We start from the raw sequence: 120,095 nt of genomic DNA, 5'->3' as shown, positions 1-120,095 counted from the left end.
TTTCCACTCCTAAGCTGCCTCGAGCTGGCTCCCCTCTGTCATCACTTATCCCTCTCCCAGGCCACTAAGCCCTGCCTGCCGCGATGCCGTGCTCTGGGCCCAGCGGCTGGGAGCTTGCAGTTTGGCAGGGACAGAGAACATGCGCCCAGCCCAGCAGTGCCTATCCACGGGGCATGCCTGCCTCCCACTCCCTGCTGGCCCCACATATTCCCTGCAAATGGCAGGGCCCATGGAGCCGTGAGGCCGGTGGGCAGCCCACGAGACCCCCCCTTTCCGGGCAGCAAGCACCATCCAGAGGTTCCTAATCACTAAGCAGGACAGCTTGGTACTTGGACCCCATTGGGAGCTCCCCAGGGGATCCTTCTTGGTCCAAAAATCCCCCAGTCTTGGAGAGGCTGATGCAGGCTCATCTGGGGCTGATCGCCCTTCAGGGCACTGTGGGTTTAACCCTTTGCTCTCTGGGAGGCCCTGACACACCCTTTCAGATTTGTGGGGCACCTGCCCCATTCCATGTCTCTGTGAGACTTTAGGGAAGGCTGTGGAGGGGCCCAAACCCTCCCTAGATTCAGCGCTCCTCCTGCATGAGTTCCAGGACCCTCTCTATGAGGGGGCAGGGGAAGAGGGTAGGATCAGTGCCTGCAAGTGTTGGAGGCGGATAGAGGAATTCCTTGGGGTGCTGCACAAGGTGTGGGGCTGGGAGGAATGTGGAGGAAATGAACAAAGGGAACATTGAGGCTGGATGCTGGCAGAGCTCTGGGGCAGGGAGATGTATCAGGGTCATGCAAAGTCACCTCAGGGACGGGGTCAGAGCCTTGCCCTCTGGGATAATTCCAAATGGAACGGATAAAACCCCGGCGAACAAAGCGTGATGAGCCAGGCCAGCCCTGAGGAGAGACGAGACGTGGCTGAACAGGGCTGCAGGTCTCTGGGGCCAGGTCTACACACAAGTCACGTGAACCCAGTTACGTGGCTCAGCGGGGTGAAAAATCCACACACACCCCAAGCAGCGCAGCTAAACTGCCCTGACCCCCGGTGTAGACAGCGCTAGGTCGAGGGGATGCCTTCTTCCCTCATCCCAGCTCCCACCTCTCAAGGGGGTGGAGTAACCAACCCAACGGGAGAACCTCTCCCATCGCCATTGTGGAGTGTCTACACCAACAGAAGTGAAGAAGGGTCGCTGGTGTCCAGGGATTGCTTGAATGACTCTTTGTCACTATTAGCCCACGAGGAGGAAGGGGCTGGAGCCTAATGGTTAGAACCTACGTCTCTTCCTATCTCTGACACAGACTTGCCACGTGGCCTTGGACAATTCCTTTGCCCACTCAATGCCTGAGTTTCCCCACCATTAAAACAGGGATTGGAATGCTGACTCTTCTCCCTGTGCGGCCTCATTAATTAACCCTCATCCAAGCGCTGGGAGACACTGACTGGCCAAAAATGGGGGCACGTTTGGTTTTGCTCACCGTCACTGCTTGGCTTTCGGTTCTGCAAAACAACTTTTGGGGCCAGGCCCCTGCTGGGGGGCAGATTCGGATCAAGAACGGAGGCGTCCGGCCCATTCGCACATGGCGATGTTGAGACAAGAGGTGCGGTCCCAATCGGAGCAGCAAAGCTGAGACGCTGACCTGGGTTCCTGGGCGGAGATGGGGCCTGCTGGATCTGCCGGTTTGGCCGCAGCCCGTCCCCAGCATTAATGAAGCCCTGGCCCCAGACTTTTGAGAGCAGCAGGCGGTGAATCTTGTATGGAAGAGAAAGGGTCCTCTGGAAAACATCCCTCCCCTCCCCCACGCAGCTCCGCTCCACCGGCAGGATATTACAGCCCCTGATTGCAGGCACATGTGCAGGGCTCCTCTGCGGGCCGCAGCTCTCTCCAGCACAGATAGTCATCAAATGGAAATAAACTGTAAAATATTTGTGCTGGCTTCTCCAGCAACCAAGCCAGCTGCAGCCTCTCAGCTGCCAGCCCCCTGGAATACAGCAAACAGTCCCCGCGAGGCTTGCCAGAGGAGACACCTTGATCCACCTTGAGATACAAGATTCCTCCGCCAGGACCAGCTTGTGCATCCCCCACAGAGTCAGCGTGTGCGTGGGCCCGGTCGCCTCCTGTTTCTCATCCGTATGCCATTGTGTGGGGCAGGGGTTGTCTGGTGCAGGAGATTGGGGTGCAGTTGAGCTGGTGGGGGTTGTAATAGGAATACATTTGGCCTGGAGTCGCCAATTGTCAGGAAACTGAAGGTCACTAAGTGTGACCGTGTGGTCCAGTGGTTAAAGCCCAGGACTGGGTGTCTGGAGAACTGCTAAGGGTCTGGAATAGTTGTCCCAGGAAAGGGGTGGCAGCCTCATCCCATGGGTTGACAACTGGGCTGGGTAAAGCCTTGGAGCTAGCGCTGTGGAGAGACAAGCCACGGCTGAATAGGCTCGGGATCTCGGGGCCCTGCCGCAATCCCCCCCCGGTATAGAGCACTAGCCTCAGGCCTACGCACCCCGTAAGTCCTGCTTAATTGACTGAATCAGTGCCTGGGGCTGCTCTGGCCACAGGCTCCGTCCCAAAGCCGGCGCTGCCTAGGGGCACATGTGCTGAGTTCGGCGATCCCACCAGTGCTCAGCACAGGCTGAACTCCCAGCTGCTGCATCCAGCTCCCTTAGGCCAATTTCCGCTCAGAACTTGGCCCCTTGCATGGTGCATGCACAGAGAGGTGGCCTGCCTGCTGTAGTTCCTTCCCTCTCCTCTCTGGGGCAGGAGGCATTTCCCCTGCTATTCCTCTGCCCCACACCCTGCAGTCCAAGCCCCTTTCAGCTGGATGCCATCCCTGGGCCAGCTCCGAGGAGGGGAAGGGCTGCCACCCCTTTTGCTCAGGATCCCCCTTGCCCCTTGTCGGCCCTCTTCACAGTCCCCTTGAATCCGCCCACCACAAACTCCACCCTGCAGCGAAGCAGCTGCCGAGAGCCATCACCGAGCATGGCTGGGTTCACCTGCCGCGCCTGGCATAAGCAGAGGACGCCTGGCTTCCTGCCCCTAACTCTGCGGAGGAGCCGGTCGGCCTGCATGGTTGATGGGCGTATCCAGCCGAGTGCTGCAGGGATTTGTGGGACTAGCTCAGCCAGGGGGAATGAGTTAGGGGCTCTTTGCATGCTGTAACTGGGGTGGCCGTGAGAGTCAGGGGACAGGGACAAATCTCCAGCCACAGTTGCCTGGAGAAGATAGACAGAAATCGATGGGCGTGTCCATTGTTCCACATACCCCGGTGATGGCTGCTGTTTAAGACCTAGAGAGGTCGTTGGCCTTCCTGGTCCTCTCCTTACCTTGGCTGTGGGGAGCCACAGATCAGCAAAGCACTTCGGACTTTGGCTGAGGGAAGCCCTATTGTATGTGGCATTGAAAGGAGCAGGACGTTCTCACCCTCTTGACTTCTCTGGTTGAGAACAAAGCAGCAGCCTTGAACCCCTCCTCGGGGTGTGGAGTCCTCCCCCGCCTCCTGTGAACCCACTAATTCTCCTGGTCTGGCGACATCACCGACTCCTCCACTTGTTCATCCAGCCGTCACACTCAGCCCCACCCCGTCACACTCAGACCTGTGGTCCCTTTGCCCAGCAGGTGTGTGTATGTGTCTACATCATCTCCAGGGACACTTACCCCCCCATCCCGCCAGCTCCTCGTTAGCCCGTGCACAGTGAGAGGCAGGCAGGGACGGGGCTGTTTATTTGAACTAAAGCAGGGAGTAAACGCCGCTTGGCAGCTCCCGGGGAGTCCCGTCTGGCCCCTGCAGCTCTGAACACGCTGCAGAGCGCCTCCTTCCAAAATAAAGGGGAAGAGATTTAAGGGTGGCCTCTGCTGCCACCAATCACTTTAGTCACCCTCAATGCCTCTGCCCCGTGCACCTCTGGGCCATTGCTGGCCTCAGGGCAGGATCGCAGCTGGAGGGATGGGCACTGGGGAAGGAGACAAGTGCAAGATTTGCCACTTTCCCCTCCACTGACAGGCCCCAGACTGGGCCCCAGGGCAGGCTAGACTAGGCGTCCTACCCGGGCTCCTAAAGGAAGCTGGGTCACTGCTCAGAGGGGAGGCTGCCGAGGGGCTGCAGGAAAGGGAGAGGGTCATTCAGGTAGCGGGGCTCTTCCCTGGTGCATCAGTAGCATGCGTAGTGCCCCAGTGGGGACGAGGGGGTGCTGCTGCTGGATTGTGGCTGAGCCGGGGAAGCCAGGGCCAGGCAGCTCGTGGTCCCTAGGATCCCTGGCTCTCTTTGCCCCAACACCCTGCCTCCCTCCAGTCCCATCTTCCTTCGCTCCCCAGCCCAACTGCCGAGTGAACCAGCTGCGGCGCAACTGCCCAGAGGAGACCGAGCGTCGAGGGTGGGTGGGGAAAAAATCCTTACGCCTGAATTTGCAGAAGTGGCTCGCGATGGGAGAAGCCTGGATGTTGGGGGGAGGGGGGATTTGAGAGGCCAGGAAGGGGGGGACGTGCTGGGCACCCACCCTGGGACAATGAGGCCCTTTTGGAAGAGTCTTCATTAGGCCCTCAAAATCACTAGCCACTTTTGGCCACGGACGCCCCGTTCTAGGTGCCAGGAAAGGCCATTCTATCGTGGCACAAGGAAGCTCAGTGCAAAAGCCAAACCTGGCTGGCCAGTGCACTGGGGGTGACTTTTCTGAATGGCTCCTAATTGCACAGCCCAGGGCTGGAGCTGTTCACTGCAGATGTTCTTGGCATTAGTTTTATTCCCAGGAAATTTTGTTAATAAAAGTAGGAGCTAAAAGAAATTAAAGGAAACTGTCCCCTCCCCCACCCCCAAGACAAGATGTGGCCTGGAGGGGGGCTGGGAAGGGGAATTAGCCGGCCTGTTTCCATGTTCTCTCCCCTCTTTCTGGAGCAGGATTTGTCCTCCTGAGCTCACACATTCTCGGCTCTGCTCTGGGCCCAGGCCAGTGCAGTAAAGCTGCCAAGCATCTCAGCCCTGGCTCTGCTTCCAACAGAAAAAGCAAAACAGAAGAAACGGATCATGTTGGAGATGGGGCAGGTAGGTCGCTTCGTGCTGCATGAGCCAAAGGCAGGCCAGCCTGGGGGGGGTTATGGCGCTAGCCGAATCCTCCTCTTCAGCAATCTGATCCCCACGGAGCAGGTCAGATGAGGGCTCCGCTCTGCGTTTTTACAGATCACCAGGAGGAGTATGGAACTGATCTGGCTGCCTTTCTGAACTCTGCAAAACCTTCTGCGGTTTGAGCCTCTGGAAAACAATGGCATACCATAATTTCTCAAAGAGACGCCCTGCCCTTTGGAAACTCCAGCCGTGCTGTCATTTGAGGTGGGCACACTTCCCTAAAAAGACCATCCAGGAGCACATTACCATATTTTCAGGAGGCTATGCTCCCCCCCGGGTGAAACTTTGCACCGTCTTTGTCACACACCAATTTCAACTTCCCCACGAAGGGTTTAATTTGGATGGAATTGGCTGGTTTTGTTTGGAATGAAATGACCTGGGAATGTTACAGGCATGTTTTCTGAGGGTTAGCAGCTCTGCCCTGGGCAGGGACTGCTTGCCCTTGGATCAGTGATAAGCCTGGCAGCAAAATCTGGTTTTAATAATCAGCCAGTGTTTAGCTCGTTTAGAATGGCTTGATTAGATCATGTTCTCCTAGGGAGGCCATCGGAATGGGATCTTTTCTGTGGCTAATAAATCTCAGACGTTAAATTCTTAATAATCAAGGAGTGTCTTATTATTTTCAACTCTGTATTTGGAGACGACTTTGGAAATAAAGGGCTGCATCCAGCCGTCACCGCAGGATCAGGGCTTTTGCACCTTTTCATTAGGGTGAAGAGTCGACATGCCCGCCAGGGAGCCTGGGGCCGTACTTGGGCCTCCTCGGCCATGGTGCTAGCTGAGGTAACTTCATGCATCACACTTCTGATGGCACGGCAGACACACCCTTAGAGATCTCAGCGTGCTTTGCAAAGCACCCATAAGCAGCATCAGACTCACCAATGTTCAAACACCGGGTATTCAAAACTCATGGGTCAGCTCCCTCCCAAAATAATCACGAGATTGTCTTAAAAAATCTTGAGATGTTTCCAAAGGTTCTCTTTGTTTGCTTTCTGGACCTGAGCCTTCGGGGTCACATTTTCCAACTTTTCTCTGCAACCAGGAGGGCTAGAAACTTGTCTTTGAGACGAAAGCTGAGATTGCCCCATATCCCAGGATCCTGGAGCTCTGGCTCTCAGTACAACACCAGACACCACGAGGCTCACAATAAAATCGTGAGAGTTGGCAGCGCTGTTATGTGGCGCATCCGGCACGTACAGGTTAAGTGGCTTATCCAGTTTCAGAGCATGGACAGGAAATAATACAATAGAGCAGCTCCGATTTTCTGGAGATGCTTTCGAAGTATGTAAGAACTTATTCAACTCCAAAGCGGCCCGCTACCCTTATCCTGACATATTCTTTACTCCATTTCCTGCTTCCACACACAGTGGTTTAACAACTCAGCCAAATTCCTCTATCTTTGGGGTTTACACAGTAAACACAAAGAGACCGGCACAATGAATGAGCACTCCCCATTCTTCTCCACTTTTCTCCTTCCCAGCAGGCGAGCTGCCGCTCATTTCTTATATCAATGACTTGTGGTTTGGCTGGGGAAAGTGATTCTCCTCTCAAGAAGGCTCGACTTCATTTCCAGGACTGATTTCCTCTTTGCCTGTGTCACTAGAGTACCATGTAAAAGGTAACATTGCCAACAGACAGACGGGATGTTAATGTCGGTCTCTCTTTATGGTGCGACAGCTCAAGGCACCGGCCTTCTTGCAAACGTTGTTGGGACAGAGAGGGTGCAGGAGACGCCCACTGGAATGAACAGGAGTGTGTCTGACAACAGGCAGGATCTTGCCCTTCATTTCACAGACCCATAACAGTCGAAAATTTCTTCCTAAGAGCAGCTGTCCAGTGAGCAGCTCCTGACGAGAAGAGCAGCGGGGCAGCTAAGGTTCAGAGTCAGACTGTGGCCTGGCAGAAACTGGTTTGACCTGGAGGGGGAGGGAGGTTGAGAGTCTTTTTAAACTAGGCAATTGTCACTGGCTTTAGGGGACAAACCCTGTCAAACAGGCTGAGCACCGGCTGCGCCCAATTGAAAAGTAGGGGTCCAGAGGCTCAACACGTCGGAGCCAGAGTCACTTCAGCTCACACACTGACGCTGTCTCACACACGCACACGCACAGAGTCTGTTTCTCACCCATGTATCACACTCAGGTATCAGACAGGTGTTTACTGTTGGCACAGGATATTGCATAACCTTGTGATTTCCAACCAACCAGATACATCACACACACACACACACACACCCCTGCCGCTATTCGGTAGCTCGCTGTTCAAGCTGGGGTCCTGGAGACCTTTGCCTCATCAGAAGAAACTGGAGAGGCATTATCGGATCTGGTTTTAATCTTGGGGGAGAGGATGCACCAATCCTCTGGGTGGGAGTGGAACTTCGTGATCGTCCCCCCACACTCTCAGCGTCAGTATTTTCCATTGGAGACTTTGCTGCTGCTGTTTCCCTTTGTATCAGAGCCTGAAATAGGGTCAAAGGTACCGCGTGTCTCAGAGCCGGGCTGGAGTCCGACAAACCTGAGCGATCTGAGCCCAGAGCCAGTGGCGCCGGTCTGCGTGCGGCCCCAGAGACCATCTGCAGCAGGAAGAAAGCTCATCGAAGCCAAGGCTGTATTGCACCTGGATTCAATTGCTTTGTACTGAATTTGGTCCAGCCCTGTATTTATTCCCTGACTTTGGAGTTGTTCGCTTGCAGGCCGCGTGTCCGTGACGCTGTTTGGAAAGAGCATCCGCCGGTCCGCGTATGACTCCTTTGCCGATTGCTAAGTGCTGGCTGCAGTGATCGGAGTCAAAGATTTCTCCTCTGCGGGGGGGGCCTTAGCCAGCGTTTGGGCACTGGACCTTTCGTGCACCAAGCAAGAGCCATTCCCCGAGAGTACGGAGCTGCCATAACACTTGCCGATGGCTGGGGTGGCTCTGACCTGAACTCCTGGGTCTGCGTAGCCCCTAAGGCCGATCAGGTCTGGATTCTAAGGTCCTGGCTCAGGCCTCATATGGCCCATTCACCCCCAGGCAGTGGCAGCGATAGCCCCAAAATTGAGAGGATGGACTAGAAACCCCCTTGGACATTGCCTGTGTGGGTTTGATTCCTTCTGACAACAAGCTGCCAGATCCCCTTTGTGGGGAGGCCAGCTGGGCCTCAGGAGACCTGTGTTCAGTCCCAGCTCTGCCCCAGATTCCTTATGTGATCCGAGCCCCTGTTCCCCATCCGCAACCAGGGCCTAACTCGTCACTCCCCCACAGGCATGTAGTGATGCTAAAATCCCAGCGTGCTCCTGAGAGCCAGCTCAGGGCCTAGAGAGAAGGGGGAGACACTCTGAGATGGTTTCCCCCTTTGCCGGGGATAAATCCCCTTGCTGACATTTCAACACAACATGGCAGAGAAGAGGTGAAGTCACGTGTGGTTTTTGTTTTAATTCGGCTGGTTGAGAAAGCATATAGGATTTCATATAACGTACAAATCATATCATAGAAAATCACAGCTTAGAGGCCCCAGCTGACACCCCAGCACCCGCAGGATTAGTTGTGTGGGGTTTGTTTGTCATTTGCTTTTTGCTTTTTGCAGCGATGTAAAGATAAAGTACATTTAAGAGAAACACATTAAATAACCGTGACAATTAAATAGAGCAATTACTGGTTGTCTTTCTGACAATCTAAAGCTTCAAGTTTACTGGGTAAAGAAGCAATAGCCTCTACACAGAGAGGGTTCTCCGAGCGAGGCACCGACGGATCCGTCAGAAGAGCAAACGATAAAAAAGCACATGGGTGCAGAAACCGACGAGATTAGCTGGCCTTAGCCTCATAAATGAGCATGTGTAAATACAGCATGAAACTAAAGAGAGATGCGATACAACGGTCAAGTCCTTTATGCCAGGGTGCTTTCTAATGAACAAAAAATGTAATGCCCTCACAAGATGCCTTTTTTCCAAAGAGACCAGTTTTTAGGCCAGGCTGCCATTAAATGGGAAAGTCTGTTGCTTTTTATAAGGTGCTCACCCTCTCCTCAGGAAACCAACTAGGAAAGTCTTTTCTTAATCTGGGTCTGGAAAGTGTCCTGGGTGTGTCCAGAGGGAATACATGAGGCCAGGCATGGCTAGTCCATCCCGGCTGTGCTACTGAGCGTACTAAGCACGTCTAGCAATGATGCACCTGCTATGAAGCTAACTGCACCAGGTGTGTCCAGGCAGAAGACACCTGCTATGATGCTGAGTGTATCAGCTCAGTCCACGGAGGAGTCACCCGCTGCGCTGCTGAGTGTGCTGTCCCATAAAAGATTCCTGACCGGCCTGCAGCCCAGCCGGGCACTCGGAGGATCACCAGGAAAGAGGGGGAAGGAAAGGATGGCAGGTGAAACCCAGCAGAATCTCCCCACATGCCGGAAGTGGAAAAGTGAGAGATTTAGCCCTTGTGCAATCGAGTGGTCCTGTGACACCCAGAGGGTGGCCTTCCCCCGCAGCGCAGAAGGCCCGCCCAAGCTCTAAGCAGCACGTACGTCCCACTGGAGACCTGCGTGGTGCAGAGGCCTGGTGCTGGCCCTCTGCCCGGGGCTGAATTTCACCCCTGGAATGTGGCTAGCAATAATGCAGCGGGGAAGGTAGCTCCCGACCCTTGTGATCTCAGCAGCACAGACCCCTTTGTGTCTGGGGCCCAGGGAATCCAAGCTGAGCCGACGGGAAACTCTGGAATGTGATGGGAAGAGAGGGCTGACTGTTATGGGCAGATAGGATAAGGGCTGAGTTACAGGAACCTCCTGGAAAATACACCCTCCACCCTCCCCGTCCCTCCTGGAAGCAGCCAAGGTGCTGAACACAAAGGCAGCCTGAGTCTGTCCTCATTTCAGTGCTGGTTTCATGGTGTGCTAGCAAGACCAGGTCACCCCATGGTGGCTGGCCCCGGGGATCGGCTACACCCCATAGTCCATTGTGTGCTGCTGATCAGAATTTTCCAGGGCCAGGGCCTCGCTTTTCACCCAGGGTTTGCTTGAGTGAGCCTTGAGCAAGGGGTTGGATGAAGGGACGTGCGGGCCCCTGCTGCTCCCCACTCGAGGGCTACCCAAGCAAAGTGGCTCAGTTTAGAATTCAAGGCTGCCGGCAACACAAACTCCTGCAGGTTCTACAAGTTCGGCCTCTTCTGTGGCCACCAGCAGTCAGGGCTCAGAGGCCAATGAACCAGGCACAACAGATGCTTTCCCCGAGCCACCTGCCATGCTGCAGGAGTAAAAGCCTAATGGTGCCAGGAAGGGCAGCAGCCTGACCTCAGAAACGCTGCCGAAGGCAGGGCCCTTCCTACATCACTGTTCTGACCACAGCCAACAAGTGAAATAAGCGAGAGTTGACTCCTGGCCTGAACTCGCCCCTGATTTCCGGCGCGAGGTGGAACCCGGGGATGAAGGTTTGTGTTTGGAATCTGGTGCAGCCTGAAGGGGGTGGTGGGGAAAAGCCATAGGCTGGCTGAAGGGAGAGATTCATTCTGCTCTGGAAGGGGGGGCATGTTTACTTAATGACCCGCCCCCCACATACACAATAACACACACTCAGCCAGCCCAGCTCCATTCACAAACACACACCTTCACACACATTCCTCTTCTGGCCACCTGAGGAGCCCTGCTTAACTCCCCGGCTGCCCTCTCCTTTCTGGGGTGCAACGGACGGCCTCTTTCTCCAGGGCTAGGCTGGGAAACCCCCCCAGGCTGAGCTAATCATTATGTGACGGTGGGTGAGTGGAAAGGTGAGAGCTGACAAAGAAACAGAATAATAAACTCTGGGTCTGATCACCCCCCACCACAACCACAGACACACACTGCACCTCATCTATAACCCGTGCAAAATGAGTGTGAAACGCACCCACTTTGGGGAACATTTCACACGCCTGTCAATGACTTCACAATGAGGGAGGTGGGGGTGGGTCAGGCCCTGGGGTTTGGCTTGTTCTACCTCCGTAGAGCTCTTTTAAATGTTTCTTTGCCCCACCCTGGAAGCTGACCAAATTCAAAACCCACCACCTGAAGGGTGTGTGCAGTGGGGTGGTGCAATGGGGGAGGGGTTGTGTATGTGCGCTGTTTACTCTGCATGTCATTGTTACACAAACAGGGGGAAAGCCAAACAACAAACTGAAATACAGAGCCCAGTTCAAGGTCCTTGCCTGATAATCCAAGCTCTCCGTGGGATTGGTCCTGGCTACCTGAGAGATCCCCCCCACCCCCACCCCTCAACCCTGAACCTCTCCGGTAGCTGTATTCCATGGGAACAATGACACTTCCAGCGAAGAGCAGGAAGCTCTAAGCCAGGACCTGAGCTGGTGCTTAGACTACGGAACTCACTGCCACAGGAGATAAGATACCGCACCTCATTACGCTCACAGCTAACCCCAGCGCCCTCTCTGCCCCCCAACCCTGTAATAGCTCCCCATTCACAGCAGAACTTGCACTTTCCTACAGATGATCCTCACTTTTAAAAAACCTAGACCACTTCTCGCTTGCAAGTGAGGAGGAAAAATCTCACTGTTATTCAGAGCGAGGCCAGGCCTGGATTTTCCATTTCATGGGAAATTCCGTGACTCTGGCATTTTTGCTGTTCTGTAATAGAGCCAAACCCAGCCAAAGCAAAAATTAAACGTCCCATGTAACAAAATTCCGAAAAAATTTAATTCTGGGTTGATCAAAATGATTCGCTTTGATAAATTCGAAAGAGTTTGTTCTGCTTTCGCCCATTCCAGCTCATTTTTAAATATAATCCCCCGGAATTTCCTTTGGAAAAGTCATTTTGAAAGTAAAAATCAAAAAGTCGAAGCAGTCGGTTTGGAATCTGTCAAAATGGAACATTTCGACATGATAAGAATGCTTCGGAATGAAATTTAGCTGAAATCCACCCACTTCTGAACCATTTACATTTAGCCCAAAAGGACGTTTTTTGTTGGAAACCCACGTCACTGACAAATTTCTGGTACTGTTGGCTTTACTTCTGGTGGGGTGGCCGCTGCAGATACCACAATGTGGGGCACCAACAGAAGAGCCCAGAGAGCTGGACCCAACCAGCCCTTGAGGAAGAGGAGAAGCTGTGAGAGTATCCACAAGGCTGCGAATGCAGCTGTACCTCAAGCCACGGAGCTCCACGCAGCCACAGCGAGGTGGGCTAGATGGGAAGGGATCTGCAAGGCAGAATAGGCTGAAAGCCCCTGGCTCTATCCTGTTCCACGAAGCTGGGCTCCCACTAAGAGCTGCCACCTTCGCGTTCCTCCAGCACTCGCTCCAGTAAGCTGCTGTCCCCGGCTGGAGCCCAGGGGGTAAGGGGGTGAGCAAGCTGTCAGGTTTTGCTTGGATTTGTGCTGTCGGGGGCCTTGTCTGCCTGGGCTTCTGCCTCCTGCAGCCTGTTGTGTTTTCCAGTGGAAAACAAACCAGGCCTGGACCTCACCGGCCGCCCAGAAACAACGAGCTGCTTCCGAATCTATCTGATCCGCCCCTGACTTCCACAGGGATGTGCCCTGAAACCCCAGACCTCCAGCAGGGAGTGGGGCCTGCTCACAGGCTCCCCGTGACCGGTCATTGGCAGAGATCGCCACAGGCAGGGAGCCCAGGTCAGACATTTCAGGCCCTGTACACGACTCTCCGGACAGGGAGAGCCTGTCTCCAAATGTACCCTCTGCCTGCCTAGATACACCCTGGAACCCGCACCCCCAGCCGGAGCCCTCACCCCCTCCTCCACCCCAACTCCCTGCCCCAGCCCAGAGCTCCCTCCCGCACTCTCCACCCCCATTTCTGGCCCCACCCCGGAGCCCGCACCCCCCTCCTGCACCCCAACCTCCTGCCCCAGCCCAATGAAAGTGAGGGAGGGGAGGGGAGGGCGAGCCACCCAGGGAGGGGGAATGGAGTGAGCGGGGCCGGGGCCTCAGGGAAGGGGCGGGGCGGGTGTCCGGTTTTGTGCAACTAGAAAGTTGGCAACCCTCGACACAACACACGTCGCCTGGCCGTTAGAGGGGGCGGGAGAGCTCCAGGGGGGCCAATCCCCACCACCCGCTGTCCGGCTGTTCCCGCAAACCAGGGCTTTGCAGGGGAAACTTTGCCTTAGCTCTGCAATAAGAAGGAAGGTCCTATTGTGGGGGGGCGACAGCGTTCCTGGGCTGTGCTGAGAAATAACCCTGCGACTCCCCCCGCCCCGTACGTTCTCATGGCTGCCTGTAATGGCACCGCTGTGAGGCTGAGCGCGGGGGCCTCGCTGCATGTGGGGGGGGCCAGCTCCACGCAGCCCAAAACCAGGCGGCCGGCCTCAAAACACGGCGAGGCTGGCTTAAAAAAAGGGAGATCTAAAAGAGATCGGTTTGGGTCTCGTTTTATTTGTCTTCTGGGTTTGCAGCCTTTCGGGTGCCCCTGGGTCAGCGTTCAGGCTTTCCCCTGCAGCCAACAGGGCGAGAAATGTCCCGCTTGTTAAAGGCCCGCCAGAGTTCTCCCCGAATCGCATGACTGCGGGGACTCTGAGAGGCAGATCTCATGGGGCTCACAGTAAGTGCGAGCGATGAGCCAGGAAAAGCTGGAGAGGGATCTTGTGTCCTTTGCTACCTGCCTCCCTGAGACCTTCTCAGACGTCTCCTGTCACCCACCCCACATGCTCCCACCCACATGTATGTCACTGACACAGATACACACTGCCTTGTGTGTCAACAGGCCACATCAACACAATCTAGGAGCTCGGGCACATCACAACAAGGGGGCCTCTCCTGGCTCACCCCCCCAATCACCCACACATGAACTGCCTGGTGGGCAGCCCATTAGTATTCCTCTTGGGGAGGGCTGGCACTCCCCTCCTCCCTAGACAGGCAGGCGTGGCAGCAAGGTCCCCCCCTCCCCAGTACTTACCTGACCTGCTGGGGTGTATCTGTTTGGGGCGAAGGGGAACAGGCCCACTGCACGCGTCTCTTCCTGCCATACAGAGTCCTCTGCTGGGTGGGGTTGGCAGGGCCCCCAGAGTGGCAGGGCCTGGAGTTAACACCCCATTGAAATGAGCGGAGCAGGCCCCCCTCTCCGAGCTCTTGTTTCAGGCTGTCTGAAGACTCAGGAAGATCTCACTGCATCCGTAAGTAGCACTTGGGTCATATCATTGCGCGTTTCTCTGCCATCATGAGGGTTAGCAACTTACTTCTTCTTCTGCCAAATGAAAGCGGAGATTCGGATGCAATGACATGGCTCCCAGTGCTGGGGCCCTAGATACAAGCCTGTAGTTCCCACGCCTTAATCTGGCAGGCACAGGAGAAGGCATGGGAATGCAGGGAAATCCTAGCACACCATATGGTGAAACCACATTGAAAAAATGGGGGCAGTAGGGGGTAGGGCTGCGAATCCAACAGTCCTGCAGCCACCCTGAGCGGGGCCATGACCCGGCATCTAATATAAGGCAGATACTTCGCGGCAGCACTGAGGCGACCCTGGGGGCCTGTGTTTGTTGCTCTCCATCATCGGACTTTGGCAAAGTGATCGAGAAAGAGCCTCTCCTTCCCTCTGGCTGCTGCAGCACATCCCCGCGCCTGCCCCGGAGACAGCCCCAGGGCCAGCAAAGCCACAAATCCACGAAGCCCCCGCTGGCTGGGGCAAGCGAGAGCAAAGTGGGAAGTTGTGCGGGGTGGGGGGGGTCACACCGGGAGGCTGGCCAGGGGCCGGAGAGGCTGAGGGGTAACATACCCCTGAGTGTGACGTCCCTACAGTTACTCCGTTGCTAGTGGTCATGTTGGCCTGGAGGCCTAGCCCCACCCCTCTTTCAGCCAGGGCGGCCCCTGTCCATGCACAGAGCCCAGGGTAGAATTGCAGTGTCGGAATCAAGGGGCCCGCGGGCAGGGAGTGCAGGGCAGAGCGGCTCTGAGGTGCAGGGGGCGCGAGGGCATTAGCACATCTTGGCATCCCCCGAACCCAGCGAGGTTTGTTTGTGGTCGTGTCCCCTTCCTTTCCACTCAGAAACAGCACCAATGGGTTGGCTCGGCCCCGGCCGGTCGCCAAGGAAATCTCCCTGTCCCCCGTTTACCACCAAGTCACTCTCGCACGCCGTCCACGGACTGGTGGCAATCCAGGTCACCCTTCAGCTCCGGGCTTCCCGACAGCTTGATGCCAGTTTTCCGGTCCACGCACCAACACTTCCCACGCTGCCCGTCCAGGGCTGGGTGACACTGCGGATGGGAAAGGAGGCTCTGGTTAGTCCGTGCTGCGCTGGCAGAGAGACACGTCCGGCCCTGGGCTGGCAGAGGGGCATGTCCGGCCCTGCCCTGGCAAAGAGGCATGTCCGGCCCTGCCCTGTGAGCATGGGGAGCCGAGTCCAACAATACAGCCAGGGCCGTTCTCTACTTTCTAGACATGATGGGCTCAGTACAGGGTCCATTGACTTCAGCAGGCTCCCAATGAACCCGACAGACAGCACAGCACTAGACTGCACCTTGCTGGCCCAGGCCCCATAGTCCCACTGGTTTCAAGTAGGGACTAGAACCCGCGCCAGGTGACGTGCTGGGCAGAGCCACTGCGGGCCTGAGGCAGAAGTGATGCTGAACGGAGGAGGTGGCTCTCTGCAGCCCCGTTCGGGCTAGTGGCGAATGGATGAACTGGCCCAGGCGGGTCAAACGCCTCCCACCATGTGGGTGCTCCCAGTGGTTCTTTGCCCAGCTTTTGCCCCTTCCGGGCGAGGATCCCAAAGCACCCTCTGGCGATGATTAATTCATAGCCTGGCAAACCCTCTGCGAGGCAGGGGTGCGGGCACCGGGGTCCCCTTTGGAGACGGGAAGACCGGGACCCGTGGAGGTGAAGGCTATGTTTTCCGTGGTCATCTCCACTAAGTTTGGGGGCCCGACTTGAGACCTCTGGGGCCTGGCTTTCCAAGGGGCCAAAAACAATGAGCTGCGGATGCTGAACACCCCAAATTAGGGGCTGTAGCTTGGTCCTCAGTCACCCAGTTGGGCTAGAACCCAAGAGTCCAGATTCTCATGCCTGTGGGTCAGCCACAGCCTTAGCTATACAATGGGTGTGTGCCCCTCTCCGGCTGCCCTTGTCCCCGACACCCAGGCTGGGGATGCTGCTGGCAATGGGGGCGCAGGCCGTACCTGTTTGGGGTGGAAGTTCCCATTGCGATCACAGTTCGGGATGGGGATGATGTACAAGTCCTCGTGGGTGCGGGTCTGGGATGCAGCCAGCCTCTCCAGTGCTCGGTGTAGCTCGCTCTGGCACGACCCCTGGGCCTGCACAGAAAGCATTGATCGGAGCCCAGCTCAGGGGAGGAAGAAGACCCCCTCCCTCATTCCGCCTATGCAGGCTGGAGCCATCCTCTCCCATCAATGGCCAGATACCCACCAAGTGGCAGTGAGCTTCCTCCCTGGAGGGAGGGGATGGCTGCAAACTCCACCCCCCCTCAGCATGAGAGTAAAATCCCCCTGGGTGTTTGGAGAGCCCCACTCCCTACTTTAGCCCCTGTAATGCCTGGGGACCAAGGGGACATTGCTCATTGCCCCTTGGTCGGGGTCGGTGTTGGGGGAGCGCGCACAGCCCACCCCAGTAGCGAATTTTCTTTTCTGGGGCGCAGTGAGCAGTGAAAAGCTAGTCCCCGGGTTAACAGGATGGTGCAGCCCTGGCAAACCAAAGCTGCCCCATGCTGGCTGCTTGCACGACAGACCTGCCCACTGGTCCCCGCTCTGCAGCCCCAAACCCCAGTCACTTGCTGGGCACTGAGAGGCCCCAGGGGGTGAAGGGTGAAGGGAGTGGATCACAGGCCCGCGCAGCAGCTGCCCCCAAGCCGAAGGGAGTGGGCTGCCAGGGGAGAGGAAGGGGCATCTCACTATCTGCCTCGTCTCCTCCCGATGATGCGAGTTCCCGTTGCTCCTCATCTTCACGCCGCTGTTCACCCGGTCGCGGGTTTTTGCCTGCTGCTTCAGGAGACATTTCCTGTCCTGGATGCTACATGGGCTGAAGCTGTTGTTGGGGTGGTCGATCTCCTCCTTATCTGCAAAATCGGAAAGCCAGGGAGAGAGGGGAGCTGTGATTCGGGCTGGCTGGGGCAGGAGCCTCGCGGAGCGATACCCAGGGACTGGGGACAGCTCTGCCCCTGGCCAGCTCCCCCTCCCTGCACATCCCTGCCCCCACCCTGCCTGGAGGCGGCAGGTAAGTTGGGCGATGGCCCTGGTGCAAAGCTGCAGGGAGTTTGTTACAGGATTGACTCAGCACGTGGCTCCCAGGTGCACTTAATATGCTTTGCACAGGGCCCCCGGGCGCATGGATAGCGAGGACAGGGCGGCTGCTCAGATTCTCCCCGAATGCCCCAGCCGTGCAGCATGAGAGCCCAACGGTGCTGAGCCGCACCCAACGCAGTGCTGCTGGGGCCGCATACCCTGTCAGGGAAGCCTGGGCCAAGCCTGGTTCGGTGGAGCTTGCTCCTGTCTGTGGTTCTGCACCGGCAGCTAGTGATGACCCCTGTGAAATGAAGCCCCAGGCCAGCTCCTTTGCTACAGACACCCGCATTCGCGTGTTGGTCCCACTCGACGAACGCCCCCATCGAAAACCTCACCCCCGGGAAGTGCCCCAGCGGGGCCATCCCAGCAGAGCCCCAAGCTGGAGGAGTCCCAGGGATTCAGCAAAGGCCTGACGTACAGGGGTCACGGACGTCAGCGCCTGGCTGGACCAACCTTCCCACCTCCTGTTGGGGGTGAGGCGTGGCCAGACTGGAAGCGTTGCTCCAGCCCCCCGGGCGCGCTGCCTTCCCCGGGGTCACACGCGCAGTGTCAAAGCAGGACAGAATAACACGAGACTTTGACTCAGATCGTTACACGGGGCTGTGGCTGGCGATTCCCTCTTCCCCGCTGGGTGAAGGCCCAGCCCGTTAAACCAAGCCCAAATACCGCGCGTTAACGGGGATAGAGAAGCCGGCAGCGTGAGCTGCTTTCCCAGCCGCCTACAGACACTAGTGCGGAGCTGGGCTGGCTCCTCATTCACCAGCCAAGACGAGGGATTTGTCCAGTTCCACCAAACCAACGTTTCTTGCCTAAATGTCACCCAGCCGCTTCATAAGTTCAGAAACCTTGGTTGCTTTTCATGGCACTTCAGGCATTTCCACCTCACCTTTCTGACTAGTCTCACTGATCTGTATTAAATTCGGGCCAGGTGTGGACAGACTCAGGAAGAAGAGTCTAAACAGACAAAGAGGCCGGAGAAAGCCAGGATCCTTCTCCCCATTTCATAGATGCGGGAACTGAGGCACAATGAGATTACGGACACACCCAAGGCCATACATTGAAACAACAGCACAGATGGGACTAGAATTTAGGTCTCTTGAGTTCCCAAGCAGGGCCACAGCGCTCGATGGCACGTAGCCAGGGCGTGTCGGCCTGTCTAGCTGGGCGTGTCTCTGTCCCCCCATCACTGCAGTAGCCACACAACTCACACACTTTATTTATCCAAGACGGCAGCTCGGTGCCCGTATCCCCATTGGAACTGCAGCAGCCGACGAAGCAGGAGGGAAAAGCTGGGAACTGATGCACCAGTGAGTGCCAGGTTAGTGCCCCAGCACTGGGCCTTTCTTCCTCTCCGTAACTCTGAGGCCATCCTCCTCTTCGTTCCTTCAGCCATTGGCTTGGAGGGAAATTCACCAGGACGGGACGCAGGAAATGTCCTTTTCCCTCCTGCCCAGCTTTTGTTGTGGCCCCTGCGGGAAGCTTGGTGCCAGTGAGTTTGTTTCCATGCAAATCTTCCTAGTGCCGCTTGTCACTGCTGGATTTTCCCAAGCTGCCTGCCACGGTGCCCAGCAGCTGCCCGGCCTGCCTCTCCAGAACGACCGCGCCACTCGCTCAGGGGCACCTCCCCAGCAATCCCGACTGCAGCCCAAAGAGACAGTTTCATAAGCAGCAGCCAGCTTTGGCCCCCAGCCCCACTCCGAGCTGGCCCACTGACAGCCCCCTTCTGGGCGAGTTCCCGGATCCGTTTCTGTGCCCAGTTCGTTCCCTCCCACCGGGACTCCAAAACGCTTTTGCACTCGAGCCCTTTTCCAAAAGGGCTGAATAAAAGTTTCCATCCATTATGTAAAAGTTGGCCTTGCTCCCGGGAATGTACGTAGGATACAAATGGGTTCGCACATCAGCCCCTCTCCGGAGCAGCCTCAGCAGTTCAGCGTAACCTGCCCCTTGTGCAGCCATGGCGGGGCAGGGGGGCATCAATAGTGCCTGGCTTAAAACTGTCTTCTCCTCCAATCAGCATCCCTCCTCCAGCTCCCCATACGGCCGCTGCTACCTCCACCCCCACACCTCTCCCCCAGGCCCCTCTCGCTGCCTGGCCCCAGCCGCTTGTCAGCGTTGACTGTTTTTAAATGACAAGCTATAAAGACACAGTGTTTTCCAGCCTGGTTGGTTACTGTGGGGTGGGGCGTGATGCGTGGTGGGTTTCAGTCATTGGTTTGTTGTTGTAGGGCTGCGCACCGGTGCTGTTTTCATGAGAGAGGAGCTGCTCGGGTGTGCTGGGCTGCGTACCGGGGTTTCTTACTGCAGGGCTGCATGTAGGTGTTGGGGGTTTTTTAGCGGTAGTTGTTCGGGGTGCTGCGCAGCATACCTGGGTTTGTTATTGTAGGGTCCCCTGTGACGTATGCTGGGCTTTATTATTATTGGCTGGCTGATGACAGCTAGCCCCCAAAGAGGGGCTGTCCCAGTGACCCCACCCCCATCCTCCCATGCACCCCGCCCCTCCCTCCTGCCCTCTAGGGACGGAGAACGTCCCATCCATGAGGACCCAGAGCTTTCGCTGGGGTCCCCTGTGCGATATCCCGCGTCAGCGCTGACATCCTGCATGTGGCTCCCTCCCCTATGCCAGCAACATCCCCCCCCCACCACCAACATCCCCCCACCCCCGGCTCCGGAGGCCCCTCGGGCCAGGCGATGTGTCCGCAGCTAGGGCCCAGCAGCTCCCTTTGCTAACGGAAGCTGGGGCCTGTGGCAGGACCCCGTCTGACAGGAAAGGCACGGCAGGCTCTGTGCAGCGCCAGGACCCCCACCCCACAGGCCGGCTGGGACAGTCTCTCCGGCTGGCGTTTCCCCAAGAGATCTGTCACTACCCGGGATGGTAACCACAACAAACTCCCCCTCCCTGGCCCCCCACCTCTATGTCTACCTGCTAGGCCCGAGCGGGCAGCAGGCCAAGGAGACAGCTACACTTTCCTCACTTTGCTCTGGGTGCACCCAGCAAGGTGGCCGGGAGGCCAAAGAGGGATCTGCTCAGGGGCCCCTGGCTCATGGCATAACCCTCGCCCAGGGCGTCTCGGTGGCCCAGGCTGATCCCCGCTGGGAAAAGGGTTTAATGCCAGCACATTGCCCACCCCACGCATCCCTGGTCCGAATCCGGATTGGCCAGATCTCGGGGCGCTCTTGGGACGAGCGTTTCCCCCGTGCCTACATAACCCCACAGACTGAAGCGGAGTGACGCCGGCTGCCACCACCGCAGTATTTAAGCCCTGCACTGAATGGGACGCAGCTTCGCCTGCACCCGCTGGCACGGTCGGCGGGTGCCATGCGGGCTGCGCTGGATGAGTTTGGCGGGAAGGAAGCATGGCCTGGTCTGGCCCTAGAATGGCTGGAGTCCTGCCAAGGGGAGAGCAGCAACAGCTGAACATGGCTCCTCCTTCAGCTCACGCGGGAGCTGCTTCCAGACCCAGAGCTCACAGGTTTAAGTCCCAGATAGGGACTGACTCCTCGGAGAAAAGCCGCGCAGGCCAGAGCTCTTCCGCTGGGCTCCCAAATTCTGGAGACCTGGAGGTTTTAGAAACCCCCAAGTTTCTCCAAAAAAGGGAGATGCCCCAAATCAGGGGCCACCTCTGAAAAGTGAGGCCCGAAGGGCCATGAGATCCTCCAGCTGGGCTGCACTAACGAGGCAGGAGGTGGCAAATCGTCCACCTTCCCAGCCCCGGCGGCTTGCGGCGGACCCAAGACCGTGCCCATCCATGCCAGGGCGGGTGCCTGGAGCGATGCTTCTGTCCTATTCGCACCTGGGATAAAACAAGGACACCAACCGGAGGCCTAACGGGCATCGTTACACAGTAACGAGCTCCGGCCCCCTGCCTGCCTAGATGGCTCTCTCAGTGACGGGCTGATTCAGACCCCCCCTTCCCCGCTTTCGTTCTAGCACTTTATCCCTGCGGCATGGAAAGCTGGCGCCGGTCTCCGCCAGGCCCTGCACATCAGCTCCTTTCCCTGGCCCTTTCCCAGAGCTCCTTTCGCTCTGGAAATGCACCGTGTCCAACGAGCTCAAGTTTCACTGTCTGAGCTGCAGCGGCATCGAGAGTCCTGAGAGCCAAGAGGGACGGGCTGGCCGGCTGAGCACGGCCTCGGGCTCAGGGGGGTGCTGCCCGCTGCTGGGGGAGCGCTGTGGGGCTGCCCTTCCCCAGTGAAGTCCTGCGGCGGCATGAAGGGCGAAGGGCAGCCCCAGCGCACCCACCAACCAGCCCAATAAGTGGCCCTGAACTTTCATCGACCTTTTGGGTGGGGTTCACAAAAGTTCAGTTAAACTACCCCCCCTACCTCAACCCTCCCCCCGGTTCCTTTCCAGTTTCACTGTGGCTTCTGCACCTGCCCTGCTCTGGGATGCCAGACACAGTGAGGCCAGATCCACTAATACTTCCCCTTACAAAAATACAGCCTGGCTGGACGGTGTAAGGCCTCTGGGGCTTCCCAGAGTTTGGAGCCACCACCTGGATCCCGCTGCACCACACTGGCCATCCCTCAGGCAGGACACTGCAGCATTCGAGGAGGTGCAGGGAAGAGGAATGAGAATGATCAGGGCCTGAAAAGACTTTCCCAGAAACATGATTGAAAATATTGGGATCGTTTGCCTTAGAGAGGACACAAGAGGGGACTGGGCAATAGTGAGTAGTCTAGAGAAGGGAGGTCTGGACTTTCTGCTCTCCCGGTCTCACAACCCAGAAAGAAGGGACCGTTCAATGAACCAGAATGGGGGGCCTTTCCAAACGAATGCAAGGAAATACTTCACAGAATGCATAATTAGACGGCGGGACTCATTGCCACAAGATTATTGAAGCCAAGATCTTAGCAAGATTCGACGAGGGACTAGACCAGTACCTAGCTAATGAGAGCGATTGTAGTAAATCCTATAACAAGAGCTTTAGAAATGATATTAAACCTCCTGCTCCGGGGTTTGTGCTGCTCTCTAACTACAGGGGTTAGAAACAGAGGCTGTTGACTGCAGGTCTCTGGCACGTTCCTCTGACGCTCGTGGTACTGGCCAGATGGGATCCTGCCCGGGATGGGCCTCAGGCCTGAGCCAGGGCAGCGAACAGACGGGCCTATCAAATGGGATGGGAAGTTTAGATTCTCTTGTGCCGCTGTGCATGACAGTAGATTGGCCTGGTCTAAGCCCCCCACCCCCGCTGCTCAATTATCTCTGGATATTGCTTTGACGTGTGCTTACAGTGCACTCACACAGACGCCCGCGCGCACGCCCAGATACACACGCACGCGCACACCCATGGGTACACACGCACGCGCACACAGGCATGCACAGTCCTGTGGAAACCAAGGACATCAACAGTCACGGAACGTGTGAGCCCCCTTCGCTCGCCCTTGGGGGAAACGCCCCTAAACCGTTTGCCGTTCACTCAGCGTCCTCCAGACTCAGCGAACATCGGCTGGGCTGGGATTCTGACCTCAGCGCCGTTCCCATGGGCCCTCTCCACCTTCTCGCCAGACCAGCCAGTTGGCAGCAGGGCAGCCCATCCTCTGGGCTCTGCCTCAGTCAGACGCTCCGACATCCCTCCCCACGGTCGGGGGCGCTGCTGCTCAGCCCAGGTCCAGCTGCTTTGCCAAGGGGGCAGGCGCCGGAGGCCAAAGGTTTCTGCTCCTTTGAGATCGGACAGCATGTCCTTGCTGAGCGGAGCACATTGTGGGAAGCAGGATTTTCCCAGGATGCTCTCTGCTGTTCCCAATGTGGCCCGGCCCCCTTTTTGTTTTGTTTGAGATTCATTTACAAGCTGTCACTTGCCAAAGGATCTTGAGCCTGTCCCTGGGACTCCGGGGAAGGAACTGGGCACAAAAGGCTGCATCCAGGGTGGGAAGAGGCCAGGGCCAATGACATAGCATGCCTTGGAAATGGGACATGGGGTTTGCGTCTGCAGACCTTCCCGTGCTCGTGTGGCTGTGCGAAAGTGGGAGAGCCATGCCCTCTGCTCCGGGGAGTCAGAAACCACCAGGCATTAACGTACACCGAAGGGGAGAGTGGGAAACAATTCTAGGAATAAAGAAGTTAACCTCAAGCAGAGTCCAGTTCTGAAATCCAGAGTCTTGGCAGCCCGTCTGGGTGAAGCGCAGCTCCAGGACTGCAATACCGGACGCTGGCGGCTGGGAGATTTGCTGTCATGGGACCAGAGCTGGTTAGCGTAGCATTTTTAAAAAGCTGCAGGTCCCTTTGATTTCAGGATCCTTACAGCTCTATGGTTGGTTCAAACAACATTTTTCCACTGCATGTTCCGGGCTTTTTCTTTTCTGTCTTTGCCGTGCAAACCGTTTCCACAGCCACAGGGCCGAGCCGTCATGTCACTAGCGAGGTCTCCTGCTTGTGACGGCCGCGTCATGGGCTCAGTCTGTCAGCAAAGGGGGGCATCACATCTGCAGCCACATACACTTTGAAGATGTGCCGATGAAATAAGAAAGTGCATTCTCTCTCTCTCTCTCTCTCTCACACACACACACACACACACACGATTTGCCTGGTTTTGGAACCCAGCTCTGTGGAGGGTTAAAACTATTCAGTGGTGGATTTTATCCTGACTGATTTGGGCTATAACAGAAATGAGACAGGCCCCAAGAAATCTGTTCACTATTGGACTCTGTTAGCCCAGTTTCATAGAGCAGACAGATACAGAAACACACGCTGCTTGTAACAGGGTGTAGCACGGTCCAGTTCCACGTGCAGTTACAGCTTAAGCTAATCAATCGTGCAGAGGAAGAAACAATTTCCCAAAGAAATTTGGTGAAATGCCATCAATGCGCAAAACGATAGAAAGCCCCCTTGATTTTTAAGAAGTGTATCAGAACTGTAGTTTTTCTCTCTCTAGTGCCTGGGACCTGTCCTAGGAGTCAGATTTACACGCCTGACTCCCACAGATCCTTTAGAAAATTCCCAGGCGGAAATGGTCATATGAAATAAGGCAAGATTTGGTTTTAATCATAACACCAAATCTAACCTGCTCAGGGAGATTTTTGTACCAAACAACTCGGTTTCAGCACAAGCAAAGATGAGCTGTGCTGACTTCACTGAAAGCCCTCTGTACACAGCGACGGTTCCTGGCACCAGGAGGTGAGAAATTCTCCTGATTTGCCAAACGCTAGCAGAGTTTTACAGATAACTTGGCCAAAATCTGAAATCTGCCTAAACCAGCCTGGTAATTTGACCTGCTGGCAATCAATACCTGGAAGGGCCGTGCCAAGGTTATCTCCTCCTGCACTTCACTGGAGTGCGGTGACTCCTTTCCATCACATAATCACACCTCTCCACCGGCCAAGATGCCAAGTACAACAAGGGGACACGAAAAAAAACATTCAAGCCGCAAACTGCAAATGCCCTTCCTGTGCTGTGACGACCTCCCTCTGTAGCCTCCACTGCAGGACTCCATCCAGCTCTGAACTTCACCCAGCCACACGGGGAGGAGAGTTTTCAAGGCAAGGGCAAGCAATGACCTTGCTCTCCTCTTTGGAGGAGCCAGGCCTGGACGTTGGTGCAGTTCTCTTCACACACAGGGAGAAGAGAGAAGGGGAGCCACTTTTCAGGCTTCGTCTTCGCTGCCACAAGAGGAGGGGTTTTTGGGGGTACGCTGAGCTAAGAACGCCAGGGCCTCGTCTCCACCGGGGAGAACTGGCTTGATGTAAGAACACACTTTTTTTGCAGTGAAAACAGCCTCGGGAACTCAGCCCTGGATTTGACGCTCCTCTGTGACGACAACCCCAGGAGGCAGGGTGGGTGCATGACCCAGGGGACACAGTGAGCACCCAGAAGGATGTGGGGTGCCCGAGGTGCGCGAGAACCCCACCAGCATTGACGTGGCCTGAGAGCAGCCAGGAGGGGTCACGTTCCACAGCCCGACTTCCTGCTAGCCACGGCCCCAGCAGGCTCTGATCCTGCCTCCACTTTGGAGACTCGAGCCGCAGGCGTTGCTCACCCCTGCGTGACTCCCAGCCTGTGCCTCACAAGGCCTGGGGGCCAGGGAACCGCTTTCCCCCATGGAGGATCCTACAGGGAACTCTTTAGACCAAACTGCAGGGATGCCACCAGATGCAGTGAGCGCCTGGATATTCGACCTGCTTCAGCAGAGACAGCATGGGGTGGATCAGAGCTCTAAGCCTGCAGACGCTGTGCCCGAGGGAGAGAGCTACACTGCGAAGATGCAAGAAGACAGTCCCGGCAAACCAGGCTACGCAGCAATGTAGGGTAACATTAGCTCCAGGTCTGGAACACACGGCAGAACCTTTGCTAGCCCAGCCTTGGGAAGCCCACTACAGACACTATTAAGCCACCCAGCTGCCACCCCCGGCTAGAAGTCGGTATCATTAACCCCATTACAGATGGGGAAATTGAGGCACTTAGCGGGGCAGTGGCTCAAGTCACTTGACCCCAAGGTCACAGAGGGTGTCGGGGCAGAGGCAGGTTTTAAACACAAGAACCTGCTGCCCTGAACGTCTAAAAAAGTAACAAGCCAAATCTAAAGGTAACGATAAAGGAACCTTTTCCCAGCAAATGTCAATTGACAGGAGTAAATCACGTGGATTGGAAGGAAGGTGGCATCAAATAGTGACCAAAGCTCTCAGGAGAGCGAGACACGGGGTTCCCATCTATCTGTCCCATCTCTGCCAACAGCCGGCTCTCTGACCCAAGGCTGGGCAGGAGCTACAGACTGCTCCTGCTCCCCCAGCAATCAGGGTGAATACCAGCGAAACCCTCTGTGCCAGCTGCAGGGAAGCAGATGTTGCCCGTGGCTGGTATTATGTTTATTATGGTAGCCCCTTCAGGCCCCAGCAAGGATCAGAGGTTCCGCTGTGCAACAAGAACAGCCAGTGCCTACAGAGCGGACAGTCCAACTGGACAAGCCAAAGGGAACACACAAGCCCGGATAGAGAAAGGGCCCAGTGCCCTGCCACAAGGCCAGTCCGTGGGTAGTGCGCCGGGGGCCTGTGTTCACCAACAGAGTCCTGCCGTACTGGCCCAGGGAAGTATTTCTGGAACTGCTGCCAGGCGCCAGGTCAAAGTTTGCAGTGCGGACACTTCTCCGTTTTTATGTTTGTTGTTTGCTTTCCATGTAATCCTTTTCTAGGAAACAGCACGAGTCCTTGAAATGTGAAACCAGAGGTGGCAGCGGCCGGAGACCCCGTACCAGGGTGGCGCCGATGCTGATGGGACGTAGCGAGGTTCGGTTCTGGCTGCCCATTGCCCCACGGTGTGGCCATGCTGCGTGCTGTGAGCTGGTAGCCAGCCTTGCAGTGGTTGTCCCGGCTGGAATCTCAGTATGTGTCTGGGGGGGAAGATCCCCCTCCAAACTGGGGCGGGTTGGTATATGGGTGGCCTGCCATGCCAGATGGACTGTTTGCTCAGCTGGGCACACTCAGTGGTGGCGTGGGCAGATCTGAGGTCGCTGCACCTGGCACCTGCCATTCCCAGGGGAGAGGCATTTGGGGAGAAGCAGAGCGAAATGTTTTACCAAGGGACTTCAAGCCCCCTCCACGCCCCGACTGTGTAGAGGTGTTGAATCTAAATGGGCCCGGTTAAAATGACCTAAATAAAGCAAAGACCCTTTTGGTAAGGTCAGATGACACAGGAAGTGCCTTGAAGAGGCAAAGGATTCACTGCAGGCAACACACTTTGGAGGAAGGAGCAAGTTCCATAATCCAGCCTGAGGCTGCGACATACACGATTGCTGGGAAACGCCTGGTCTGGTTTACCTGGCTACAGCTCAGGGTCTCCGGGCTGAGCTATCTGCTCCTGGGGTGACTTTTACAGGTTCCCGAGCAGGTCCACATACAATGGCCCCAAGCCTGTTGCTCTCACACTGATCTCGGCATTTTTGCATACGGCGGGGCGGGGCCGAGGAAGCTCTTCCCCTCTCGTCCAAGCATATGGGGAAAATAAAGTGTCTTCCAAGAGTCTGGAGCCCCCTCATTGACCAGTCCCATCCAGTCACCACCTGGGTGGCCCACCAGCACCCTACGCATGGGAAGGTTTAAGGTCCCCGCTATTAAGTTTCTGTGTCTCCAAGTATGAGAGCTTGCACGTGGCCTGGGGAGTTTTCACTGCCTGACTCAAATCAGCCGACACCAGGTCTGAGCCCAGAGCTGGTCAAACTCTGTCCTAAAGGGCTGCAGGTCCCAGTCTAGTTCCCGGCATGCAATGTTCCGTTTCTGCTGGGACAGGGCTCCTCCCCAGCCACAGCTGAAGGAGAGTGCAGGCCACCTTTCAGGAGGCTCTGGGCTGCCTTCGTCTCCAAAGGGTGCACTTTGATCTCTCCTTAGCTACCTGGGCCCTGCTCTCTTCCCAGCGGGGATCACGCGTGAAAAGCACCAGCCTGATCGCTGTGTCATGTTCTCAGCCCTGCGTAGAAACAACCTTCCCCCATTTCCTTCTCAGGCCAGCTAATAATGTTGCCTAATGCACAAATCTCATGTCACTCCCCAGCATGGCTGCACTTGGCTGGCGGCCACTGGGAAATGGGATAAAGGCCTTGACCTCTGACTCCTTGGGGGGGTCGGGCCAGGAAGGGGGCGGCAGAAGAATGAGGCTGGTGCCAGTTTTGGTGCTGGCAGAGCTGCGAGGCTGGTGGGGAGCTGCTCCGTGCTGTGGGACTGTGGAGAGTTCACAATAACAAGCCTGCAGGCTGAGGTCTGTGCAGAAAGCAAACAGGAAAGGGATGTCCGCCTGGCCTGGAGGAATGCAGCCAGCGCTCTCAGCAAACAGCCCTGCCACCTGGGGGGGGCGTCGGCCCGGGCGCCCCCCCAGACTGCAGGGGAGTGCATCTCGCAGCACGCAACGTGAAGACTCTGGCACCCTTGGGGAGCATTTGGGGCCTGGCTACTTAGCCCCCAGGCAGCCGCGGACTCAGCATTGAGGTGAAATCCAGGGCCACGGGGATAGATTTGGATCTCAGGCCCAGGGGATAAATCCAGAGTCATTCTTAATTTCAGATGAGTGGCTCTGGATTCACACCGCCATGCCTGGGGTTCCAGGTGCTGCTGTCCCGATAGACTGAGCTTGTGGGTCCCATTCTCCACACGGCCGTGGCCGGCTTCACCTCCCTGGAGAGAGGCTGCCGGGCAGAGCTGGAAAGGGGCCGGGCAATGCCGGGCCTGGCACTCTCGCTGGCCACGGGGCATGGGAATGTGCTTTTGCCCATCCCCTTGGTAGCTGTGGCTTTGCGCAGCCCGGGGCGGAGACAGGCCCAGAGCTCTATTAGCCAGGGCCAGTAGCCAGAGTCACTCCTTGATATATTCTGATGGCCACATTTGGCTCCGCTAGTGAAGCCTAGGGGCTGGGCTGGATTTCCCAGGAGACGAGTCCTTCGGGCATTGCCCTTCTGCCTTCCAGCATCTCTCGGGTCAACGCAGCAGCAACGCTAAACAGGAGCTGTCAACATGGACGGGCTCGGGGGAGAGCGGGACAGAAACCCTGCGAGGGGACCGACTATGCTCCCTCCGGGAGAACTGATGGCCACAGCAGCCACCGCTGGCTCCAGTCAACCTTGCAACACGTCCAGCTCTGTGCACAGAGCAATCCAAAGCCACAGTACATCCTGCCAGCCCCTCTGCTGGGCAGCCCAGCCTTGCTGTGCTTTGCGTGGAACGCAGGCTGCCTGTCCAGACCAGCCTGGTACGGTGGATCCCAGCTGGTTCCCTCGGGGAATTCTCAACGGCTGACTCCTGGCTTCACCAGGCAGACTCTGACTCAGCAATGGGCTGCAGCTGCAGCAAAGGCTGATCTCCTTCCGGGGTGTTGTACCAAGCATGCAGAGGTAACACACAGGCGGTGATTGTCCCACCCTGGTAAGCACAGAGGAGACCCCCGCTGGAGTCCAGTTCCGGGCACCGCACTTGGGGAAAGACGGGAACAAATCGGAGCAGAACTTGACAACCTCTCGGCATCCCTTCCAGCCCCACTTTTCTCTGACTCCATGGAGGGGCCGCTTGCCATGGTAACTCGGCACAATGCAAAAGATTCCCAAGGTGCAGCAACCCCCTCCCCCACCATACCCCCCCCCACCGGCTATGGCTTGAACGTTGGCCTTTCCGTTCCCCCTCGGAGGGAAGCTGGAAGAGTTGTGTTGGAAAGGGGAGGCAGGAGAAAGCAGCATGACCCAGAAGAGGAAAAAGCCAAGGGAAGAAGGAAAGAGGCCGGACGGAGCCAAGAATCAGCGGGATTACTGGAGCAGATTCTGCCACAATGAAAAATCGCTTGGCATTTAATAGCTTGTTTTGTCTTAGTCATGTATTGTGACTGTTCCCTCAATATCTTTATTAGTCACCCAGCTGTAAGTTGCCAAAGCCTGTAAACGACGCTGCTCTGCTGGGAGTCCGCGGAAGTGCACGAGCCCTGCGAGGTGCTCAGAGCCCTCGAAACGACTGTGCACTTAGCCCGGGAGCACGGTACCAGGCCCATCGCCCTGCACACGCAAATCCCTCCACTCACGAGACAGCCTGCCAGCACCCTTCGGCCCCACCAACATTCCCCGTCCGGAGGAAGGGGGCGCTCGGTCTCCCGGGCCCATCCTTGATTCTCATACACATTGTAAGGAGAGTGATTAATTTAGATAAGCTATTACCAGCAGGAGAGTGGGGTGGGGGGAGAGAAAACCTTTTGTAGTGATAAACACCCATTTTTTCATGCTTTGTGTGTATAAAAAGATCTTCTGTACTTTCCACAGTATGCATCCGATGAAGTGAGCTGTAGCTCACGAAAGCTCATGCTCAAATAAATGGGTTAGTCTCTAAGGTGCCACAAGTCCTCCTTTTCTTCATCCGGCTGTGGAGACTGCCGAGCCGCCGGTAGCTGGTAGAATTTTGTCCCCTTGGACCTGGGCTCAGCCCCAGCAGCTCAATGCGCCCTGCGCAGAGCGTGGTGACTCTTGGCTGCGTTTGCACTGGGAAAGGCCGTGCAGCCCCAGCCAGGACCCTCTGGCCTCCTGAGTCATCCAGTCCCCCTGGGCACATTTCTCTTCATAGCATCCACATGATCAACCTTCTTCCCTCTCTGCTGTCTGTGAGACCGACACAGTGACCCAGGGCACTAACAGTCTAGCCCCTGGTTTGTCAGAGGCCAACTGGACTGTACCAAGAGCTGGAACAATGTGGCTTTCTCATGCCCACTCCTTTGTTCGTGCCGCAGTGTCAAGGCTGGTAGCTCCGTGCTGGGAAGACATGCCTCCTCTGCTGGGTCGGCACAAATGATTGCTTCTGTGTAGGGCCTGCCTAAACAGGAGTTTCAAGACATTGCTGGAGAGGTCCGCCGGCTGCAGCTCCACGGGCCGTGCTGCCGTCACCGGTCAACACAGATGGGATATTCGACGGCACCCTGAAGGTTCAGCCAAGAGCAGGTGCTTTCCAGCCGGACATAAACAGCTGCAGCTTTCAGCACGGCAGCAAGTGCCTCCCGCTCGGACGCACCTGCAACCGGAGCTAGGCCTGAAACAGAACACCAGCCCCAGCCCCAGCCCCAGCCCACGCCAGCCCCCGGGACCGTCTCGGTGCGGAGCTGGGTCCGGACGACACACCAGCCCCAGCCCCAGCCCACGCCAGCCCCTGGGGCCGTCTCGGTGCGGAGCTGGGTCCGGACGACATACCAGCCCCAGCCCACGCCAGCCCCCGGGGCCGTCCCAATGCGGAGCTGGGACCGGACGACACACCAGCCCCAGCCCCAGCCCCAGCCCACGCCAGCCCCCGGGGCCGTCCCAATGCGGAGCTGGGTCCGGTCGACACACCAGCCCCAGCCCCAGCCCACGCCAGCCCCCGGGGCCGTCCCAATGCGGAGCTGGGTCCGGTCGACACACCAGCCCCAGCCCCAGCCCACGCCAGCCCCCGGGGCCGTCCCAATGCGGAGCTGGGTCCGGACGACACACCAGCCCCAGCCCCAGCCCACGCCAGCCCCCGGGGCCGTCCCAATGCGGAGCTGGGTCCGGACGACACACCAGCCCCAGCCCCAGCCCACGCCAGCCCCCGGGGCCGTCCCAATGCGGAGCTGGATCTGGACGACACACCAGCCCCAGCCCCAGCCCACGCCAGCCCCCGGGGCCGTCTCGGTGCGGAGCTGGGTCCGGACGATACACCAGCCCCAGCCCCAGCCCACGCCAGCCCCCGGGGCCGTCTCGGTGCGGAGCTGGGTCCGGACGACACACCAGCCCCAGCCCCAGCCCACGCCAGCCCCCGGGGCCGTCCCAATGCGGAGCTGGGTCCGGACAACACACCAGCCCCAGCCCCAGCCCACGCCAGCCCCCGGGGCCGTCCCAATGCGGAGCTGGGTCCGGACGACACACCAGCCCCAGCCCCAGCCCACGCCAGCCCCTGGGGCCATCTCGGTGCGGAGCTGGGTCCGGACGACACACCAGCCCCAGCCCCAGCCCACGCCAGCCCCCGGGGCCGTCCCAATGCGGAGCTGGGTCCGGACGACACACCAGCCCCAGCCCACGCCAGCCCCCGGGGCCGTCTCGGTGCGGAGCTGGGTCCGGACGACACACCAGCCCCAGCCCCAGCCCACGCCAGCCCCCGGGGCCGTCCCAATGCGGAGCTGGGTCCGGTCGACACACCAGCCCCAGCCCCAGCCCACGCCAGCCCCCGGGGCCGTCCCAATGCGGAGCTGGGTCCGGACGACACACCAGCCCCAGCCCCAGCCCACGCCAGCCCCCGGGGCCGTCCCAATGCGGAGCTGGGTCCGGACGACACACCAGCCCCAGCCCCAGCCCACGCCAGCCCCCAGGGCCGTCTCGGTGCGGAGCTGGGTCCGGACGACACACCAGCTCCAGCCCCAGCCCACGCCAGCCCCCGGGGCCGTCTCGGTGCGGAGCTGGGTCCGGACGACACACCAGCTCCAGCCCACGCCAGCCCCCCCAGCACGTGGAGCCACCTGGGCAGACTGGCTCAGAACCAAGGCCCATCTAGCCCAGTCCGCTGGGTCACATCGGACAGTGACCCGCCCCCAGGGCTCCAGAAAAGGGCTCAGGGTGGGAGGACGGTGGTATTAGCTGGAGGGCCGGGAGGAGGCAATCATAGCTGAGACGGCTCAGCTCAGCTCCGCACAGGAGAGGGCCCATGAAATTCACATCCCTTCCCCCATGTTCCTCCTGCAGATGCAACTGGGTGCCCCTAGAAGGCTAGATCCCCCCTGTGACGAAGTGGGACTGTTCTTAATGTTTCCTCTGAATAGTGTGGGAGTGCCTCAGTTTCCCCTATGCAGTTCTTAAGTATCTAGGTGGGGGGATAAGGGTGTATGATCGTTGCAGAGCCCTAGAGGGCAAGTGTGTGCAGGGGTCTGGACACAGAGAATGGCCAACACCCTGTTTCCTGGCAACTGATGGCCTGGGCCCTTCCCCCTTGCCAGGTGAGAGCTAAAGGGTTGGAGAACAAAGGAACCAGGTGACCTCCTGGCCTGGGAAAGGAACAAAGCCCAGAGGAGGAGGGGCTGGAGGGTGAGTCAGTTTGGGGCTGGCTGGGGACATGGAGTGAAGTGCAGATGGGGTTGTCGGGCTCACTGCCCCCCGAAATGGACCCAGCTGAGGGGTCCTGTTCTCTGCACCTACAAACTCTGTGTTAGACCATGTTCCTGTCATCTAATAAACCTCTGTTTTACTGGCTGGCTGAGAGTCCCGTCTGACTGCGGAGTTGGGGGGCAGGACCCTCTGGCTGCCCAGGACCCCAGCTGGGCGGACTGGCTGTGGGAAGCGCACGGAGGGGCAGAGGAGGCTGAATGCTCCGAGGTCAGACCCAGGAAGGTGGAAGCCGTGTGAGCTGCGTGTCCGGCAGACAGGCTGCTCCCAGAGAGGAGACTCCCCCAGAGTCCTGCCTGGCTTCATGGGGAGCAGTTCCAGAGCGTCGTCCAGGGACTCCGTGACACCCCCTTACTCCTGCTGCTGCTCACCCCCCAGCTTTTCTTTGCACAGTCCCACAGCACGGAGCAGCTCCCCACCAGCCCCGCGGGCCCCCAGCGCCAGAGGCCACTGATGAGCTGGAGATGGGGCCTTCTGCCCTTTTCCTTAGAACAGACTTTTTCCCCCTGTGGCCACGTCGGGACCTTTGCTCTTTGTGCTCTTGGCCTTCCCGGCAGAACTCTTTTGGCTTTTGGTACCTTGTCAACACGCTGGGGTTTGGGCGGGGGGAGCGGTGTGTCGTGCTGAGACACCTGGTCCCGGCCTCTCGAAGCCCAGCGCAACCCCAGGGAGCGGATCCACAGGGCCTCAGTCTCCTCTTGCCCCCACCCGCGAGAATCAGGATTAGCCCCTCTGACATGGAGGGACCCGCACCCAGTGTGAACCTGCTGGGAGACTCCCGTGACTCTGCAGGCTGGGGTGGAGCCAGGGAGCGGACTGGGGGGGCAGGGTTGCCGTGTAATGCTGCAGGATGGGCCGGGCCGGGGCTAAGGCAGGAAGGATCAATGCATTAGGGGAATGAAACCCCCCCAGTTAACCCCTGCCCTGTTGCCGCACTGAGCTCCCTCCTTTCTCATGTGGTCATTCCTTCATCAGTCTGTGGCCTGTTTGCTCCAAGTGAAACCGGAGGGCTTGGCTCCCTCGAGGAAATAGGATGCTAAGCCAGGCACCATCTGCGGGGCCTGGGACATCAGCCCCGCCAGCCGGGATCACAACAGAGCCACCGAAGGAAGTGCTGCTCCCCAGAGCCAGCCGCTCTGTCCTTAACCCCTTCCTGTCCAGGACATGGGGGCCCCCCCTGCGCTGGCTGACGAGCGCTGACTGGTGCAATCACAGCTTGGGTAGCACAATGGCCCCACCAGCGGCCCCGCATCCCTGAGCACTGGGTCATGCCAAGGAAGGAAGGACACCCACTGCTGAATCACCAGCACTGTCTCCAAGCCAGGAAAGGCGGGGGGTTGGGGGGGGCAATATACACCTGCAAACACAGCCAAGGCTATAGAGCGTAGGTGGGCATGCCCGCCCTCTGGGGCGTTAGTTCCAATACCAGGCATAGCCCTCCCCCCCCCAGAGCCCAGGGTCACCCGGCATCTCAGACCCCAGCGGGGAGAGCAAAGCCCCGGCCAGCTCGGGGTTTCGGACATGAGAACAACAGGGCCAGGTTTGCGGAGGAGGGTCCGAGTACCCGGAGCCAGCCCCGTGCATGAGATCCCAGCCACCCAGGCCAAAGAGGCGCAGGCCGGAGCCTAGCACCCACGGTAACCAACTGCGGGTGGTCCTGGCACCGGCACGGCCGAGCGGGAGAAGAGAGACGCCCTTGCTGGCTGCCGAGCCCCTCTCGCTTGGCAGGCGCCGGCCGGGGGAAGGCAGCGCTCGTCCCACCCAGTTCTGGCTCTGCGAGGAAGGAGCAGGGCTGGGTGAGGCGGGGAGGGGGGAGTAGGTCAGGCAGGAGGCAAAAGGAAGGGCCCAGGGCCGGAGCTGGCCGGGGGGCTGGGGGGGGAGCTGGAGCGGGGGGGCTAGGGCCGCTTCCTCATCTGTTTGTTATTGGAACCTCTGCAGGGAGGGAAACCACTTCCTCTGCTGGCTGGAGCCTGTGCCAGCCAAGCCGTGGCACACCTGCGCTTGAATGAGCAGCGGGGGGGGGATAAGGGGGGGTCGCTGGGGCACCTGTGTACCTGGAGGCACATCTGTGTACGCAGCGGCACGCCTGCATGCCTGGGTGTCCACCTGTGTACATGGCTGCACACCTGCTTGTGCACAGCCCCCCTCCCGTGTCTGCACTCAGGAGAGCACCCAGGGATCAGCCCCCATCTCCCGGGGCGTGAGGCCCACCTGGATACTGCAGGCCTCGCCAGCTGAGAGTCTGGAAGGCCCAGGGGAGGGAGGGGTGGGAGTGGGCCATGGAGAAACAGAGAGGGCTGTTTGGTCTGTCTGCCGTACCCAACCATCCATCCCGGGCAGAGGGGACAGGCTGGATTCACACACCCCCCCCAGATCTCTGGCCAAGCAGCTCCTCCCAGGGTCTGAGGCACAGACAGTGGGACAAGGCCACACGCGTATTTCCATAGCTCCCAAACTCTAGCCACATGCAAGAGCCAGACCAGAATTTGGGGCGGGCATGGCAGAGTTACCTGTACTGCTGGCAGGGTGAGGAGTGTGATGGAAAGATCCCCCTGGAGCCAGAGAGACAGACGGGGGAGAGAGCTCTCACATGCACGAATACCCTGGGAAGTGCTGCTGTATTTTCTGATGCTGGTTGATCTGGGTTTTCCGTTCCCATAACCCCGCTGGCTCGCTCCTCCTCCCTGGAAAGGCAGAGCTTCTCCCTGCAATCATGTGTCGGCGCTGGTAAGCCTGGGGACAAATGGTGCCCAGAATTACATTGCTCTGGAGCAGAGAGACACCATTAACTCCCAGGTGCGGCGGATCCTGCTTCCGCTGTCTCCAGAACGCCTCCGGGCCAGTGCCAGGCGATGCTGGGTAACTGTTGCTCGCTGCAACATCGTCAGTTACAATCTAATGATTCTAGAAAGAGCCGGGAAGATGCCGGAGCCGAGCAGGTGCTGAGTGGTTACCCCGATGCCACTCCTCCGCTCAGCAGCCACCGCCCCTGATGGTCGCATCGCCCCCGTGCCAGCCCCATTTCGCTGAAGCCACGTTACTCGGCAAACAGCCCAGCGTTTCCTCCCCTCCCTGAGTCCACGCTTGACGTAATCCCGGCGGAGGGCCCCTAGGCTGGAAGCACAGGCCAAGTCGACTCTTGGGATCAAAGGAAAGAAATCTCCTGATGGATGCCCAAAGCGTATCCGATGGACTAGAGCTAAGTCAGCACCAGAACAATTGTGCCCGGAGCCTCGGCTGCTGGAGAGGTTCAAATCTCAGACTTGGGATGCCCCCGACGCGAGAAGAGCAGGGAGCAGGATCCAGACGAGGCAGATAGATAGCTCCAGGTAGAACTGACCACAGCACATTGGGCTAGTTCCCCTGCCCTTGGGCAAGCTCACCCAGCTGTCTGCTATATCCATTCTTCCTACCTGCTATTTTTAGCCTGTCCCATAAACAAACTTAAAACCAGCCGCACATGGCCTGACGCCAGCATCATCCCGGCTCCCTCTCCACACTGTGGGGGGGAAAAAAACGCCACGCCAGCTCTGAAACAAGCTAGATTTAAATTAAGGCAGCAGGAAAAACTGAAAGACACAGCAGAGAGCAAGGTGCCATGGGAACCATGTGCAAATCAGGCTGCTAACAAGGGGCTAGCATGTTCACTGGGGTCCGCATGTCTGTGTGGAGAGGAGGGAAGAGGTTCCGTCCCCCGCATGCCCATGCAGCCACACAACATATATGTAGTTCCCACAGGGTCAAATTTTCTCAGACATTTCTCCAGTACTAAATCATTACTAACTGCTGGCGAAGTGTTGGGGCATGGGGTGCGGGGGGGGGGGGAGGTACCTTTGGCTTTTCCTGAATGCCACACACACTCAAGAGCAGCAGGTGCTGCTGAATGCCACAAGACAGAAACTGACAAAGTTAGACAGTGGAACTCATTGCCACAGGAAGTCGCTGGGGCCAAGAATTTAGCACGATTCAAAAAGGAGCTAGACATCTGGATAGCAAGAACACCCAGACTTATCATCATTAATGACAACCAAGTTTGGAAGGGATATTTAACCTCCTACTGCAAGGTTTAAACTTGTCTCTAACTATTAGAGATCAGGATGAGAGCTAATGTGGCAGAAGTAGATAATCCCACTTATGTTGACCATGGGGTTCTGACACCTTCCTCTGAGACATCTGTTGCTGCCCACTGGTAGAGATGGGACACTGGACTGGTTGGACCTCAGATCTGGTTCAGTCTGGCAGTTCCCATGTTCTGACAAACCAAACCTTCTTTGGCTCCATACAGGCTTTGCACCATTAGCTTAATGCAGCCATGTTGCAAACTCTCAGGCTTATGGCAAGTGTCAAGATACTTGGGGGTTCCTAAAGCCCCAGCTCCTGGAGCCCTGTGATTAGGTGAGAATCTCAGCTGTCATTAAAGATCCCCAGGAAGTTGCTAGATCTTGTGACTGTGGAGAAAAGATTAAAACCACTAAACCTAAAGGCTCACAACCCAGACAGCAAATAAATAAATAAATGTCGGGTTCTTTTATGTTTAAATTTCATGATTTCTGGAGCCTGCCTGGTAATTGTGGGTGGCAGCAGAAATAAGGTTAACTACCTGCACTTCCTGAGTATGGCCCAGGAGTCCCTGGGGTGCAATGGCCTCGCAGCTGGGTTTAATTCATTCTCATGCCGGCAGCTGAGCGAACCAAGCCAGGGACCGCTTTTGGAGAAGCCCTGGCTGTTGGTTGAAAGAAGCCAAATTTGGAGATTTTAGCTGCCTGGTGCATCTTTTCAAATCCAAACCTGGCTGGATTTTTGTTTCCCAAGTGCCTCCAGCACAGACAGGGATCCTGTCCATCACCAAATTAAGGCAATCCAGGACCCTAAACACATCCCGCGGGCCCACCCCAGGCGATGTTCCCTGCCCCAAGTTGTCACCCTGCTCCTCTCTGGAGAGGCAACAGGTTTCTGAGTTAAGATGAATGGGATCACACTCCTTTGAGCTCTTGTTCCAGGTTCTCTGCAAACTCAGGCAGACACCAGTTATCCTGTGGTCATATTTTCAAGCTTTTTTTTCATCCATGAGAGCCAGGAGCATTTGTTTTTTGTTTGCTTTTTAAAAGCTGATGTTCCAATCTCATGATTTAAGTCGAGAAGCCAGGGCCCATAGTCCTGTTGTGCCTCTCTTAATCCAGTTCCGCTCCTCCTCAGAAGAGTTTGCAATGTTGTTTTCATGGGATGAAACAGTGAACTTGTGGGGTTCCCAAGGACACGGAACGTTGCAGCCAGCTGATTCCTCTTGGTTTCCCTTCCTCTTTGTCCCAGTTCCAGCCAGGCACCCATCAGGGTCCAGGTGGGTGGGCATACATTCATAGAATCATCATAGAATCATAGAATATCAGGGTTGGAAGGGACCCCAGAAGGTCATCTAGTCCAACCCCCTGCTCGAAGCAGGACCAATTCCCAGTTAAATCATCCCAGCCAGGGCTTTGTCAAGCCTGACCTTAAAAACCTCTAAGGAAGGAGATTCTACCACCTCCCTAGGTAACGCATTCCAGTGTTTCACCACCCTCTTAGTGAAAAAGTTTTTCCTAATATCCAATCTAAACCTCCCCCACTGCAACATTCTCCCAGCCCATCCCGCATTCACAGGGCTCTGCCGGGCAGGCCCACACCCACCTGGCTACCTCTCTGTATTTGTTCTGCTGGGAGCCACCTTGTTATCAGCCACCAATCTTGTCCGCAAACACAGCCCAGGGAGTAGGAGGACCAGGCCCAGCCCCACACACAGCCTCCTCACGTGGCACCCGTCCACAGCACCCTCCTGCCTCGCTGACCCCTGTGGGCCTGGAGCCTTCCAGAGGGAGTGTAGGGGTGCTGCAGGGGAGCCAGTGAGCTCCCCCTGGGGCAGCCCAAGTGGAAGTACCGGTCAAAGCAGGCGTAGGTGACTTCGCTGGCCTGTAGCAACATGCAAGAGAAGAGGCAGGTAGGGCGCCATTAACCCTTTGGAGACAGCCATTGCACACGCTACACCGGGCACATGGCTTCCCGAGCGGCTGCTTGGCTGGCAGATTCTGGGGTTGGAACGGTTAACAATCAGCTCGCAGGTACATTGCGCATCCCTGGGCAGTGGATGGTGGGTCCGAGTCCGCAGCCCCCCCCGTCCCATTGGCTTTTCTCCCCCTTCCAAGGCTCAGCTGAGCAATTCCCCCAGGGAGATGAACCACCCCCTTGGGGAGCTGCGTTTGGCTTCCCTTTACCGGGCCTGAACCTCCAACTCGGGGGGCCCGGATCCTGAAGTGCAGCAAAGCTCAGGGGAGTTGGGAGCCGAGGGGGAGGGAAGCGTGGGTCAGAAGGGTCACGTGCCCCCCACTGCATTTCCTTCCTTGCCCATCGGCTGGCGCTCAGCCGCCCACCTGCAAGAGCCGCCTCCATCAACACCACTCCATTATCAGCTGGGGTGATGTGTCCATGGGGGCAGGGGTGGGGCTTCCCTCAGCCCCATTGGTGAGCTCCAGACGCAGCGATCTTTCAAGCCCTGGGCAGACAGCAGGGTTTCCCATCCCAGACTCAGAAAAGCAGTGCCCCCTTTCCATATCAGGGCACGAGCCACCTGCTCCCCTGGCTTCCTAGCGAACCTCCTTGGTATGCAGCTCCAGCGGGCGCCGGCCCATCACACCACATGCCCCGTGGTCAAGGACAAAGATTGCCAGGCCTGGGCCACAATTTCAAGAGCAATCCAAAAAGAACCCCCACCCCCACCCATGGATTTCCTGGGATGCGCAATTCCTGGTACTGGGGACCCATGTTTACTGTCCTAGCTACACATTAACTTCTCCCCAGTCACGTCTGCCCGGAGGACGCAAACAGTGGGTCTCCAGGAACGCTCTGCAGGGCTGGGCAGCACTAGGGCAGAGTCATTCTTAGACCTCCCTAGCCACAGCCGTCAATTTCTCTGTGTAGACAAGCCCTGAAACCCACCCAGTCCACCTGCTATCTCCCTTCCAGGGTGCCACCAGCTGGGGCAGGTGCCGCTGAACCTGTGCCCCCCTCTTCCCCCCCCCAGCCTGCACCACCAACCTGGGTCTTTTTCCCTGGCCCTGGGATCTCAGCCAGATGGTGCCGACACCTGCCCACACCTGGGCACTGGCTACTGATTACGGCTTGCGTTTTCAGAGGGGCTTAGGATGCTCGGTTCTCACGGAAAGTCCAGGGGTCCCCGGCACAGGCAGGGAACATCACTCATCATCGAATTACCAGAGACCCCCCTGGCAATAATGCACGGGGGAGTAACGTATACTCATCTCGTCCGGCTCCAAGGGCACCGGCTCCCTGCCACATAACAAACTTCCTTCCGGCCACCCTATTGTTCCTGCTGCATGTACAGCCCCGATGCCCACCCTGCATCTGGGTCATCTATTCACACAGCATTGGCTCACTCCCCGAGACTCCCACATTTGTCTGGCTGTAGCCAGCTGGTTTCTCTTTCCGGAGCTTGTCAGCTCTTTGGTCTGTGTTTGTACAGCACCTGGCACAAAGGGTCGTGGTCCGTGACTAGGGCTCATAGGCACGACGCTAATACGGAGAATGAATAACAACCACGCTTGCTGTCAGTACTGGGCATGTGACACACAGGAGAGCAGTTCTTATTCTATCCAGTAGAGGACACTGGTGACAGAAGCCCGGTCTAGCCAGCCTGCTACGCCCATTTTACAGGTTGGGAGCTGGGGCACGGGGAGATTCAGAAACTTGCCATAGTTCATCCGAGTCAGTAACAGAACCTAAGAGCCACTCTACTACCCCCCAGCCCTGGGCTCTACCCAAAGGGCAGGGCTGCCACCTCTGAGGCACACAAATACCAGCCATTCTGTGGGCAGATCCAGATTCCAGGAGAGGCGAGGCCAGTCTGTGGGTGGGTCTGGACGCCAGGGGAGGTGGGGCCAGTCTGAGGGCGGGTCCAGGAAGGGTCTCAGCATTCGGAAAGTTACACGGGATGTGGAGGAATTCAGAGGCAGGATGAGGGCACCGCTTCCCCATTGGCTGGCATCTGTCCTGGTACACACACCGCATGCATGCAGCGTGGGACCCGGGTGCCAGCCAGGTGGCCACAGCGCACTCCCAGCCGTGACGGGCACGGCCAGTAGTTAAGATCGCTGCACGCATGGCCACACATGGCCACAGCAAAAAAACAGCCAATGACTTCTGAGCGGTGAACAGCAAGGCACTAGAAAAGCCTGCCAGGCCAGTCACGACTGGCCAGGTGGCACCTACCAATGGCTCAGGCTGCCTCGGGGATGCCTACAAGAGGATGTAAACTCACTGGGAGAGAGGAGGGAAGCTGGCAGCAAACACAATATGACAGGGGAGAAGGTTGGGATTAATGGAGGCCGGCGGAAGGATCCCAACTGTCCAGTGACCTGTACTGTGCTGATGGGGCCACCCTGAGCCTGGGCGGGTCCGGCTTTACCACGCTCCCCCCCACACACCCCAAGGAATAATATGCCTGCTCCCCATGCCTCATACTCATCCGGGTACCCGCAAAGCTCTGAGTGAAACATCTGGCTGAAGATCCCAGGTTCCCGCGGCCCGGGCCTCTCCCCCCAGCCAGAGCTTGCGATGCTGGAGGAGACAGGGGCGGGACAGTGCGAGTCTGTTTCCTAAAGACTCCGGGGGAAATTCTGCATTGTGCAGGGCAGAGCCAAAAGCAGCAGGCAGCCACCATATCATCATGCCCGCGTCCCTGCACCTGACTCCCATGCTGCAGCAACCAGGCAGGGCAGAGGCTCGCTGAGCAGGGAGGTGATTTGGCAAAAGGGATGTGGATCTGCCTTAGATGAGTGCCCATCCCCATGGCATCAGAGTGGGAACGGGGGGCTGGGAAAGGCAGGCCAGCGTCGCGGGAAAGAGCTGGCGTTGGGTTCCAGTTCACCAGCCGGACAAACATCAAGGGAGGGATTTTCCAAAGATGCGTAAGAGGGTTTGGTGCCTCGGAGCAATGGGAACTGGGCACGCGCTGAGCTCCCGTGGGTCCCTTCGGGAAATCTGCCCAAGGCCTTTGCAGTCTGGCCCAGCACAGACGCCCATGCGGCAAGGTCAGGCCTGGGGATCGTTCCCGGCCCATCCTCCAGTAGGACGCCCCAAAGGCACCACTGTGCCCATGCAGCAAGCCGGCTCCAACCCCCCCAGGGACCCCGATGTCCCCAGCCCAAGTCTACTGGAGCGGAAGAGCGAGGGGAGGGGGACAGGGAGGTGCAGAGACGTAATGGCTGGAGGAGCAGCCCGCGTCTGGCGGGGCAGAAGGGCCTCAGGGGGCTGCGAGCACCCGCGGGCAGCACCAGGCTAGCGTGGGAGCAGCTGGCTCCGGGTTCAGGGCATGGATGTGTTTCCCCGACGCAGCAACGGGGTGGCCCGGGCACAGTGCCCAAGGCAACCCACATAGGCAGGGATGCCCCAGGAGTCCTGCCCCTCCCGTGCCTGCTCCAGGCAGAACACAGGAGGCTGAGTGTGATCCAGGCGGAGGAAGGAGACAGGCAGCCTCCCCCAGCTCCAGCCAATGGAAAGGGCCGTTCCCTGTCCCCCGTGACCCAGCTCCCCATTCGCCCAGCAACACCGGGGGATCCACCAAAAGGCAGAGGTCCCTGCAAAGCAACCGGAGCTCGGCCCAGGTCCCAGCCCGGGGCTGGAGCACAGGTGTTCAGCTGCATGGTCCGGATCCTGATTGAGGTGCCGATTCCAAGCCCTCCCCCAGGATCAGGTTCGTGTCCATGGCCGAAGCTACCAGCTGGAACCAGTGGGAGGAAGCGCAGATGTAGGGCCACGTTCCCGCCTCTAGCTCAGCCCCAAGGTCTCACCAGCCTTCCCTGTGCAAAGCGAAGGGAGGACGGATGAATGGATGGCTGGGTGGGTGGATGGATGGATGGATGGACGGACGGCTGGACAGATGGACGGACGGGTGGCTGGACGGATAGATGTGTGGGTGGATGCCTGGTATTCCTATTCCACTCGCCCTCGGTGGCGTCCTGCAGCCCTCCCTAGCCCAAGCTGCGAGGGGTCCGTCCTTCACTCCCAGGCTCTTGGCTGGGGTGGGGAACAGATCTCACCCCCTCCCTGACTCCCAGCCCCAGGGCCAAGGCCAGACCCTGGTTCGAAAGGGCAGCCTGTGCCCAGAGGCCTCTTTCCTCCCGGGCTGCTGTGTGGCCCAGCGGAGGAAGGAGGGGAGCAGCAGAGGGCATGGGGGTGCCAGGGAACCGGAGGAGGGAGCGTGTCCTTCTGAGCAAGGGGAACGAACTCTCCATCCACCCTCCCGACACTGGGCTCCTCTGCTCTGTAACCCCCAGCCAGCCTGCCGAGCCCGTGCCCTGGGGAGGGGGATGTGGCATGGCCGATGATGCCACCTAGGCCCATGCACACAGGGTGCCCCGTGGAACAGGGGCTCAGCCAGCTGCATGACACAGTCCCCGTCTCCTACCCCTCCGTGTGCCGCCAGGGGAGGAGGCGGAGTCTGAGGGGCTAGGGGTGGGGCCAGAGGATGCAAATCTGACCCTGTGGTGATGGATCAGCTGGGGGCTGTCTTGTTCCTGGAGTGCCCCTGGGATCAAGGCACAGGGCTGGCCCAGGGGCCTGGAGCCCCCATGGCCCATAGCCCAGACAGTGCTCAGCCAGTGCTGGGCCCGTTCATTTGCTCCGCCTCTTGGCCGGCCTCTGGGCACTGTGGTGAGGGGGCCCCTCATTGGCAGAGCAAGGATGGGCAAGGAAATCCGTGGGTTTCCTCACCTGGCAAGGAACCCACCACGGCTGGCACTGGGGGAAACGCAGGCACCTGGCATGGGTTGGGCAAGCTAGACACTGGGCGCCGGGATCCTCGTGCCAGTTGTTGCAGAGAACCAGCCCAGCTCTGCCCTGGCAGACAAGTGCACCAGCGGGGCTGCCCCCCCGCCCCCCGGGATGGCACAGAGGGTCAGCCGGGCTCCTCTACTGCAGCCAGCCGGGCTCCTCTGAGTGCCCCCTGTCTGCCCCTTGTACCCGGAGAACTGCCCCCTCCCGAGCACCGGCCACTGGCATTAACCCCTTCCCGCCCAAACGATCCGGCTCGGTCTCTCAGCCGAGTCTGGCCATTAGCATCTTCCCACAGGGGCCTCCCAGCTGCCAAGCCCCCGTTGCTGGCCAGTTGGGGAGGGCACTTCTGCGCCCGTGGGTGTTAAAGGTCCAGCCGTGGGTACGGCTCACCTCCCTGCAGTGCCCCGGGGCAGCTGAGTGTCCAGGGACAGACCATCCAACCCCTCCCCTCCCACACATACCTGCCCCTTTATGCCAGCCCATGGCTCACCCCCTCCGCGCCAGCCTGAGGGGCACTGACCTGGAGGGGGGGTCGTGGGCTCCCTTCCCATGCATGCCCCCCCCGCACGCCCAGCCCCCTTACCTGCCCCTTTATGCCAGCCCATGGCTCACCCCCTCCGCGCCAGCCTGAGGGGCACTGACCTGGGGGGGGTCGGGGGCTCCCTTCCCATGCATGCCCCCCCCCGCACGCCCAGCCCCCTTACCTGCCGGCTGGAGGCTCTCCTGCAGGGACTCGATCTCGGAGAGCTCCGTGCAGACCCCCTGCCCGTGCATCAGCGTGTGCAGGGGTTTCTCCACCCCGCGGGGCGGGTAGCAGCGCAGCCCCGAGCCGCAGCGGGCCGTGTAAACCCCGCAGGGCGTCCCTTTGCTCAGGGCACAGGTGGCGCAGCACCCGCAGCCCGGCTCCCGCACCAGCTCCTCGCAGCCCATGGGCGCCTTGCAGCGGGTCAGCTTCTCCTCCGAGCAGGGCGGGCAGTGGATGGCTTCGTCGCTGACACACAGGCCCATGGTGGCCAGCAGCAGCACAGCGGAGAGGCCTCCCGAGGGCATGGCGGGCGGGCGTAGGGACCGGGCGCTATGGCGAATAACGGACCGGCCAGCCGCGGGCAGCGGGGCAGAAGGAGCGCGCAGGCCCAGGAAGGCAGCAGGGTCCCAGCCGGGGTGCCAGGCAGCCCCCCCCAGACGCGCAGAGAGGAGAGGGCTTCACAGCCTGCTCTCAGTCCGGCCAGTAGCCATCCAGACTCCGCACTGCCTGGGGGAGCCGAGAGCCCCTGACTTTATAGCGGCCCCTGGCCACGCCCCCGGCTCCCCGCCTGCCGGAGCTGTCACCGCCCGGTCCCTCCCCGCGGGGCCAGCCCAGTGCCCGGGGCGGAGAACGGGCAGGGCTGGGAGCAGCCCAGAGGCAGCGGCAAGGGGCTGCTCTGAGCCCATGGGGAGGGGCTAGGAGGGACCCAGGCTCCAGAGAGCAGCTGCAGCTCTGATCGCCACCCTGGGCTGCCCCCCAGCTCTCCGGGGCCCCACACTCCCGACCCGCAGCCCCCTGCTAGCCCAGCCCTGGGCTCCCTGCCCCCCAGCTGTGCCGGCGCCCCTCACTCCCGACCCGCAGCCCCCGGCTATCTCAGCCCTGGGCTCCCTGCCCCCCGTCTCTGCTGGTGCCCCTCACTCCCGACCCACAGCCCCCGGCTAGCTAGTGCCCCTCAATCCTGACTGACAGCCTCCCCCTGCCCCCGCCAGTCAAGTCCCAGGAATCTTTTGAGCGGAGTCAGGAATCAGGAGGTGTTTTGCAAAGAGTCTGAGGTGACTCAACAAAACACTGAGCTCTGCCAATGTCCCTTTGCCTGTGACCAGAGTGGGGACCTGATCTCCAGGCCCCAGAGGCGAGTCTCTGCCTGCTGTGCCCCCAGGCATGTGAGCTCTCTGCTTGAGGGTGCGCTGTGCCCCTGGCCACGGAGCCACGGTTCACTCCCGGGGGGGGCTTCAAATCCAGGTGCTCAGGCTGGAGACTAGCTCTCATAACCCAGCCCAGGATAAATATACATCGTTGTGGCAGGGCTCACCAGATGGCGCCATTACACATAGTCTTACAAGTTCTTTTTCTTGCTGTGCGAGCAAGTTGTTAGCCATTGAAGAAATGCAGTGTTGTTATTAGTGTCATTTGGTTCTTGTAGGTTTTTTGGGGGTGGGGGAGCTGTGGTGAGCTGCAGGAGAGTTTGCCCTTTGCCTTCATCTCGCTAATAACAGACAATACTGGAGGCAGAGTTGCTCCTTGGGAATCAGACACTGGTGTTGGGCTGAGATTCCTGGGGGATGGGATTTCTCTGCATGCTGTTTGTGACCACCTCTGTTCAGGGATGGGTGCATTTGTGTAAACAAAACCAGTGACAATAAGCATATCCCAGCCTCTGCATCACTGATTTCTCCTCCAACAAACCCCAGGTCGCAGGCCACCGACATCTGCTCCTGCCCAGCAGATGGGCCGGGATAAAGAAGAACCAAGTTCCCCTCAGCTCTAAATCGAGTCTGAGCTCGGGGCAGAGGCTGGGCCAGGACTGACTTCGCTCCTGGCCGATACAGGGCGAGAGGTTCCATGGGAGAGCAGAGGGGTGATGCCTGGCCCAGGGTTCCCCTCCCCACTCCCTCTGGAAGCAGTGCCCCTGGGCACAGCACCGGGGATTAGCCCAGCAGCTCCTGTTTACTCCGGTGCGATGAAGCTTCGGGGCAGCCTGCGCCGCCAGCACTCACCCAGCCCACGGCAGCCGGGGGGGCCGTTCAGCGCCGCCTGCCACCCTGAGACACCGGGCAGCAGCTCAGGCCTGCTCCAACTCTGCTGAAGCCAACAGAGCTCAGGGAGGGCAGCTCCCCCCCCCCCACTCAAATTGCTGGGGAAGTTTAGAGTAACGGAGCAGGCTGGCCCGAGGACTGGGGGCTGCCCAGGATGCTGGGGGGAGGCACCCATGGGAGGCCCAGATGGCTAGGGAGCCCCTACCTTCCCCACCCCCTGAGAACACCACCCCGAGCGCGCCCCGCAGTCCCGTTAGCTCGCAGGGGGTGAGGGGAGCCCTGATCTCTCCAGCTGCCACCCCAATTTCCAGCCGCACCTCACAGGTTCTACGGATGAGTATTCAGGAGGCTCAGGCCCCTCACCTTGGCATCAGGCCCACCTTCCATCCCCCAGTTCCCAGGCCTCCCCCCACAAGCAGGGGGAGCGCGAGGGAACAGTGAAGCGAGCTGCCCCCCAGGGCCCAACGGCAGACAGGCCCCACCGCTGGGCTCAGAGGGGACCGTCCATGTCCAGCAGCCCAGGCCCCGCTGCCTGCCCAGCCCAGCGTGGCAAAAACAACCCGGGTGTGGCCTCCTGAGCAGCCCAGGGAGCTGCCCGGGTCCGTCGTGCCGCAGGGCACTGGGCACCTGCCAGGCAGAGGGTTCCCTGCATTTCTGGGTGCCCAGCAGGCCGGAGGCGGAGACCAAGCTGACAAAAGCCCCCGGAGCCCAGCCCAGGACACACCAGGGGCCTGGTTCTGTGTCCCTCTCCCGGATCAGCGCCGGCTACAGGGGCTTTGAGCTGCTTGCTGGGGGAAGCTAGGGGCAGGTCTGAGATCTCAGGGACCTCCCCCCCCCCCCCGCAGCCGTTTGGGACAGGAAGTGAAGGAGAATCCCACCCTGCAGTGACCACGCCAGGGGAAGGGAGCTGCCCACATCGGGGTTTGGCCTGGACAGGGGAACTAACAGCCTCCCTCTGCCAACCTCCCCAAAGGTCATAGAATCATAGAATATCAGGGTTGGAAGGGACCCCAGAAGGTCATCTAGTCCAACCCCCTGCTCAAAGCAGGACCAATTCCCAGTTAAATCATCCCAGCCAGGGCTTTGTCAAGCCTGACCTTAAAAACCTCTAAGGAAGGAGATTCTACCACCTCCCTAGGTAACGCATTCCAGTGTTTCACCACCCTCTTAGTGAAAAAGTTTTTCCTAATATCCAATCTAAACCTCCCCCACTGCAACTTGAGACCATTACTCCTCATTCTGTCATCTGCTACCATTGAGAACAGTCTAGAGCCATCCTCTTTGGAACCCCCTTTCAGGTAGTTGAAAGCAGCTATCAAATCCCCCCTCATTCTTCTCTTCTGCAGGCTAAACAATCCCAGCTCCCTCAGCCTCTCCTCATAACTCATGTGTTCCAGACCCCTAATCATTTTTGTTGCCCTTCGCTGGACTCTCTCCAATTTATCCACATCCTTCTTGTAGTGTGGGGCCCAAAACTGGACACAGTACTCCAGATGAGGCCTCACCAATGTCGAATAGAGGGGAACGATCACGTCCCTCGATCTGCTCCCTATGCCCCTACTTATACATCCCAAAATGCCATTGGCCTTCTTGGCAACAAGGGCACACTGCTGACTCATTTCCAGCTTCTCGTCCACTGTCACCCCTAGGTCCTTTTCCGCAGAACTGCTGCCGAGCCATTCGGTCCCTAGTCTGTAGCGGTGCATTGGGTTTTTCCGTCCTAAGTGCAGGACCCTGCACTTATCCTTATTGAACCTCATCAGATTTCTTTTGGCCCAATCCTCCAATTTGTCTAGGTCCTTCTGTATCCTATCCCTCCCCTCCAGTGTGTCTACCACTCCTCCCAGTTTAGTATCATCCGCAAAATTTGGGTCGGTCTGCCCAGCGCTCTACGGCTCTGCCAATCGACGCCCAGCCAGCAGCACAGGGCCCCCAGTGCCCGCCGGCCTGGGACAGAGTCTGCCAGCAGGGACCCTCCCTCCTCCGTGCGGGGGAAGGGCCTGGCCCACAGAGAGCCTGGGGCTCAGCGCTGACTTGGGAACACGCCCGGGAACCTCCACCCCAGGCCCTGCAGCGCCGGGGAATGTCTCCCATCTCAGCACTGGAGAAACGGGCCACTGGGCAGCGCCTCTCTCCCAGGAGCCCGGCCCAGCGCCATCGCTCCCGGCCCGGGCCTGCGAAACGGAAGAAATGAACACTCAGCTGGAAGCCAAGGGCCAGGGCTAGCCCAGGGGCGAATCCAGGCGATCGGGGCAGCTCCTCTGCAGGACAGGGCTTGTGCTCCTCTCCCTGCCGGGAGCGACAGCACCGGATCTGTGCCCCCGGCCGGATCTGCAAGAGGGCCCCGCGCCCCACAGCTCTGCGCTATGGGGCTGGATCTCCACTACGGCCCCGCGCCCCGCACCCCTCCATGCTATGGGCAGGATCTGGCCAGGACAAGCAGGGAGGCAGGACGATAAATTGAAAGCTGCTGGCACCTAGTGGCTATTGAAGAAACTCTCGCGGAAACTGGCAGGATTTGGAGGTGGAGACGCGGGTCCCTCTTAGCTCAGAGGTTCAGGGCTCCTGAGGGTCCTTTATTCCAGCATCTCTATGGCTTTGTGCCTCGCTGCCACGTTCAGACAGTCCCCACGCTCGCTGGATCTGTGCGCAGGGACCCAACGCCCTTTGCAAACACTCTGTGATCCCCAGCAGGTCGCTACAGACTGTCCCAGCCAACTGGGGAAACCGAGGCACAGAGCGAGGGCACAATAACCCCTGCTGGCGATCAGTGGCATTGCAAGGACAGGCTGATCCGATAGCCACGAGTGCGCGCTGCCTCCGCCCGCCCCACAACCATTGAACAGCTGGGCACCGACTCCCCACGAGGGCTGAGAAAAGGATCCAAGAGCAGGGGCGCTTCCAAGGAAATATCCCAGTCCCTGCCCCGGCCCTAAAATAACTCCTGGCGACATCCCGGGCCACGTCCCCCGGGGCTTCGCTTCACCCGAGGGAATCAGCTGCACTGAGCTCGCCGAGCTCCCCCACCAGAGGTTTTGGCCCCCGCTGTTTCCCTCGCACCTTCCGCCCCAGGCTCCCTACGAACCTCTCACGGCTGCGGCAAGCCCTGAATGTCCCGGGCCTGGGAGCTTAGCAGAGCCGAGCTCACGGGGGCCCAGCGGCGCCACGCACCGGGGCCCACGGGCGCTGCCCCAGCTGAGCCCAGCCCCGGCCCCCGCTGACGCTGCAGGAGGGACGGAGGGCGCAGCGCCCCAGTGTGGAGCTCGCCCAGGGCACCCACACTCCTGCCGCGGCGAACAAGACGCACCAGGCGCCCTTGGCTGGCCAACGCGGGTAATGGTCCTTACCCAGCCGCGGCGGCCCCGGGAGAAAGAGAGGAAGCCCAGCATCTCCCACGGGGCTCGGCCCGGCTCTCCGCCTGGGCCTCCCTGTGGGCGAGTCGCTCGCGGCTCCTTGGGGCGACACCAAGGCCGCTGCGGGCGTAGAGCGGCGGATGGGCCGGCTGCAGCACAGGGTCCGCGGGCGCCTGGGGAGGATGGAAGATCAGCTGCTCGGGGTCCCCAAGAGTCCGCGGCCCGCAGCCTGCCCAGGAGCAGCCCCATGGCGCTGGCCCCGCGGCCCGCACGCTGCCTGCCCGGCCCGTGGGCCTTTACTGACAGCGGCCTGGCCTCCCATTGGCCGGCGGCCGGCGCCGGGCGTGGCCGGGGGAAGCCCGGGCGGCCCTGCTGGCCGCGGACCCGCTGGCCCGGGCGCGCTCTGGCACGGCCGGGGCCAGGGGGGCGCGGCAGCCAGTCAGCTGGGCAGGGATAAAGAAAGCTCCCTGGGCTGCTCAGGAGGCCACACCCGGGTCGTTTGCGCCAGGCTGGGCTGGGCAGGCGGCGGGGCCTGGGCTGCTGGACACGGACGGTCCCCTCTGAGCCCAGCGGTGCGGCCTGTCTGCCGTCGGGCCCCGGGGGGCAGCTCGCTTCCCTCGTTCCGTCGCGCTCCCCCTGCTTGTGGGGGGAGGCCTGGGAACTGGGGGATGGAAGGTGGGCCCGACGCCAAGGTGAGGGGCCTGGGCCTCCTGGATACTCATCCGTAGAACCTGTGAGGTGCGGCTGGAAATTGGGGTGGCAGCTGGAGAGATCAGGGCTCCCCTCACCCCCTGCGAGCTAACGGGACTGCGGGGCGCTCGGGGTGGTGTTCTCAGGGGGTGGGGAAGGTAGGGGCTCCCTAGCCATCTGGGCCTCCCATGGGTGCCTCGCCCCAGCGTCCTGGGCAGCCCCCAGTCCTCGGGCCAGCCTGCTCCGTTACTCTAAACTTCCCCAGCAATTCGAGTGTGGGGGGGGGGCAGCTGCCCTCCCTGAGCTCTGTTGGCTTCAGCAGAGTTGGAGCAGGCCTGAGCTGCTGCCCGGTGTCTCAGGGTGGCAGGCGGCGCTGAACGGCCGCCCCGGCTGCCGTGGGCTGGGTGAGTGCTGGCGGCGCAGGCTGCCCCGAAGCTTCATCCCACCAGAGTAAACAGGAGCTGCTGGGCTAATCCCTGGTGCTGTGCCCGGGGGCACTGCTTCCAGAGGGAGTGGGGAGGGGAACCCTGGGCCAGGCATCACCCCTCTGCTCTCCCATGGAACCTCTCGCCCTGTATCGGCCAGGAGCGAAGTCAGTCCTGGCCCAGCCTCTGCCCCGAGCTCAGACTCGATTTAGAGCTGAGGGGAACTTGGTTTTTCTTTATAGCAAAAATCCCCAATGGCTGGAGACGGGACACTAGATGGGGAGGACTCTGAGTTACTTCAGAGAATTCTTTCCTAGGGATCTGCCTGGTGGTCTTGTCCACATGCTTGGGGTCTAACCGATCACCATACTTGGGGGTGGGAAGGAATTTTCCCTTGGGTCAGATTGGTAGAGACCTTGGGGTGTTTTCACCTTTCTCTGCAGCTGGGGCAGGGGTCGCTTTCAGGTTTAAACTAGCGAAAATAGTGGCTTCTCTGCAACTTGAAGTCTTTAAACCGTGATCGGAGGAGTTCAGTAACTCAGCCAGGGGTTAGGGTCTATCACAGGAGTGGGTGAGGGAGGTTCTGTGGCCGGCCAGGTGCAGGAGCTCAGAGGAGATGATCAGGATGCTCCCTTCTGACCTTACTAAGGTACCTGAGTAAGAACGGACATTACCATTTTAAACCTAGCCAGTGTCCCCTGAGTGACTTGCCACAAGAGGTCAGAACAGGGTGAGAGCCCCGGGCATAAGGGGCAGGACAGAGGAGAGCCCCCGGCATCGTCCCTCGTGGGCAGCACCAGCCCCCCAGTCCCCAGCCGGAAGGCGGCGGTGCCCACGGGGGAGCGCCAGGAGAGGATCATTTTGACGTGCCGGGGGATTCCCCCGGGGGCCCCCCTGGGTCGCGCTCTGATTGGCTGCCGCGCTCCCCTAGCCCCGGCCGTGTCAGAGCGCGCCGCGGCCAGCTGGTCCGCGGCCAGCAGGGCCGCCCGGGCTTCCCCCGGCCACGCCCCCCGCCGGGCCGCCGGCCAATGGGAGGCCAGGCCGCTGTCACTAAAGGCCTACGGGCCGGGCCGGCAGGCAGCTGGGCCAGCGCCATGGGGCTGCTCCTGGGCAGGCTGCGAGCCGCGCTGAGCGGGTTCTTCGGGCTGCAGGCTCGGGTCCTGCTGCTGGGGCTGGACCACGCCGGGAAAACCCCCTTCCCCGGCGCTACCGGCTGAAGCTGAACGAGACGCTCCCCACCATCCCCACCCTGGGCTTCCACGTGGAGACGGTGGCGCCCGTCCGCGACGTGCCCGTCACCCTGTGGGACGTGCGGGGCCAGGCCCGGATCAGGGCCCTCGGGCGACCCTACCACGGCCACACGGACGGGCCGGAGTTCGCGGCGGGCAGCGCCGACGCGCAGCGGCTGGGGGAGGCCGGGTGGGAGCTGGGACCCTGCTGGAGGCTGAGGACTTGTAGGGGGTGCCCCGGTGCTGCTGGCGGACAAGCAGGACCTGCCCGGTGCCCGGTCCTGCGCGGAGCTGGCGGAGGAGCTGGGCTTGAGGAAGCTGCGTGGGCTGCTGCGCCGAGAGCGGGCCGGGGCTGCCCGGGGCGCTGGAGAAGCTGGCTGAGCTGGTGAAGCGCTACCGGGGGGCCCGGGGGCTCTGAGAGCGCAGGCTGGAGAACAGGCCCCAAGGCCAGCCTGGGTCGCCCCTTGGCACGTTTCCAAAGAGGGGCCGTTGTGCTGCCCCCACGCCCGAGAGACGCCCCCGATGAGCAGCCGCAAGCCGCGATGTCCCCCGTCAGGTCCCGCCTCCGAGCTCGCCAGGGCTGCGGCGCCTGCCAACGCGGGAGCTGGGCCGGACACTGGCCAGCGCTGTGGCCTGGGTCCCTTCTGCAGCCATTGGCTTGGACTGAGACTGGCAGCTCCTTGGGGCAGGGCCTGGCTCCGCGCCCTGTGTCCCTACAGCGCCCTGGGGCCTGCTCCCAGCCTGGGGCTGCCCGGGGCGATGGTGCGCCAGGAGAGCCCGACCGGCAGACGCTGGCCAGCCCGCTTGGACCAGCAGCCCCCTGGATCCCTGCGAACAGATCCAGCGAGCGTGGGGACTGTCTGAACGGGGCAGCGAGGCACAAAGCCATAGAGATGCTGGAATAAAGGACCCTCAGGAGCCCTGAACCTCTGAGCTAAGAGGGACCCGCGTCTCCACCTCCAAATCCTGCCAGTTTCCGCGAGAGTTTCTTCAATAGCCACTAGGTGCCAGCAGCTTTCAATTTATCGTCCTGCCTCCCTGCTTGTCCTGGCCAGATCCTGCCCATAGCATGGAGGGGTGCGGGGCGCGGGGCCGTAGTGGAGATCCAGCCCCATAGCGCAGAGCTGTGGGGCGCGGGGCCCTCTTGCAGATCCGGCCGGGGGCACAGATCCGGTGCTGTCGCTCCCGGCAGGGAGAGGAGCACAAGCCCTGTCCTGCAGAGGAGCTGCCCCGATCGCCTGGATTCGCCCCTGGGCTAGCCCTGGCCCTTGGCTTCCAGCTGAGTGTTCATTTCTTCCGTTTCGCAGGCCCGGGCCGGGAGCGATGGCGCTGGGCCGGGCTCCTGGGAGAAAGGCGCTGCCCAGTGGCCCGTTTCTCCAGTGCTGAGATGGGAGACATTCCCCGGCGCTGCAGGGCCTGGGGTGGAGGTTCCCGGGCGTGTTCCCGAGTCAGCGCTGAGCCCCAGGCTCTCTGTGGGCCAGGCCCTTCCCCCGCACGGAGGAGGGAGGGTCCCTGCTGGCAGACTCTGTCCCAGGCCGGCGGGCACTGGGGGCCCTGTGCTGCTGGCTGGGCGTCGATTGGCAGAGCCTAGAGCGCTGGGCAGACCGACCTTTGGGGAGGTTGGCAGAGGGAGGCTGTTAGTTCCCCTGTCCAGGCCAAACCCCGATGTGGGCAGCTCCCTTCCCCCGGCTTGGTCACTGCAGGGTGGGATTCTCCTTCACTTCCTGTCCCAAACGGCTGCGGGGGGGGGGGGGGGGAGGTCCCTGAGATCTCAGACCTGCCCCTAGCTTCCCCCAGCAAGCAGCTCAAAGCCCCTGTAGCCGGCGCTGATCCGGGAGAGGGACACAGAACCAGGCCCCTGGTGTGTCCTGGGCTGGGCTCCGGGGGCTTTTGTCAGCTTGGTCTCCGCCTCCGGCCTGCTGGGCACCCAGGAATGCAGGGAACCCTCTGCCTGGCAGGTGCCCAGTGCCCTGCGGCACGACGGACCCGGGCAGCTCCCTGGGCTGCTCAGGAGGCCACACCCGGGTTGTTTTTGCCACGCTGGGCTGGGCAGGCAGCGGGGCCTGGGCTGCTGGACATGGACGGTCCCCTCTGAGCCCAGAGGTGGGGCCTGTCTGCCGTCGGGCCCCGGGGGACAGCTCGCCTCGCTGTTCCCTCGCGCTCGCCCTGTGATCTCCATCAGCATTGGCAGAATCAAAGCGCTGTTTAAAATGCTGATAGTTTCCGACCTCATGGCTGTGAAGAAACCCAGAGCTGGGCTGAGCCTGCCACTGACTGGCTGCCAGGTCCCACTTCCCTCCCTGTGCTGCGTGTTAGTGCGGTGCCATGTACCTGAGACATAGCTAACCCACCCCAGAGGTGGCTGCATTTGAGGGCCAGGTGCAGCAAAGCCCGGGTATAGCCATGGGGCTTCCAAACTCTGAGTGCTTCTTGGGCTGGAAGAGCCCAGACGATGTTACTGTTTATCCACATGGAGTCATGGCAGGACCAGCTCCAGCTCCGGAGTGAAAGGCAGAGCTGGGCTGATTTTGCCCTGATTTCACCTGCAGGAGAACAGGCCAGGAAGCAGGAGAACTGGGGTGCAAAGGAAGTGCCAGGAATGCTCCCATTTGCTTCAGTCCAGGAAAAGGGGTGACAAGTCCCCGGTGTCATGGTGCTGCGGGCAGGCATCCAGCAGAAAGGGCAGCAGGTTGGCCAGGCCTCAGCTGCCACCCACTGCCCCCATGCTGCCGTACAGTGGGTGAGCAGCAGTGGTTCTGGGCCTCCTAGGAATGCTCCATGCTGCCTGCAGATCTGCTGAGGCCAGAGAAGCTTCACTTTGCTTCTCTCCACCGAGAGAATCTGATTCTGAACACACCCCGCCCCCCCCCCCCCACCACCACACCTGGCCATGGCCCCTGCAGCTCCCAGGGCAAGCAGGGGTCTCAGTCCCCAGGGGAGGCAGTCTCACATGTCACTCAGTGACCCCCCTGCATGGCTGCATCAGGACGGCCCGGCTGGATCCCCCAGCTGGGCCACGTGGTGGCCATGAGCTGGGCAAGGCCTGGGAGGCGCCAGCCTTGAGCCAAACCCAAACAGACACCCGGCCCCGCGGCTCCTTATCGGCCCCCAGCAGTGGGGCTGGGGGGCTGTTGTGTCTGCACGGCTGCCAAGGGAACAAAGTGTGCAGGATGGGGCCTGGTCCGCTGGTCCGCCAGGCCCTGCCCCCGCTCCAGGCCTGGAGGCTGATCCCCAGGGGCCTCGCTCCTGGCCCTTCCCCCAGGGGAAGGGACCAGACCCCGCTGGCTCCTGCTCTCTACCCAGCTCCAGAGGAGCAGGGGGCTGCACTGGGGTCTCTCTCCCACACACCTGCAGCCCCTGCACACTTTGCATCCAGCCCGAGACAGCTGCACCAGCGGATGCCTCCCCTTTTCCCCTCTGTGCCCAGCCCCAGGATGCTCCCCCACCCCCAGCTCGGGGCGGGGGGTCAGAGCTCCCTGGGACTAGAGAGGGTGGCTTGGAGCTCTGCCCACCCCTCCTCACGAGGCATCAGCCTCCTCTACCCTCCGCGGCCCACCACTCGCTCGCTGACACCCGCGGCCCACCCCCCGCCATCCTACCGCTTGCTCTCTGACACCCGCGGCCCACCCCCCGCCATCCCACCGCTCGCTCCCTAACGCCCAAGGCCCACCCTCCCGCCATCCCACCGCTCACTCGCTGAGACCAACGGCCCACCCCCCACCATCCCACCGCTCACTTGCTGAGACCTGTGGCCCACCGCTCGCCATCCCACCACTCGCTCCCTGAGACCTGCGGGCTGCCACCAAGCCCAGTTACTTGCCCTGGTCGCTCTCTGCCCGTTCAGCTTCCTGCAGGGGCATGGCAGGGCCATACCTGGTGTGCTGGGGAGGGCCAAGACTGGGCAAGTTTCATGCACACAGATCTGCCAGTGCCCCTCACTCCCGACCCGCAGGCTGCCCTCTGCTATCCCAGCCCTGGCTGCCCCCTGCCCCGAGCTCTGCCAATGCCCCTCCCCTCCCCCGCTATAACAGCTCTGGTCAACCCCTGCAACTCTGCGGGTGCCCCTCAAGACTGGTCTGCGTTTACTGCCCAGTCCCCTTTCCGCCCCTGCATGGCTGGGCTGGGACCAGCTCCTTTCCCCGCGCTGCCAAATGCCGGTTGGGGGGGGGCTCATTTGTGCCCCAGCTCCAAGCCCTTGTATCCCCAAGCAGCCTCTTTGCAACATGCAGGTTGGGGTCAGGTGACCTGACCCTCAGTGAGGGGCAGCCCAGCCCCCCACACCTGCCAACGGTGCCACCTGGCAGGAGGGGGATGCTGGAGCTGCAGCCAGGCCCGATCCCGCCCAGCGCTGAGGAGGGTGCTCAGGGCCCTGCCGGCTGAGGTCCCAGGGAGGAGCCGAAGCCAGGCCAGGGGCGTGTCCGAGCCGGGGGCGGGGGGGAGGTGGTGTGATAACAGCGCAGGGCGAGGTGCCAAAGGTTAGCCCTGAGCGCTGTGTCTCACAGGGAGGCGCATTCCTACGCGGAGGGCAGACAGAGCGAGCCCACGGCACCAGTCAGCTGCCCAGCGCCCAGGGCAGCCCGCGCCCAGCATAGCACCATGGGGACCCCCCAGGGCAGCCACTGCCTGAGCGTCCTGTTGCTGGTGGGGGTCTGGGCTCCCCCCAGCATGGCCCAGTGGTTCTTGCTGGGCTCCCGGCTGACGACAACATCCCCGCCCATGACCACCGCTGGCCCAACAGCTGCACAGCGCCCCCCAGAGGAGGGGGAAGGTAGGTGCCTGTGGTGACCCCTGGGGGGGGTGGAAGGGACATCCCCCCTGCCCACCATCCGTGCACCTTACAGCACACAGGGGGTGCTACAGACCAGCCATGGGGCAAAACAGGGCAGGAGCCCAGCCACCTCCACCAGCTGGTATGGGAGGGGGTGAGATGGGAGGGGAGTGGGGGCCTAGTTAGAGCAGGGGAGGGCTGGGAGCCAGGACTCCTGGCTTCTGTTCTCAGCTCTGCCACTGACTCACTGAAAAAGTCCCTTCCCTGCTCCATGCCTTAGTTTCCCTGTGATGACCCTGAGGCTCACTCCTTTGGGTGGGCAGTGTTGATTCTGGGGGGCCAGCTGGAGACACCCTGGGGCCTGATTCCCAAGGGACTGAGCATCCCACAGCTCCTGCTGACCTCAGCTCTTGAATCAGCCAGGTCCCCCCAAACTGCGGGCACACTGGCCGATGCTGCCCCCGGTGTCATGCATGCGAGCGTGCCAGGGCGCAGAGCATGGCCGTGGGCTCCCACAGCCAACCTGCTCCGCTCCATTTGCAATCGGGGCAAGCCACAGGGTGTGCAGGCAAAGGTGAGTGGGCACCTGGGTGGGGTGCCACAAGGAGCTTGAGCTTGTGTTTCCCTGGGACCTCCCTCTGCAGGGAGCACTGGCTCATGGCAGAGGGACCTTCTGTGGCATACAGCTCTGCCTGTGCCCATCCTCTGGGTCCCCCGGCACCGCCAGGCCTGAGCTGTCCCACCCTGGGCAAGCGTGCTCAGTCTGTCTGGCACCCAGGGTGCCCAGTATGAGCAGAGGGGCTGAGAGCACGGCTGGCGCATGGGGAGGGATCCGGCCCCAGGGGGGACTCTCAACCCCTCACAGCCACTGGCTCTGGGGCTCTGGGAGTCACCCAGGCTGCTCCATGTGGCTGGGGCTGGTCCCATGGAGCCCATCCTGACCCCCAAGTTCTGCCCTAGCTAGGACAAACGCTCGCCTTTTTGCTGCAAGGACATGGATCCAGGCCACGGTCTGCCCTGTTCCCCCCCCCCCCCAGCCCCACACCCTGTGTCCAGGGGGGACGGAGCCAACACCCAACAGCTCCCTGCCGATGCCATGCTGCCAAGGGGGGCCTGGCACAGACACCGCTCCCAGCCCACCTGCCCTTGGCTGTTTCAGACAGGGACGCTGGCAACACAGAGCCAACGCCGAAAATCCTGCTGAGCAAACCCCCCCTGGGGCCAGCCCCCCCGAGCCAATCGCTGGCGCTCAAGGAGGCTGCAGGGGGTGGGACGCAGGCCCCCCTGGAAACACGAGACCAGGTGCGTTGGGGGAGGTAGCGAGTGGGGAGGGTCCATGTGGGGAGAGATTGTGGGTGTGCGAGAGTGACTGTGTGTGCGGCCAACATCACATTGCTGAGTGTGCGGCAGGGATGGCGGACACGTGGGGCTGAGCGGGGAGTGGATGGGTAGGGGTGCATTGGGGGGATGGAGGGGTCCGTGGCGGGGAGTACTCTCACACTCTTTACAAGGCAGAGCAAGCGCTGTGGAGGGGCAGGTGAGCTTTGCCTGGCCCCCACGTGCTGATTCCCCTTGCTCTCCCCTGGGGCTGCTTTCCCGGCCCGGCTGCAGTGTGCCTGGGGCAGGGCTCGGGCAGGCCAGTGAATCCCAATGCAGTGGGCAAAGCTCTGGCACATGCTGGGCAGGAGCTATGAACTCTGCAGGTCCCTAAGGGCTCTGTCCCGTCCCCTTCACGGGCTGGGCTGGGCCCACATTTTAGTGCCAGGAGGCAGAGTCCAAGGTCCCAAGGTTGCTCGAGCCAGCTATACTCCAATACCGAGCCCCTGGTTGTGCCCCAATACCCAGCCACCCCCTGATACCCAGCCGCACCCCAATACCCAGCCGCACCCCAATACCCAGCCACCCCCCAATACCCAGCAGCCCAGCCGCACCCTGACACCCAGCCACATCCCAATACCCAGCCCCCCACCACACCCGGATATCCAGCCCCCTGCTGCTCACAGAGGCTCAGTTCCCCCAATCATGCCCCAGTGCCCAGCCCCCAGCTGTGCCCTGATCCCCAGCCCACCCCATACCCCCACCGACTGGGGCCTGTCTTCCAGTTAATCAGTTTCCTCTGCCCTTGTCCTTCCCCCTTATCTCAGGGCCCCGCAGGCCAGACACAATAGCCCCCCCGCCCGCCACCCTCCCCAGGGCTCAGCAGCTCAGCCCTTTGCCAGGTAAAATGGTATTTTGCTGCTGTTTTTCTGGCTTTTGGACTGGATCTGCTGAGAACCCCCCTGAGGCCCCCCTGCCTCTGCATTGGTCCCTCCCTCGCTTGGACGGGAGGCCCCCACCCCAGCCCCAAGAGCCCCAGTGGGGACGGGGGGCCGCTGGGCTCAAGGGCTCTGTGGATTCTGCACATCACTCCCCCTGCTCAGAGAGCCCCCACGTGCAGCTCTCCCCCCTCCCAACCCAGCCCTGATGCCTCAGTGATGGGCGGCTGAAGGGCCCTCAGAAAGCTGCCCCTGCACCAGAGGGGGCGGGCAAGCAGGGCGTGGAGAGGGCAGGGAGCCTGGGGACGCATGGCTCACTGGGCCTGCTAGAGCAGTGGTTCTCAGGCTATTTATCAGTGTGGGCCGCATATGCCAGGACCTGGACCCGAGACCCCATCGCGCACGGGGCCAAGCAGCCGGAACCTGGACCCTGCTGAACGGGGCCGGGACCTGGACCCCAGAGCCCACCACGCACGGTGCTGGACAGCCAGAACCCAAACCCCGCCAGGCAGCCAGAACCCAGACTTTTATTTAGCACATAGCTGGGCCACAGTTTATACTAATTGGGCTATGACTCCAGAGGGAGGGAACAAGGCAGCTGTACCACCCCCAAGCTCTTCAGCGAGTGCAGACGGATAGCAAGGGGCTGGCTGGCACCCTTGGCTCTGATTCCCTGGCACTGGGCAGCCCCAGGCTGGGTGTCTAGGGCTGTCTAGGGGGCTTTGGCCCAGCCAGCCTCCGTGGGAGGAGAGAGCACTTTACGGCTAGGGTGCAAGCAGGAAGGGAGGGGAGAGCAAAGCAGGATGAGTAAGCGCATGCAAATCAGGCAGCCAAGCCCCACTCTGCCAGCAGCCGGTGGCAATGGTAAGGGCCCAGATGGCTGCCCCATGGGGCCGGAGGAGGCAGGACTGGGCTCTCCAGGGAGTGAGGAGCTGACAGGGGAATGGGGCTGGGACTGATTTTGCCACCCATGGCCCCGTCTCTCCTAGACGCCTCCAGTCCCTGCTGCCCGCCCCTCCCCAGGGCTCTTCGAGGGGAGCGCGGAGGAGGAAGAGGAGTTCCTGCAGATCAAGGTAAGAGGGGGGAATCTACCGCCCGGCTCTCTCTAGGAGCCGATGGTGTGGGCCTGTCCTCAGCTGGATGGACACATGGTCGCTCTCTCTCCGTCCTCCCGGCTCCGCACTGCCCTGCACCCCTCCAGCCTGTCCCGTCCCAGGAACGGGCCCTTTCCAGCCAGGCAGGGCCGGCTCTGGCCTTGGAGCCTCTTCCTTCACCCTTCTGGGCAGCCGGGGCTCTGAGGCCTGCCAGGGCCACTGCCAACATGAGAGAGCCCAGGGGTCCTCCAGAACCGGGGTGGGATCCCCTGCAGAGGATGGCAGCAGATGGAGACTTTTCAGTTAGGTGACTCCAGCTCACCTCTGCCACTGCCCCCCTCGGGGGCTGCTCTGGCTGGACGAGAGCAAAGGGACACGTGCCAGCCCGGCTGAGATACTCTGCCCTCCCCACCGGGTGGGCACCTCTGCCAGCAGTGCCTCTAGGTTCAAGGGGGGGCCGCGGTGATGGTGCCGACACGCCATCTCTCTCCGCTTTCTCACAGGGAACTGCAAAGGAGCCGACACCAGCAGTGCCCACCCCCCGGGCAGCTGCCACCCTTCCCCAGGTGAGTGGTGGGAAGGGGCCCTTCCTGGCACAGCCTGCCCTGGGCTGAGCACCAGCCGCTCATGCAGGGGCAGGAGCAGAGCCGGGGCTCAAGGAGTATCCATACCAACCCTCCCCTTAATTGCCCTTCGACTGCTGTGAAGCTAACCGTGCCAGCAGCCCCCCAGAGCCCCGCCAGGGTGGACCCCGCTGCTGCACGGGTACCAGGCCTCCTGCAGAGAGGGGAGCCGCTGTGGCTGTACCAGCAGAACGAGGGGGTTTCCAGTCCAGCCCTCCCCCCACTCTGCCACCCCAGATCTCCCTTGCTCTGCCCCGTGACCCCCTGAAGCCCAGCGGGGATGGGGCTGGTACTGCGCCCGGTCAGCGCCCACGGCACTCAAGGCTGTTTCCGTCTCATAGGCAACTGGTAACCTCTCGCAGTGCATCTGCCCAGCCGTCCCCGGCCCCCCTGGGCCTCCTGGCCCAAAGGTAGGAAGGAAGGGGGTTGTGGAGGGCTGTGTTCTGGGGCACAGGGATGGGGCCCCCAGTGCGTTTGGGGTCCCCAGGCCCTCGAGAGCTTGGCTTTGAAGGGTGCTGGGTTTTCAGAGGCTCTCTGGGGCCACACACACCCTTTCCCCTCCCCGGATTCAGGCTGGGGCTTTTTGAGGGGGTGTTTGCTTACAGAACCCCCCGTTCCATCGCTAGCCAGAAAGCAGCGAGCACCATGGCCTGGGGGTGGCACATCCCCCTCCCCACGCAGGCCGTCTGCCAGGCCTGAACCTGGCACCACCGGGGGCCAGGCTGGCATGGCTGCTGCGTGAGCAGCTCCCGCCAAGGCAGCCAGTGCCTGGCCGCTAGCGGGGGACAGACCCATGCCAGGCTGCGCCCGCTCCTGCCCCTCTCTCTGGGACCAGCAGAGGAACGGGACCCCCTCGAGCGCTGGCGGTTCCCAAGCGGGTTCCAACGTGGACAGAGCCGGTTCCCAGTGGCGCGGGGTGGGGGCTGGAGGGCAGGGGCTCAGCCCATCCACTGCGTATCTTCACCCCAACAGGGAGAAAAAGGAGAGCGGGGGCCCCCGGGGGAAAGAGGCCTGCCGGGATTCTCTGGGGAGCGAGGCCAGGCGGGGAGCCCAGGGCAGCCTGGCCTCCAGGGGCCGCCCGGTCTCCCTGGGCCTCCAGGCGTGCCGGGGCTGGCAGCTGGCACCGAAGGGCCGGAGGGATCTGAGAACGAGGTGAGGGCAGGATGGAGTGTCTGAGGTTTCAGCCTGCTGGGGGGGGCCTCGGGAGTTCTGGGGCTTGGGAAAGTGAGAGGGAGAGCAGAGACCACGTGGGAGGGGAGAGCTGGGGGGCGGCCGGCTGGATCAGGGCCAAGTTATCCTTAATCTGCCCGCAAAGTCCCAGCGGGGGCCGCAGTGGGACAGGGGCCAGTGTGGGAGGTGGAGCAGGGCAGGGGCCGTGGGGGCAGGGCAGAGGCAGTAGGGGTGGAGCAGGGCCACGGGAGCAGGGCCTCAGGGGCAGGGCCGTGGGGCCAGTGTGGAAGAGGAGGGGGCTGCAATGGGGGCAAAGCAGGTGCAATGGGCGATGGGGTGGCTGGCACCATAGAAGTGGCTCTGCGGTATCTCTTCTCTCTCCTGCCAGCTGACAAAGCAGCCACTCATGCCCAGCGTGGCAGGGCCACCTGGACCCCAGGGTTTGCCCGGTTACCAAGGGCCTCCAGGCCCCCAAGGCTACCCAGGACATGAAGGCATCCAAGGCCCCCCTGGACCGCCAGGCCGCGAAGGGCAGCAAGGACCTCCTGGCCCTCCAGGGCCACTTGGGGTCCCAGGGCCGCCAGGCTTCCAAGGCCCCCCAGGGCCCGACGGCCCCCTCGGGCTTCCAGGACTCTCAGGACCTCCAGGAGCTCCAGGGCGTGAAGGGCCCCCAGGTCCTGCGGGGCCTATGCCACCACCAGGAAACCCGGGGCCTGCCGGAGAGCCAGGATACCCCGGGCCAAAGGTAACAGGCCATTCGGGCCAAGGGGGGCACAGGGTGTCACGGAGCGATGCTCTGGAACTGCTCCCTACGAAGCCAGGCAGGACTCTGGGGAAGTCTCCTCTCTGGGAGCAGCCTGTCTGCAGGACACACAGCTCACCCGGCTTCCACCTTCCTGGGTCCGACCTCGGAGCATTCAGCATCCTCTGCCCCTCCGTGCGCTTCCCACAGCCAGTCCGCCCAGCCGGGGTCCTGGGGAAGCCAGAGGGTCCTGCCCCTCAACTCCGCAGTCAGACGTGACTCTCAGCCAGCCAGTAAAACAGAAGGTTTATTAGATGACAGGAACATGGTTTAACACAGAGTTTGTAGGTGCAGAGAACAGGACCCCTCAGCAGGGTCCATTTTGGGGGGCAGTGAGCCAGACAACCCCGTCTGCCCTTCACTCCATGTCCCCAGCTAGCCCCAAACTGAAACTCCCTCCAGCCCCTCCTCCTCTGGGCTTTGTCCCTTTCCCGGGCCAGGAGGTCACCTGGTTCCTTTGTTCTCCAACCCTTTAGCTCTCACCTGGCAGGGGGGAAGGGCCCAGGCCATCAGTTGCCAGGAGACAGAGTGTCGGCCATTTATGTATCCTGGCCCTTTGCTCTGCAACAATTACACCCCCTTATCCCACCACCTAGAGACTTAAGACATGCATAGGGGAAACTGAGGCACCCCTACAGTATTCAGAGGAAACATTAAAAACAGTCCCACTTCGTCACACAGGGCCATCACCAGGGCAGCATGGGAGGGCCTGGCCCAAGGCAGCAGGTGCCAAGCTGGACCCACCGTGGCACCGCTGCTCAGACCAACATGACGATGGGTTGTCCCTGGAGAGGGGAGTGTGGTCAGGATTCCGGGGTTCTGCTCCCAGCTCCGTCACTGCAAGTAGTCATTTCCCTACTCCGTGCCTCAGTTTCCCCAGCTGTGCCACGCTGCCCCCCCAGGCAGTGTTTGCAGAGCGCTGGGTCCTGCAGACGGGCCGGGGTCGTGTGTTCTTGGCTATTTCACCCCCTGCGCTGTGTCCCTTCAGGGCGAGACAGGTGATCTTGGCCAGCCCGGCCCTCCAGGTAGCCCCGGCTTGATGGGAGAGAAGGGCTCCCTAGGTCCGCCCGGGCCCATGGGGCCACCAGGACCACCCGGGGAGAACAGGGTGAGTGGGCGTGAACTCGGTCGCGTCTCGCCTGCCTGCCAGTGCCTGGAGCTCCCAGAGACACCCATGGGAGCATTGCTGTCATGCCAGGATTTGGGGGGTCCTTGGCCCTGTGGGGGGGGGGCACAGGGGTTGCAATGGGGGGAGCTCACACGCTGGCAGCTGTGGCCATGAGTGGGGGATCCGGGGCGGATATGTTTCACGGTCCCTTTGTGCTCATGTAAAAGGCGAGCTGAGTTGTGTGGGGTGGGTCTGGCCCGCCCCCCGTGCCGTCACGCTGGGCGAGGGCTGTTGGAAAGGCCCAGACTGCCCCTCACAGCTGTGTTCTTCTCACTGCAGTGTGACCCCCACTCTTCAGGGCACCCCAGATGGCCTGGCCCGCCGGGTCCCAAGGTGAGTATGTATAAGAACTGGCAGACAAGGGAGAGCGCCCCCTACTGAGCCCCCTGCCCCACTCCCTGAAGCACAGTGGCCCCTAGCACTGCACTGGGCTACTAATACCCTTTCCTGCAGCCTTGGTAATCAGTACGGGTAACCCGCCTCCCCCCTCCTCCCCACACTGGTTGTTCTGAGCCACCCCACGTGGGCTCTGGGGCAGAGAGGAAAGTCCGAAAGTCCATCTTCAGAACTGCAGCGCTTGGCTCCCGCACCCCATCTGTGCCCCCCCCGGCACGCGGCTCCCACTCTCGGCGGGAGATTTCCCAGGAATAACCCGCATGTTTGGAGGAGTCCGGGACAGTCCGGCCATGAGGTGTGCAAAGACAGGCAGAGATCACCGCCGGTGCAAGAGGGACCCTGCCTCCGTCCCGTCACCCCCTGTTCTGTTCCTGGCCCAGTGGTACAACCCCCTAGTGCTGCTTTCCTTCCTCCACTTTTAACCCTTCACTGGAGCTCCCTTTTGCTGTGCCCAAGAGACGTGCACGGGCTGTCAAATACTCCACTCTGGTCTGAGCGCTGGGCTCCTGGCTCCAGCACCAACCCTGCCATGGGACCCCGGGCAAGCCACTCCAGCGCTCTGTGCCTCAGTTTCCCCGTGTGTATGAGAGGATGGCTCCCACTTCCCAGGATCAGTGGGGCTGAGCCAGTGGGGTCTGTGAACCCCACTGAGAGCCGGGCCTCTGATGGGACTGTCTCCTTTTTGTACAGGGTGAAAAGGGAGACCCCGGAGAGCAGGTGAGTAGCCATGGAAACATGGCGGGCAGCCAGCTGTGCCACGCACGGCCCCGGCAGCACTGGGGCTGGCATAATGCAGGCAGCCATTGGGAAAGGTTGCCCAGGGCGCTTCCACCCTGAGACCCAGCACCCGATGCTGTTCCATCCCTCGGCCAACGCCCCTTCGCCTGGACCCACTGCAGGATAGGGACTTGCCTGAGCACAGACCACCACGGCTGGGCCAAATCCACTGTGGGGTTGGATGGGAGCCAGACAGAGACTGGCCAACTCATTTCCCTTGTGAACTAAGCCCAATTTCCAAAGCCGAGGGGCTAGTGCAGCGAGTCACAGTACCCCAGCTCCCCACATGCCTGGCCCCTGCCCTCCTGTGCCCAGTGGAGATCACGGCCCCTCTCTCTTTCTCTTTGCTGGCTCACCAGGGATGCCGCAGCTGTCCCGGGGAGGCCGGGGTCCTGCCACGCCACCCTTTCTTCCCCAGCTCCAGGGGCCCGTATGGATCCTGGGTGCCACTGACATACCAAGAGGTTTGTCCAAAGTTGTTTGTGTGTTCTGGGGAGGGCTGTCAGTGCCACGAGGCCGGGGCATGGGGACTGTTTGTGGGCAGGGAAGGAGCCCCTCACCTGCCTCTGCCACACTGCAGCTGGATCCCCAGCTACTGGAGCCAACCCAGCACCCCTGCCTGGCCCATCGCCCCCACAACAGCCCAGCCAAGCCCCCGCAAGGCAAGGGGCATAGCATTGGCGCACCCAGCGAGTGCCACCCTTCCTGTGAGCCCGAGGCCAGGGGAGACGGACAGCCGACCTAGGGAGTAAATGGGCTGGACGGCCAATGAGCGTCGCTATATATTCAGGCCCCCTCCCCTGACCTGCACCCAACCTGTCCACAGGAGACTCCCCCTGTTCTCTCTCTCCCTCTACAGAATGGCAAAGTAGAGACGGAGATTTACGGTGCAGTCGTCCCCCATGTGAGTTGTGGCCTGGGTCTTGTCTCCACAGCCTGAGGGGCCCATGGGCTGGGACGGGCTCAGACCTTTCCTGCACTCCAGGGCCCGGCGCACCACGGACTCCGTGAGGCTGGGTGCTGCCCTGTTGTTTGCAGGAGGCCCCGGGGGAGGGTTTCCTGGGGGCTTGGAGATCCTAGACTGGGCAGGAAGCGGGGCACTGAGTGGAGGAATCCAGCTGGCTGGGGAGGAGAATGAGGCAGGGTTGAAGCAGGGCCGTGAGAGAGCAGAGGGAGGGTGCCCAGTGAGCAGGACAGGGGAGGCTCGGGGGAAAAGCCAGGGGACAGGTGGGGACGGGAGGGCAGGGAGATGACAGGCAGGCCCTGGTCTGGTAGCACCCTCCTCCCTGGGACATGCAGCACCAGCCCACTAACACATCCATGGCCAATTCTGTGCTGATCTTTATTTCAGGGTCCCCCCGGAGCACCAGGCCCCCCCGGCCCACCAGGGCCCCCCGGCCCACCAGGCGTCCTCTATTTCAATGTAAGGATCCCGGTCGATGGCTGGGCATGCGTTTGCGCCCGTGCTCGGTTCCCGGACTCAATGCAAACCAGCCTGTCTTTGATTTCAGAGGGTTTATCCCATCCGCACCAAGCCGTTCTGCAAACAGCCGGTAAGACATGGGCCTCCTGGGCCCCCTGCCAGCCTCCCCTGCTGCCCACAGCCAGACCCAGGGCAGCAGTGGGATCGTGGAGGGACTAGGGACCCCAAGTCTTTGAGGCTGCTCAGCTCCTGACTAGGGTGCCTGGGGCAGAGGGCAGGGCTGGTTCCTGTGGCAGGCCCTTCCTCTGACCGCCCAGGCCTGTGCTCTCTTGCGGCTCATGGCTCAGGCACTGTTTGGATCTGCCGCTCGTCCCCCTGTAAGCCCAGGGCCTGCTCAGCCAAGTGTGCAAATCACCCTTCGCCCCTCCTCGGGCTGGAAATACCCTGCCAGGGCGGCTCTCGCGCTTCCCCCCGGGGGGATGAGCTCGGGTAGCTATGGCTAGACAGGAGGAATGGCTTCTGCCCCAGCCCCTCCCCCGCTCGCCATCCCAGCTGCCCTGAGATGGGCCCGTCTTGTCTGCGATGGTCTCGCGCTGATAGATCCACGTTTACTTGTTTTTTCCAGGTGGCCCACAACACAGCTGGGATCTCAGGTAGGGACATTGCTCTCGGCATTTCAGGGGGGCCACGGACCAGATTTCAGGCCCCGCTAGCAAAGTAATGGACCCTCCTTGGCCTCCCCTTACCCGTCCCGCGCTCCCCTGGCCACTGACTCCCAGGGCACGTGGGTGGCACATGAAGTGCTTCCAGGAGCCCACTGCAGAATATTTCCAGGGGAAGGTCTGTAGCTCTCTGAGCTGCCTCTGGGCTGACCCAAAGCCCTCCTGGAGTCAGTGGGTGTCTTTCCGCGGGCTCCCGTGAGCTCTGCCTCAGCGTCTCGGCGATGGTGCTGCCCACACACGGCCCCATGAGACAGCTGGGCTCACAAGCAAGGCCTTGTCCTGGTCTTACTGAGCCCAGGGTAGGCATTGCCCCTTGCCTGGCTGGGACCCTGCGGCCAGCTAGGAGTAGCTGTTAATGAGCAATCTCTGACATCTCCTCCTGATCTCGAGAGGTCTCCCCCCCCCCCGTGATGGGCACTGTGTGAGGACCTCCCCGCTGGCTGAGTGCCGATGGCTCCCTCACACTGTGTGCCCATCATCTCCAGCTTCAGGGCGGCCTTGGGGTTTGCTTTGGATTGAAAAAAATCTGGGAAACGGGAAGACCCAACCAGTGCCCCGCCCCACCCCTGCCAAGGAAGAGCTGGGAAGCGGCACCTTCCTTGAGTTCTTAGCGGGCTACGCCCCTGCGAGAACCTCGCTGGCCGTACCATGGTGTTACTGCTCGGGGCAGCAGGGCTCCAGCTCGGCTTCCCTGCCCAGTGGAGACAAGGGGTTCCTTTACTCCTTAGCCCCAGGGGCCCTTGGAATGGGGCTAGAGCAGGGCTCTCGGACGGAAAGGGCCCCTCTCTGTGCACACCAACCTAGATCCTGCCAGGAGGAGCCACGGGGTGGGTTGCAGGGAGCACGGGTCTGCCCTCCCTGGCCGGCCGGAGCCTTCGCTCAGGTCTGCAGAACCCACCTGTGCAGCGGGAGCCTGACGACTCTGTCTGCTGCTCTCTAGATGCTGAGTCACCTCAGAAGGACGTGCCTGACCCCCCGGCTGACTCCAGGGTGTGTATTGGACTTTGGCATCTTGTAGCATCCCTTGTCTTCCTTCGTGGCAGTGGCTTTCCATGCCCTGAGCAGCCAGGGGCAGGGGTGGCAGAGACAGCTAGGACTGGCCAGCGCAAATGAGGAGACTCGTCCCTAAGGGCACCTCTACCACGTCCCAGGGACGTCAATCAGCTGCAGCAAACTGCCTCCATACACCCCTCAAACCGTGTGGCAAGCATGTTGGCACGCCCACATCCCGGGCATCGTGGGGCTTCGAACGCATCCGCTCCCTGGCGTCCAGCACCATGGGTGGGAGCTGGGGTTTCGGGTTATCTGCATGGGGGAGACAGCACTGGCCCCAAGCACAGGACCCGTCCCAGGTGTCGCAACCTGCTGCCGGAGCCGCTGATTGTGCTGGGGGCTGCTGTGCTGGATGGGTCTAGGACACTCCCGGCTGTTGCCAGCTTGGGGGGGTCCAAGTGGCTGATTGGTGGTGCCAGAGCGGGAACGGCCCAGCAGGGCCACGGCTAAGGGTGTTTCTGCGGTCTGGCCGCTAGCCCGTAACTGCTGCTTCTCCCTCCCCCAGCATCACACCTGGGTCTTCAAGTCGAAGGAGCTGATGTTCAAATCCAGCTCGTCCATCCCCGAAGGGAGCCTGGTCTACGTCAGCGATGAGAACAGCGCCTTCATCAGAACCCCGAGAGGCTGGAGCAAGCTCCTGGTATGGGACCAGCCCATCAGGAAATGCCAGACTCCAGATGGCCAGGGCTGGGGTCTCTGGATCTCTAGCAATAGCTAATGCTTGGTGTTCCCATGGCACCTTTCACAGGAAACTGAGGCACAGGGAGAGAAAGTGTGTTGCCCAAACTCATGCAACCTGTCCGTAGTGGAGAATAGAATCCCTGACGTACAGTCCCTGAGATTTGGTATGAAATGGTCCGGTAGCAGCAAAGACAGCGTAGTGAGCTCTTCAATGTGTTTTCATTAATACACCTGCTTACAAGGAGTGTCCAGGAAGAACACGAGTCAAGCCAAGGGGGAAAGGAAAAAAGATCACCAACTTTTGTAGAACTTCTCCAGGTTTCGGGGGGAATTCCCCGCCGACTTCTCTCCTGCCAGGCACTAGGCTCTAAAAGGAAATGTCTGTTTTACTCAAAGATGTTCATTTCCAATAAGAGTCCAGTGGAAAATGGGGACAGGTTTTCCTTAAGGGAACCACGTGTGAATAAAGCTACAGGACTAGATCAAGACCTAACACATCCCTCCCTCTCTCATGTGATTTTGCTCAGCTGGAAGATTCGGATTCCATATTGGCTGGCGATGACCCTTCTGTGTCCACAGAACATCATCAGGTGAGGACTCACTCATGACTAGTACATCTGACCACCACCGCTGACCTGTGTCACCAGAGAGGCCATGCTCGGAGATCCAGGCTATCTGCCCTTGTCTTCACTGTGGAGTTTAGCCACCAGCATTGTCACGTGGATGTGAACTCTGGGCGTGGACAGGGGGCACATGCAGAAGGCTCACACTAGTGCAATGGTTCTACACTAGGGTTTGCACCAGGGTCACTGTCCCCATGTTGAACAGGTCTTGCACACCACGGAGTCAATTATTCCCTGGTGTGGGCAGCTCCAGCTCCATTGACTCCATGGAGTGCTGTCCACATCCAGCTGTGTCCTGAGTTCCTCTTACTCCAACCCCAAGTCCTGAGCACTGACAATGCAGAAATGGGACTCTTCAGCCAGCCGGCCCGGCCTGGCAAGCTGCTTTGCTTCTCAGCGCAGCCTGCCCGGGTCCCTGCAGGGCAGGCTGAGCGCGGGAAGGGTGGGGAAATGGCTCTGCACCGCGAGCGTGGCTGGTCTAGAATTCTCACCAGATGAGAAGCGCAACAGCTGCGGGGTGGCCACTCGCCGGAGGGGTTCAGGCCAGGGAAGGAAAGCGCAGGTGGCCTTTGCACCCCTCCCTCTCCCGAGAAGGGAGATGTGGGGCCGGAAGAAGGCAAGGAATGGGAGGGCCGGCCGCCTCGCCCGGCGCTGGGGCTAAGCGCTCTTGCTCCGGGGATACAGAAGCTCAGACACTGCAGCGATTGGGGGGACAGGTAGCGCGGGAGAGGCCATTCAGGGGTGGGAGCAGAAATGCAACACCGAGCTCAGGGTGGGATGGGCCCCTGGGAATTCATCCATTTCAAGGCCGCAAAGGACAACTCTGACTCCCTGGTCTGCCCTGCTGTATAACACAGGCCTGAACCTCCCTCCATGGAATTCACGCTGCCATGGTAGCCTGGACGAGGGGCTGTGCTCGGCGGGGTCTGTGGAAAGCCCGTTAGTTGGACCCAGTGTGAGATCCGTGGGGCCGGGCCCTTGTCTCCACCAGGCCTGTGACGTGCTGGGCACACCCGAGTCTGCTCCGAATCCCTTGAGGCTAACGCGCTGTGTGTTTCCTAGGTCCCAAAGGAAGGGAGTCAAGCAGCCACCGGGATCCTGCCAACTAGCATCACCGCGAGGGTGCCTTCGGTAAGCCGCGGGCTGGCCTTCCCCTGGGACCCGTTGGGCACCAACGAGGGATCCCTGGGACTCCTGGCTCCCCGTCCTGATGCCTAGGTCCCGCCAGCAATGTGGAGGCAGCTTGCGGGAGGCGGGGTGTCACCCCAGGCTGATCCAAGCTGCAAAGGATCCCCCCGCAGCCCAGCCAGGGGCTGTGATGTAGGATCTGCAGGACCGAGCCCAGGGCCTGTCCAGCCGGCAGCCAGCAGAGCTCTGGCCCACGTGCAGTTACCGTCTCCGCTTCGGGGACCGATGTGCAGCGGCGCTCAGTCCGCCCCAGAGACTCAGCCTTCGGCGGTGTGATCTCTCAGCGCCTGCAGGTGCTGCCCGAGACAGCACCATTAGCACGAGGTTTCATGCCCTGGGCACCCCGTGTGGTTTACAGGCCCCAGAGCATGCGACACCCTTGGGTGCTGGTGCCCTGTTGGAAGACAGAGCCGCTAGAGCTCCCCCCACCCCGCCTGCTCCTGCTAACCCCTCTGCTTTCTCAGCTCCGCCTGGTTGCGCTGAACTTCCCGCTGCCCGGCAATATGAACGGGCTCAGCGGCGCGGACCTGCAGTGCCACAAGCAGTCGCAGGAGGCCCAGCTGTCCAGCACCTTCCGGGCCTTTCTGTCGTCACCCACGCAGAACCTGGTCTCCATCGTGAAAAGGACAGACAGAGCTCTGCCCGTCGTCAACCTGAAGGTGAGTAAGAAAGTCTGATCGCAGCAGCGTTGTCAGGGTGAGCGGCTGCAGCTGCTGGGTCCTTCGCCCACGCCCAGAGTTGGTGCTTAGGAGCCTCCAGGAAAATGGAGAAAAACCTTTCTCAGGGAATCCCAGAAGCTAAAACCCACGGAGCCATCTGGCCCTTCCCCCACAGCAGGACCGTGCCCTATGGCCTGTTCTCCCGGGCACTGTCTAGTGTCCACTGAGAATCCTCCACAGCCAGAGCCATCTCAGAGCCTGGCCCCTCAGCCTGAATGGACCCTGGTCACGCAGAGCAGCCCGTGCCTTCCGGCTTGTTTGCAGTAGAGACCGGTGCATGGGAGTCCCCAGGAATCCACCTGAACCTGGCCTGGTTCAGATCTGGAAACTCAGACCAGGGCTGGCCAATCCCTGGCCCGTGAGCCTGGCTCGCTGCCTGGCCGGCCCGGTACAAGATGAAATCTCTGTGATCGCTCGCACTCAGTCAACCTGATTCCAATGGCAGGGCCAGCTGCTGGCGAAGACCTGGAACTCCCTGTTCGGAGGTGACGGCGCCGCCCGCTTCAACTCGCTGCGCTTTCCCATCTACACCTTCGACGGCCGGAACGTGCTGACGGATCCCAGCTGGTGAGCGCGGGAACGGGAGAGCGTAGCAGCGTGCGAGCAAACTCTGCGCCTGCCCGCAGCACAGCGGGGGGGTGTCGCTGGGGCAGTCGCTGCGGGGAGACCTTAGTGGGGAGGAGATGATGCAAAGAGGTCATTCCTAAGGGACCCTAATTGGCTGACGACCCCCACCCCCAGGTGCAGGATCTGCCCCAGGAGAGCCTTGTAGCAAAGGAGCTGGGGGTGAAAGGGTTTAAACCCTTCCCCAGTAAGTGGCACTTCCAGGAGCTTTGCACAGGATATGTTGGTTGGTTATCTATGGTTATCTTTGACTCTGTTGCATTCATATGAATTAGAACCCCAGGGCTGGGACTCTGTCCCTGGGGGCTGAAGTGCCTGGGAACCAATCAGAAGGGAAGATGTTGTTACATTCGCCTGCCCCCAGCCCCCATAACCTCTGGAGGCAGGGGAGGCTGGGGCTGGCCTCTCAGCTGGGAGGGGAGGCTGTGTGCAGTCTAAGCAGCTCAAGGGTTAACCCCAAAGCTGAACTCTTCAAAAGCAGCCACTGATTTGGGGGCCCCAGCTTGAGCCACGCGCCTAGGGCCGGGTGCGCCAAGCTCCCCTTGACATCCCCTGGAGGGTGGGCACCCAGCACCTCTGAAAATCAGGCCGAGTGGCTTTCTGCTGACCCTCACTGACCCCAGCCTGGCATTGTCTCTTCAGGGCTCACAGGGCAATCTGGCATGGCTCCAGCCAGCGTGGGCACCGAGCCCCAAAGGAGGACTGCCAAGGGTGGCGGGCCAGCCTAGCCGAGGGCTTTGCTTCTCCCCTGACCGAGGGGAAGCTCCTGGCTGAGCAGCGCCACGACTGCTCCCACTCCCTGGTCGTCCTGTGCATGGAGATCAGCTTCCTGTAGCTGCACATGTGGTGATGCGAGCAGCTAGGGGGGCTGTGGACTGGTGATCCCACCATAGCTGGATACAACCAGGAGAGCCGACGGTCACCTGCCAGCCCTGGGCTGCTCTTGGCTCCTGGGCTATTTCACCATTATCCCCCGTAGTGGAGCCAGCCTTGTACCCATAGCCAGAGGGGGCTATCCTTGACCGGGGGGGTCCATATGTGTGGAATAGAGACCAATGGAGAGGCTACTGCGATGCCTCCCGAACTCAGAGCCATGCCACCACCGAGCCATCTCTCCGAGGCATTGGATCTAGTTAGCACTAACCATGGGGCGTCCCCAGGAGAGGGGGCCATTCCCACAAACCAGTGCCCCATTGAGGGTCCAGGCATGCACCGTAGTGAGCACTGGGGTGCAGACGAGAGCTGGGTTTCGGGGCCAGTGTTCTCTGCACTGGGGCTGTTGGGCAGCTCCGCCAGGGACTCTCCGGAAGCTAAAAGCTCTTCTCCTGCCCCCAAGTAGGGGAAACCCACCCGAAGTGGTAGCTGTGCCTCCATGCCCCCTCATTCTGCCTCTGTCAACTCCCAGCCGCTCCCCCCTCCTGCCTCTGCCAGCTTGGGTTTGGGTTCCCAATAGGCAAATGCCCCCCACCCTCCAGCCCAGAGGCTCCATCCCTAGCTGTGGCTTTTACCAGCTGCTGTTCCCGAAGCACTCAGCAGAGAGATGGGGGAAGGCAGGGACTGTGTGCTGGGGTTTTCGGTGTGTATATAGATAGACAGGCCTAATGCAGCCTGTTAATAGTTATCTTTTGGCTGACCAGCATCATGGCAATGTCGGGCTCTGCTAGCTCCAGAGAGATGGGTGTCGTTCTGGACTCTTGGCGGCCACATGCTCAGCCTGTGAGCTGTGAAAACAACTGTGTGCTTTAGCGGGCAATAAACATGTTCAAAGTTTGGGGTTTGGGCCGGTATTTAAGCTCTGAGCATTTGGATTCTAATAGCACCTAGCACTCCCAGGCAGGATACAGACAGAACCAAGAGCTGGCTGCTGCCCCAAAGGCCTTGTATAGGGGGCAGATCTTCACGTGTTCAGTGCCCACCACTAGAGCCAGGTTTTCTCTGCTCCCTTGCCAGGTCTGTCTATGCTGCAGCCGGGAGCCAGCCTGGGTAGACAGACTTGCTCAAGCTCACATGTTAAAAACAGCAGCGTGGACGTCTGGCTCAGCCTGGAGCATGGGCTCTGAAGCCCGGGGGTCAGCTGGACGTGAGAGCCTGAGTGTCCACAGCACCAGAACAGCCGCACTGCTGTTTTTAGCTTGGTCCCCCCAGCGCAAGCCGGTCTGCGTGCCCTGCGAGATTTGTTCTCAGCCGCAGCGGACACGTACCTGGCAGCGCCTAGCGAAGGGACGGGTTTTCAGAAGCGCTCCGCACCCAGCCAACTCCTGCCGCGCCACCTGCACCCCCGGTTCCAGGTCTGTTCGGCACGTGGGCCAACTGCAGCTGGGGATCTTCAGGAAGGCCAGAGCCTGCTTCTGAGGGCTGAGCTCTTGCAAATCTGGCCCATGAGGCAGGAGCTCAGGTGGCTCCAACAGTCAGCCGGGAGGCTGAGCTAACAGACACAGGAGCCTTCCACACCTCTTGCTTTGCAATGATTTCCTCACAGTGGCAGGCCCCTGGCGCAGGTTGGCTTTCAAGCCAGGCTTTCTCTTCTGCTAGAGATTTGCCACCCACAGGATTGCTTTTCCCTTCGCTCAGGCTGGGGGGTCGTTCTCTGGCCCCAGCCAGGCTTTTGTGTTATGACCCCAGTAAGCTGAAGCAGGGCTAAGTGGTCTGTGCAATGAGTTGGGGGGGGGCGTGGGCTCTCCAGAAGTATCCTGACGTCATGGCCACCAGGCTGGTGGGCTCAGACAAGGGATGCAGGGGAACGAAGAGCGACTGCTCTGGCCCCTGGAAGGAGTCTCTGTGGGCCAAGGCTGAGGTGCTCTGGCGGGGGGCAGTGAGTGGAGTTTGCACAGCTCTGCCCATGATGTGCCTCTTCTGGGGACAACCAGAGGGTGTGATGCTGCTCTGTTCACCAGCAGCGTAATGCGGCTTAGACTCTCCGGAATGAAAAGAGGCTTGGCAGAGGTGCAGCCAACCTCCAAGGCTGTGCGAAGCAAAGAGTCAGCCCTCTGCAGAGCCCCGGAGGGCAGCCGCGGGCTCCTTGCCATCAGTAAACAGCCCTGCCCTTGCTGTAGCATTGCCTTAAGCAGCCCTCCAGGCAGACCAGGGGCCAGTACCGTCCTCCACCATGCTGGGGGGAGGGAGTGTCGTAATGCTTTACAATAACGTCTTCTGCCCAGTGTTTTTTATCTAATACCCTATAATCCGGTGGTTCTCAATTTATTTATTATTGTGGGCTGCATATGTAGCACCACATACAGTTGTAGCCCCGGAACCACCCACCGCATGGGGCCGTCCGGATGCCCGCCCCGGACCCCTGCCATGTGGGGCTGGCCGGATGCCTGCCCCGGACCTCTGCTGCATGAGGCCGGGTGGCAGCCCCAGATCTTGCTGGGTCAGCTGGCAACCCTGGGGCTTGCGGTGCCAGCCAGCAGCCCTGACCCTGGACCCCGAATCCCAACCCCACCGTGCTGGGCAGCTGGGAACCCGGACCCCACCACGCAGGCCAGCCTTTAGAACACAGCTGAGCTGGGCTCTCAGAGAGTGAAGCACCACTTCTGAACAGCTGGGTTTGAACCAGTAACTGGCATCTGAACAACTGCCAAGGAGGTTTCCCTTCCAGGGCTCACAGTACTGCCAATAACCCTGGGGAGATGGCATAATCCAGTCTCATGATGTCACTGCAGTTGTGTCTATGACCTCGTGGAACTCTGGACTGCACAGAAAGACTGCCTCACTGTTTACATCCGAAAGGGCTGTTAACTGTCGGCAGCACAGGAGGAAAGTCATCTCCCCTTGACCTCCAGCATCCCAAAGGACAGTGGATGGAGGCAGCAAGATGAGCGGACGGGGAGACTGCATGAGGAGAACTCCAGCAGCTCTCTGGAGAGGTTCCCAGGCAAGAGCAGATTTGCGATGTCATGGGTGTCTAAGGTTCAGTGTTAGTGCCAAGGCAATGGGCTTCCCTGCATGTGTAAAGCCTGGTTAGTGCTTGCCAGTTCTCAGGGTAAAAGCTACCACAGACACACAGGTCAGATTTGCCACTGCCGTACAGTCCCTTTGTGCTGGCCATGCTGCCACAAAGGAGCCAGAGAACAGGGGTGAGGTCCCTCTGTGCCTGCCACCGGAGCAGGGGCCCTCTTCACAAGGCACCAGACTCTGTGCCACACCTGCAGAAGACCCCCACTCCCACCCCTTCCCAGCACAGGGGGCAGGCTGGGGAGGCGTTGGAGGAGGGAAAGGGCAGATCAGGTGTAGGAGAAGGAGTTGCTGGGGCAGCCCTGTATCCCACTGATTTCTGGCTGCCACGAACTCAGAGGAGCTAAATTGTCCTAAAAAGAAAAGGAGTACTTGTGGCACCTTAGAGACTAACCAATTTATTTGAGCATGAGCTTTCGTGAGCTACAGCTCACTTCATCGGATGCATACCGTGGAAACTGCAGCAGACTTTATATATACACAGAGAATATGAAACAATACCTCCTCCCACCCCACTGTCCTGCTGGTAATAGCTTATCTAAAGTGATCATCAGGTTGGGCCATTTCCAGCACAAATCCAGGTTTTCTCACCTGGATTGTGAGAAAGGTGGAGGGTGAGGAAACCTGGATTTGTGCTGGAAATGGCCCAACCTGATGATCACTTTAGATAAGCTATTACCAGCAGGACAGTGGGGTGGGAGGAGGTATTGTTTCATATTCTCTGTGTATATATAAAGTCTGCTGCAGTTTCCACGGTATGCATCCGATGAAGTGAGCTGTAGCTCACGAAAGCTCATGCTCAAATAAATTGGTTAGTCTCTAAGGTGCCACAAGTACTCCTTTTCTTTTTACGAATACAGACTAACACGGCTGTTACTCTGAAACCTAAATTGTCCTAGTCTGTGCCGGGGGCTAAACTGACCCTCCAATACCTTCTGAACAGGGAAAATGCAGCCTACCTCTTATATGCCCTGGTGCTGGTGCAGGAATTAATTCCCAAGATAATAAATTAAGGGCCTTTTGACAGAAATGTGGGTAAATGTCCTGAACCTTCAGTCTGTACTTGGGGAAAACTCCCCTCGGTCCATGCAAAGACTGTGGGCAATCAGGACTGACACAGGATTTTTGATATTACCATTATATCTTATTTATTTAAACATTCCCCTGCCTTGTAACAAGCCAAATATTACAAAGTTGTACTAGGTGAAAGTGCCTAAAAACAAACATGACCCTGATGACTTTGGTTTCACTGTCTAAACAGAGTAAAGTGCAAAAAGGAAACAATTAACTTAAAGGAGAAAACAGATTAGGGATGTTTTAAAAAATTCTCTTTAACAGTAGAAGGTGTCCTATTAATAAAGAGGCAAAGGAAGGAATTACTGCAGAATTTAAGATCTCGCTCAAAAAATTAAAGCTTCCAGCCCTTACATATGAAAAGAAAATCTTCCAGACCGGACTGGGTCCTGCTGTCTTCCTGGGTCTGCGACCCATGTGCCTGGAACCCCACATCTCAACACAAAGAAACCTAATAATGATGATGATCTAGAAGCCACAACCCTTAACTATATCACTGCTGATCACATTAGCAGAAAGATCCAGCAAAAGAGCTGGTTGTGCTGGAGGTCGGTCGGAAAAAACCCATAAAGATGTGGGGCCCATCCTGGGGGCTAGAAAAATCTTTTGTTCCCTGCAGCTGATTCCCGCCCCCCAGGGCTTTGTCCAGTGCAACGCCCGCTAGTGGATCTGGCCAGCCAGCAGGATCAGCGGCTGCCACCTCCCCACCAAGCCGGTTCCTCTGCATCACACCCCTGGACCCCCCGACGCTCGCAGCAACTGTAGGGGGTGGGGACGAGCATGGGGACGGCTTTGGCGAGGGGACGAATCACACCAGCCCCCAGGCTGCACCCCACTCGGGGGCACGGATCCCCCCAGGGGAGAGGGCAGAGATCTGGGCCCCCCAGCTGGGCACACAGGCCTTGCCAGGCTAGAGAGGCCCACACAGCACTAACTCCATGTGCCCACGCTTATGCCACGTGGGAGCTCATGGGAAGGTCAAAGGTTGAGCCTGACCTTTGACCTCTCCATGCCTCTGTGGCCGGAGGCCTAGCCCTCCTCCTGCTTCGTTGTTATTGGTTCAACCGCTTGCCAGTCACCCGGCTGTCCCAGCCGATTGGTGGAGTTTGAAAACCTTCCGCGCCTCCCTCCGGCTTCCTCGGCGTGTGAATGGCTGGTTTGAGCGGGCCGGCGTCCTGTGATTGGTGGATGGTGGCCGCTCCTCGCCCACGGCTTGCACGCAGTCCGAGCGGCGATTGGTGGGAAGGGCCGGAGCTCAGCGAGCTGTGATTGGCCGAGGGCTTTGGGCGGGTTGGACGGAGGTTTGAAGGGCTCCTCGGGCTCAGACGTTAACGGAACCTCGGACAGAGCGCGCGGGACCGATCGAGCCGGGACCCCCCCCCCCCCCCCCGCCCCGGACACCGGGACTGAGGCGGATCGGGACCGATCGAGCCGGGACCCCCCGGACACCGGGACTGAGGCGGATCGGGACCGATCGAGCCGGGACCCCCCCCCCCGCCCCGGACACCGGGACTGAGGCGGATCGGGACCGATCGAGCCGGGACCCCCCGGACACCGGGACTGAGGCGGATCGGGACCGATCGAGCCGGGACCCCCCCCCCGCCCCGGACACCGGGACTGAGGCGGATCGGGACCGATCGAGCCGGGACCCCCCGGACACCGGGACTGAGGCGGATCGGGACCGATCGAGCCGGGACCGCCACCCACGACACCGAACCGGGACCGCAGCCAAGTCTTCGCCCCCCGGAGTCCCCGCCATGGAGCTGGACCAGTCCCTGTCGCCGCTGAGGGTGGGTCGGGGAAGCCTCGCGCCCCTCCCCCCGGGACACTCCCCCCAACACCCCCTCCCTCCGGGATCCCTTCAGCGCCCCCCCCCCGGCCCCCCCTCACCCCCCCCCCGCGCTCACCGTCGCACGCCCCCGGGGCCCGGCGCATCGGGCCCGTTGCGGTCCCAGCTGCAGCGGGCTCGGGTCTCTGGCCCTGGCTAACTCGGGGGGTTTCTCTCTGGCCCCAACCAGCCCGTGGACGAGAACCCCAAAGTCGGCAAAGGGAAGAAGGAGGCGGCGGCGAAGAAGCGGCTGTCGGTGGAAAGAATCTACCAGAAGAAAACCCAGCTGGAGCATATCCTGCTCCGGCCCGACACCTACATCGGCTCCGTGGAGTTTGTCACCCAGGTAACAACGACAGGCCCAGGCCTGGCCTGGCCCGCTTCACCGGCATGTACCTACCAGGAGCTCCTGCTCCCCGCTGGGACTGGCAACCCTGGAGTGACTGAGGGCCTCTTTGTGCTGCCTCCCTGCAGCGCCTGGCCCCTGGGGTTCGGTACAGACCTGGGGCAGCCCCACGCAGGATCACAGACTCATAGACTATCGGGCTGGAAGGGACCGCAGGAGGTCGTCTCGTCCCACCCCCTGCTCAAAGCAGGACCGATCCCCAACTAAATCATCCCAGCAGGGCTTTGTCAAGCCTGACCTTAAAAACCTCTAAAAAATGGAAATTCTGCCTCCTCCCTAGGGAACCCATTCCAATGTTTCACCACCCTCCTAGTGAAATAGTGTTTCCTAATATCCAACCTAAACCTCCCCCACTGCAACTTGAGACCATTACTCCTCCTTCTGTCGTCTGCCACCACTGAGAACAGCCTAGCTCCATCCTCTTTGGAACCCCCTTTCAGGTAGCTGAAAACAGCTATCAAATCCCCCCTCATTCTTCTCTTCTGCAGACTAAACAATCCCAGTTCCCTCAGCCTCTCCTCATAAGTCATGTGTTCCAGTCCCCTAATCATTTTTGCTGCCCTCCGCTGGACGCTTTCCAGTTTTTCCACATCCTTCTTGTTGTCTGGGGCCCAAAATTGGACACAGTACTCCAGATGAGGCCTCACCAGCGTCGAATAGAGGGGAATGATCACGTCCCTCAATCTGCTGGCAGTGCCCCTACTCATACATCCCAAAATGCCATTGGCCTTCTTGGCAACAAGGGCACACTGTTGACTCACATCCAGCTTCTCATCCACTGTAACCCCTAGGTCCTTTTCTGCAGAACTGCTGCCTAGCCATTCAGTCCCTAGTCTGTAGCGGTGCATTGGATTCTTCCATCCTAAGTGCAGGACTCTATATCTATGGCGCGCCCCAAATGCGCATCCCCCGCTCTCCCTGCCCACACACTCCCCTGGTCTATAAACCATAAAGCTCTTACATGGGTTAGTGAGTATGACTGGAAATAGGCAAATAGTGCTCGCTTCAGACCGCTTTGTTTAACTTGAATGGCATGTTTTCCCTGGTCTTTTAGTACTGATCTCAGCTGATCGATGCATGTAGCTTGCTTGCATAGTCATGTTGCTATACATTAGAAAGAAATCACACTACTAAATAGAGCCTGTTCAGTGGTACTTAATTCCTAGACATAAATGGAAAATCATTAACATTTTAAACACAGTTGGCGAGCAATGTGGTTTTGGTATATAAATAGCAGATCAGGAAATCATGGTAAATCTAAAGACAGTGTTTCTTAACTTTATTTTCAGCAAATGTGGGTTTATGATGAAGACGAGGGCCTCAGCTGCAGAGATGTGAGTTTTGTGCCTGGGTTGTATAAAATCTTTGATGAAATCCTAGGTAAGTTGAGAGATGACAGTTCGGTTGCTAGCAATTTATTCCACTGAAAACAAATTGTGGATTCTCTATGTGTTTACTAAGAATCTGTAACCAACATTTTCGTAACTTTTGCATCATTCAACCAGCTCTGTGGTTGATCAAATAATATCCATTGAATAGTTTGATAAATAATATAATTGTGTTGGGTAAAAATGAGTGTAATGTATGATGGTAATTTAAGATAGTGTTTCTAAATTCTGAGGTCTTGAAAGGTGTCCTTTGAAAGAAAGTCACTTTGTACTCTTAGTGTGACTCAACTGAAAACTGCCTCTTTAACATGGAAAATCTGTGAAGCCCCAGATGATTCTCAGCAGCCTCTCTTCCTGAATTTGTGTATTTGTTCTCTTGAATACTCTGAGTTTAATTTTGTTATAAGCAACTCAAATTTAAGTGTCTCATCTGAGAATGTAATTTGGTAAATTTACAATCCTTTCTCCATTTTAGTCAATGCTGCAGACAACAAGCAGAGGGATAAAAACATGTCCTGCATTAAAATTACAATTGATCCGTAAGTCTGATTTCATTTTTCAATGGTTTCCCATCTCCTCAGGTGCCAATATGGACAAAAAGAAAAGGAGTACTTGTGGCACCTTAGAGACTAACATTTATATGAGCATAAGCTTTCGTGAGCTACAGCTCACTTCATCGGATGCATTCAGTGGAATATGGGGAAAGTAGCTCAGCATTCTGGGACGCAAGGATTTTCTCCTTCTGATGCTGTTCTATTAGACAGGTTTCAGAGTGCTATTAGAGTGGCATAAATAAAGAGAGCTATATGTTGTAGCCCATTGTTTCTCAATGACTGGTCTGACCAGCGCTGGTCCCTGAGATCTCCCTGACGCAGTTTAGGAAGGCAGCAAGCCAGTCCCTGGTATAAAAAAGATTGAGAAACACTGTTGTATCTCACCCAACTTAGACGAAATGTAACTCCCCAGCTCATCAAATATCAACCAACTGTGAAAGCTTGTTTTTTCCCTAATCTGGTTCTCCCACAAAGTGGTGATTTCAGGTCAATTCTCTGCTTTTATTCTTTATTCTCTACCTATTTTGCCCTTTTCAATTTATTTCCCACACACACACCTTTTTCTCACAGAGCACAAATATTTGGCATGTTTAATGTCATCAACTGTGTCTGCACATCTTTGAGACAATGGGGATTTAGTTGACTTGTGCTCCCTCTGCCGACTGTTTCTGCAGTTGCTGAACAGAAACTTTGCTTCTGCCAAAATGGTGGCTTTTTTCCCTCAGGGGCAGATGTGATTAAAAATATAGATTAGATATTTTGAATCCAAAGAATATTTCACATGAGATAAAAGTTTAAGGTTTTAGGCCTTAAGGCATTTGACAATTTTGCTAAGACTTTTTAGTAAAGTAAAAGCAGTAGCTGTAAATCAAGAGAATTTAAATGTATGTTGCCAACTGACTTGGGCCCAGAAATCTGACCTGTGTTAGTATTGCCTTGAAAGAGCATTTTAAAACAGCCTTTTAAAAATGACTGACCAATCTGCACTACTAGAATCCAAAGCTTGGTGTTTGCCTGTCATTGAAATAATGAGTTTATTTCAAACATCTAAGAACAGGGAGTGGTATATAACTATGGCAAATAAAGAGCTCTTTGTTTTAGAGCCCCTTATGAACAAATTATCTACCAAAGGGATTTGTAAGGCTTCATATGACATTTTTCATTCCACAAGTAACACAGTTCAGTCGATTTCACTTTTACAGGAAAACATTTTTCTTTCCAGGGAGAATAATACCATCAGTGTATGGAACAATGGGAAAGGTATTCCTGTTGTAGAACATAAAGTGGAGAAGGTCTATGTACCTGCTCTTATCTTTGGGCAGCTATTAACCTCCAGCAATTATGATGATGATGAAAAGAAAGTCACAGGTAGGAGACTGTCAGAAATTCCATATATTAGCCGGGAAAATATTTTTGTGCAGCCTAATCAGCCTAAGTGCGTTCACTGAACTACCCAAGTGTGAGTGAACAAGAGTTGGCAGCAGAGGAGCAAAAGCTATCCAGATTTAGTTATCTGCTGCTTGTTCTGAGCAACAGTGAAACTCACAAGTCCTTTTCAAGTGTCACTGAACCACAAACTCAGTTTCTGCTGGGAGTCCTTTTCAGAGGGTTCTGAATGTTCAATTATAGAAGACACTCTTCCAGTGAGCAGAGCCACTTCTCTTCTGGAGCAAGAGCTCTAAAACACAGCATCGTTGTCGTTATCACTTCTGCTGCCCAGAAAGCAGTGGATTTCTCTCTCCTCAGTAGAGACAGGGTAGAAAGGAGGGTCAAAAAAAAATTGAAGGAAGAAGAGTGGGAAACTCCTTTCAGATAACATTCAAAAATAATTTGAATAGAGCAATGGTTTTCAGCCTGTGGTGCATGGACCTCTGGGGGTCTGCAGACTGTCTAAGATTTCCAAAGGAGTCCACACCTCCATTTGAAATGTTTTAGGGGTCCACAAATGAAAAAAGGTTGAAAACCACTACAGTAGAGTGCTCCACCTTCTTGCTAATGTAGAAATGGAGGAGCTCCAAATTTATCAGAGACCTGCTGCCTATGAGCAGTACTAAAAATTGAGCTCCAGAGCCACATTAAAGGAAGCATCCAGTACCCCACTTTCCAGCAGATAATGTACTGTGATGCAGAAAAGGGCCAAATCGCTGTGAAGGATTCAATTTCATTGGAATGTCAATATTCCAATGAAACATGGCTTTAAGATTACATACCAGGCGCACAGGGCAGCTTTGTGTTTTATCCCACATTTTGGTCATACCAAAGTGACCGAATTCCTATTAAAATACTCTACACTTTTAAAGCGTTTATCATAAAAAGTAACATAACACAAGGATGATTGCTTTATAATTCCAGGTGGTCGAAATGGTTATGGGGCCAAATTGTGCAACATATTCAGTACCAAATTTACAGTGGAAACTGCATGTCGTGAGTACAAGAAACTGTTTAAGCAGGTATGAATGATCTGCATGGCTTCAGTTGCTTATTTCAGTAGGGTGTAATTCTAGAGGAGTAGATTTTTGAATGCTTGCCTTCAATTTGCTCCCATAATATGCGGGTGCAATTTATATTATTTAGATCCAAGTGTCACAACTGGGGTAAATTTGGCCTACAGTCAGCCACTGTACTGACCTGTAAATTTAATTAAGTATTGTCTGAAAATCCCAAATCAGCTATTAGAGTAAGAATAAAGGGACCAGAAAAAAACAAATTTTCCCTAAATTGTTAAGCTTAGTAATAAATTCTACCTACGTTTTAAAAAATTCAGCTATCTACTCATGTATTTGAAATTTGCATCTTATCAAAGTTCTCTTCCCCAGACCTGGACGGACAATATGGGAAAGGCTGGTGAAATGAAACTGAAATACTTTGATGGAGAAGATTATACTTGTATCACTTTCCAACCTGATCTGTCTAAGTTTAAAATGACAAGTCTGGACAAGGACATTGTGGCACTGATGTCTCGAAGAGCGTATGATATTGCTGGGTGCACGAAAGATGTCAAAGTCTTCCTAAACGGAAAGAGGCTGCCCGTGAGTGACTGTTTCAAAAGCATTAATTCCTATATGTTTCCCTTCCACATAAGCTGTGAGATTTGTGCCTAGATAATGCAAAAACTTAAAAAATATTATGCAGTGTGGGAGTGGAGTTCACGGGTGACTCTTCTGTGTACTCTGAGCAGGAGCATTTGAACTAATAAGCATTCATATGAACCTGTTGTCAACAAGCTGCCTGCATTTATCTCTGCAGGTGAAAGGATTCCGTAGTTATGTGGACCTCTACGTGAAGGACAAGGTAGATGAAACTGGTAATGCACTTAAAGTTATCCATGAGGAGGCAAATAATCGCTGGGAAGTGTGTTTAACTTTAAGTGAAAAAGGCTTCCAGCAAGTTAGCTTTGTCAACAGCATCGCCACCACAAAGGTAACTTTTTAACCACATTTAGACTAGCTAATGGTGGGGTTTGTTACTAATTGTGTTGTTTATCTTGGCATTTTTCATGTATATAATCAGTTAAAAATCGTTAATTTGCCTAATATGCAAAGGCTATATGTAATTGCAATGCATATGGCTGGTGACTAAAACATACAAAATAGTCTCACCCTTTCCCTGAAGCTTGAGCTCATGTTTGGTCCTTTCTCTCTAGGGTGGCAGGCATGTTGACTATGTAGCTGACCAGATTGTAAATAAACTCATTGAAGTTGTGAAGAAGAAGAACAAAGGTGGGGTTGGAGTAAAGCCATTTCAGGTACAATCTCACGATTTGCATGGTGGAAAAACAAACCGCAGTGCTACTGTGAAGTGAAACAACAATCTGTAGGATACTGTTTGTTACATTTATTTGATAAACCCAGCTTTTTTTTAACTAAGTTAGGAAATACTGCAGGTAAAGTGCATTAAATAAAGAAGTCTCAGTTTCCAGTTTTAGTGAACTATCTGCTCTTTATTCAGCACCTGGGAAAAATAGCTTTGGCTGACACCCTCTGGAGTCAGAACACAAGAATGTGTTTAGGGCAGTCTAGGGTGCACAGTGTATACAATGTATTTCAGTTTTAGTGTGCCCACTTAGAATTGAACTGCACTAGGAAAATGACTTGCTTGGAGAATATCTGTTTAGCAAAACAGCCGGTGATTTTCTTGACAATCCTAACAAATATAAAATCGATCATAAGTGTTCACTGGCTGTCTCAACTACTCGAATCTTAATTGGTACTGCTGTGAAAATGCCCTTTAATTCTGTTCAATCCTAGACATCTAGTAACATTTTTAAAAAAAAAAACCTTTACTGATTGGTAGTTGAGCAGACAGTGTGTGATGCTGGCAGACAGGTGTCAGGAAGCAGCTGGGAGCGACACTAGTAGAATGAGATGCGTTTGTATGGGTTTGTCATGACTGTTAAATTTAATTACAGGTGAAGAACCACATGTGGGTTTTTGTGAACTCCTTGATTGAGAACCCAACCTTTGACTCTCAGACTAAGGAAAATATGACTCTGCAGGCAAAGAACTTTGGATCAACTTGCAAACTGAGTGAAAAATTCATCAAAGGTGTAAGTATGGAGGTGCAGCAATTACATGCTAGCTAGAGGCACCTGTGAAATTGCCTCTTAAATTAAATGTAGTGAATATAGTACCTATGAACTAATTTCAGTTAAATCAGTGAAAAGAATATAATTTAACATATCATGTCATGGTTAAGACAACTTCCACAATTGGTTCTTCTGTATTGCAGGCAGTCAGCTGTGGTATTGTGGAAAGTATTCTAAACTGGGTAAAGTTTAAAGCTCAGATCCAGCTGAATAAGAAGTGCTCAGCTGTGAAACACACCAGGATTAAGGGTATTCCTAAACTGGATGATGCCAATGATGCTGGTAAATGTTTTAGACCATTTCTAAGCACAGTCATTTCATTCAAGCACAGTAGCAAAGTCTTTATCTCAAACAAACGAGAAAAACCGTTTCCTATCCAGTCATGTCATCTACAGGAAATTATTTAAACTGAGAACAGAAAAATTGTGTGAAATATAGTTTATATTAAATTTTCTCTTCTCGAAATTATTGACTTTTTGGCAACAAGTGCCAACTGCTGTCCCATGTTAAAATTACTCATTCCACAGATAGCACATTTCCTAAGAGTGTATAAATTCTGAGCTGACTTTTTTAATCAAGATGTTGATGAGAAATGAATTGCTTTTCTAGGTAGTAAGAATTCCACAGACTGTACACTTATCCTGACAGAAGGCGACTCAGCCAAAACACTGGCTGTTTCTGGTCTGGGAGTGGTTGGGAGAGACCGATACGGAGTATTCCCCCTTCGTGGAAAAATGCTCAACGTACGAGAAGCCTCTCATAAACAGGTTAGTGGGAATGCCTTTGGAAACAACTACTTCCGAAAGACATGGCATGCTTTAAGTGTAGTGAAATATGCTCTGAGCTATTCCACTCTAGTTGGAAACCTAGTGTAATGTAACTATAGTAATGGCATCTTAAATAAATATTTGAGGCTATTCTCACCATCAGCCTGTCTTGCTGATTAAGGAGCAGCATTGACAGATTTAGAAAGTGAGTCCTATCTAGTGCTTTGCCTGAAGGATAGTAGCTGTGATAGGCAGTGTGAAATCTGTTTGAAATGTCTTAGAGTAATTTAAGTGCTAGACATCAGTTTGAACAATAGTACATTTCAAAACAGGAAAGAGACTCAATGAGAAAACAAAGCACAATCAGCAGGGCCTGCCTGACCCAGAGCCTTTTCCTTTGTCTTTCTGAATTACATGAACTACCATGTTTCAGAGTAACAGCCGTGTTAGTATTCGCAAAAAGAAAAGGAGTACTTGTGGCACCTTAGAGATTAACCAATTTATTTGAGCATAAGCTTTCGTGAGCTACAGCTCACTTCATCGAATGCATATTGTGGAAAATACAGAAGATGTTTTTATACACACAGACCATGAAAAAATGGGTGTTTATCACTACAAAAGGTTTTCTCTCCCCCGCACCCCACTCTCCTGCTGATAATAGTTTATCTAAAGTGATCACTCTCCTTACAATGTGTATGATAATCAAGGTGGGCCATTTCCAGCACAAATCCAGGGTTTAACAAGAACGTCTGAGGAACAGTGGGGGGGGGGGGGAATAAACAAGGGGAAATAGGTTACTTTTTATAATGAATCAGCCATTCCCAGTCTCTATTCAAGCCTAAGTTAATTGTATCCAATTTGCAAATTAATTCCAGTTCAGCAGTCTCTCGCTGGAATCTGTTTTCAAAGTTTTTTTGTTGAAGGATAGTCACTTTGGGGTCAGAAATCGAGTGACCAGAGAGATTGAAGTGTTCTCCGACTGGTTTATGAATGTTATAATTCTTGATATCTGATTTGTGTCCATTTATTCTTTTACGTAGAGACTGTCCAGTTTGCCCAATGTACATGGCAGAGGGGCATTGCTGGCACATGATGGCATATATAACATTGGTAGATGTACAGGTGAATGAGCCTCTGATAGTGTGGCTGATGTTATTAGGCCCTGTGATGGTGTCCCGTGAACTACCATGTGTGTTCTGGAAAATAAGTCCTTGTCCGGTGTAATCTTTTTTCAGATAATGGAAAATGCTGAAATCAACAATATCATCAAGATTGTGGGTTTGCAGTATAAGAAGAACTATGACGATCAAGAATCGCTGAAGACCCTTCGTTATGGAAAAATTATGATTATGACAGATCAGGTTAGGTTCACTTAAAGACCAATATTCCTAAAATCAGAAAAATTACTAAATTACAAGAGAAAATATGGCTAGCAGATAAAGCAGGGTGGATCTGCATTGCTCCTATTAGCACTGTTTTACCTGACTCTGGTTATCCATGTGTTCTTATCACACTCTCTTAACAGTTTCCACTTCGTACTGGGGCTATCATACTTTCTTCTCATAACATGAAACAAAATAAAGCAGTGGGAAGTATTTCCACCCTCTGCTGCTGCTCTGTAGTGCTGAACTCTGTGCCAGGCAGATTGGGAAGTCTGGAAAGAGACTAGCCCCTGGATGCACTCTGACAGGTTTCAGAGTAGCAGCCATGTTAGTCTGTATCTGCAAAAAGAAAAGCAGTACTTGTGGCACCTTAGAGACTAACAAATTTATTTGAGCATAAGCTTTCGTGAGCTACAGCTCACTGCACTCTGTGGCCAAGAATGGTCTTCCAGCATTTTCCCCGTTTCTTGGTTAAGTTCCATGCTAAAATCTGGAGATCATAGTCTGTTTTCCAAATAGTCACACAGGTTGGTTTCCATGAGCTGGATCCCGGGAAGTGCTGAGATTCAATGGGAGCTGAGGGTGTTAAACATCTCCCGAGGATTGGATCCTATATTGCTAAGCTGAGGAGCAGTTGCTTTCCAGCAGGCTTCTGGTTAAAATCTGCCTTCTGAAAAAACTGTTTCAGGATCAAGATGGTTCCCATATCAAAGGCTTGTTGATTAACTTCATCCATCACAACTGGCCATCTCTTCTAAGGCATCGTTTTCTGGAGGAATTTATTACTCCCATCATAAAGGTAAAAGGCTTCATAGATCGTAATCTAAACAAGTAGAGGAAAGTGTTAGTCTGGAGCTCCATGTGGTTTCACGATTATAATTTTCATTCCCTCTAGGTTTCAAAAAACAAGGAGGAGTTTTCATTCTACAGCATCCCTGAGTTTGAAGAGTGGAAAAACAATACTCCAAATCACAAATCCTGGAAAACCAAGTACTACAAAGGTTTGTCATAAACCCTGTGTGGTGGTGCTTGGAGGCCAAGTAAGAGCTCTCTCATTAACAGATAAATAGATACATGAGTGAAATATACATGTTCTAAGATAGCACAATAAACCACTTTGGAGATGTGCAAAGGCGAGTGCCTAAAAACCCATGTTAAATGGGCTGTCACTTAGTCTGTTTGTTCAGAAAAACATCTCTCCAAATGCAGCCATGATCCTGCAGGTAGCCATTCTCCAGGGGTCAGCCCTATCTGCTTAGTTCACTGGATTTATTCTGGCTGTCCACAGTGCAGAGCCAGTGAGCTCTGTTTCCTTCGGCTCTGTACTGATGGCAGTGCACGCTGAATTCTGATTCCAGAATCTTTTCATGCCAGTTGCCTGGTGCAGAACACAGCTGGCTGATCAGAAATTAGCGTCAGCCTGAAATACTAGCTTTTGGCATTTGTGGAGGTCATTGGTAGACTGAATGTATAACTTTTCTGCGGGTGACCTTCCGCTTAACTCTTGGATATCATGATACCTTGCATTTGTGCACAAGTACCTTGCATTTTAAAGGTAGTTTGTTTTCATAAAGGCATCTTTGCAGCATGTCATCAAAAGTTTACAGGATATACCACGGAAGTTAGACTTGCTGAAATATTTCTTCAAACTGTAGCTTAAATTGTGCAAGATGTTATTTTGACTCACTGATATTGGCTCTGCAGGTTTGGGTACCAGCACCTCAAAAGAGGCTAAAGAGTACTTTGCAGATATGGCAAGACATCGAATTGGCTTCAAGTATTCTGGCCCAGAAGATGATGCTGCGATCACCCTGGTAACTAGGAATACCTGAATGAATTACTGACTTGTTACTACTTTTAGTATTCTGTTACTTAGTGTGCTGTGTTGTTTTCTGTTAACATGGTCTGAGGCCTTTGCGCATGAGACAAAGTATCTTTGTTTCCGGGCTACAGTTCAGGTCCAACCAGTAGAATCTCATCTGTCCGCAGATCTCAGGGCTGAGAGCACTGTTTTACTAAAGACTTTTAAATGTAGCTCGTGAGAAACTAATCATTCGAGCCCCATTGACGGTTTCAGCCATAGTAGTAAATATTCCTTTAGGATCTTTCTACCCAATCCCTGGCCTTTTTAATACGTTACTGTCAGATGGGATTCTGCAGCTTCACTGAAACAATAGTTCACCAGAACTCTGAACATGCCTCATTTTAATTGGGTGCTGATGCTCAAGCATACTTCTGATATCCTACCCAATACCATGAAGCAAGCTGTTCCAAAACATACAATTTATCTAGTTCTTTTTTGAACCCTGTTAGTGTCTTGGCCTTCACAACATCTTCTGGCAACGAGTTCCACAGGCTGTGACTGTGTGTTGTGTGAAGAAATACTTCCTTTTGTTTCTTTTAAACCTGCTGCCTATTCATTTCATTTGGTGACCCTTAGTTCATGTGTTATGAGGAGTAAATAACACTTCCTTGTTAACTTGCTTCACACCAGTCATGATTTTATAGACCTCGATCATATCCCGTTAGTAGTCTTTTTGCCAAGCTGAAAAGTTCGTCTTATTAATCTCTTCTCACATGGCAGCTGTTCCATATCCCTAATCATTTTTGTTGCCCTTTTCTGTACCTTTTCCAATATATTTTTTTTGAAATGGGATGATCAGCTCTGCACACGGTATTCAAGATGTAGGCATACCATGGATTTATAGAGGCAATATGATATTTTATGTCTTATTATTTCTGCCTTCAGCTTTAGCTATGACTAAGAGTAAGTTATTGCATTTACTATGCTGTTAAGCCAGCCTGTTTAGCAAGTGTTGGGCTTTGTTCTTCTGGTTCAGGCTCTCCTGCATACTGCTTTCATTGATAAGAGTAGTCCCCTGCGGGGACGCCCAGTAGAAATGGTCTTAAACTTGACTCTTTTCATTTTGTGAATTTACAGGCCTTTAGCAAGAAGAAGATCGAGGAACGGAAGGAATGGCTGACTAATTTCATGGAAGGCAGAAGACAACGGAAGCTACATGGTCTGCCAGAGGTGAATGGTTTTAAATACGTTGAGGAACGCAGTTCCCTGTCTTTCCCTTTCCCCAGGACTGAGTGCAGTTTCATTTTGGTATATTAGAACAGTGTGTAATATAGGTTCATGGAGCCGGCCAATAGGAGATAGGAAAATTACTGGGATGTTTGCAGAATGCTACAGAGCAGCATCTTCCTGCCCACTCCTCTCAGCTGGTTTGTGTAGACTCAATGTCAACTGACCAGTGATTAAGTTGATTGGATGCAGAACGCTTACCCTGGGAATAGCTTTCTAAATAGAGAAGTGGTAAATTAAACTGGATTGTGGGAAGTGGAATTTCATTTTTATAGTGATGGCAGGAAGCATTTGAAAATGGCAGCAATACAGTTGGATTCAACTAGCTATATAAAACAGACTTTCGTTGGAGCAAGGCCATCTTACTATGACAGAGGATGTGGGTACGAGCTCTTTAAGGCAGTGTTTCCAAAACTTGGGATGTCGCTTGTTCAGAGAGAGCCCCTGGTGGGCCGGGCTGGTTTGTTTACCTGCCGCGTCCGCAGGTTTGGCCGATCGTGGCTCCCACTGGCCGCAGTTCGGTGCTCGGGGCCAATGGGGGCTGCGGGAAGTGGTGGCCGGTACATCCCTCGGCCTGCCATGCTTCCCACAGCCCCCATTGGCCTGCAGAGGCAAACCGCGGCCAGTGGGAGCCATGATCGGCCAAACCTGCGGACGCGGCAGGTAAACAAACCAGCCCGGCCACCAGGGGCTTTCCTTGAACAAGGGGCATCCCAAGTTTGGGAACCACTGCTCTAAGGCAATGTTAAATCTTTTTTTGTCCTTAGGATTTTGTGTATGGGAAATCCACTAGTTATCTGACATACAATGACTTCATTCACAAAGAGCTGGTCCTGTTCTCAAACTCCGATAATGAGAGATCCATTCCGTCCCTGGTTGATGGTAAGTTACTCCTAGATGGTAGGGTTTTTAGTATGTTCTGCCAAGAACTTAGTATTTGAATACTTGCATGACTATCAGGGAAGCAATATATAGTCTGTTGGCTTGAGTTTGGGACTGAGAGTCTGGAGTTCTGGGTTCTGGTCTCAGATCTGCAGCTGATTCTTTTATATCCATGGGCAAGTCTTAGTCTGACTAATGCCCACCTCTTTTTGGGGCGGGGGAAGTGCATAAATAACTTGGGGGGCCTCAGCTGAAAGGCATTGTAAGTGCACAGTATTGTACTGATCACTAAGGCAAATGTCATTTTCCCAATAAAGGTCTGAAACCAGGTCAAAGGAAGGTTCTGTTCACGTGTTTCAAACGAAATGACAAACGGGAAGTGAAGGTTGCTCAGTTGGCTGGTTCTGTAGCTGAGATGTCCTCCTACCATCATGGTGAGGTAAGAACCTACCCTGCACAATATTGAGGGGAAAATTCTTGACTCCATACTCAAGAAACTCCTAGGGGGAAATAGTGGAGGTAAAACTCCCAAACAGAATGGATACAAGTCAGTTTGCCTGGTTTTTGTGCATTAGACTCTGAATTTAACCCTACGTTGTTGGATCAGCTTACCCTGCTTGGGTATTCCGTCAGGTGCTGCCTCCATAAACTGGGCTAGTGACAACCAAGTGTGTTGTAAACGTGATACATGTAGGCTGAGAGGCATGTTTGAAAAAACTAATTCTCACTAAAGTGAATGGGAATTGGGCACTGAAATCCCCTAGGTGGCTTTGAAAATTTCAGCCTTAGTGCCTTGCAGTCGATCAGTGGCGAGGTGTACTGGAGCTAGCCACAGAGGAGGATGTCCATCCTGCTTTCCTGTTGGGCAGGGTGGGGATTAAACAGGCCTTCCTAGAACGGGTGAGGGGTTTTGATAGATGTTGCAGGGCAATCCTGCAAGTTTCCTCTGCCTTCTCAACTTGGGACAGAATAAAGGAATGTCTGTTCCTAAGGATCTGAAATTTAAGTTTTGATAGTGGGAATCAGATATCTTGTTTCATCAGTTTCCATTCTTATTGGCTTGACTCTGCCATGCTGACCTTCCATGCTAGTCCTGCCTTTCCCTGTGCTTTGCATGACTTGATCATGCGACTGTCCTTTCCAAAAGGAATTTTGCACTCTACGGTTTCAATTTATGTTTTCATTGCAGGCATCACTGATGATGACCATTATTAATTTGGCTCAGAACTTTGTGGGAAGCAATAACCTCAACCTGCTACAGCCCATTGGTCAGTTCGGTACCAGGCTGCATGGTGGAAAAGACTCTGCCAGCCCTCGATACATCTTCACAATGCTCAGGTCAGTAGTATTGGCTTGTCAGATTAGCATTTGGCGTGACTTAGACGGCTGCATTTGAAAATTGGACAGCAAGCACCTAGAATGAGAGACATTAATGATCAGAAGACATCCCTTTTTTAGCTCTGACATCAGGGCCTGTTCTTGCTACCCTTAACACTTCCTGCTTTTACTACTATCCCTTTTGTTATGTGTCAACATCCAAGTGAGACTTCTTTGGATTCACACTTCTTTGGATTCAAATCAGTTACACTCTGCTATTGCTTTCACAGAGAGGAGAAAGGAGTGAGATGAAACAGGTTGGGAGCAGGGAGGTACAAGAGAGGAACAAGAACTGAGGAGCAGTTAAGAAATGAGGCTGTGCTTGTAGAGTTAAGCTTAGTGTCCTTGTGGAGGTGTCCTTTTCTCTCTGACCCTGTAGCACCTTCTGTTACACTGTTGTAAATGTGTTCCTTGAGTTCATACATGATGGTTGCATTGACACAAGGTATCCTGTGGAACATGAAATCTTCCCAGAACTTCTGAATTTTGTACAGATCTTCGACATTTGGCCTGAGGTTCTGGGATTGCTTGTTTGGTCGTTTCTATATCCTAAACACAAGAATTTAGGCCCAAATCCTCTCGTCCTTTCTAGCTCATTGGCACGGTTGATTTTCCCTGCAACGGATGACAGTATTCTGAGGTTCCTGTATGACGACAACCAGCGCGTAGAGCCAGAGTGGTATATGCCTATCATTCCTCTGGTACTGATTAACGGAGCAGAAGGTATTGGCACTGGCTGGTCCTCTAGGATCCCCAACTTTGATATCCGAGAAGTAGTGAATAATATTCGCCTCCTGATGGATGGAGAAGAGCCCTTGCCAATGGTAAGTGGAAATCAATTACAGCTCAGTTTTGGGATTCTCCACCAAATATTGGCGCATTTATCAAAGTATAAGCTGAACCCAATGTTCTTTACTATTTAGCTTCCTAGTTACAAGAACTTCAAGGGTACAATAGATGAACTGGGACCAAATCAATACCTGATAAATGGGGAAGTGTCCATCCTGGATTCGACAACCATTGAGATCTCAGAGCTTCCAGTCAGAACATGGACACAGGTATGAAATGCTGAATTGTCCCCCGGAAAGTATCTTTTGTCCCAAAGAACCAAAAAGGGATGGCTGGTGTTCACAGCTTTGCTGCCTGGGAGAATGTAGAGTTGACTTGATTTAATTCTTTCCTCAGACCTATAAGGAGCAGGTGCTGGAGCCCATGTTGAATGGCACTGAGAAGACTCCACCACTAATATCGGACTATAGAGAATATCACACAGACACCACGGTCAAGTTTATCGTGAAGATGAGTGAACAAAAACTGGCTGAGGCAGAGGCAGCGGGGCTGCATAAGGTCTTCAAACTCCAAACAAATCTCACCTGCAACTCCATGGTACGTGCAGCTCTCTGCAAACAGGTTGTCACACGCAGTCTCTGATTGAAAGGAGTATAACTGAAAAATCAAATTTTAGTCTCAAATGCTTGTAGCATTTTTGAATGATGACAGGAAAGAGACTGCTGACAGCAAAAATATCCTCCCGGATGGAACCAAGTCACTTCATTGTTCTACTTTGCCTTTATGTTGCTATCTTAAAGTGCCATTCTATAAATATCTTTGGAAAGTCAGGGTGTGCCCTGGGATATCTGGGGCAGCATAAGGTGGTGTGGATTTGGTCCTCCTACTAGAGGTGATCCTACCATAATCCACTGGACACCCCCGTACTGTAACAATGCCAACACTGACATTAGCATTACATGATGGGGGTGACAATGCAATGTTATGATGTAACAGTTAGATCCCAAAGGGCAAAGTTTTAACTTTCAAACAGCCCCATGGGCCTGTAATATTTTTTCTAGGAGCTTTGAAATCCTAAAACTTCCTCTCCTGGTATAGTGGCTTACACAGAATCATAGAAAAGTTGGGCTGAGAGGGACCTCAAAGGTCATCTAGTCCAGTGGTTTTAAAACTTATTATTTTCTGGCGACCCAGTTGAAGAAAATTGTTGATGCCCACGACCCAGTGGAGCTGGGGATGAGGGGTTTGGAGTGTGGGAGGGGCTCAGGACTGGGGCAGAGGGTTGGGGTGAGGGCTCTCCCAGCTCTCATTGGCTGAACCAGTGCTCGGAGCAGGGGCAGTGTGCCGGAGCCCCATGGCCCCCCCAACTAGGAGCCAGACCTGCTCCTGGCTGCTTCCGGAGTGCAGTGTGGTGTCAGAACAGGTAGGAACTAGCCTGCCTTAGCCAGGCAGCACTGCCGAGGGAACTTTTAACAGCCTGGTCGGCGGTACTGACGAGAGCCGTCGCAACCCACTTGTCTTACATTCCACGACCCATTACTGGGTCACGTCCCGCAGTTTGAAAACCACTGGGTCTAGTCTATCCCCGACAGTGAGGCAGGATTAAGTATACCTAGGTCATCCCTGATAGGCATGCGTGCAAGCTGGAGTACTTTGTAAAATGACAGCTGTTTTGATTTTGCTATGTTAATTATAAGACAAATGTGCACCTCAGCATTGTGGGAATTCAGTAGTTTTGAATGTCATCTTCTTGCAGTTATAACTAAGGCTTTGTTCTCTGCCCCAGGTTCTCTTTGACCCTGTAGGCTTTCTGAAGAAGTATGAGACTCCTCTGGATATTCTCAGAGAATTCTTTGACCTCCGACTCCAGTATTATAGTTTGAGAAAAGAGTGGCTTACAGGAATGCTGGGTGCAGAGTCTGCAAAACTCAACAACCAGGCTCGCTTCATCCTGGAGAAAATTGAGGGCATAATAGTGATCGGTATGTAGTCTCTGTGGTGGCTTTGCGTTCTAATCAAATGTCCTTTTTAAAACCAGTTGCTCTCCTGTGGTCTCTTATCTATTCAACTTGCCTTTAATAACTCATGCCAGAGCGATCCTCCCTTTTTGATGAAATGCCACAGGAAGCCGCTTCAGTCTGCTTAGTCTTACTGAGCAGAGGATTCCAGTACACATTACTCAAAATAGGATGTTACATAACTTTTGGATTGTTTATTCTGTTCAGAGGTTGAAAGATTTTCCAGCAATTGTTTAGCAAAAACAGCCCACCAACTTCTGACCTAGTTGGGCTAAAATTGAGCGTGAGTGGAAGTGGTAATATTTGCTTTTCTGTTTCTAGTCGGAGTGGATGATTCTTGAGCCCAAGTTTTTTTCCCTGTATTTCCAGGTTGAAGTTCAGTGTTATGTTCTGACTGGACTTACATTTGGAATCCTGGGGAGATGCAACAGCATTTGGGAGAATCATGAGCTAGGAACAGAAAACAGCTCTTCTGGGTCTCCCAAAACTCTTTGCCACCTCTATCCAAAAGGATGTACTTTAGTGTGTGCACGTAACCAAATCCACTGAAGATGTACATAGATATATTTTCCTAAGGAGCAATGCTTCATAGTTTGTATCTGGAACCAACCTTGTTAAATGATTTTCTCCTCCCCTGAAATGCACCGAATACAAATATGCAAAGTGCTCAGGCAGGTGCTCTTAACAAGCATTGTAGCAACTTGGTGGCCTGACAACTCTTCATGATCAGCCAGGGCTCTACATTTTAGTACAGCTGCAGGCTCATTTCACATATTACTCTGTGGCTCCTTTGTGGTGACGTTTGCAGTAGGGATGGAGAGACTATTCTGTAGAGCCCTCTGGGATGCTGAGTTGTTATAATCATGTCGAGCTAGTCTTTGACTCTTATCTGTGCCATCGGTGCTGGCCCAGGATCTTTCCCAACATTACGATTTCATGGGTCAGTAAACGGTAAATGCAATTCCTATTCTCTAAGCCAGTGAAACACAAACGTCAGGGTTTCATTAACGGAAATGTCTGTTTACAGAAAACAAACCCAAGAAGGAGTTAATTCAGGTACTTATCCAGAGAGGGTATGAATCAGATCCTGTGAAGGCCTGGAAAGAATCTCAGCAGAAGGTAACTTTTCCATCAACTTCTTTTCTCCAAATCAACCTGTCTAGCTTCTGAACTGGCCCCATCACTTTAGTCTTGTCATTTGTTTTTTAAATCCTTGGGAGGTCTTCAGATACTAATGTGCTCTTTCTTTCTAGCACATAGGTTTAACTAGCAGGTGTGTTAGTGCACGGGGTCCTTTTGGAGAAAGCGAAACCAAATACAAGTTTTGTATTTTGTTCTGACAGTGATGAGGCCCCTTTCATTCTTGTTTCTTGTGGCACTGAGTTCCATAGTCTAGATTCAGCTGAGAAAGTTGTCTCAGAGCACAGTCCTCCTCTTTCTATGTAAACTTACTTATAGAAGTTGACTATTTAAATCTCTCTGTAGGGTGCAGAAGAGGAAGAGAGTGACAATGACCAGGATAACGAATCTGCTGCAACTTCCGGCCCAGACTTCAACTACCTGCTAAACATGCCCCTCTGGTACCTGACTAAAGAGAAGAAAGATGAGCTCTGCAAACAGAGAGATAACAAAGTATGCTGGTTGGTTCTTTTCTTTCAAAGCTAGAAAGGGAAGTAGTGTTTAAATTCAAATGAGCAACTAATGTTTTCTGATTGGCTCATTGTAGGAAACGGAGCTGGAAAACCTAAAACGCAAGAGTCCCTCAGATCTGTGGAAGGAAGACCTGGCTGCCTTTATTGAAGAACTTGAGGTATGTAGATGATCAGTGCAGACAGCTATAAGATCTTGATCTATGTTGTTTCCATCACAGAAGCCTAAAGAATATAACTTGAATGTGTCATATGAGCCTGATCTCTCCCTAGCAGAGGTGTAAGCCCCACCTGTATCCATTCTGCTGGGTAAGACAGGGTGTCCCTGCCCTGGGGCAAAGAGCTGGAACCAGCAGAGAGTCCAGCCAGGAACACTGGCTGTTGGAAGGCAATGGGATGGGACTTTGGGACAGGTAAGGGAAAGCCAGAACTATGAAGTAGTCAGGGAAGGCCTGGAGCAGAAAGCTTGTTGAAAGAGGATACTGCAGACAGGAGGATGCGCCTGAGTGGTCAGACTGTGTCCAGACTGTAGGCAGTACACGTGCAGCTTTGTACTGACCTGGCCTTTGTCCATTTCAGTTCTGGTTGCTCTGCTGTACATTATTACCAATTCCTTGTATTCTCAGAGTAGTAACCGGAACTGCAGCTCTGGCTTAAATAGTGCCTTGCAAATAGACAAATCTGTAGCAGTCTGTGGAAGCTTCACGTCATCAGATGATAGGAAATGCATCATCGAGTCATTAGAGTCTAGTCATTCACTGAGTATCTGCAAAGGGTTGTTTTTCTTGGTAGAACAGGAATATTTTTCTTAAGCTCACTGTTTTGGTGTGGTTTTTTACAATCACCTCTGCAGGCTGTGGAAGCCAGAGAAAAACAGGATGAGCTGGGTGGGAGAGCTGGCAAAGCTCTCAAAGGGAAAGGGGGGAAACTAAAGATGAAGAAGCTGCAACTGGCTGAAGTTATGCCCTCGCCACATGGCAGAAGAGTTATCCCTCGAGTAACTGCAGAGATGAAGGCGGATGCGGAAAAGAAGACTAAAAAGAAAATAAAGGTAAAACAAAACACTTGAAAGGACTCTTAGCTGGGATCCTTCTTCATCCAGCCTTTCCTGTGAAATTGCAATTTTGGGTAGGTGAACATGACCCTGCACAGCAGAAGCCTGCTACGCTTCTGTGCAGAGTTTAGGAGTAAAGAGAGAGGGGCAGAGAGTAGAACCTGTCCCAGGAATCATTGGAAGACTTGTTTGAACTGGTGTAGTCCACTGAATAGGAATCCTGTAAGAGACAAGTGCTGCAGGCATGTTCACCCCTTTTGCATTTGTGTTTCCAGTGACATTATTTCTAGTCACTCAGTGTATCATTGCTGTGGATGTTAGAGTCCAGGGCAGAGTTTAAACCAGATTCGACATTTTCCTATGGCTACTTGTAGTTATACAATTCAGCCAATCCCCACTTACAAAAATAAATGATCCCTCACCTTTTGTTTGCCCTGAAGCTAATCTCATGACTCCTTCCCACACAGCCTATTCCCTCAAACAAATGTTCCAGTTAACCTGCACTCTGTTTTTAAACACACCCTGCTCAGTTCTGCATCCTTCCACACCCTTCCCGGGATGCCACTGGGACATAAAAAGGCAGCAAAGCTCTGGCAGATGGGCAGGGCAATGTTTGTTTTGTATTTAATGGTTGACTCTTGCTGTTTAGCAAACTCATCTGCTTTGAAGAATGAGCACACCTGATTTGCTTTGGCTGCTCCTAACCAGACGAGCAGTTTATTGCTCCATGTACTGTAATGTGATATTTAAAACTGCGAGTTCATCCCAGTAAAAATGCTAATCTTTTTTATCTGCATTCAGCCATTTTAAATGGGGAAGAACCAGGCGGAGCTCTCATGTCTCTTTGTATCTTTAGACTGAAAAAATGGAACTTGAGGAGGATCAAGAAGGAAACTCATCAGAAGATAAGAAACCTGCAAATCTTAAACAAAGATTAGTAAAGAAATTTAAAACTGAGCCAGGTAAACATTTTGTACATGTAATCCCTTCAATGGAAAGCGAGGGCTGTTCCAAATTTGGTTGTATGAGCATGTCTGAGAATGGGAGGTGGAATCTGGGACCAGTATGCTCAAAAGAATTAGGTGAGGGATCTGCAAAATGGTCATTGGCTGGAGGCACAACCAGAATGTCTCTCCTATGTTAAAGCCAGAGTCCATTCTGCTAAGTTTTTAACTTGGACTAGAGCACATGTAGATTAGCTGATACCTCTGTGTGCATCCAACTCTCTCAGGTACTAAGAAACAGTCCACTCTGCCGTTCAAGCCAGTGAAGAAAGAGAAGAAACGAAATCCCTGGTCTGACTCAGAATCTGATTCAGAGTGTGATAGTGAGGTGGCCCCTCCGAGAGAGAGGCCGATTCGCCAGACAGCAGGTGAGCAATGCCACGTGGACCAAAATGGGCACTTAATGAAGGGTAAAATGGAACTTGAATCCTTAAGGCTTGGCTACACCAATTATAGAGGTCCCATAGTCAGATGATCCCAGCAAGAAGTAATTTTTAAGCTGACCATTTATTGTGTTACACACAAGAGCTAGTTAATTCCATTATTCAGTCACACATTGCAGCTCTGTCTGTCACACCTCTGGTGCACTGGGGCAAAAGTGAAGGGGCAGTAATCCTGAGCAACCCGAGTAATGTGGCTATTTTGTTTAACTGCAGCGTAACTATTTTATAAAATCAACTCTTTTGTTGGTTAGCAAGCCCAGATCTGTGCCCATTACATTGGATTCTCTCACAGGCAGAACCTTCAACATTTAGGAAGATTCTTATGGCCAATTTTATCCCTTCTGTTGTAGGTAAAATATGACACAGATAATTGAGATACATGCTATAAAACCCACTAAAGAGGTCTGATGAATTGTACAGTTAGCAAATGAATCGCATCTCTTTTACTTTGTTAGTAAAAACCAATTACACCTTGGATTCGGATTCAGATCTCACTGATGCAGACGGGACTCCTCAGTCTCAGGAGGTCAGCGAAGAGGATGTTGTCCCAGAAGCACACTCACCAGAGAAGTCTGCTCCCAAGGCCAGAGGGGCCCCCAAGTGAGGATCTTTCTGGATACAGTGCTTTAGAGCTGGGGTTTGCTGGGTTATACTCAGTGTTTTATATTGGATTAGAAGCTACATTTTTATTTTGTGGATTAATTGTTTAATATACATCTGTTCAGCAATGTGTCGTGGGGTTGTGTTCTAGGAAAACCAGTGAAAAGAAAGCTAAAGAAGAATCCAAACCACAGCAGGTGCAAAGTGCTATCTCTAGTAAGTATATGCCCTGAATGAGATATCTTTGGTTTGCCTTAATACCCTAGACTGGTTTAAAGTGTGTGGGCACCCTATGGTGTTTCGATACAGACAAAGCAGAAAGGTTATAACAAATTGAAATATCTCCTTATTGTGAGATGTTATTAGGAAGTTAGGAGAGCTGGCCTCAGGGAGCTGCTTTTATTCCAGTCTGGCTCTACAGATCAAATCGACTTCATGATTAAGCCAGAACTGAAAGTGGATCTCGTTCTTACAGTTAGAGTTGATCAGAAATGAGCTCATTCCAATCTTCTATTTACAATCAGACTGAAATAGTAAGAGCCTGGCCTGTTGAATTCACTGTTGATTTTATTTACTCGAGTTCAAATCCAGGACACCGATTATGAAAATCTGAGTCAAACTTCTGCAGCTCCTTCTGTCTCTGCCCCTCTTGCTAAGCCTGGAAAAGCTGCACCCAGAAAACCTGCTGTGGGCAAGAAAACCACCAGTGCCACTAAGGGTAGGTGAAGTTCAGTCTTTCAGAGCTGCAGAAAATCATTTAAAGGTTTTTATTACTGGTTACTAATATATTTAGAAACAATGGTTTCTAACTTGCCATTTAGAGGCCAGAGTTGACTTGTTGACTCACCAACAACCACATACCACACAACAGAACCACTAACCCAGGAACTTATCCTTGCAACAAAGCCCGTTGCCAATTGTGCCCACATATCTATTCAGGGGACACCATCACAGGGCCTAATAACATCAGCCACACTATCAGAGGCTCGTTCACCTGCACATCCACCAATGTGATATATGCCATCATGTGCCAGCAATGCCCCTCTGCCATGTACATTGGTCAAACTGGACAGTCTCTACGTAAAAGAATAAATGGACACAAATCAGATGTCAAGAATTATAACATTCATAAACCAGTCGGAGAACACTTCAGTCTCTCTGGTCACGCAATCACAGACATGAAGGTCGCTATCTTAAAACAAAAAAACTTCAAATCCAGACTCCAGCGAGAAACTGCTGAATTGGAATTCATTTGCAAATTGTATACTATTAATTTAGGCTTAAATAGAGACTGGGAGTGGCTAAGTCATTATGCAAGGTAGCCTGTTTCCTCTTGTTTTTTCCTACCCCCCCCCCCCCAGATGTTCTGGTTTAACTTGGATTTAAACTTGGAGAGTGGTCAGTTTAGATGAGCTATTACCAGCAGGAGAGTGAGTTTGTGTGTGTATGGGGGTGGGGGGGATGTGAGAAAACCTGGATCTATGCAGGAAATAGCCCGACTTGATTATGTAAAGAGTTGTCACTTTGGATGGGCTAGCACCAGCAGGAGAGTGAATTTGTGTGGGGGGGTGGAGGGTGAGAAAACCTGGATCTGTGCTGGAAATGGCCCACCTGTTGATCACTTTAGATAAGCTATTACCAGCAGGACGGTGGGGTGGGAGGAGGTATTGTTTCATATTCTCTGTGTGTATATAAAGTCTGCTGCAGTTTCCATGGTATACATCTGATGAAGTGAGCTGTAGCTCACGAAAGCTCATGCTCAAATAAATTGGTTAGTCTCTAAGGTGCCACAAGTACTCCTTTTCTTTTTGCGAATACAGACTAACACGGCTGTTCCTCTGAAACTTGAGCTTTTAGTAGTTTTGAAAAGGATCTGGAGTTTATGGCAAAGGGCCTTTTTAGTCACAGTCCTTTTTAAGGAAAAATTCCATTTCTGGACATATTACTGTGTGCTCTTTCCATCTCTGCTTAATGACGCATGTGAGCCTAGAGCCCGGGTCATGTGCTTTTAGGGTGAGCATCTGAATTTGGAAGCAAGAAAAGAGAAGGCTTCATAGAGGTCCCTCCATGTCTGTCCTGTGCATGAGGGAACCAGGCAGAGAAACAGTGGCGTGTGACATCACCACATTTCTGCTGGAAATGAAACTTGCAGGAAGCAAGTAACTAACCCAAAGGCTTAACTGCATCTGTTGCTGTTTCAGATACACAGCCTTCCATCATGGACATTCTAGCCAAGAAAAAGGCAGCACCCAAATCCTCCAAGACAGCAACAGCCAAGGCAGGAAGTTCAGACTCCAGTGTTGACACAGTAGTGCCTAGGAAGCCGGCCCCCGCCAAGGGGAAGAAAACCACCACCAAAAGGAAGCCATGCTCAGACTCGGATTCAGATTCTGATTTTGGGTCAAAGCCTCCCAAGTCATTTGCAGTTAAGGTTCGTATTCTGCCCCGCACCAGGCACAGAGGTGTCCCTGACCACGCCTGTTTTTAAGACGGCAAGCGCTCATTCTGGGGCATGACAAGTGTAACTTCAGTCATTCTAGTGGAACGGAGGCTGTAGGAGCCCCCGTGTCAGACCTCTCCCTGCTGCTGGCCTTGGGGCGTGTGGCCAGAGGAAAGCAGGTGCATTTGGGATGCTGCTAAGCCGCACCAATCCCAAAATGCTGTTTTGAACCCGGGCATGAGCCTGGGTGCCAGCCCTGAGAGCAGGGGAGCAAAGGGCAGCGTTAGGCGGTTTGAGAACACATCCTTGTATATCCGACTTGCTCTGGCACTCCTTGGCCCTGGCTCTGGCCCAGTGACTAGAGAAGTGTCCGATGCTACATACCTGTTTGCTTTCTCCCCCAGAAATCCAAGGTGGAAGACGAGAGCTTTCATATTGACCTAGAATCCGACTTGGACAGCCCTGTGGCGCCTGCTCCCTGCACAAGGCCTGGGCGTGCCCGAAAGCCCATTCAGTACCTGGAAGAGTCCGAGGAGGAGATGTTTTGAGTTTTAATATGAAGATTTTAAAGTGCTGACCGTATTGATCTACAAACTCGTTCTTGGAGAGGAGCTCTCAGCAGGCGCTGTCGAGTCTCCCCAGAGAATTGCAGATCTCAGATCCAGGAAATGGTTTTACTGAATAATTAGTGCTTGCCCCAAAATGTGATGCTGCATGTGAGTGCCAATCTCGTTTTCCCCCCGGGTTATACCATTTCCATGTGTTGGAACAAAACCCCCTCCAGCAAGAATCAAGCAGCAGTAGCATGTACAATTAGTGGCAGAGAATCCTATAGCCCGTTAGCTGGAGGAGCTAATTTCCCTGGCCTTTTATGGTCATTTTAGTGCAGAAGCAGACTTTTAAGCCCACCAAATATCTTACCACTTCACGTATGTTCCCTCCTCTTTTGATTGCCTTAAAGAAGCTGTAGACATGTTTTACTGCAAGTCTCTAGGCTAAACAACCACAAGAGATTCAAAAATACAAGCTCTAAAGTGGGGCGAGACCCCTTGGTCAGAGGGAGGTTTTCTTGGTTTTACTCTTCTCGCTCCTTCACAATCTGTCATTTCGTCCAAGCTCCACTTTGCTCTTTTGGTGGCCAACATTTTGCCACCTTCAGAATTTTCAGCCGTGACGCTTACGTCCGATTTGGAGCAACTTGCCCTGAGACGAAGGTGTGTGCGGCTCAGGCTGTGCCCGATCCGCACTCTGTGTTCCCGCCTCCATTGTGTTCAGCCCTGCAGTCGCTTCTTGGGTAAGAGCCCTTTGTCCCCAGGAATAAACTGCAACATTAAAATGCCTGTTGAGTGCTTGAGCCCGGTGCTGAGGGAGCGAGCGACCTTGGTGGAGTGGGGGCGTTGGTGATGAGGGAGCGCGGGGCTGGGGAGATGCCTTCAATACTGGCTACGGCCAAAGAAAATCCTTACCATTGAAAAGGAACACGTCAGAAGCAGGGTGGTCATTCCAGTGCCCCCATGGCAGACTGGCCATTAGGTTCCTGTGTCCCAGGTAGGGATATTAGCCGACTGCCACCTCAGTCCTGATGACAAGGGGCTTCCTGCTAACTTCTCCAGTGCCCAGCTGAGCAACGTGAGTGCAGTTTCTCTGTCAGGCCTGTTCATGCCACCCATTAGCTCGTCAGGGGTCTGAGTGCCTGGAGTCGGGCTGTCCAGGATACCAGCTTGAAGCCAGTTGCCACAGACATCTAGTGGCCAGGGTTTATGCAATCCAGGTGCCCACGCAGAAGGAGCTGGGAAGTGTCTTGTTCCTCTTCCCCGAAAAGGCATCCACTGGAGGATTTGCCCACTGTTTCTTTGAAGGGCTGATGTTCAATGTGTTTTTCCTAGAGCCAGTTCCATGGTGCTGAGTGGGATTGCTCAAGCGTTTGTCTCTGTAAATATTTTCTGTGTTTGTAACGTCCTGACATTCTAACGGCCATTTTTGTATTTCTGTAATAAAGGATTTTTACCCCAGTTTTGCTCAGTAATGCTGATGTTTGTTTCAGGAAGGCATTGTCCCCACTGGTAACTGTGTTACTGCTTGGACACACTGAATCACCCCAGTAAAGAGGCCTCAACCCCATCCACTGCCTCTAGGCAACAGGTCTAAATGGGGTCAATGGCACTTGCCAATATTTGGTGCCTTGTGCTCTTCATAAGAGCAACATGCAAACAATGTCCTTGTTGCTTCTTTCCTGCAGTGAATTATCCAGCCTGACGCTGGCATGGTGGAAATGACCGAGGTCACAGGGGAGGGATAGCTCAGTGGTTTGAGCATTGGTCTGCTAAACCCAGGGTTGTGAGTTCAATCCTTGAGGGGGCCATTTAGGGATCAGGGCAAAAATTGGGGATTGGTCCTGCTTTGAGCAGGGGGTTGGACTAGGTGACCTCCTGAGGTCCCTTCCAACCCTGATATTCTATGATTCTAAAACTTCATTGGATCAAGTGGAGGTGGGCTCTGAAGAGAGTTGAATCCATGTTTAGACAAGTCCTTGGGGCAGACACCCAACGTTTGATGGCCTGGAATGTGTCAAGTACCTCTCTGGTGCTGTAAAATTAACAAATTGTGTTGGATCAAAGGAGCAGATTGGGGGGAGAGTTGGGGTGTGATTCCTTGTGGAATGAAGGGGGCGCCCACAAAGGGAAGGGAGACCATTTTGGGAGGGGAGGGGTGAGTACCTTCTTTTATAACACTGGGTCTCTGCAAAGCCAAAGAGTTAGTCACAGTGACTGAGCCCTTGAAATGCTTTTCCTCAGTGACATCAATGGGAGCAGTTCTCTCCCTTGAGCAGAGAAGATTGCAGCCCCTGGCACGGGGTGAACACTTTTCAAATATTTTCAGTTTTTTGCACAACTGGCAAAGACCCTCCAACCCTCACCCGCTAAGCTGAAGCCTGGCGTTTGTTAGAGGGGATTTCAGCACTTGTCCTGTTGGACAAGGATTGTTCTTGTGCACTGTAGCCAGGGGCGTCTTCACAGGTCAGCAACCAGAAGTCCAGCTGCTCTGCCATTGCGCCCTTTCTCCTCAGGTCTAACTTCAGGCAGCCTAACAATAAATCCTTTGGTAGGGCTGGAAGCTTCTTCCGAGGCTTGAAATGCAGGTGCAAGAGAGCCGGAGCGCCGCGTGAGAAAGGCCCTGCATGGCAGTTGGGAATTAGCCCAGTGTGGTGATTTCTCCAGGAGTGGGAGGCAGCTGGCCCCATGCCCAGCGCAGCTGGACAGTGTCAGGTGGCGCAGAGTCTGGGGGCTCAGCAACTGGTTTTATGCCAGGCACGGGAGCCACCCTGGGCAGGGGCCTGGCACGCGTGGCTGCCCACTTTGCCGCCTCGCTCTTGGAGTAACGTAGCCGTTTGGGGGGGAACTTGGTGGCCAGGCAGATTCTGTACAAGTCGATACTTTACCCACGACGCTGCTGTGATTCTCAGAAAGAAATGAGAGCCAGCCTGAAGCAGAGGGATTCACTTGACCTTGCCTGGTCTAGACCAGTGGTTCTGACAACAGTTCAACCGCTTCCCTAAGTCCAAGCTGCTCCAGTGGCTTTAAACAGGTGGCTGGCCAGGTAATGCCAGCAAGGTTTTCCCACAGCGTGGGCCCGGCCCAGCCAAATCTGACGTGTCCTGCAGGAGAGCCTCAGTTGCTCTGGGGTGCCACTAAGGACCTGCCTCCACTGGCATTCCCCAAGCACCGATTGCAGCAGCTTCACGTTCGACTGCCCCAATGGTCTGCAGCAGCAGCTCCTCGGGGTGTTTAATCAGCCACTTTCCTCCAAGCCTCCAGCCCCACAAAATGGGCCATTTAAACTGCTGCCCCCGTTTCCTGGGTTAGAGCCTAGGTGGCTGCAGGGGCCTGTCAGCAGCCTGGGACAGGGTCAAAGCTCAGCTGCTTTGGCCTTGTCTTTTCCTTAGCACCGCAGCTGCTCCGCGAGCTCTCCGGGGCAAAGGGAAAGGGATGTGCTGATAGCGTGTACCATCTAGTGGCTCAAACATGGCCCCGTTGAGAGTAGGACTGCTTGGGTTCCATTCATCTGTCTGACCTTAAAAAATCCCCGTGCCTCAGTTTCTCCCTGTTTAAAATGGAAAGATGCCGCCCAGGAGTGGGGTGCGAGGCTTCACGGTTTGTGCTTTGAGCTGAAAATTGCTGCGCACGCACAGTAGGGGTTGGAAGACAAGCCCGGGTGCACCGCTTTCCCCTAGCCCCCCTGGAATGCCTTCTCTCGGGGGTGGCCGCTTGTCTGCTGTGAAAGGCTGGTGCTGGCTGCAGTGAGCAGCAGAGGAAAGAGGAGGGCCAGATCCCAAAGGGGTCCTGTGACTGTCATGTCGGAAGTCAGTGGGCGATAGGCAGCTTGTGGTGAGCAGTGATCCGAGTCCGCCCAGGGCGGGGAGCAGCAGCGCGAGGGGTGGGGGGAGTACCAGAAGGCTGAACGGGTGCCAGGAGAGATAAGAGTTGTTATCACAGGCCTCTTGCAAGGGGAAATGCCAGTCCGACCATCCCCCCATAGAAATACCACACCTAGAGCCTGCTCCTGCAGCTCAGCGAGCTCCTGGGGGGCAGGGGCTGAGCCTGGGGAGACCAGGCCAGTCTGCTTGGCGGGTTGCAAGTGGAGGAGAGCAGGTGAGGGATGACAGGTTCAGCTGGTGTCCTCCAGGGTGGGTGGGACTGGCCATAAAGCGCGAAGGCCGCCAGGCGTGGCCGTGCCCCAGGTGTGCTTTACAAGGAACTGCCTTGGATTTTACTGCCATTCCTTGCAAGAGCCAAGTGCCTCGCATGCCACTGATCAGCTGAGTGACCTTGGGCCCTGCCTTCGCCTCCCCGGCCCGCTTGCTCCTCCCAGCCGTGCCTCTAGCTTGGGAGCTCTCCGAGGCAGGGGCTGGCTCCACCCTGTGTGTGAAAGGGCCGTCGCAATGGGGCCCAGATCTTACCTAACTAATAATTGTGTAACTACCCAGGCTGCCAGCGCCCCGGGGCTGAGCCCCCCGCTGGCCTTTTTCCTTCTCGTGCGCCAGCACGTGTAAGAAAGGTTTTGCTGTCCTGGTCGCACCTCGGTGAAGCCTCTGTACCCCACTGGGTTTCCCTGGGTGTTGCTGGTTGGTTCAGGGATTGCACCCAGGGAGCAGTTCTGCTGATGCCCAAGGAGGAGCAGGGTCCAGCCTGTGTTGGGCTGGTTCTGCAGGGCTAATAAGAGCCCATAGCCCCTAGCCCTAGCCGTTAGCATCCAAGTGCACGGGGCGCTGGGCTTGTGGGTAAGGAAGGGCCAGTTTACGCGGTCGCTTTGCGGAGAAGAGCTGTGCTTGGAGGATGGGCCAGGCCCACAGTAGGTAGCCTGGCCACCAGTTCTGCTTTTCCAGGCCATGAGGAGCCAGCAACAGGTCTGCTGCTAAAAGGCCCCTTCTCGTAGCCAGTCGCCCCCGCTGGATGCAGCTCAAGCTGAGGTTGCTCTGGGCCGGAGTCCCACAGGCAAATCTCTGCGCGCTGCCTCAGGGTGACAGATGCGAATCCCTCCCAGCGCTCGCTCGGGAAGTGGTGGCCCAAGACCCGTAGATTGCCTGCCACCCATGGGTGCTGCTGTCTGTTACCGGTGGTGGCGTTTTGGCGCTGGTGTGAATGCTGGGTGAGATCATGCAGATGGGTTAACAAATGTCATGGGTTTGTTGTACTCCAATCCCAGAATCCATCATGGGAGGCAACTAACGATATGCACCAGCAGGCATGCTGATTGGCGAGACCGCCCCATTGCCTTTGGCTGAACCATCATGGCTACATTATGCACTTCAGCGTGTGGGTCACATCCTCTGCCTGCGTGTGTGTCCACCCATTTATCCCTGGCCAGGCTTTTAACCCAGGCCAGGCCGGAGCTGGAGTGCGAGGAGGGCCCAGGAGCCAGCAAGGGCTTGCGGGGAGCCGTATCAGTGGAAGTGAAGTGTTTATTGGAAGACAGTCAAGTGTGGAAAGCTCTGTCCGATTTTCCACTGCCGGGCTCTGGAGAGCGTCTCCGGCACGTCCCGTCTGAGGGGCCATTTAAGGAGCTTATTGTTAGAGAAGCTCCAGGCTCTGTACGCCACATGCCAAGCTCAGGGTTCGGAGCCTTGCTCTGGTTCTGCTTGAGCTTTGCAGGCACTAGGGTGAGGTCCTGCCCCCTGTACACGCTCTGGATGGAGACAGCTAGCGTACGCTTTCCTCCCTTAGCTCCTGATTTTTGCCTTTTCCAGGGAAACTGGCCACAGTGCTGGAGGGTGTTCGAATGGTATTTAGCATTTTACAAACACTGACTACTTAATCTCCACAATCATGTTGATGGATTCGGGCTATTCCCCATGGGGAAACTGAGTTACGGAGGGGCAAAGTGACTGGAGAGGAAAGAGTTGCTTTGGAAACACATCTGGTCTGAGGTGCTCAGACAGGTATGGCCAAGCAGGCTCACTCTGCCGGAGATAACACTGGTTGCCCACTGGTTGCAAGTGGGGAAATTGAGGCACAGAGGAACGTAACTCGCCCAAGGTCACAAAGTGAGTCAGTGGCAGAGCTGGGAATAGGACCCAGGAGTCCTGATTCATTGGACAGGAAGGGACCTTGAGAAGTCTCTAGTCCAGTCCCTTGCACTCACAGCAGGACTAAGTATTATCTCGATCATCCCTGACAGGCATTTCTCCAACCTGCTCTTAAAAATCTTCGAAGATGGAGATTCCACAACCTCCCTGGGCAATTTATTCCCGAGCGTAATCACTCTGACAGTGGGGAAGTTTTTCCCATCAGGAATCTGTATCTTGGGACGAGTGGCTGCAGGAGGGAACACAGTGTACAAGGCTGCTATTCTGGGGTCATGGCCCGCAGGGCAGTGACTAAACGAGGGTCGAGGGTCGAGCTGAACACGCTTTCCCAAGTGATGGCTCTGGCTCAGGGCGAAGCAGGGGCAGGCTGGGGGCTGGGAAAGGCCATGCAAAAGAGAAAGGGAAAGCAGCTGTTTAGGCAGCGGAATAACCAGGCATTAGGAGCATTTCCTGTTTAGTAAATATAACGCAGGATCAACAATGGGGCCGCAGGAAAAACCTTCCGGGAAATCAGCCCGTCTCCTAGCCAGGGGCCTGGGCTGAGATGCTCACGTAGCCCCCACGCAATGGGACACAGGCCAGGCTAGGGCCACCACGTGGCACTGACCAGCCAGGTGCCCTGCGGCCAACCCAAGCAGGTCAAGCACTTGAGGCGCACCTGGGAGAGAGGTGCCCCAGCCTCTGTGACCAGCCCCAGCCCCTTCTGCCCCACTCCCTCCAGTGAAGGCATGTGCTAGGCGCTCAGCAAAGCGGTGTCCCTGCGGCTTCTAGCGCCCGGTCCAGGTGTGCAAAGCGGGGGCCTTTGGGCTGCCCTGTGTCTCCCTGTCTTGCCATCCCCGCCCCTACGCTAGCCAAATGGACTAGGCGGTGACTAGCCATCTGTCAGTCATCTGCTAGCCCCCTCCCGCCCAGTGTTAACGCTGGCTCCCCTCACTGCAGGAGCGGCCCCGAACCCAACATTTGCAAGGCAGCGCCATGGAGTTAAACCTCCCTGGGCTGACACTGTGCCCTCGACCTGGCTGCGAGCTCAGACGCCAGCTGGGACAGGGCCATGTCGCAGGGCTCACTGGCAGGAGTCTGGACTCCTAATGCCCCCCTCCCCGTCAATCCCCGCTCACCCGGAGGGAACAGGCTCACCTCATGGTCCTTTGTCACCCACTGGATTCCAAATCCCAGCCCCCAGCCCTGCTTTTTCAGTGGCCTTTTCGGGGCATCTGAATTAGTGCAGGATGTGGAGGGGGGGCTGCAGCAGCTCTGCCCTATATGCCCTGGGCAGGGGAGGGGGCCTCACACACATAGGGTACATGTGCCCCTGGCATGGGAGCCACACAGCCCACAACATGGCCAGAACCCACAGTTACTACAAGGTACAGAACTGTTCATTCAATGTGTATTCCCTGCCCCTGGTCTCTGAGCTCAGCGGTAGCCCCATTTTACACGGGGGGAGACTGAGGCACAGAGAGGGTGACACGGCTGGCTCAGATTCACCCAGCCAGAGGGGATTGGGGCCAGAGGAGTCCTGGCCCCAATCCCCACCCCTGCTTTGACCCATTAGCCCCCGCACGCTATGCCCGGAGCTGGGCCTAGAACCGGAGAGTTCTGGCTCTGTGCCCCCCCCCCCACCCAGCTCTGACTACTCCAGCGGGGGCTTGGCTGCACGAAGAGGAACCTGGCCGGGGGTGGGGGTGCTCCCAGCCAGCGGGAAGAGGGCACGGAACCTGTCAGCTGGTGGGGAGGTGGCGTGGGGCTGGGCACCAGGGTGAGCCCCCACGTCTCAGACACAAAGCAGGGCCGTGTGCTAGGTAGCTCCGAGCTCTGTGTCCCTGGCACCAAGGAAGAACGCAGGGGGACGTGGCTGGGGGGCAAGGGGGGGCGAACACCCCTATTCTCTTTGTGTCCGGACAATGACTGACCCAGCCCCAAGGGCCCTGATGCCCCTGGCATGGCACCTTTCCACCAGTCTGGCCTTTGGTTCTCGGTTCCCCAGCCAAGGCCCTCCGGCTCCTGTCTCTGCATACGCCGGGCCAGCACCATCCCACAGCGCTGAAAGAGCTGGCTAAGGACAGTCTAGGCTGCACTCTGGGGTCACCCCCCCAGCCACAGTAGCATGGTGAGCGGCTACTAAACCCAGCTGTGGGCCCAACGCCGCGGGGCGGGAACCGCCAGGCCCGGCGCATGCCAGGGGCTAGGTTTGGCAATTGTCCCTGCATATCGGACACAGCTGAGCATGGCACTGCAGTTTGGGCGTGTGGCCCTTGGCCGTCCTGCCCCCAGGGACCCCGGGAGTCCCGCCAGGCAGGTTCTCGCTGGGGAGGAAAGCGAAAGCAGCTGACGTGCCGGCGTGCAGCTGGAGTGCTGGGCGCGAACCCAGCAGAGGTCAAGGTCCTGGGGCTCAGGTGCAGCCTTCCCATGGGGCAGGGGGCCGGTCACGGGCGTTCCTGAGCCAGCAAGACGCCGGTCTCAGCCCCACCACATCCTGGTGCCCCGCCCAGAGCCGCCAGGCGCTAGGCCTGCAAGGCGATGAGTGAGGGGATGCGGGGGGAAAGCTTGGCACCCAGCAGCACCCAGCAGGTAAGGGGGGTGCTGGGCCCCGGGGGATTGTGGGGAAAGGGAATGGGGCAGTTGAGGGAATCTGGGCCATTTGGGGGGGGGGGGCGGAGGAGGGACTGAATTGGGGGCTGGGTGAGGGACCTACCCAGGGGATCCTGGCAAATGGGGTGCTGGGGCCCTGAGGGCTCCTGGGTGCAGGGAATGGGATGCTGGGGGCTGTCTCTGCCCTGGGTACAGTCTGAGCCCCCTCGCCCAGTCCCCTCGCTGTGCAGACCCGACCCCCCCCCCCAAACTCGTTCATTTTCTCAGCCCTTGGTCCCTCTTGCCCCATCCCCTGCTGCGTGCTTGGGGCGGGGGGGGGCAAGAAACGGTCCGTCCCTCTGCCCCAGCCACGGGACCTGGGACGGGGGGGGGTGCAGGCTTGGGGGAGGGGGCTGGCATGCTGCCCCGGGGGGGGCGGGCTTGGAGGAGGGGGCTGTGGGGCAGCCCCGGAGGGCGGGCTTGCGGGAGGGGGCTGGCCGGGCTGCCCCGCGCTGTCTCTTTAAGAGGCTCCAGGCGGAGCTGCGGGGAAAGTCCCGGGCCGGACAATGCGCGAGCCCCGGGCAGCCTGCGCCGAGCCGGGTCCGGGACGCGGCCCCTGCACGAGCCCCCGCCTGCAGGTACCGGCCGGGCTGGGGCTGGGGCTGGGGCTGGGGCGCGGGGGGGGTGACTGCGCCCCCCAGGGGACGGCCCGGGGACAGGGTGAGTCTGCCCCAGGCTGGGGTGGAGTGGGGGGCTGCCCCCCCCCCGGCAGGGAGCCCCACGGCTGGCACCACGCGTGAAACAGCCCCTCCCCCCGTGACCTGGGGGCCACCCCTCCCCTCTGGACGCTGCGCCCCAAAGCCCAGCCGGGGCAGGCTGGGGCCCCCCCAGGGCTGGAGGGACCAGCTGGGCACGGGGTCCAGCCCCTGCCGCCCGGGCATCAGTGACACCTGGGGTGAGTGGGCCACGAGCAGATCCTGGCCCGGGGGGTCCCTGGCCCCCAGCCCCTGACTTACTGGATACTAGCAGGGCCCCCCCATCCTCTCATCCAGGCCCCATGGGGACAGGCCCTTTGCCCCTTGGTGCCGCAACGGGCACTGGCCAGATGACAGGAACAGGACACCACAGCCGGGGGGGCTTGGTGTCCTCCAGCCCCTTGGCTTTAAATGGGGGAGCCTAGGCCAGCCTCTGCCCCAAGCCCCCCCAGCGACCAGCCCTGCGTGACCAAGGAGACCAGTGCCCCATGCCCATGGCCAGCGCAGTGCCGGGATGCCCGGGCTCATGGCCAGCAGCAGCTGCCTCCAAGAGTGGGAGGTCTGGCTTGGCTGAAGGTGGGTGATGCGTGGGGAGTGGAATCGCCTGTGGGGAGCAGAGGCCTGACCCACATGTGGGCTGGGACCTGGGTCTTTCAGCCCCTGGCCCCGAGAGCCCTTCCTGGCCCCCTGCTGCTCTAGAGAAGCCGGTCCCAGCGGGGCAGCTCCCTGTGCCCAGAGCACCCCCGGCCGCAGCTGGCAAACGGTGAGCCCAGCCCAGCCTCCCTGACCCACCTGCGCCCTGCACAGAGCTGAGCACCGCAGCCAGCCCCCAGCTCCTGCGTGCCCAGGGCACTGGCATGGCGGCTGGCTGGGGGCATCTTGGCCCCGGTACCACCGGGGCTCGGCTCGTGGGTGCAGCGCTCAGTCCGGGCAGCGAGGAGCCGGGGTGGGGGGAGGAGCGCTGGCAGCTGAGGGTCGCTGCAGCCCCACAGATGAGAACAGCCTTGACCCCTGAGGCGGACTGCATAACCCTTGCGGCTGGCTTACGGCTCCCAGCTAAGGGGGGCTGTGTTTAGCAGGGAGTCTGTGTCCACGCTGTCAGTGGGGGGGCCCTGGGTGCCCAGAGCGGGGAGCAGGTGGCAGCTCTAACTGGCGTTATTCCCCTAGTGCGGCCCCGGCCCCGGCCCCGGCCCCGGCCCCGGCCCCGGCCCCAGCCATGGGCGAGTGGAGCTTCCTGAGCTCGCTGCTGGACGCCGTGCAGGAGCACTCGCCCATGGTGGGCCGGTTCTGGCTGGTGGTGATGCTGATCTTCCGCATCCTCATCCTGGCCACGGTGGGCAGCGACGTCTTCGAGGACGAGCAGGAGGAGTTCGCCTGCAACACGCTGCAGCCAGGCTGCAAGCAGGTCTGCTACGACAAGGCCTTCCCCATCTCCCACTACCGCTTCTGGGTCTTCCACATCGTGGTGCTGTCGGCCCCTGCCCTGCTCTTCGTCATGTACGCCATGCACCAGGGCGGCAAGCTGCGGCAGGGCCAGGAGGGCGGCCCCGCGGGCCCGCCCCGGCTGCAGCCCAGCCAGCGGGCCCACCACATCCGCACCTTCTACCTGGCCAACGTGGCCATGCGCATCCTGGCTGAGACCGGCTTCCTGGTGGGCCAGTGGCAGCTGTACGGGTTCCACGTGGAGCCGCGCTTCACCTGCCAGAGCTCGCCCTGCCCCCACACGGTGGACTGCTTCGTGTCCCGGCCCACCGAGAAAACCATCTTCATCCTCTTCTACTTCCTGGTGGGCGTGGTCTCCGCCCTGCTCAGCCTGCTGGAGCTGGCCCACCTGCTGGCCAAGGACAGGTGCCAGGGGCAGGAGGCCGCCAAGCCCCCGGCCACCTCCCACGAGCAGCAGGAAAACTGGTCCAACCAGGCGCACGAGCAGTGCCAGCAGTTCCTGCCCCCGGGCGAGGGGGGCGCCAAGGGGGCGGCCTGCAGCGTCCCCAACCACTACGAGCCCTCGGCCCCGTTCCGGCCCCACGCCCCCTCCAAGGGCAGCATGGCCTCCCGGCCCGCGGCCAAGTCCGATTTGGTGGTCTAGGGCTCACGCTACAGCCCAGCTCCCATCTGTGCCAGTCACCGGGCCTTCCGCTTAGCAGGGTTGCCGCGGCAACACCAGTGACCTGAGCGGGACGTTCTCAGCCCTGCTGCAGCTTCAGTGGCCCTGAGCAACCTTCCAGCTGTGCCCTAAGGGCCTGGGGCCCACAGTCCGTACCAGCCCCGTACAGCCTGGCAGAGGGCGCACAGAGGACCCTGAGCCTAGGGCACAAAGCCCCTTATGCCACGAGCAGCAGGAAAGGAGCTGGCTAGACTACAAGGAGTGACAGCGTGGCCCAAGGCTTAGAGCATTGGGCTGCCACAGGGGAGAGCTGGGGGTCTCATTCCGGCTGGTGTAGGCGACCAGACGAGGGGCAATGAACTGACCCAGCCCCTCTGCCTGCTGCTCAGCCGGGGGACGGGACGGTTCCTGAAGACAGGAAGCTGGGCGGGGTGGGCAGGGATGGGGGGCTCTGGGGCCAGGCGAAACGGTGTCGCCAAATTTTATACATTTGTGTGAATAAACAGAAGAAAACTTTTTAATTAAAAAACCCGAGCCCAGCCGGTGATTTGCGAGCGAGATTGGTGCCGTGGCGTGAGCCGAACTGCAACTTGGTCCCACGGGGGGGGACACACTGCCCTGGGCTGGGGCCATGTTCTCCCTTCGTTTTCACACTTTGATTTGGAGCAGGAGCTAAATTCAACCTGTCCTGTCAGTGACACATTCCCTCTGCCCGAGTGCTCGGAGGCTCCACCCTGGCAGAGCTGGGCAAGGCCGGGCAGGGCTTGCTGCCCAGAACCGAGCCTTGGCAGCACTCACCTCTGTGGGGAGAGGTACTGGCAGTGCCCCGTGTTGGAACCAGATTCCAGGCCGTCCCAGCGCGCCGTGTGGCAACGATTGTTCTGGCCACGCTGGGCATGCGGCTGCAGACGCCTGTGGGCTTAGCGGCAGCTGAGGGCCTGCGATGCCCGTGCATGGGGTGGAACCTGGTGTCAGATGTCAGCCCCACCCTGTGTGGGCTGGATACGGTGACAGAGGTGTGGGGGGAGCCCAGCAACAGAATAGCAGGGGGCTGCAGGTCAGGGTTGAGGGGCACTGGCAGGGGGTGTGCCAGGGTTCCCATTAATCGCGCGGTGCGTGGCCGTGGGCCTGTGACAGCCGCGGGCGCGGCCGTGGGGGCTCTCACATTTTGGGAGGGCGCGTGTGGCTGTCTGGCTGCCATGCAGGGGGCAGGGGCTGGCTGTGTGCCAGGTTCCCCTTGTCTCCTGTTTCCTGTTGCAGGAGGGTGGCTCCACATCCAGAGGTTAATGGAAAAAAAGGCAGAAAAGAAAAACACCAACCCCCCTCCCGTGCCAGATCCTGCGCAAGGGCCCCCCCATTAACCCTCTCATGGCTGCACCACTGCCCAAGCCAGGACTCCTGGGTTCTGTTCCCAGCTCTGCCCGTGACGCACCATGGGGGAGGCTCTTGCTGTGCCTCAGTTTCCCCAGCTATAGTGCTGCAGGTGCCTGGGCGAGGCTGTATTAATTAGGGCTGTCAAGCGATTAAAAAAATTAATTGTGATTAATTGCATGCTTAATTGCACTGTTAAACAAGAACAGAATGCCATTTATTTAAATATTTTTGGATGTTTTCTACATGTTCAAGTATATTGCCTTCAATTACAACACAGAATACAAAGTGTACAGGGCTCACTCTCTATGTATTTTTGATTACAAGTACTTGCACTGTAAAAAAAACAAAAGAAATAGTATTTTTCAGTTCACCTAATACAAGTACTGTGGTGCAATCTCTTTATCATGAAAGTCGAACTTACTAATGTAGAATTATGTACAAAAAATAACTGCATTAAAAAGTAAAACAATGTAAAGCTTTAGAGCCTGCAAGTCCACTCAGTCCTACTTCTTGTTCAGCCAATCGCTCAGACAAACAAAGTTGGTTACATTTGCAGGAGATAATACCGCCCGCTTCTTGTTCACGTCACCTGAAAGCGAGAACAGGCGTTCGCATGGCTACTCTTGTAGCCGGCGTCGCAAGATAGTTACATGCCGGATGCGCTAAAGATTCATATGTCCCTCGATGCTTCAAGCACCATTCTGGGGGATGTGCGTCCATGCTGATGACGGGTTCTGCTCGATAACCATCCAAAGCCGGGCAGACCGACGCAAGTTCATTTTCATCATCCGAGGGGAGATTTTCCTTTTGGGTGGTTCGGGTTCTGTAGTTTCCGCATGGGAGTGTTGCTCTTTTAAGACTTCTGACAGCACGCGCCATGCCTCGTCCCTCTGAGATTTTGGATGGCACTTCAGATACTCTTAAACCTTGGCTCCAGGGCTGTAGCTATTTTTAGAAATCTCACATCGGTACCTTCTTTGCGTTTTCTCAAATCTGCAGTGACAGTGTTCGTCAATCAGACGGGCTGGGCCGTCATCCGAGACGGCGAAAACCCGAACTATACGGCAGAATGCGGGTAAACCAGAGCAGGGGACACCCAAGTCTCCCCAAAGGAGTTCGGTCACAATTGTAATTACCGCATTAGTTTTTTAACAAGCATCATCAGCATGGAAGCATGTCCTCTGGCATGGCGGCCGAAGCATGAAGGGGCGTACAAATGTTTAGCATATCTGGCATGCGAAGACCTTGCAATGTTGGCTACAAAAGTGCCATGCGAACACCTGTTCTCACTTTCTGGTGACATTGTAAACAGGAAGCGGGCAGCTTCGTCTCCTGCAAAGTAAAACCTGTGTTTGTCTGAGCGATCGGCTGAACAAGAATAGGACTGGGTGGACTTGCAGGCTCTGAAGTTTTACATGGTTTTGTTTTTGAGTGCGGTTATGTAACAAAAAACCCCCAAATTTGTAAGTTGCACTCCAGGATAAAGATGCTGCACTGCAGCACTTGTATGAGGTGAGTTGAGAAGTATCGATTTGATCTTTTACCATGCAAACCTCTGTAATAAAACCGAAGAGAAGGGGAGCACTGTGCAGTGTGTGTTCTGTGTTGTAACAGAGATCAGCGTCTTTGAAAATGTAGAAAAACATTCAAACTCTTTAAGACAGCGCAGTTGGTATTCTACCACCAGGGCAATTAATCGCGAGACGTTTATTGACTCAATCGTGTGAGTTAACGACGATTAAGCGACAGTCCTACTATTAAATCATCTGCTGGGGGGGCAGCTTTGGTGCCCCTGGTGCCCAGAGCAGCAGGCCCATGGGGCCGAGGATGCTTTAATTTAATAAGCCATAACCCTGAAAATGAGCAACCTGCCCCCCATCCCCGGGCAGGACCCGCCTGGCCCCAGCCCAGCACCCAGCACTGCCCTCAACACGCCGGGGCGGGCAGCGGGAGCTGGCTCAGGCAGGCCCTGGTCTCCCCTCTGGGCAGCACCGTGCGGCCCCCCTGCCCGCACGAGGGGGGGTCGGCGCCTAGGGCTGCGCTCATCCAAGCGGATCCTGCCCGTCCCCGGCGAACCAGGTCTGCCCAGCGCCCGCTGCCAGCCCAGCCCGTCTGAGCCTTACCCGCAGGGTCTGGCCCATGGCCCCAATGCCCAGCTGACACTCATGGCTCAGAGTCCACCAGCCCCGGAACGCCACCCCCCCTCCCCTGAACTCCCACCACAGCGTGTCTCTCAGGTGAGGGCAGCTGCTTTCCTGGACTCTGGGCTGTTGGTGCTTCTCGCCCGCCCCAGCCCAGGAATCTCCCCAAGCGAGACCCACCCCACCAATTCTCAGCTGGTCGAGCTCGGCTTCGCTCCCCCCCGAGCAGCCTAGGGTGTGACTGGCCCGGCTGCGTGGGGCACCCAGCTGGAGTCGGGCAGGGTGTGAGGAATACACCAACCTGGCCCCCGTGCTAGCAGGGCGGGGCGCTGCGACCCAGGCCCCTCCCTCCCGCCCCCCCACACCCCGCTACAGCCAGTGCCCCCCCCCCCCATTCCCATTGCAGGGAAGACACCGCAAGGGGATGTGTGTGTGGCGGGGGAGGAGGACCGCCAGGGCCAGGGAAGCAGCAGACGTGACAGGGTGCTGGTATAATGAACGCCATCAGCCCCCAGCCTGGCCACCCCCCGGCCTGGCCTCCTGCCAGCCCCCATCTTCACCCCAGGACCCACACCTTGGCAGGAATAGGCCAAGCAGGTGAACAAGCAGCTACCTCCAGGCAGAGCCCCCCGGGCACTAAGCCACCCGGCAAGCCCCTCGTCCGCCCCCCATAGTGCCACCCGCCAGCCCTTCTACGTGCCCCCAGCAGATATCTGTGGAGGTCGCTGGTCCTCCCCCAGAGAAACACACTTCAAATCAAACAGGCCCCCTGCCCGAGGCAGAGACTGACAGGCCGCGTCCAGTGCCCCCTAACTGGATTTCATAGGAATCAAGAACAGCCCAGTGGCATGGGGGGGGGGGGGGGGGAATAGCCCTGGGCGGGGAGCCTCTTTGGGTTTGTGTTTTTCTTCCTCTTTCAACTTCTCCCCAGAGATTCCAAAGCCAGGACAATCTCAACAACAAAAAAATTTAATAATAATAAATTGTGTGGACCCCGTCCCCCCCAGCCCCCAGCCCCGCCCCCACTTCACATCCAGAACCGGGACCCCCCCCTTGCCAACTGTAGCACA

General features: G+C 56.6%; 4 protein-coding genes and 1 pseudogene across 11 annotated transcripts; 4 read left to right on the top strand and 1 right to left on the bottom strand.

The window, feature by feature from the left end:
• Positions 1–8,479: 8,479 nt before the first annotated feature.
• Positions 8,480–44,889, bottom strand: IGFBP4 (insulin like growth factor binding protein 4). Of its 2 annotated transcripts, XM_048829893.2 has the most exons (5): positions 44,350–44,889; positions 16,887–17,050; positions 16,158–16,292; positions 15,095–15,236; positions 8,480–14,226 (listed from the first exon to the last, which is right to left on the bottom strand). In XM_048829893.2, exons 1-4 carry the CDS (start codon positions 44,693–44,695, stop codon positions 15,102–15,104), a joined length of 780 nt encoding a protein of 259 aa, XP_048685850.2. In that variant the 5' UTR covers positions 44,696–44,889; the 3' UTR covers positions 8,480–14,226; positions 15,095–15,101. The 2 variants fall into 2 exon arrangements, with proteins under 2 accessions (XP_048685850.2, XP_048685849.2); XM_048829892.2 differs by having other exon boundaries at positions 8,480–15,236.
• Positions 44,890–51,988: 7,099 nt separating this feature from the next.
• On the top strand, positions 51,989–53,874 carry LOC125626656 (uncharacterized; annotated as a pseudogene).
• Positions 53,871–73,979, top strand: LOC125626564 (uncharacterized). Of its 5 annotated transcripts, none has more exons than XM_075123606.1 (22): positions 53,871–56,891; positions 58,051–58,193; positions 60,136–60,219; positions 60,744–60,806; positions 61,205–61,273; positions 61,836–62,015; positions 62,422–62,778; positions 63,824–63,943; positions 64,283–64,336; positions 65,090–65,116; positions 65,536–65,640; positions 66,036–66,080; positions 66,528–66,599; positions 66,688–66,729; positions 67,225–67,252; positions 68,262–68,311; positions 68,880–69,014; positions 69,583–69,645; positions 70,741–70,809; positions 71,331–71,525; positions 72,031–72,152; positions 72,852–73,979. In XM_075123606.1, the coding sequence occupies exons 1-22, from the start codon at positions 56,720–56,722 to the stop codon at positions 73,042–73,044; spliced, it is 2,388 nt and encodes a 795-aa protein (XP_074979707.1). In that variant the 5' UTR covers positions 53,871–56,719; the 3' UTR covers positions 73,045–73,979. The 5 variants fall into 5 exon arrangements, with proteins under 5 accessions (XP_074979707.1, XP_074979706.1, XP_074979711.1 ...); XM_075123605.1 differs by having other exon boundaries at positions 66,003–66,080; XM_075123610.1 differs by lacking the exon at positions 65,536–65,640.
• Positions 73,980–78,580: 4,601 nt separating this feature from the next.
• TOP2A (DNA topoisomerase II alpha) lies at positions 78,581–105,509 on the top strand. Of its 2 annotated transcripts, none has more exons than XM_075123536.1 (35): positions 78,581–79,030; positions 79,259–79,414; positions 80,764–80,854; positions 81,338–81,401; positions 82,639–82,784; positions 83,769–83,866; positions 84,233–84,445; positions 84,663–84,836; positions 85,060–85,161; positions 85,825–85,962; positions 86,145–86,283; positions 86,611–86,768; positions 88,004–88,129; positions 88,839–88,949; positions 89,046–89,151; positions 89,855–89,964; positions 91,092–91,184; positions 92,009–92,123; positions 92,441–92,562; positions 93,313–93,461; positions 94,093–94,324; positions 94,424–94,558; positions 94,686–94,886; positions 96,076–96,271; positions 97,335–97,426; positions 97,793–97,939; positions 98,034–98,117; positions 98,810–99,007; positions 99,867–99,972; positions 100,242–100,382; positions 100,946–101,057; positions 101,209–101,273; positions 101,638–101,775; positions 103,259–103,488; positions 103,902–105,509. In XM_075123536.1, the coding sequence occupies exons 1-35, from the start codon at positions 78,998–79,000 to the stop codon at positions 104,043–104,045; spliced, it is 4,665 nt and encodes a 1,554-aa protein (XP_074979637.1). In that variant the 5' UTR covers positions 78,581–78,997; the 3' UTR covers positions 104,046–105,509. The 2 variants fall into 2 exon arrangements, with proteins under 2 accessions (XP_074979637.1, XP_048685817.1); XM_048829860.2 differs by having other exon boundaries at positions 78,584–79,030; positions 100,913–101,057.
• A 7,060-nt stretch (positions 105,510–112,569) lies between these two features.
• Positions 112,570–115,933, top strand: GJD3 (gap junction protein delta 3). Of its 2 annotated transcripts, none has more exons than XM_048829890.2 (2): positions 112,570–112,651; positions 114,574–115,933. In XM_048829890.2, exon 2 carries the CDS (start codon positions 114,623–114,625, stop codon positions 115,490–115,492), a length of 870 nt encoding a protein of 289 aa, XP_048685847.2. In that variant the 5' UTR covers positions 112,570–112,651; positions 114,574–114,622; the 3' UTR covers positions 115,493–115,933. The 2 variants fall into 2 exon arrangements, with proteins under 2 accessions (XP_048685847.2, XP_048685846.2); XM_048829889.2 differs by lacking the exon at positions 112,570–112,651 and adding an exon at positions 113,191–113,289.
• The last annotated feature ends 4,162 nt before the right edge of the window (positions 115,934–120,095 follow it).

The sequence above is a fragment of the Caretta caretta genome, chromosome 27 (assembly GCF_965140235.1).
Source record: "Caretta caretta isolate rCarCar2 chromosome 27, rCarCar1.hap1, whole genome shotgun sequence".
Taxonomy (NCBI): Eukaryota; Metazoa; Chordata; order Testudines; family Cheloniidae; genus Caretta; species Caretta caretta.
This window is presented reverse-complemented; position numbering and strand designations above follow the sequence as displayed.

Coding starts and splice junctions, on each gene's coding strand:
- IGFBP4 (XM_048829892.2), bottom strand. CDS start 44,695: ATGCCCTCGGGAGGCCTCTCCGCTGTGCTGCTGCTGGCCACCATGGGC. Junction 16,293..16,886: donor GGGAGGAGACGAGGCAGATA/GTGAGATGCCCC, acceptor CTTTCTGTGCAG/GCCCAGGGGTCGTGCCAGAG. Junction 15,237..16,157: donor GGAACTTCCACCCCAAACAG/GTACGGCCTGCG, acceptor TCCCATCCGCAG/TGTCACCCAGCCCTGGACGG.
- LOC125626564 (XM_075123605.1), top strand. CDS start 56,720: ATGGGGACCCCCCAGGGCAGCCACTGCCTGAGCGTCCTGTTGCTGGTG. Junction 66,081..66,527: donor ACGGTGCAGTCGTCCCCCAT/GTGAGTTGTGGC, acceptor TCTTTATTTCAG/GGTCCCCCCGGAGCACCAGG. Junction 70,810..71,330: donor TCACCGCGAGGGTGCCTTCG/GTAAGCCGCGGG, acceptor CTGCTTTCTCAG/CTCCGCCTGGTTGCGCTGAA.
- TOP2A (XM_048829860.2), top strand. CDS start 78,998: ATGGAGCTGGACCAGTCCCTGTCGCCGCTGAGG. Junction 91,185..92,008: donor AGCTACATGGTCTGCCAGAG/GTGAATGGTTTT, acceptor TTTTGTCCTTAG/GATTTTGTGTATGGGAAATC. Junction 99,008..99,866: donor AGACTAAAAAGAAAATAAAG/GTAAAACAAAAC, acceptor TTGTATCTTTAG/ACTGAAAAAATGGAACTTGA.
- GJD3 (XM_048829890.2), top strand. CDS start 114,623: ATGGGCGAGTGGAGCTTCCTGAGCTCGCTGCTGGACGCCGTGCAGGAG.